Source organism: Oncorhynchus nerka, linkage group LG24 (assembly GCF_034236695.1).
Source record: "Oncorhynchus nerka isolate Pitt River linkage group LG24, Oner_Uvic_2.0, whole genome shotgun sequence".
NCBI classification, from domain to species: Eukaryota; Metazoa; Chordata; class Actinopteri; order Salmoniformes; family Salmonidae; genus Oncorhynchus; species Oncorhynchus nerka.
Genome location: NC_088419.1, coordinates 13,407,406 through 13,551,584, shown reverse-complemented (window position 1 = coordinate 13,551,584; position 144,179 = coordinate 13,407,406). Strand labels below are relative to the sequence as shown.

At 42.9% G+C, this 144,179-nt stretch overlaps 8 protein-coding genes and 1 long non-coding RNA gene across 13 annotated transcripts in view; 4 read left to right on the top strand and 5 right to left on the bottom strand.

The window, feature by feature from the left end:
* LOC115107540 (serine/threonine-protein kinase PAK 6-like) overlaps window positions 1-32,955 on the top strand; it is a 47,072-nt gene extending 14,117 nt beyond the window's left edge. For both annotated transcript variants that reach the window (XM_029630929.2, XM_065008639.1), the window contains exons 2-10: window positions 4,298-4,431; window positions 15,621-15,860; window positions 20,347-20,991; window positions 21,156-21,635; window positions 24,300-24,433; window positions 24,981-25,107; window positions 25,534-25,659; window positions 31,146-31,280; window positions 31,359-32,955. In XM_029630929.2, coding sequence (XP_029486789.1) covers window positions 15,657-15,860; window positions 20,347-20,991; window positions 21,156-21,635; window positions 24,300-24,433; window positions 24,981-25,107; window positions 25,534-25,659; window positions 31,146-31,280; window positions 31,359-31,526 — 2,019 coding nt within the window. In that variant the 5' untranslated portion in view covers window positions 4,298-4,431; window positions 15,621-15,656 and the 3' untranslated portion in view covers window positions 31,527-32,955. The remainder of the gene's footprint in view (window positions 1-4,297; window positions 4,432-15,620; window positions 15,861-20,346; window positions 20,992-21,155; window positions 21,636-24,299; window positions 24,434-24,980; window positions 25,108-25,533; window positions 25,660-31,145; window positions 31,281-31,358) is intronic.
* A 9,486-nt stretch (window positions 32,956-42,441) lies between these two features.
* myh6 (myosin, heavy chain 6, cardiac muscle, alpha) lies at window positions 42,442-49,038 on the top strand. Its single transcript, XM_065008638.1, has 2 exons — window positions 42,442-48,344; window positions 48,582-49,038. Exon 1 carries the CDS (start codon window positions 42,519-42,521, stop codon window positions 48,315-48,317), a length of 5,799 nt encoding a protein of 1,932 aa, XP_064864710.1. The 5' UTR covers window positions 42,442-42,518; the 3' UTR covers window positions 48,318-48,344; window positions 48,582-49,038.
* A 12,973-nt stretch (window positions 49,039-62,011) lies between these two features.
* LOC135564282 (uncharacterized) lies at window positions 62,012-64,023 on the top strand. Its single transcript, XM_065008637.1, has one exon. It carries the CDS (start codon window positions 62,441-62,443, stop codon window positions 63,407-63,409), a length of 969 nt encoding a protein of 322 aa, XP_064864709.1. The 5' UTR covers window positions 62,012-62,440; the 3' UTR covers window positions 63,410-64,023.
* Window positions 64,024-71,500: 7,477 nt separating this feature from the next.
* Window positions 71,501-73,253, bottom strand: LOC115107535 (complement C1q-like protein 4). The gene is made up of 4 exons (XM_029630925.2): window positions 73,192-73,253; window positions 72,827-72,999; window positions 72,022-72,159; window positions 71,501-71,885 (listed from the first exon to the last, which is right to left on the bottom strand). The coding sequence occupies exons 1-4, from the start codon at window positions 73,251-73,253 to the stop codon at window positions 71,593-71,595; spliced, it is 666 nt and encodes a 221-aa protein (XP_029486785.2). The 3' UTR covers window positions 71,501-71,592.
* Window positions 73,254-74,453: 1,200 nt separating this feature from the next.
* Window positions 74,454-75,915, bottom strand: LOC115107538 (complement C1q-like protein 2). The gene is made up of 3 exons (XM_029630928.2): window positions 75,661-75,915; window positions 75,131-75,268; window positions 74,454-74,835 (listed from the first exon to the last, which is right to left on the bottom strand). The coding sequence occupies exons 1-3, from the start codon at window positions 75,836-75,838 to the stop codon at window positions 74,543-74,545; spliced, it is 609 nt and encodes a 202-aa protein (XP_029486788.2). The 5' UTR covers window positions 75,839-75,915; the 3' UTR covers window positions 74,454-74,542.
* A 440-nt stretch (window positions 75,916-76,355) lies between these two features.
* Window positions 76,356-78,358, bottom strand: LOC115107536 (uncharacterized). Its single transcript, XR_010460842.1, has 3 exons — window positions 77,920-78,358; window positions 77,625-77,756; window positions 76,356-77,415 (listed from the first exon to the last, which is right to left on the bottom strand). It is a non-coding gene; the product is annotated as an uncharacterized LOC115107536 (long non-coding RNA).
* Window positions 78,359-81,171: 2,813 nt separating this feature from the next.
* Window positions 81,172-93,039, bottom strand: LOC115107534 (coiled-coil domain-containing protein 9-like). 3 transcript variants are annotated; one of them, XM_065008633.1, is made up of 6 exons: window positions 92,527-93,039; window positions 92,162-92,319; window positions 91,888-91,986; window positions 91,422-91,580; window positions 90,888-91,040; window positions 81,172-81,963 (listed from the first exon to the last, which is right to left on the bottom strand). In XM_065008633.1, the coding sequence occupies exons 1-6, from the start codon at window positions 92,543-92,545 to the stop codon at window positions 81,676-81,678; spliced, it is 876 nt and encodes a 291-aa protein (XP_064864705.1). In that variant the 5' UTR covers window positions 92,546-93,039; the 3' UTR covers window positions 81,172-81,675. The 3 variants fall into 3 exon arrangements, with proteins under 3 accessions (XP_064864705.1, XP_064864706.1, XP_064864707.1); XM_065008634.1 differs by having other exon boundaries at window positions 90,888-91,037; window positions 92,527-93,035; XM_065008635.1 differs by lacking the exon at window positions 92,527-93,039 and adding an exon at window positions 92,420-92,490.
* Window positions 93,040-93,184: 145 nt separating this feature from the next.
* LOC115107532 (zinc finger and BTB domain-containing protein 1-like) lies at window positions 93,185-102,201 on the bottom strand. Its single transcript, XM_029630919.2, has 2 exons — window positions 101,947-102,201; window positions 93,185-100,422 (listed from the first exon to the last, which is right to left on the bottom strand). Exon 2 carries the CDS (start codon window positions 100,416-100,418, stop codon window positions 98,322-98,324), a length of 2,097 nt encoding a protein of 698 aa, XP_029486779.1. The 5' UTR covers window positions 100,419-100,422; window positions 101,947-102,201; the 3' UTR covers window positions 93,185-98,321.
* A 471-nt stretch (window positions 102,202-102,672) lies between these two features.
* On the top strand, window positions 102,673-108,276 carry LOC115107533 (zinc finger and BTB domain-containing protein 25-like). Of its 2 annotated transcripts, none has more exons than XM_029630920.2 (3): window positions 102,673-102,926; window positions 104,033-104,222; window positions 104,788-108,276. In XM_029630920.2, the coding sequence occupies exons 2-3, from the start codon at window positions 104,050-104,052 to the stop codon at window positions 106,040-106,042; spliced, it is 1,428 nt and encodes a 475-aa protein (XP_029486780.2). In that variant the 5' UTR covers window positions 102,673-102,926; window positions 104,033-104,049; the 3' UTR covers window positions 106,043-108,276. The 2 variants fall into 2 exon arrangements, with proteins under 2 accessions (XP_029486780.2, XP_064864704.1); XM_065008632.1 differs by having other exon boundaries at window positions 102,675-102,926; window positions 104,086-104,222.
* The last annotated feature ends 35,903 nt before the right edge of the window (window positions 108,277-144,179 follow it).

The window sequence follows — 144,179 nt, the reverse complement described above, 5'->3', positions numbered from 1 at the left end:
ATTAAGGACATGACAGAGGAACGATAGGTGACCTATCTCAAACTCTGTCAGTGGTAAAAGGACATGACAGAGGAACGATAGGTGACCTATCTCATACTCTGTCAGTGGTAACAAGGACATGACAGAGGAACGAAGGTGACCTATCTCATACTCTGTCAGTGGTAACAAGGACATGACAGAGGAACGATAGGTGACCTATCTCATACTCTGTCAGTGGTAACAAGGACATGACAGAGGAACGATAGGTGACCTATCTCATACTCTGTCAGTGGTAACAAGGACATGACAGAGGAACGATAGGTGACCTATCTCAAACTCTGTCAGTGGTGACAAGGACATGACAGAGGAACACCAGGTGACCTATCTCATACTCTGTCAGTGGTGACAAGGACATGACAGAGGAACGATAGGTGACCTATCTCATACTCTGTCAGTGGTGACAAGGACATGACAGAGGAACGATAGGTGACCTATCTCATACTCTGTCAGTGGTAACAAGGACATGACAGAGGAACGATAGGTGACCTATCTCATACTCTGTCAGTGGTGACAAGGACATGACAGAGGAACGATAGGTGACCTATCTCAAACTCTGTCAGTGGTAACAAGGACATGACAGAGGAACGATAGGTGACCTATCTCAAACTCTGTCAGTGGTAACAAGGACATGACAGAGGAACGATAGGTGACCTATCTCAAACTCTGTCAGTGGTAACAAGGACATGACAGAGGAACGACAGGTGACCTATCTCAAACTCTGTCAGTGGTAACAAGGACATGACAGAGGAACGACAGGTGACCTATCTCAAACTCTGTCAGTGGTAACAAGGACATGACAGAGGAACGATAGGTGACCTATCTCAAACTTGTCGTAAGGCTTGTGTTAACAACAAAACCATGATAACAGTAGGCCGAGATCTTGTTGTATCATCAGAAAACGTAAAGTCAGATGCTGGTGTGACGCTTCAAAGAACAACAGTTAATGTATGTACTGTATCTAAATGCTCAGACTGACACTATTAACAATGTGTGTGGGAACGGAAGAAGGCGTGTTTCTCGTGGTACAAGACACAAGTCTGATTTTGTTTTGAAAATGAAATTATTGGATGTGGATAAACTCACCCCAGTGTTTAAAAAAAAAAAGAGTTAACAACTTTAACCTTTAAACGTCAATACAGACCCGAGTTTGATCCCGGGCTGTGTCACAGCCGGTCGTGACCGGGAGACCCATGAGGTGGCGCACAATTGGCCCAGCATCGTCCAGGTTAGGATGTGGTCGGCAGGGATTTACTTGTCCCAGTGCGCTCTAGGGACTCCTTGTGGCTGGCCGTGCGCCGGCAAGCTGACTTGGTCGCCAGTTGGACGGTGTTTCCCCAGACACATTGGTGCAGCTGGCTTCCGGGTTAAACGAGCAGTGTGTCAAGAAGCAGTGCGACTTGTCAGGGTCGTGTTTCGGAGGACACATGGCTCTCGACCTTCGCCTCTCCCGAGTCCGTAAGGGAGTTGCAGCGATTGGACAAGACTGTAACTACCAATTGGATATTATGATATTGGGGAGAAAAAGGGGTAAAAGTTTTTTTTAACCTTTGAAATTGCACACTCTGGATGCTACATTTGCATTAAGCCATTTGCCAGACCTGATGGTTGATGGTAATGATGATATAATTTGAGGTATGTTAATAGCTTGAAATATTATTACTAGTTCATTGCTAATGATATGGTGGGGGGGGGGGTCCTTTCCTCTTGTAAAAATAATACTACAAGCTATGCGAGTCACTATGAAGTCATTTCCTACATGAATAGTTAGAAGCAGACTCAAACTCTGTCTCAGATTCCGTCTTAGTTTGCACCCCCTAGGTGCATGTTTTGGTTTTTGCCTTAGCATTACACAGATAATTCAAATAATCAACTCAGGACCGAGTTTGGGAAACCCTGACTTAGATTACTGACTGTGACATGAACACAAAGACCAAGAGATGTCCCAGATCCCCTTGAACCTGTTTGGTCTGTGGAACGCCTGGGTCATGTTCATTAAGCACCAAACAGAGGAAAACCCACTAAACAGGAAGGGACTACCTGAACTTGTCCAGTAAGAAACAGTCTTCTTTTTTTTTCATTTTCCATCGCAAGACGTTTGTCTAAGGTGTGTGCCCTAATGAATGCTACCCTGGTATCCTCCAACCAAAATAACTGTGGATGACCTTTCCTGGTGAAATGCCATCACCCCCCACCAGTGAGTGGAGACATTACTCAAAACATCAACAACCATCCCAGGAGCACCTGGCTCACTGTATGTTGTCATGTCACAGGAACTAGCTTTCATACCAATCCAAAGCTCCGCTGTAGAGACAGATTCTAAGCTGTGAATTTTTTTGCCTATTCATTGTCTGAAACTGGAATTATTTGCTGTTTTACTCTTTTGAAGGAGTTGTCATGACAACAACAACTCTGAACCGTGCATCATAACTGGAATCATGAAAAAGCAGACATTCCTCTCTCTCTGCCTTTCTCTCTCTCTCTTCCTCTCTCTCTGCCTCTCTCTCTCTCTTCTGCCCTCTCTCTCCCTCTCTCTCTCTTCCTCTCTCTCTCTCTCTCCTCTCTCTCTCTCTTCCTCTCTCTCTCTCCCTCTCTCTCTCCCGCCCTCTCTCTTTCTCTCTCTCTCCCCCTCCCCCTCTCTCTCTTCCTCTCTCTCTCTTTCTCTCTCTGTCTCTCTCTCTCTCTCTCTCTCTCTCTCTCTCTCTCTCTCTCTCTCTCTCTCTCTGTCTTCCTCTCTCTTCTGCTTTCCTCTCTTTGGTATGTGTGCACCGTATCCTGCAGGCTCCAGTCCGTCTCCAGGATCATCTACCCTGTAGGTTTATGGTCAATTCATTTATTTTGGTGTTTGGTTTCATCCGCTGAAGTGTACTTCCTGTACTATCTGTATTTGTCTACATGATGAGATATTGGCCCAATAAGTCTTATCTTCTACAGTGTGACAATGACTCACCATGAGCGCATACCAAATAGAATTGTATTCCCTATGTATTGCACGACTTAGTAGTGCACTTTGTATCGAATATGGTGTCATTTGGCCAGTGGTGGAAAAAAGTACTAAATTGTCATACTTGAGTAAAGTCATTAGATTCATTAATAGAAAAGTGAAAAGTCACCCAGTAAAATATTATATATATCTAAAACTATTTGGTTTAAAATGTACTTAAGTATCAAAGTAAATGTAATTGCAAAAGAATATACTTTAAAATGTACTTAAGTATCAAAAGTAAAAAGTATAAATCATTTCAAATTGCTTATATTAAGCAAACCTAGCGGCACAATTTTAATTTTAAATATACGGATAGCCTGGGGCACACTCCAACACTCAGACATAATTTACAAACAAAGCATTTGTGTTTAGTGAGTGCGCCAGATCGGAGGCAGTAGGGATGACCAGGGATGTTCTCTGTTTAGTGAGTCCTCCAGATCAGAGGCATTAGGGATGACCAGGGATGTTCTCTTGATAAGTGCGTGAATTGGACCATTTTCCTGTCCTGCTAAGCTTTCAAAATGTAACTTTTGGGTGTCAGGAGAAAATGTATGGAGTAAAAAGTCCATTATTTTCTTTAGGAATGTAGTGAAGTAAAAGTAGAAGTTGTCAAAAAATATAAATAGGTTAAGTACAGGTACCCCACAAAAAATATAAATAGGTTAAGTACAGGTACCCCACAAAAAAATATAAATAGGTTAAGTACAGGTACCCCACAAAAAAACTTTTGGTACTTTAAAGTACCACTTAAGTACTTTACACCACTGCATTTGAGACTCATACCATGGCCACTTGGAGAAACAGATGTGTTTTTGCTGTATGCACATTGAAGTACATCTCCTGAATACTCATAATTGCACATCTTTCTAATAACAATGAAATAGTCAACATATTGTTCATGCAACGAACAGTATGGCATATGTTGTAGGAGATGTATTTATCCTGTTGTCATGTGTTGTCTGCATGCCATGCCTGTTAAATCCCAGAAATAATTGGCCCTTGGGGATAAATCAAGTGTAATAAATCGACTTGAACAGGGATCCCACGACACATTATTATCCATTAGCCTCCACTATCTACACTGTGGATCAAGCCAGTTAGAGGAGTGGAAGAGATCCTTGGCAGCGGCAGATGAGCGACACTATTCTAGATCTAATTTCTTGTCTCTCTGTATCCTCCACCACACCCGCAGATCAAACAGTAGGAGGGATATAAAGCGAGGGAGAGGGAAAGAAAATAACATTCGTTTCATCTAAGCAATTATTTCCCTTCCAGGTCGAGAATCATTAAGACCCCAGTGGTGGGTTAAGGGTAGACGGACAGACAGACGTTGGACATAAAGCCCTCGCTCGTCCGGGATTAAAAAGGGACTAAGAGAGGCAGAAGACCCAAGACTACGGTAAAGACAGGTAAGACTCAACACAGCTTCCTCTCTTCTCTAGCCTCCAGAAGACTCTTGTTTCTTGACAATATTTATACTTCAACTGCAGCATGTCCCGAGATCTGTGGCTCATCTGTTTATTATGTGATGTTTGACACCAGATATGGAAACTGTACATTACAATCAATATATTTTATATGAAACATGGAGAATGAGTACATGATAAAATAAGTATTTGTGCTATGAAGTCCTTATGTAGGTAGCTTTGAAATAAAGTTAAGCCATTCATCTCAATTCAAGAATTGAACATTCCATCATTGGAGATAAATTAATGAACCTCCCCTTTTAATTAATATAATTAATTTACTTGAAATGTTGAAATGTTGTCAGTTTCATTCTCAGATGTCCCGCACAGAACTTTTATTCAGAACACTTTGCTCATGAGGGTAGCAGAATCAGTTATGTATAGTGTATACATGTTACCGTGACGACCCCTCTGATCTTGTGAATAGTGTGCTTTTAATGAGAAGCAACTATGAGAGAGGGCTGAGTGAAGGGACATGAGTGCAGTATGGCCAGTTTAGAGAAAGATTCATGTTGGTAGGAGTATTGAAATACGTTTAGAATAAACTCCTGGTTCAGTGGCATGACTGAACCATGACAAAAAAATCTAATAATAAATGTTTTGTTGACCATGGTTAGTTGTTGTAACTGTAACCTTGACCTTCGTTCAAAATGTAACCTCTTCTGGACATTCAGTACAGTGCAGTAAGTGAGACTGATACAACCGTTTAGCTCAGAGTGAATGTGTCATTTCAATATCCCACTTCTCGGGACAGCTCCCTTAGTTTACTTTCCGACCTTAGATAAATATTGACTTACCTACTTTAGTGAGACGTTATGTTGCATCTGCCAACCCTACCTGGATTTGGAGACACACCAACCAGCACTTCTAAGTCATGGCCTGTACCACTAAACAACAAAAGAGGGGTGGGGTGACCATTCTAGCCCATGGCAGAGTGATGACAATGTGGGCCTTGAACAGTTGATCAAAGTGCCACATTTTGGCATTTATAAATGCCATTCTTGTCTGCAATTATCAGGTGCAAACTACATCCCTTCTTTTTGTCAAATCAAATAGTATTTATCACATGCGTGGAATACAGGTGTAGACCTTACTGTGAAATGCTGACTTACAAGCCCTTAACCAACAATACAGTTCAAGAAATGGAGTTGAGAAAATATTGACTAAATAACCTAAAGTAAAAAATAATAATAAAATCAAAAAGTAACAAGAAAAAGGTAACAAGAAAATTCCATTACAATATACAGGGGGTACCGGTACCGAGTCAATGTGCAGGGGTACAGGTTACTTTTGGTCATTTTTAAAATGACTATGCATAGATAATGAACAGCGGGTAGCAGCAGTGTAAAAACAAAAGTGGGGGGTCAATTTAAAATCGTTTGGGTGGCCATTTGATTAATTGTTTAGCAGTCTTATGGCTTGGGAGTAGAAGCTGTTGAGTCTTTTGGTCCTAGACTTGGAGCTTCCGTAATGCTTGCCGTGCGGTAGCAGAGAGAACAGTCTATGACTTGGGTGACTGGAGTCATTGACAATTTGTTGGGCCTTCCTCTGACACCACCTGGTATAGAGGTCCTGGATGTCAGGAAGCTTGGCCCCAGTGATGTCCTGGGCCGTCACACTACCCTCAGTAGCGCCTTACGGTCAAATCTCGAGCTGTTGCCATACCAGGCAGTGATGCAACTGGTCAGGATGCTCTCGATGGTGCAGCTGTAGAACTTTTTGAGGTTCTGGCCTGTTTGAGTCATATAGGTATTATAGACTCGGTTGAAAATGTCAGTAAAGACACTTGCCAGTTTGTCCAAGCATGTAATCGGTCTGGCCCTGCGACCTTGTGAATGTTTATTATTTTTATATATTTTTTAAATATGATTAATTTTTTCACATTTTCTACCCAATTTCATGGTATCCAATTGGTACAGTCTTGTCCCATCGCTGCAACTCCCAAACAAACTAGGGAGAGGTGAAGGTCGAGAGCCGTGCGCCCTCTGAAACACAACCAAGCCGCACTTCTTCCTGACACAATGTCCGGTTAACCCGGAAGCCAGCTGCACCAATGTGTCGGAGGAAACACCATACACCTGGAGACCGTGTCAGCGTGCATAGCGCCCGGCCCACCCCAGGAGCCGCTAGTGCGCGATGGGAGAAGATCATGCCTGCGGGCCAAACCCTCCCGTGATCCGGACAACGCTGGGCCAATTGTGCGCCGCCCAATGGGTCTCCCGGTCGCGGCCGGCTACGACATAGTCTGGACTAGAACCAGGATCTCTAGTGGCACAGCTAGCACTGCGACGGGAGGCCGCTTTGTGAATGTTGAACTGTTTAAAGGTCTTGCTCACATCGGCTACAGAGAGCGTGATCAAACAGTCGTATGGAACAGCTGGGGCTCTCATGCATGCTCGAAACGGGAATAAAAGGCATTTAGCTCGTCTGATTGGCTAGCATCACTGGGCAGCTCGTGGCTGTGTTTCCCTTTTGCAGTCTGTAATAGTTTTCAAGCCCTGACACATCTCATGAGCATCAGAGCCGGTGTAGTAAGGCATAGCGGGATTTCTTATAAGCGTCCGAATTAGTGTCCCGCTCCTTGAAAGCAGCAGCTCTAGCCTTTCGCTCGGTGCGAATGTTGCCTGTAATCCGTGTCGATGCACTTATTGATGAAGCCGGTGACTGAGGTGTTATACTCCTCAATGCCATTGGATGAATCCCGGGAACATATTCCATTCTTTGCTAGCAAAACAGTCTTGAAGCGTAGCATCCGCGTCATCTGACCACTTCCATATTGAGCGAGTCACTGGTACTTCCTGCTTTAGTTTTTGCTTGTAAGCAGGAATCAGGAGGATATAATTATAGTCAGATTTGCCAAATGGAGGGCGATGGAGAGCTGTGTATTTGTGTCTGTGTGTGGAGTAAAGGTGGTCTAGAGTTTTTTTTCATTCTCCTTCTCCTTGCACATGTGACATGCTGGTAGAAATGAGATAAAACGGATTTAAGTTTGCCAGCATTAAAGTCCCCGGCCACTAGGAGCGCAATGTCAGGATGAGCATTTTCTTGTTTGCTTATGGCCTTATACAGCTCGTTGAGTGCGGTCTTAGTGCTAGCATCGGTTTGTGGTGAAAAATAGATGGCTGTGAATAATATAGATATGAACTCTCTTGGTAGATAGTGTGGTCTACAGCTTATCATGAGGTATTCTACCTCAGGCGAGCAATACCTCGAGACTTCTTTAATATTAGACATTGTGCACCAGCAGTTATTGACAATTAGACATACACCTTCGCCCATCGTCTTCGCAGAAGTAGCTGCTCTGTCCTGCCGATGCATGGAGAAGCCAGCCAGCTCTACATAACCCGTGTCGTCATTTAGCCACGTCTCTGTGAAACATAAGATATTACAGTTTTTACTGTCCCGTTGGTAGGATAGTCTTAATCGTAGAATGTCCCATTTGTTTTCCAATGCTTGCACGTTGGCCAATTATATGGACGGTAGTGGTGGTTTAACCCACTGGTTGGCAAATTACTACAAGGCACCCCGCCCTCCCTCTTTTTCTCCGGCTTTTCTTCATGCAAATGACAGGGATTTGGGCCTTGTCACGACGAAGCAGTACATCCTTCGCATCGGACTCATAAAAAGAAATCTTAGTCCAGTTCGAGGTGAGTAATTGCTGTTCTGATGTCCAGAAGCTCTTTTCGGCCACAAGAAACAGTAGCAGCAACATGTACGAAATGAGCTACAAACAATGCGAAAAAATAAACAAAATAGGACAGTTGGTTAGGAGACTGTAAAACGACAGCCATCCCCTCCAGAGCCATTATCACACCGTCATTTGGGGAAGTAACAATGCCCCAATGATCAATCAATCAAATATATTAATGAAGCCCTTTTTACATCTGCCGATGTCACAAAGTGCTGTACAGAAACCCCGCCTAAAACCCCAAACAGCAAGTAATGCAGATGTAGAAGCACGGTGGCTAGGAAAAACTCTGTAGAATGGCATTCAGAGCATTCAGAGTTAGCGACAGCAGACACGGTAGAGAGAGAGTCGAAAACAGCAGGTCCGGGACAAGGTAGCATGTCCAGTGAACAGGTCAGGGTTCTAAAACCGCTGGCAGAACAGCTGAAACTGGAGCAGCAGCACGACCAGGTGGACATAGGACAGCAAGGAGTCATCAGGCCAGGTAGTCCTGTGGCATGGTCCCAGGGCTCAGGTCCTCCGGGAGAGAGAGAGAGAATTAGAGGGAGCATCCTTAAATTCATACAGGACACCAGATAAGACAGGAGAATTACTCAAGATATAACAGACTGACCCTACCCCCGCAGCACAAACTATTCCAGCATAGATACTGGAGGCTGAGACAGGAGGAGTTGGGAGACACTGGCCCCGTCCAACGATACCCCTAGACTGGGCCAACTCCGCAAACCACCAACTTACTACCCTGAGACGAGGCTGAGTATAGCCCACGAAGATCTCCCCCACGGCACGAACCCGAGGGGGCACCAACCTGGACAGGCTTTTTTCAGTGGAGGTGGAAGTTATGCATTGCCAAGCTGGACATAGAAAGGAAAAGTGACAGTGAAATATTGTTTTGGATTCACAGTGATGAATCAGATATAACAGCAAATCGGCATCTGGGTAATGTCAGATATTCTAATAATCTTGATCATTCATGTCACATGAATGATCACTGTAGATCTGGAGTGTATTCATTAAGAGCTCACAGTAGCAAAAACATTTTGCAAGCTGAAAAACGAGTGTTTCTCATTTCCATTTCGGCTGTTTGCTTCCGTTTGATTTCTAATGAATACACCCCTGATGGGCTTATGTCTGTCTACTGTACACTTAACATCTTCAGAAAGGGTTTTGTTATGTCACACATACTGTTACCATATCAACTTACTGTTTCCGTCCTTTTGAAAAGGAAGATATTTATGTTACATGTTGTAATCAAGGGATTTGTTTGACTATTTATTGAGAAGTGGAGCAGCCAGGACCGGAACTCCCTGTCATATAATATGATGTAGAAATAATTAGCTTGATCGTGGTTTCAGAGCCTTTTCAACATTTAGTGAGAAACTGTTGATAGTTTGTTTTTTGGTGTGAAGTGGGACATGTAAGTTTCAAAGAGACTTATCGTAGTTTGTTACACAAGCGTTTAAGAAAAACATAGCCAGGAAAGTAGGGCCTGTGGTTTGTACAGGTTACAAGACATACCATTGACTAGTCCTGTGTGTATGCACATGTAAGCTCAACCTTGTGCATACACACGTGGTCAAAACCTTAAAGGCTTCCTGGAAGTGCTAAAGTCATGTCTGTCATTTGAAGAAGCAGTAAACAACTACCAAATGCACATCCTCTCTATACTCTCTGGAATTCATCTCCACTGGATAAGACAGCACAGCATCTTCCCATCCGTTTTTTTCTAGGTTATGACAGCCTATTGTGTCATTGATGCTGAAATCTTTTCAAACCCTAACTCCTAGGCTAAAAAACACTCTCAGTGGAGAATATCCTATGGAAGTGCTTTTTAGTCCAGGAACCAGCTTAATCTGGGTCTGGGGAAAACGGCCTTGAAACCCTAACTCCTAGGCTAAAAAACACTCTCAGTGGAGAATATCCTATGGAAGTGCTTTTTAGTCCAGGAACCAGCTTAATCTGGGTCTGGGGAAAACGGCCTTGAAACCCTAACTCCTAGGCTAAAAAACACTCTCAGTGGAGAATATCCTATGGAAGTGCTTTTTAGTCCAGGAAACAGCTTAATCTGGGTCTGGGGAAAACGGCCTTGAAACCCTAACAGAACAATCACGCTCAGGTGCCCGTCCTAGCAGTGCTTCTTAGTGCAGAAAGTGACAGACAGCTAACAATAGCATGTGTAGTAATGCTGTGGTGGGTGACTGATTATGTAGTGTAGTAATGGCTTAAACGGGACCATTATCGTTGTGCTAACAGAAGGAGATAGAGTTGGGAAGTTGACCCTATAAACTGATCTAAGGTCAGTTTATATTTTCCCTCCTAATCCTTAAAGGGGCAATCTGCAGTTTTTACATACAGTTTTGGACTACAATATGGAAGAACCCAACATTTAAACTTGTTTTACTCCATTATTTGTAAACAATGTAAATGTAAACAAACACTGTATAGTCTCGAAATCTTTTTCAAATTAATAAGGGGAGGTGTGGCCCGACAGAGCGAGGGAGAAAACGGTGTGCTGCAGCACCCCCTGAAAAATTGGAATATATATATTTTTTAATGTAATGTTATGTATTTATGTTTTTATCACAAAGGTATTGTACTGAGCCTTTACTAGCTCTGTTTCAATGGACCGATATAGCCCTCTGTAGCACTGGCCCCAAAAACTTTTGGGTGCCTTTTTTCTTGTTTATCTCATGTCTCTCTCACTCTCTACCTCCTCTTTATCCCCCCTTATTCTCTTCTCTCTCTCTCCCTCCCTCCCCCTTCTTTTACTCCCTCCCCTCTCTCCCCCTCCCTAACTCCCCCTATTCTCTCTCCCTCCTTCTTACCCTCCCTCGACCTCATCTCTCTCTCTCTGTCCTCTCTCTCCCCTTCCCTCACTCTCCCCTTCTTTATCTCCCTTCTCCCCCCTCCATTCTCTATCCCTCTTTATTTCCCTACCTCTGTTGACTCTCTCTCCCCTCCCTCCCTCCCTGTCCCTCACCCCCTTCTCTCTCTCCCCCTCCTCACTCCCACATCCCTCCTTCTCTCTCTCACTGACAAACGGGCAGGCGGCTGGACGGATATTGATGCTACACACAGACACCTTTCACACTCCTCACACATGCTGCTTCTACTCTGTTTATTATCTACCCTGATTACCTAGTCACTTTTACCCCTACCTACATGTACATATATCAATTACCTCAACTGCCTTGTACCCCTGCATATTGACTTAGTACTGGTACTCCTTGTATATTTTTTTGTTATTTTATTGTGTTACTATTTCCTTAACATTTTTTGGGCACATTTTTGTTACTTTTTAACTCTGCATTGTTTGGATAGGGCTCCTAAGTAAGCATTTCCCTGTAAATCAAATTTATTTATATAGCACTTCTGTCTCAAAGTGCTGTACAGAAACCCAGCCTAAAACCCCAAACAGCAAGCAATGCAGGTGTAGAAGCACGGTGGCTAGGAAAAACTCCCTAGAAAGGCCTAGGAAGAAACCTAGAGAGGAACCAGGCTATGAGGGGCCAGTCCTCTTCTGGCTGTGCCGGGTGGAGATTATAACAGAACATGGCCAAAATGTTCAAATGTTCATAAATGACCAGCATAGTCAAATAATAATAATCACAGTAGTTGTCGAGGGTGCAGCAAGTCAGCACCTCAGGAGTAAATGTCAGTTGTCTTTTCATAGCCGATCATTAAGAGTGTACTGCTCCTGCTGTCTCTAGAGAGTTGAAAACAGCAGGTCTGGCCTAGCGTAGCACGTCCGGTGAACAGGTCAGGGTCCCATAGCCGCAGGCAGAACAGTTGAAACTGGATCAGCAGCGGCAATGTGCCGGAGGAAGCACCGTGTACCTGGCAACCTTGGTTAGCGCGCACTGCGCCCGTCCCGCCACAGGAGTCGCTGGTGCGCGATGAGACAAGGACATCCCTACCGACCAAGCCCTCCCTAACCCGGACGACGCTAGGCCAATTGTGCGTCGCGGCCAGTTACGACAGAGCCTGGGCGCGAACCCAGAGTCTCTGATGGCACAGCTGGCGCTGCAGTACAGCGCCCTTAACCACTGCACCACCCGGGAGGCCCACATTTTTTTAGATTGACTTGAAACTTGAATCTGTCTGTCTGCCTGTCAAAAACGCTTTTGGGTCGATTGAATTTACATTTTATATGCCGAGTCCCCCAATCCCAAATATGTAAAATATGTGACCCCTATGACCCCCAATTAAGTCACTTCCTGTAATCACAGCAAGCTGAAATTCAATGTACAGCCTACTGGGGACACTCTTTAACGGTCCCCTTTCAAGTCTGTACGTTCTTCAGAAATGACCGTTCTATAGAGGATGGAAGACAGTGTTTTTGTGTAACTGCAGGGAAAGAATGAAGGACCATGTTGAAGATGAAGTAAGACACTTTCTGTTTGCCACAGGAAGCTGAACCTCAATACAGGGCATCCCTATATGGTCACGATTTGTTTTCTGCAAGGACGGTCCAATCACAGTCAACAGGGGCTTCATGCTTATGTGAGAGCTGTAGGTAATGCTTTTCTATGGAAGAAAAGCCTTGTTCTCTGTGAAGAGTTCATTTCACATGGTCAGATGTAGGCTTGCGTTCATCGGAAGCATCTGTTGAACAATCCCGTGTGAATTTTGTTTCTAGCCTCAACTGTTCTACCGATGTCACTCAAAAGCACATTAACTCTAGGCCAGGCTTCAAGTGAGGCCTACCTTTCTACCATGTAGTGGGAGAGTGGAAAATCAACCCTAACCCTAACCCTCGCTTCATCTCCACATCTTTACTCAGAGAGAGAGAGATGGGAGAGAGAGAGAGGAGCAAAATCCCAGCAAAATCGCAGTCTACTTGAACAGAACAATACTCAATCATGAGGCATCAAATCCAAAGGAACTGAATACTATTAAGAAATGCTATATTTAAGGAAAGTATTGTGTAAACGTACCAAAAAAACTAAACTTCCTGAACAAAACGTTTCACTTTAATAGTGAAGGTGTAAACTTGGCAGTAGAAAACATAAACAGTATATTTGACCTCTCAGCTTTCCTATCAAATCTAAAAATAAAAAAAAAAAAAATGAACAACAATGACAAATGGTTTGATAAAGAATACAAAAACCTATGAAATAAATTGAGAAACCTATCCAACCGAAACCCAGAGACCCAGAAAACTTGAGCCTTCACTATGGTGAATCACTAAAACAATACAGAAATACACTACAGAAAAAGAAGGAACAGCACGTCAGATATCAGCTCAATGTAATTGAACAATCCATAGACTCTAACAAACAACAACACGAAGGGTTATCTATCCAACACGGAGATGTATGGATAAACCCCTTCTCCAATCTTTTATAACAAAGAACAAACAGCAAAAACAAAAACATCATACAAATCTTAGAATCAACTATTAAAGACTACAAGAACCCACTGGATTCTCGAGGTACGTTGAATAAACTACAGGACAAAATACAAACCCTCCAACCCCAAAAGGCCTGTGGAGTTGATGGTGTCCTAAATGAAAGGATAATGATTATACAGACCACAAATTCCAATTGGCTATACTTAAACTTTTTAACATCATCCTTAGCTCTGGCATCTTCCCCAATATTTGGAACCAAGGACTGATCACCCCAATCTACAACAAATTGGCGAGGGTACTGGAACAGTCTGCAGCACCCGGCCTCACCCTACTAGAATCTAAATTCAAATGTCTGCTGTTTGCTGATGAGCTGGTGCTTCTGTCCCTAACCAAGGAAGGCCTACATCACCTAGATATTCTGCACAGATTGTGTCAGACCAGGGCCCTAACAGTAATTCTCAGTAAGACAATAATAATGGTGTTCCAAAAAAGGTCCAGTTGCCAGGACCACAAATATAAATTCCATCTAGACACCGTTGCACTAGAGCACACAAAGAACAATACATACCCTGGCCTAAACATCAGCGCCACAGGTAACTTCCACAAAGCTGTGAGTGATCTGAGAGACAAGGCAAGAAGGGCCTTCTATGCCATCAAAAGGAACATAACATTCCACATACCAAATAGGATCTGGCTACTTGAATCAGTTATAGAACCCATTGTCCTTTCTGTTTGTGAGGTTTGGGGTCCGCTCACCAACCAAGAATTCACAAAATAAATACCAAATTTATTGGGATAAATACCAAATTGAGACTCTGCATGCAGAATTATGCACAAATATCCTCTATGTACAATGCAAAACACGAAATAATGCATGCAGAGGAGAATTAGGCCGGTACCTGCTAATTATCAAAATCCAGAAAAGAGCCGTTAAATTTTACAACCACCTTAAAGGACGTGATTCCCAAACCTGCCAATAACATAGCTATCACCTACAGAGAGATGAACCTGGAGAAGGGTCCCCGAACAAGCTGGTCCTGGGGCTCTGTTCACAAACACAAACAGACCCCACAGGACAGCAACACAATTCCACCCAACCAAATCAAGAGAAATCAAAAAGATAATTACTTGAAACATTGAAAATAATCATCCAAAAACAAAGCCAACTAGAATGCTATTTGGCCCTATTTATGTTTATTTATTTTCCCTGTTTAACTTGAACTATTTGCACATCATATGACATTTGAAATGTCTTTATTCTTTTGGAACTTTTGTGAGTGTAATGTTTAATGTACATTTTTTTCTTGTTTATTTCACTTTTGTTTATTATCTATTTCACTTTGGCAATGTTAACACGTTTACCATACCAATAAGAGGTGCGCGAGAGAGAAGAGCGAGTGAGGTGGGCAAGCGAGGTGGGAGTGAGAGAGGGTGAGAGAGGTGGGAGAGAGAGAGGCAGGAGAGAGGTGGGAGTGAGAGAGGGGAGAGAGAGGTGGGAGTGAGAGAGAGGTGGGAGAGAGAGAGGTGGGAGTGAGAGAAGGGCGAGAGAGGTGGGAGTGAGAGAAGGGCGAGAGAGGTGGGAGTGAGAGAGGTGGGAGAGAGAGAGGTGGGAGAAAGAGAAGGGCGAGTGAGGTGGGAGTGAGAGAGGGGAGAGAGAGGTGGGAGAGAGAGAGGTGGGAGAGAGAGAGGTGGGAGTGAGAGAAGGGCGAAAGAGGTGGGAGAGAGAGGTGGGAGAGAGAGAGGTGGGAGTGAGAGAGAGAGAAAGAAATATAGAGAGAGGAGGGAGAAAGAGATGGAGAGGGAGGGAGGGTGTCATTTCTGTGATGGCTTTGTCTATGCGTCCATATTGTGATTACCTTACCTCATTGAATGCAATGTATTCACTTAAGCATCAACCCTGTGACACGCGTCTTTTCCCATTGACTGCAACGTACCAGAGGGTATCTTACCCTGCATGTCTGCTTGAGCGTGTCACTACCGAAAGAGAGAGTGTGCGTCAGTGTGTGTGTGTTCTTGATATACTGCCACAATGGCTCTGGCTGAGAAGCTGTTGACGTTGTGTGGTAACAGGGTTCCCTTTGCTTTCCCCAGCCCTCCTCCATCCCGCCCCTCACCGGCTGTCTCGTCATGTTCCGGCGGAAAAAGAAGCGGAGGCCGGAGATCTCGGCGCCACAGGACTTTGAGCATCGGGTCCACACGTCATTCGACGCAGTGCAGGGGTGCTTCGTGGGCCTGCCGCCCCAGTGGCAGAGCGTCATTGACATCCTGAGGAGGCCAAAACCAGTGGTGGACCCGTCCCGGATCACCAATGTGGAGCTCAGGCCCAAGAAGGTACAGTGGGGTGCCTCAGGCCCTGTCATTGTAATCATTGTTGTTATTAGCATTATCATAATTATTATCATCATCATTATTATTATTATCGGTATCACTATTATGATTTTCATCGTTATTATCATTATCAGTATCATTATTGTCATTATTATTATCATCATTATCATTATTATTATTATCGGTGTCACTATTATTATTTTCATTATCGTTATTATCATTATCAGTATCATTATTATCATTATTGTCATTATTATTATAATCATTATTATAATCATTATTATTATCATTATTATTATCATTATTATTATCGTTATTATTATTATCATTATTATTATCATATTTTTATTATTATCATTATCATTAACAAATTAACTCTAAAGGCAGTGTTCTTTTTTCAACACTCGAAAGTGTTAATTTAACACTGGATTCAGAGGAACTAATATGGGCACTGAAAGTGTTACATTTAAACACCTTCAGAGTTAAATGTACGGAAGTGGATTTGCTGTTGTCAACTACTGTGCATTTGATGTTCAGTTTCACCCAATTCAAGTAAATAACAATCATGATATCTGCATGCTTGTTACGGTTTTCTTCCGTCGAAGGAGAGGAGGACCAAAATGCAGCGTGGTTATTTCGATTCATGTTTAATAAAAGAATAAACACGAACAATACAAAACAAGAAACGTGAAAACCTAAACAGCCTATCTGGTGCAAACAAACACTGAGACAGGAAAAATCACCCACGAAACACTCAAAGAATATGGCTGCCTAAATATGGTTCCGAATCAGAGACAACGATAAACACCTGCCTCTGATTGAGAACCACTCCAGACAGCCATAGACTATTCTAGACAACCCCACTATACCACAATCCCAATACCTACAAAAACCCCAAGACAAAACACACCACATAATAAACCCATGTCACACCCTGGCCTGACCAAAATAATAAAGAAAACACAAAATACTAAGACCAGGGCGTGACAATGCTTCTGTGTATTCAATGTGTTTCATGCAAATACTTTATTATACAGGATTCAGATAAACACCTGTGTGTCTTTATACGTGCTGTATATGAAAGTGTTGGTAAAAATACACACCTGTTTTAGTGACACCAGGACATGAATAGGACATACTGAATGACGGGTTTATTTGTTTTTTTAGTACACAGTTAGAGGAAGTGTTTGGTAAAGCGCTTTAATGAACTAACTTTTTTGTGATACTCTTTCGAGACAACATTCTCCCTATGTCAGTATGTTGATCTTTTAGGTCATATTTAATCCTGTGACAAAAAGAGAATCTTATCTTAGTTTACACCTTGCATGACACACGGACATGTCATCCATGGTGCGTTAACGTAAATGGCAACAACAACAGAAACCTGTGAGAAAAACCCTGAGGATAAAGGTTGGTTACCTCATGTGCCTGTTGTATCCTCACCACTTCCCCATGTATTGGCACAAATTACCCTTTTTACTGCACGTTTTGATTGATACATTGTCCTTGTGTTTAAAAAGTAACCTCACACCTAAAAAGTCCCTCAAGAAAAGAATACAATTGTTATGGGTATGTTCAAAATGTGAAAGTTGATCTGTTCAATCATTGCAAACAGGATGGTATACTAGAATGGTGTATACACAAACATGCTTTAGGGGGATATTGGTATTGAACAGATTGAATATAGCAAATAATGTAATGAGATGAAATTAAGTTAATAGATAGTAGGTAAGTACCAATACTTGCAGCATGTAAATTAATCAAGGAGCCCTTTTAACTCAACAACACACAAACTGATTTTGTGTCAGTCCTACACTTAACGTAACTCACTAATGAACGTATTCTTGCAAAAAAAATAATCTGTGCATTCAAACTAAGTGAAACTTGTTTGTGACTAACTAAACCAATATACTGTCAAAACTCAAAAACTTGATTCATTGTGTAATACTGCACAGATATGTTTAACTTTCTTTTTTTTTTTTAACTACCATGACCACACACACATCATTGACCAGTAGAGCACAGTTTAGGCCTACCGTAACCAACCTTTGTTCTTACCTTCTATTTGCCCTCATTTGTTTATGGAACCATTCCCAGCAATCTCAAGGCACTTTTATCAAGCTTTGTGTTGGGTGCAATTGTTTACACACAGGGCTCTATTTTCACGCACCATTTAGGCCTGACCTGGTTTCAAGGTACACAACAGGAGCAATGAAAATAGTTTCCGAGATACAGTGTCACACTCTTAGACCGCCTATATATTGTTAGTTTATAAAACACTCCATTTCAGACTGGAATTCTTCCTTTTAAATATATACTTAGGGTATTTTCACACGTTTTATTTAGCGAGGGAGTAAATCAGAGGGGATACAGGAGGGTGGGGGAAAACAGATTGAAGGGTTAGGAGTGGGAATTGAACCCCGGTCTCCGTTAGGGAGAGGATTATACATGTGTCTACACCAGGAGAGTTACCACTAGACCACGGGCTCTGCCAACTGGATTTTTACGTGCAGACTGGATGTCTATTGATATACTCGAGGAGGGGATTCAAAGAAGAGATAATGGTGATACTCTTGAAGTTAATTTTGCACTAAACTGTCGCACAGACTTTTAACACGAGCAGTGTTCAGTCATGCCTAGTAATTCATTAGCCGAGAGGCTGTCAAGAACATGCTCCTGACCCTGATAGCTAACCCATCATCATCATCATCTCTCTCCCTCTTTATTTTTCTCTCCTACTTTCTCGCTCTCTCTGCTGTTCATTAGAAAGATCATTCCTGTCATTGACTAAGGGACTGTACCTTATTTATAATGAGGGATACCTAAAGAAAAATGGCCTTCTGTGAAATGAAAATGGATGCCCCCCCCCCCCCTTCAGTGAAATGAAAATGGATGCCCCCCTTCAGTGAAATGAAAATGGATGCCCCCTTCAGTGAAATGAAAATGGATGCCCCCCTTCAGTGAAATGAAAATGGATGCCCCCCTTCAGTGGAATGAAAATGGATGCTCCCCTTCAGTGAAATGAAAATGGATGCCCCCCCCTTCAGTGAAATATATTTCTTACCCGACCCTCCCTGAACGCTTAAAAAAAACAAGTGAATCTCCCCTGTACCCCAAATAATAATACAATTATTACAATTCGAGCCCTGGTTTTAACTTAACACACCAAGCCCTTCACTGACACTGGGATATGCACAGTGACTGAAGGAATTGCCTGACAAAATCTATGGATAGTAGACTATAATTTAGTCTGTCAAACAGGTAGGCATACCTCTTATTTCTGCAATAGGAAGAAATAGGCTCTGACACAAAGCCCTCGTTGTTAGTAGCCTAAAGTAAAATTGAAATGAAAAGTGTTTAAATGAATTAGGCCTTCTCGAATTAGCCTACTTTCAGCACCCGTGCGCTGTGCATCTTTGCGGTTGCCGCTTCATAGTAATGTAAGTTAAGTAAATGACTGAAATATGGCTTATTGTGAGGCCAATAACTCTGATAAATAGCTTCATTATGGGTAATGAAACATAATGATTTTATTTAAATCAATTATAGCAGTAGCAAACTTACCTCCGGTCCTCCTTCTCATCTTCACACTCTCCCTCTCAAACTGGACAGGACATCAGTAGGCCTAGTCCGCATGCAGAGATAATGCTTTTTTTTGGACAAAATAAGACAATAATTTTTGGAAGAAGCCTTTGACTTGCCTCCTGAAGTGCCACTGTACACAGCACAGTCATTGATTAGGCAGCACAATAGGGTCTACATCAGCAAGAGCAGGGCAGGCCAGGGCCAAAGACTGGGAATGCCTATCCATGGCAGTGTCTAATGCAGTGTAGCCTAGTTTTATGTACACCATCTCAGCAGCGCAAAAACTTGGTAAGGAAGTTCATTTTCTTAGAAACATAGCTTTGCCCTGTGCTTCTCCCAGCATGCTCTTCATATAGCCTATAGTATAGGTTATGAATAATTTAATTAAGACTACACTAGGCACACTTGACATTGAGCACCCAGCAGCGAATCAGGGATGAGGGGCAGCATCATGCATACATTGAGATATTATAATTGAGATATTATGATTGAAATAAAAAAAGGTTGACCCTCCCCCATTTTCCTCCGGGTAACAATTGCATAAATTTAGACCGCTCCCTAAGTGGTCTGTCTTTGCAGTTAGTTAGTATTTTGAAATCTGGGGCCTGAGAGTTGAACTATGACCTCTGGGCGAGACCAGTGGTAAGAACACTTTGTGTACTGTAGGAGAGGTTGAAATATCCCTGACCTCTGACCTGAGGCAAATCTGTTTTGCACAGAGAGGGATAGGAATGGATAAAATCAGTATAGGTCGCTTTTTTACACAGCGCTTCTAAAGAGAATATTAACAATTTATATAATTTCTAATTATCAGCCAGAACATGAAATAGGGCCCTGGTTGTGCCTACCATGTTCCAGAACCAATATTGACTGTTTTTGTTCATGTCCAATTTCTCCCTTTCAGACCATTTGTAGGGGGAGTTTCATAGGACACGGAGACTACATCTCCCACGTCATCTCAGAGATGACTCGTCTTACCGTCACCAGTTCCAACTCGCTCCGGAAGAGCAGTCCTTCGGCGCGGCAACGGGCACGCTCCATGGGGCGTCTGGGCGAGCTCGTCGAAGGGGACACGTATCAGTATGAGGAGCTGGACCAAGAGAAGCGTCATAACGGCGGTAACAGCTACTGGCAGGTACAAAGCGAGAACGGCAGCCCCAAACTGGCTCTTAGGAAAACATCCACCCTCCAGCCCAATGGGGTACTGCCTCGGGCAAAGTCGACGCATGAGATGAGCACGACAGCTGGGGATAAACCTGCACCTCTGCCGAAGGGGCCAGTCCCCACGCCCCCTAGAGGAGGCGGCACAGGTCATTATACACGTAGCGAATGGTCCGGACTTATAAATCGGCCGGGACAACAGATGGGGATGCCGCAAAAGGGCAAGGTAGCCAATCAGAGGCCGGCATCCTGCTATAACCTGCAGACCCTGCAGACGCAGCAGCAGGTCAACATGAGGGTCAAGCCTGGGGTCAATCACCTGCCGGACCTTCTGACTTCCTCCAAGGATACTTCTCCTCAGAGACCCCACTCGTCCTGTGACCTGAAGGTAAGCCTCTTCCGTTTCCATTTAGCATTGATATGTTGACGCTGTGTCTTGTTGGAAGGAAACATTGTGGTCTGGTCAAGACTGGAGTTGCCTACACCTGTCATTGCAGATCACCTGTAATTCTAGTCTGTCGATGCTAAAATATCTTTCCTGTCATCTCCCAGATGAATTCATTAGGGCCCTCGGCCATGTCCTTACCCAATGGCACCAGCAGCCTGATCGCAGGCCGAGGGCGAACCCACAGACCCTCACGCTCCTCCTCCAGCTACACCATTGGATTGTTATCACCCATAGTTCAGGGGGCTACCATGCCCCTACTCCCCAAACAGGACAGCCCATTCCAGCCCCGGCCTTCTCCCACGGGCTCCCCGGCCACCAGCTCAACAGGAACGGCCCAGCAGCAACAGCCCAAGCTCGGGCCAGAGTCTGAGCCGGCCAAAGTGACCCATGAGCAGTTCAAGGCGGCCCTGCAGATGGTAGTGGACAAGGGAGACCCGCGCACCTCCCTGGAGAACTTTGTGAAGATCGGGGAGGGCTCCACGGGGGTCGTGTGCATTGCCCGCGAGAGGCATAGCGGTCGGCAGGTGGCGGTGAAGATGATGGATCTCCGTAAGCAGCAGCGCAGAGAGCTGCTCTTTAACGAGGTATGCAGTATGTTAATGGGAGGTAAACGGTCAGAATTGGACTGTAAGAAAGGCTAAACTATGTTAGTACATCATTAGGTTGTGGGTTCCTATCTGGCCTGAAGGACTAAAACAAGATATGAAACAGCATGCCTCCATTAATGGTTTAGGACAGAACAGAGGACTTTATTGTATCGTGAGTTGCACTTAATGACATGTAAAACTCACTACACAACAGTTTCTTGGAATTTGAGCATTCTGTTCAATGAATAAATGCATGTCTAGTCTGAAAGGTAGATAGACACGGACTTTCTCCCAATGAGCTTGAAAAGCTACCTTTAGATATCATCTGTCTGTCAAGATTGCTTATCTACATGGATAGATTGCCTATCTAAATGGATAGATTACTTACAGTTGAAGTCGGAAGTTTATATACACCTTAGCCAAATACATTTAAACTCAGTTTTTCACAATTCCTGACATTTAATCCTAGTAAAAATTCACTGTCTTAGGTTATTTAGGATCACCACTTTGTTTTAAGAATGTGAAATGTCAGAATAATAGAAGAGAGAATTATTTATTTCAGCTTTTATTTCTTTCATCACATTCCCAATGGGTCAGAAGTTTACATACACTCAATTAGTATTTGGTAGCATTGCCTTTAAATTGTTTCACTTGGGTGAAACGTTTCGGGTAGCCTTCCACAAGCTTCCCACAATAAGTTGAGTGAATTTTGGCCCATTCCTCCTGACAGAGCTGGTGTAACTGAGTCAGGTTTGTAGGCCTCCTTGCTCGCACATGCTTTTTCAGTTCTGCCAACAAATTTTCTACAGGATTGAGGTCAGACCTTTGTGTTGGCCACTCCAATACCTTGACTTTGTTGTCCTTAAGCCATTTTGCCACAACTTTGGAAGTATGCTTGGGGCCATTGTCCATTTGGAAGACCCATTTGCGACTAAGCTTTAACTTCCTGACTGACATCTTCAGATCTTGCTTCAATATATCCACGTAATTTTCCTCCCTCCTGATGCCATCTATTTTGTTAAGCGCACCAGTCCCTCATTCAGCAAAGCCGCCCCACAACATGATGCTGCCACCCCAGTGCTTCACGACTGGGATGGTGTTCTTCAGGTTGCAAGCCTCATTTTTCAACCACTCCACAAATTTCTTCTTAACAAACTATAGTTTTGGCAAGTCGGTTAGGACATCCACTTTGTGCATGATACAAGTCATTTTTCCAACAATTGTTTACAGACAGATTATTTCACTTATAATTCACTGTATCACAATTCCAGTGGGTCAGAAGTTGACCTACACTAAGTTGACTGTGCCTTTAAAGCTAATTGACATAATTTGAGTCAATTGGAGGTGTACCTGTGGATGTATTTCAAGGCCTACCTTCAAACTCAGTGCCTCTTTGCTTGACATCATGGGAAAATCAAGAGAAATCAGCCAAGACCTCAGAAAAAAAATGTAGACCTCCACAAGTCTGGTTCAGCATTTTCCAAACGCCTGAAGGTACCACATTCATCTGTACAAACAATAGTATGCAAGTATAAACACCATGGGACCACGCAGCTGTCATACAACTCAGGAAGTAGACGCGTTCTGTCTCCTAGAGATTAATGTACTTTGATGCGAAAAGTGCAAATCAATCCCAGAACTACAGCAAAGGACCTTGTGAAGATGCTGGAGGAAACAGTTACAAAAGTATCCATATCCACAGTAAAGCTCAGCAAGGAAGAAGCCACTGTCGCAAAACTGCCATAAAAAAGCCAGACTACGGTTTGCAACAGCACATGGGGACAAAGATCATACTTTTTGGAGAAATGTTTTCTGGTCTGATGAAACAAAAATAGAACATTTTGGCCATAATGACCATTGTTATGTTTGGAGGAAAAAGGGGGAGGCTTGCAAGCCAAAGAACATCATCCCAACCATGAAGCACGGGGGTGGCAGCATCATGTTGTGGGGGTGCTTTGCTGCAGGAGGGACTGGTGCACCTCACAAAATAGATGGCATCATGAGGAGGAAAATTATGTGGAAATATTGAAGCAACATCTCAAGACATCAGTCAGGAAGTTAAAGCTTGGTCGCAAATGGGTCTTCCAAATGGACAATGACACCAAGCATACTTCCAAAGTTGCGGCAAAATGGCATAAGGACAACAAAGTCAAGGTATTGGAGTGGCCATCACAAAGGCCTGACCTCTTTCCTATAGAAAATCTGTTGGCAGAACTGAAAAAGTGTGTGCGAGCAAGGAGGCCTATAAACCTGACTCAGTTACACCAGCTCTGTCAGGAGGAATGGGCCAAAATTCACCCAACTTATTGTGTGAAGGTTGTGGAAGGATACCTGAAACGTTTGACCCAAGTTAAACAATTTAAAGGCAATGCTACCAAATACTAACTGAGTGTATGTAAACTTCTAACCCACTGGGAATGCGATGAAAGAAATAAAAGCTGAAATAAATCATTCTCTCATCTATTATTCATCACATTCTTAAAATAAAGTGGTGATCCTAACTGATCTAATACAGGGAATTTTTACTAGTATTAAATGTCAGGAATTGTGAAAAACTGAGTTTAAATGTATTTGGCTAAGGTGTTTGTAATGTTCCGACTTCAACTGTATAGACATAATAGCCCTCTAAGCAACTCTTGTCATGTACATTTGTAACCATAGGTGGTGATCATGAGGGACTACCGGCACAACAACGTTGTGGAGATGTACAGGAGTGCCCTGGTGGAAGAGGAGCTGTGGGTTATCATGGAGTACCTGCAGGGTGGCGCTCTAACCAACGTCGTGTCTGAAACCAGGTAAAGGGTCTGTCAATAAGAGGAGCAATGTTGTGAAGCTTAAAACACAGAATACTTCCTAGCAACAGTGATGTTCATTAATCATATTATATATATTAATAATAATTTTCAGAATGCCATGACAATATACACAAACCAAACCCTTTGGGTAGAATGAGATGAGTAATAGTTTGCTTTGGGAAAATCCCATTTGGTCAAGAAGTTATGTCAAGTAACTGTATTGCCACCTACTCCTGCATACTTTCTTTTGTGTTAAAGGAGAAATGTAATTGTTATAATTGCCAAAATAAAGGAGGGTCTAACAATAACACAAGTTGGCACGTGTTGCAACAAGATTCCTCTGTAATTCCCTACTACGTTTTGGTCCACTGGAGAACAGTACAATGTTGATCTGACATAACAAAAGGAGAGAACGATTCACATGATGCTAATGCTAACATGATTAACCTGATGGATGTTGTGTCAAAGACAAAAAACTACAATTTTATATCAAAGGCTGACTAGAATGTTGGATAACAAGTTTAAGTTGCATGTCATTTCATACCAGGCTGAATGAAGAGCAGATAGCCACCGTGTGCGAGGCTGTGCTACAGGCGTTAGCCTATCTCCATTCCCAGGGAGTTATCCACCGTGACATCAAGAGTGACTCTATACTGCTCACGCTGGATGGGAGGGTAAGTGCGGCCACATCCAGAAATAATTTATACCCGGTCTCTATCCTCAGAACACCTTACAAAATATTGCGCTAGCTAACTGTATGCACTCCTGGAGGCAGGAGTGGCCGGGTTTGAACTAACAAAATTAGGGCAGAAACCGTTTCCAAAAGCCCTTACCCAGCACCTCTACCTATCCATCCCCTAATTACCAACCCACCCCTACAGATAAACCTCTAGAACTCTCAATCACTGAAGACCAAATCTTAAATTGTGATAATGCAAATTGTATTGATATCAATGGCATAAAGTTCAAGCTAAAGCTAAATTTAAAGCTAAGATGAGCATGTTGGAATTTGGCCCTTTCAGTCATTTGTAATGTATCCAATAATTTTGATGGCCTTTTATTCATTTATTTTGTATTTTTTTATTGTATTATTTTCCTAGATCAAGCTGTCAGACTTTGGATTCTGTGCTCAGATCAGCAAAGACATCCCCAAAAGGAAGTCCTTGGTTGGAACACCGTACTGGATGGCTCCAGAAGTTGTGTCAAAGACGCCATATGGAACTCAGGTAACAGAACAACCAACCAACCAAAACTGTGTTTGTTTGACTGCTAGAAGGTTGTCTCATTCTACAATATGAACAGAGTATCTGAAACACTGATGTGTCCCTCAAACACATCCAGTGACCTCCACAAGTTTAGGGACAGTGACAATTGTGTTGTTGTTTTGGCAGCTTTAATTGAAGGATATTGTGATCCATATCGGGTGAACCGTTTAGAAATTACAGCACTTTTTTGTACATGATCCCCCCATTTTAGGGGACCAAATGTTCCTAGTACACAATGATCACATAGAGCTTGTGACTCTACAAACTTGTTGGATGCATTTGCTGTTTTTTAGGTTGTGTTTCAGATGATTTTTTGCACAATAGAAATGAATGGTGCAGCGGTCTAAGGCACTACAGACCCTGCTTTGATTGCAGGCTGTATCACAACCGGCCGTGATTGGGAGTCCCATAGGGCGGCGCACAATTGGCTCAGCGTCGTTAGGGTTTGGCCGGGGTAGGCTGTCATTGTAAATAAGAATTTGTTCTTAACTGACTTGCCTAATTAAATAAAGGTTCAATTTAAAAAATGTAAAAACATAAGTGAATTTGTTCCGATACTTTTGGGGGACTGTATACAACAACAACAAAAAATCTAAACTGTTCACCCGAAATGGGTAAAAATACCCTCATATTAAATATGACAGTCTGCACTTTAACCTCATAGTCATTGTATAATTTAAAATCTAAAGTGCTGCGGTACAGGGCCAAAACAACCAAAAATGTGTCACTGTCCCAATATTTTTGGAGCTCACTGTATGTTTTGACCTTATTGTTTTGCACATTGTGTTTAATTCACACACACACACACACACACACACACACACACACACACACACACACACACACACACACACACACACACACACACACACACACACACACACACACACACACACACACACACACACACACACACATGATCCTGTTACTGTTGCCTACACCTCTCCTTCACCACTTCAGGCCGGATACTCCTTGCACTAGATAATACTGCCTAAAACAGACAGGCAGGATTATCTGTTACCCACCGAGGTATTTTCTTATCGGGATTCAACAGAGATGGAGGGACCTTTTTCCATTTACATTACATTTACATTTAAGTCATTTAGCAGACGCTCTTATCCAGAGCGACTTACAAATTTAGGAACTGCTTTGTTGCGTTGTTTACAGGTGATGAACAAGAATAGCCCCCAAAAGACAGAACACACAATGAAAGACTGTAGTACCATAGTTACTACACTACGTAGATTTTTTAAAATACAAAACAAAAGAAATGTAGATATTAGAATTTATGGTTTAGAGAGCTTACTGTGCTGTGAACCTATACAATTTACCCGTTTCTTAAAGAGCAAAGACAAACAAAAAAAATGAAAAAGAGCAAGAGGATAATATCACCTGGAGGACAAACAGTAATATTCACTGAATAGACATTTGTTGGAACTCCAGAAGAGCAGGAAAAGGGCTGATAGTGTATAAAGGTTTTTTTTCTTCTTTTAACTTTAACTCAAGCTGTATTAAATACAGGCTTTGTACAGGACAATTGCACTTCACCAAAACAGAAATATACAAACAAGGAAATTACAGCCCAAAATAGTTGTTTTAACTGATTAAAAAAAGAAAAGAAAACCTAAAACATAACTACAGAGTCCCAACAGGTTAAGGGTGGGATTGAAAATAAAGGTGAGACAAAAATGGAGGGGATCCTGAACTCCAGAGCTGACTGGTGCTGCTCTATCTGGGGTGTAGGGGTGTGTGTGCGCATCTCCTCCTCCTCCTCCCATCATATTCCCTTCTTACAAATGGAACGCTCAGAATGGTGGGGAGACAAGCTGCTGAATGGAGCTGCTGTGATTCTTGGGGGTAGAGGTTTGTAAACTCTGTGCTGTGTTAGTGGTAGGGGTTGTGTTACCACATGTCGTCTGTCGATGCGGAGTCCTTGAAGGAAGGAAAAACCCATCAGATACTGGATCAACATCCAAGGGGTCTCTATTTCAACTCCTGGAGATGTGCTGATCTTTGCACCCAAGAGGATAATTTTGTCCTAAACTAGTTACGAACTTGGACAGGCATCCAGAAAATAATTTAGGCATGAGCAAAGCTTTCTGGGAATTGAGATTGAGATCCCTGGTATAAACAGCAATTTCTTGAAGTCTTCCCTTTTGCCTAAATTTCTTATAGAATTTTATTTATGGTTAGTTTGAATAGAACATTTCACTAACAACAAGTTGTAGGAGTGAGTAGTCATGAAAATGTTTAGATATGAATTCTGCATTTTTCACTCTGAAAGAAAAAGATAAGAAAAACATTGCTGTGTTTTGTAAAAAGATCTAATTTCTGCTCGACGTCAGACAAATTTTGTGCTTCAGTTGCACATCTCCACTCGGAAGAGAAATCTTTCCTCTGGCCTTCAGACCAATCAAATTCCTGCATTCAAGAACAGCATTTGATCAGCAGACAGCAAGCCGACTGATGGCAGTGGGGAATAATGGTTACTTTTAGCTGGTCGTTTTGGCAAAACATTAGGAAATGTAGCTGGCTAGCTTTCTATGGTAAACATAAGAAATCTAATAGCCATGCATTGTCTTTGTAAAAAATACCTTGCTTTTTCATTGTGTCTAAGTTAAACGTTTGTTTGTCTGCTAGCCAAATATTGTTGCACTTCTGTTGTCATCGGATGAAAACAAAGCCATTTTCGGACTAATGTTTTGCATTACTTTATTTTGTGTGATGAAAAACTAGTTGCACGCCACTTATCACCCAATTTATAGCAACAAAAAGTGTTGCCTTTCAATATAAAATGCAGGAGAAATGGTTTGATGGTCTATGTTTGGTCTATGTTTTGAAAATGCAGATCTCTGCATGCTCATGCGACCCCTGTATAAACAGATCCACAAAATAACCATTTCCTTTTCAAGCAAAAAGCTTATTTGATCATGACAGTACCCAACCAGTAATAGAAACCCTAAATCAATCTGGAGGCTAGCTAAATACTGATTCACCTAGTTAATCAAGCACGACAAATGTGATTGCAAGTGCTGGTTGAGTTTCATAGACCTAGGTTAGGCCTAGTCTTAACATTATCTTAATTGAAAATACAATTTAGTAAACTGTTTCATGGGCATGGCTGACCTCTGCTAGATATGTACACTGGCTAAGTTCCATAAAAAAGTTTGAGTTACAGTACAGAACCTGTTGTCGAGAAGAACATTGGCTGTGTTCATGCAATCTCATCTGCTCAATACAGTATAAAGCATTTTGGTATCTTTACATCAAAGGCTGCAGTGTCAATTCAGAAGTGAACTAAACAATACGCATGAAACAGCTGTTAACTGTGGGAAGAACTAAATGCATTCTGGGATGTTATGGTAACGAGCTAAATGGATTACAGGTCAAATAGAAAGTGGATTACAAACAAGGATTATATACAGTTGAAGTTGGAAGTTCACATTTTAGCCAAATACATTTCAACTCAGTTTCACAATTCCTGACATTTAATCCAAGTAAAAATTCCCTGTTTTAGGTCAGTTAGGATCATCACCTTATTTTAAGAATGTGAAATGTAGAATAATAGTAGAGAAATTTCTTTCAGCTTTTATTTCTTTCATCACATTCTCAGTGGGTCAGACGTTTACATGCACGCAATTAGTATTTGGTAGCATTGCCTTTAAATTGTATAACTTGGGTCAAACAGTTCGGGTAGCCTTCCACAAGCTTCTCACAATAATTTAGGTGCATTTTGGCCTATTCCTCAGGAAGGAGCTGGTGTAACTGAGTCAGGTTTGTAGGCCTCCTTACTCACACATGCTTTTTCAGTTCTGCCCACAAATGTTCTATAGGATTGAGGTCAGGGCTTTGTGATGGCCACTCCAATACCTTGACATTGTGGTCCTTACGCCATTTTGCACAACTTTGGAAGTATGCTTGGGGTCTATCCTTAAGTGTGTGTTTGATGTGAGAGAAAGACAGTGTGTGTACTGTCACTGAATGTGTGTGATGTTCAATGAATGCTTGTACAGGATATGACATGGATGAACATGCCGTTTCTATGGGTGTGCGTGTCAGTGGCGATGAGTGCCGTTTAAAATGAGTGAGGAGGATTTTTTTTTTCATGAGCATTGCCTATTACAGCATATTGGATGACTGTCATTCACATTCCATTAACCCAGTTCAATGAAACATCGATAGGTTTAGGCTACTACATGATACTCTAATGTTCCCTGTAGCCATCATGAGGTTGCTTCAACATAGCCTATGAATTAAAGTTTACAACGCAGTTGCACACAGGTCGAGAGACGCATCTAGCTGATATAGGATGTAATCATTAGTCCAACAGTCGCAAACGAGAGTTTCTATTGGACAAATTCAAGTATGTTTATCCCCGTTTTGTTCCATTTGTTTCCGTTTAAGAAACGTTTTTCAACAGAATCCGCGGAATGAATACACCCCTGACCACTCGTAAACACAGCCACTTTGTATTCCTTCTCGCATCCATGCGGTCACCTCTCACCGCTCCCCTTCGCTTGAGGACTTCAATGCACAACACATCAGCTATATGTGACCAGGCAACAAAAAAAAACTTTCCAAGCCAAACCGCTACACACAGCCTACATCGTTGTCACCATATTAGATAAAGTAACGTCATAATCAGCATAGCTAATAGAACTAATGCGTTAGTAAACCCACTACAATCCTGCAGTAACCTTACAGTGTACAGTCAGTAAGCAGTTTAGCAGTTACACCGGTGGGCCACGGTGGCAATAGATTAATAAAACCAAAAGCTTAACTTGACTTGGAAGAGTTCCAGTGTTGTGTTGACTAGTCATAGCCAGATAGCTAACATAGCATCCCTGTGTTTGAGCAGGGTGTTTCAGTCAGCTACACTAGCTATCTGCATTTGCTAGCTAAGAAAGTGTCTTTTTTTCAGTTTCAATCTGTTTCTATATATATATTTCTCTCTTGCATCTCCTTCATTTTGGAAGAAATTAATTTGTTCAAAATGGTTCAACTATTGTCTTTCTCTCTCTGAGTCAACTACCCACCACATGAGAACCATGAGTCTCCTAGGTTTTGTATTGAAGTCAATATACCCAGAGGAGGACAGATGCTAGATGTCCTCTGGCTACACCATGGTGCTACTCTACAGAGTGCTGTTGAGACTACTGTAGACCTTCTTTGCAAAATATAATAACTGTATCAATCATTTGAAGACTTGATCATATTTAGTATAGTTTTATCAAAAAATGATTACTTTTTAAACGTTTTACCATTTTTATTTTTATTAAATTAACTGAGGAGGATGGTCCTCCCCTTCCTCCTCTGAGGAGCCTCCACTGGTGTGTGTTTATGTTCCTGTGTCAGTCAGGTGGATGGAAGGTCTCTGGATATGCTGTTAGAGGGTACGTGAGGCTCTGTGTGTGTTAATTATTGTAAATGTCTCTGATGTCTGGCAGGTGGATGTGTGGTCCCTGGGTATCATGGTGGTAGAGATGGTGGATGGAGAGCCTCCATACTTCAGCGACACACCAGTGGCAGCTATGAAGAAACTGAGGGACGAGCCGCCACCCACAGTCAGGAACACACAGAAGGTGAAATAGATATAGATACATACCACACACACACACTCACACTAACACACTACTCACACCCCATCTCTCTCTCTGTAGATCTCCCCTGTGTTGAAGGACTTCCTGGATCGTATGCTAACACGGGACCCCCAGGAGCGGGCTACCGCTAGCGACCTGCTGGAGCACCCCTTCCTGCTGCAGTGTGGCTCGCGGCAGTGCCTGGTGCCCCTAGTGGAACGATACCGTAAACGCATGTCCCGCTGCTGACTCGCCCAAACACACAGGATCCATGGTGGCCGAAGAATGGGCTGATCCCCTGACGTCTGACCCTGGGTTAACAGGCGAACTTTCGCTCCATCCACCGCATTTGTATTGAGTCTCAATGCCCATTACAGGAAGTGGATTTACTGTCACTTGGTGTGTGGATGGATAGATATGGAGTCGATCAGAAACGCCTCTCTCTCTTTATCTTGTCCCTTTTTATCTGCTCCTTTTCTCTGGAATCCCTTCAGATCCACAGGAGCGTCCTTGCTCCCTTGTTGGGCAGTGTAGGGCAGGATGGAATTGGATATCTGAGTTTAAGGATTTGTTAATTAATTCTATGCAAAAAAGTGCAACAAGCCCCAATGCAGAATTGCAGTGACCTGAACCTTCTGTACTGATCATCTCCACCATCGCTGTCCAATTTGTCCGACTGACTTTGAAATGTAACAATTACGACTGACTTTGGTACTATACTTGTTTGGTAATTCGTTCTGTAAAACAAATGAATGACCAGACCCTTTCTACCAGATCACATAGTGGTACCCCTGGACTTGATCAGGGGATGATCTATAAAGTTGTCCCAAGCAGAAGCTTTGTTTTGGTATTGCTGGAGAAACATGTTTTTATAGAATTTCTAAATGGATAAAGTATTTCGGGATATTGCAGATATGAATGTGAGTAGTATAGTAAAGAGTAAGACTATACTGAGTATAGTCAATGTTCTATTGTGGGACAGGTATACCTGGGAAAACACTATTTTAATCAGAACCGGTCACCTGTATTTAAAGTATAAAAAGGGATCCGCCATACTTTGGTTAAACATGTTTTTGACAAAATAGGCATGCAATATATTGAAAAGAAATAAAATGCGGACATGAGGTAGTTCAAAATCTCAAGACCGGATTGTTTTGTAGCCTACTGCTGTACCCCTGTTAGCTGACTAGCCTTCTGATGTACCCCTGTTAGCTAACTAGCCTACTGATGTACCCCTGTTAGCTGACTAGCCTACTGATGTACCCCTGTTAGCTGACTAGCCTACTGATGTACCCCTGTTAGCTGACTAGCCTACTGATGTACCCCTGTTAGCTGACTAGGCCACTGATGTACCCCTGTTAGCTGACTAGCCTACTGATTTACCCCTGTTAGCTGACTAGCCTACTGATGTACCCCTGTTAGCTGACTAGGCTACTGATGTACCCCTGTTAGCTGGCTATTCTACTGGTGTACCCCTGTTAGCTGACTAGGCTACTGATGTACCCCTGTTAGCTGACTAGGCTACTGATGTACCCCTGTTAGCTGACTAGCCTACTGATGTACCCCTGTTAGCTGAATAGGCTACTGATGTACCCCTGTTAGCTGACTAGCCTACTGATGTACCCCTGTTAGCTGACTAGCCTACTGATGTACCCCTGTTAGCTGACTAGGCTACTGATGTACCCCAGCTGACTAGGCTACTGATGTACCCCTGTTAGCTGACTAGCCTACTGATGTACCCCTGTTAGCTGAGCCTACTGATATACCCGTTAGCTGACTAGCCTACTGATGTACCCCTGTTAGCTGACTAGCCTACTGATGTACCCCTGTTAGCTGACTAGCCTACTGATGTACCCCTGTTAGCTGACTAGCCTACTGATGTACCCCTGTTAGCTGACTAGGCTACTGATGTACCCCTGTTAGCTGACTAGGCTACTGATGTACCCCTGTTAGCTGACTCTGATGTACCCCTGTTAGCTGACTAGCCTACTGATGTACCCCTGTTAGCTGACTAGCCACTGATGTACCCCTGTTAGCTGACTAGGCTACTGATGTACCCCTGTTAGCTGACTAGCCTACTGATGTACCCCTGTTAGCTGGCTATTCTACTGGTGTACCCCTGTTAGCTGACTAGGCTACTGATGTACCCCTGTTAGCTGACTAGGCTACTGATGTACCCCTGTTAGCTGACTAGCCTACTGATGTACCCCTGTTAGCTGACTAGCCTACTGATGTACCCTGTTAGCTGACTAGGCTACTGATGTACCCCTGTTAGCTGACTAGCCTACTGATGTACCCCTGTTAGCTGACTAGCCTACTGATTACCCCTGTTAGCTGACTAGCCTACTGATGTACCCCTGTTAGCTGACTAGCCTACTGATGTACCCATGTTAGCTGACTAGGCCACTGATGTACCCCTGTTAGCTGACTAGCCTACTGATGTACCCCTGTTAGCTAACCCTGGTGTACCCCTGTTAGCTGACTAGGCTACTGATGTACCCCTGTTAGCTGACTAGGCTACTGATGTACCCCTGTTAGCTGACTAGCCTACTGATGTACCCCTGTTAGCTGACTAGCCTACTGATGTACCCCTGTTAGCTGACTAGCCTACTGATGTACCCCTGTTAGCTGACTAGCCTACTGATGTACCCCTGTTAGCTGACTAGGCTACTGATGTACCCCTGTTTGCTGACTAGCCTACTGATGTACCCCTGTTAGCTGGCTATTCTACTGGTGTACCCCTGTTAGCTGACTAGGCTACTGATGTACCCCTGTTAGCTGACTAGGCTACTGATGTACCCCTGTTAGCTGACTAGCCTACTGATGTACCCCTGTTAGCTGACTAGCCTACTGATGTACCCCTGTTAGCTGACTAGGCTACTGATGTACCCCTGTTAGCTGACTAGCCTACTGATGTACCCCTGTTAGCTGACTAGCCTACTGATGTACCCCTGTTAGCTGACTAGCCTACTGATGTACCCCTGTTAGCTGACTAGCCTACTGATGTACCCATGTTAGCTGACTAGGCCACTGATGTACCCCTGTTAGCTGACTAGCCTACTGATGTACCCCTGTTAGCTAACTAGCCTACTGGTGTACCCCTGTTAGCTGACTAGGCTACTGATGTACCCCTGTTAGCTGACTAGCCTACTGATGTACCCCTGTTAGCTGGCTATTCTACTGGTGTACCCCTGTTAGCTGACTAGGCTACTGATGTACCCCTGTTAGCTGACTAGCCTACTAATGTACCCCTGTTAGCTGACTAGGCTACTGATGTACCCCTGTTAGCTGACTAGGCTACTGATGTACCCCTGTTAGCTGACTAGCCTACTGATGTACCCCTGTTAGCTGACTAGCCTACTGATATACCCGTTAGCTGACTAGCCTACTGATGTACCCCTGTTAGCTGACTAGCCTACTGATGTACCCCTGTTAGCTGACTAGCCTACTGATGTACCCATGTTAGCTGACTAGGCCACTGATGTACCCCTGTTAGCTGACTAGCCTACTGATGTACCCCTGTTAGCTAACTAGCCTACTGGTGTACCCCTAGCTGACTAGGCTACTGATGTACCCCTGTTAGCTGGCTATTCTACTGGTGTACCCTGTTAGCTGACTAGGCTACTGATGTACCCCTGTTAGCTGACTAGGCTACTGATGTACCCTGTTAGCTGACTAGCCTACTGATGTACCCTGTTAGCTAGGCTTGATGTACCCTGTTAGCTGACTAGCCTACTGATGTACCCCTGTTAGCTGACTAGCCTACTGATGTACCCCTGTTAGCTGACTAGGCTACTGATGTACCCCTGTTAGCTGACTAGGCTACTGATGTACCCCTGTTAGCTGATAGCCTACTGATGTACCCCTGTTAGCTGACTAGCCTACTGATATACCCGTTAGCTGACTAGCCTACTGATGTACCCCTGTTAGCTGACTAGCCTACTGATGTACCCCTGTTAGCTGACTAGCCTACTGATGTACCCCTGTTAGCTGACTAGCCTACTGATGTACCCTGTTAGCTGACTAGGCTACTGATGTACCCCTGTTAGCTGACTAGGCTACTGATGTACCTGTTAGCTGACTAGGCTACTGATGTACCCCTGTTAGCTGACTAGCCTACTGATGTACCCCTGTTAGCTGACTAGCCTACTGATGTACCCCTGTTAGCTGACTAGGCTACTGTACCCCTGTTAGCTGACTAGCCTACTGATGTACCCCTGTTAGCTGGCTATTCTACTGGTGTACCCCTGTTAGCTGACTAGGCTACTGATGTACCCCTGTTAGTGACTAGGCTACTGATGTACCCCTGTTAGCTGACTAGCCTACTGATGTACCCCTGTTAGCTGACTAGCCTACTGATGTACCCCTGTTAGCTGACTAGGCTACTGATGACCCCTGTTAGCTGACTAGCCTACTGATGTACCCCTGTTAGCTTAGCCTACTGATGTACCCCTGTTAGCTGACTAGCCTACTGATGTACCCCTGTTAGCTGACTAGCCTACTGATGTACCCATGTTAGCTGACTAGGCCACTGATGTACCCCCTGTTAGCTGACTAGCCTACTGATGTACCCCTGTTAGCTAACTAGCCTACTGGTGTACCCCTGTTAGCTGACTAGGCTACTGATGTACCCCTGTTAGCTGACTAGGCTACTGATGTACCCCTGTTAGCTGACTAGCCTACTGATGTACCCCTGTTAGCTGACTAGCCTACTGATGTACCCCTGTTAGCTGACTAGCCTACTGATGTACCCCTGTTAGCTGACTAGCCTACTGATGTACCCCTGTTAGCTGACTGCTACTGATGTACCCCTGTTTGCTGACTAGCCTACTGATGTACCCCTGTTAGCTGGCTATTCTACTGGTGTACCCCTGTTAGCTGACTAGGCTACTGATGTACCCCTGTTAGCTGACTAGGCTACTGATGTACCCCTGTTAGCTGACTAGCCTACTGATGTACCCCTGTTAGCTGACTAGCCTACTGATGTACCCCTGTTAGCTGACTAGGCTACTGATGTACCCCTGTTAGCTGACTAGCCTACTGATGTACCCCTGTTAGCTGACTAGCCTACTGATGTACCCCTGTTAGCTGACTAGCCTACTGATGTACCCCTGTTAGCTGACTAGCCTACTGATGTACCCATGTTAGCTGACTAGGCCACTGATGTACCCCTGTTAGCTGACTAGCCTACTGATGTACCCCTGTTAGCTAACTAGCCTACTGGTGTACCCCTGTTAGCTGACTAGGCTACTGATGTACCCCTGTTAGCTGACTAGCCTACTGATGTACCCATGTTAGCTGACTAGGCCACTGATGTACCCCTGTTAGCTGACTAGCCTACTGAGGTACCCCTGTTAGCTAACTAGCCTACCCCTGTTAGCTGACTAGGCTACTGATGTACCCCTGTTAGCTGACTAGCCTACTGATGTACCCCTGTTAGCTGACTAGCCTACTGATGTACCCCTACTGTACCCCTGTTAGCTGACTAGCCTACTGATGTACCCATGTTAGCTGACTAGGCCACTGATGTACCCCTGTTAGCTGACTAGCCTACTGATGTACCCCTGTTAGCTAACTAGCCTACTGGTGTACCCCTGTTAGCTGACTAGGCTACTGATGTACCCCTGTTAGCTGGCTATTCTACTGGTGTACCCCTGTTAGCTGACTAGGCTACTGATGTACCCCTGTTAGCTGACTAGGCTACTGATGTACCCCTGTTAGCTGACTAGCCTACTGATGTACCCCTGTTAGCTGAATAGGCTACTGATGTACCCCTGTTAGCTGACTAGCCTACTGATGTACCCCTGTTAGCTGACTAGGCTACTGATGTACCCCTGTTAGCTGACTAGCCTACTGATGTACCCCTGTTAGCTGACTAGCCTACTGATATACCCGTTAGCTGACTAGCCTACTGATGTACCCCTGTTAGCTGACTAGCCTACTGATGTACCCCTGTTAGCTGACTAGCCTACTGATGTACCCCTGTTAGCTGACTAGCCTACTGATGTACCCCTGTTAGCTGACTAGGCTACTGATGTACCCCTGTTAGCTGACTAGGCTACTGATGTACCCCTGTTAGCTGACTAGGCTACTGATGTACCCCTGTTAGCTGACTAGCCTACTGATGTACCCCTGTTAGCTGACTAGCCTACTGATGTACCCCTGTTAGCTGACTAGGCTACTGATGTACCCCTGTTAGCTGACTAGCCTACTGATATACCCCTGTTAGCTGACTATTCTACTGGTGTACCCCTGTTAGCTGACTAGGCTACTGATGTACCCCTGTTAGCTGACTAGGCTACTGATGTACCCCTGTTAGCTGACTAGCCTACTGATGTACCCCTGTTAGCTGACTAGCCTACTGATGTACCCCTGTTAGCTGACTAACTGATGTACCCCTGTTAGCTGACTAGCCTACTGATGTACCCCTGTTAGCTGACTAGCCTACTGATGTACCCCTGTTAGCTGACTAGCCTACTGATGTACCCCTGTTAGCTGACTAGCCTACTGATGTACCCATGTTAGCTGACTAGGCCACTGATGTACCCCTGTTAGCTGACTAGCCTACTGATGTACCCCTGTTAGCTAACTAGCCTACTGGTGTACCCCTGTTAGCTGACTAGGCTACTGATGTACCCCTGTTAGCTGACTAGGCTACTGATGTACCCCTGTTAGCTGACTAGCCTACTGATGTACCCCTGTTAGCTGACTAGCCTACTGATGTACCCCTGTTAGCTGACTAGCCTACTGATGTACCCCTGTTAGCTGACTAGCCTACTGATGTACCCCTGTTAGCTGACTAGGCTACTGATGTACCCCTGTTTGCTGACTAGCCTACTGATGTACCCCTGTTAGCTGACTAGGCTACTGATGTACCCCTGTTAGCTGACTAGCCTACTGATGTACCCCTGTTAGCTGACTAGGCTACTGTACTGTTTGCCAACACTGGATATCTATGTACTGTAGCTTTCTTATGTCAACACCCATTTTCACATGCATTTTTGTCCTTCTCAGAATGTTCTGTATCTGACCCTGTACAGGAGTTTATATTTTTCATACACTTCAAAAATGTGACTTCACTTTGCACGTAAGTACTTGGTAAGTACTGGTAAAGGACAAAACCTATGAAGGTACTTCTTTACATTTTTTAAAATAAATATCTGTGAACAAATGCTGTACTTTTGTTGCAAATATCATATTGATTATGATTTAAATACAGTTTATAGGCCTACAAGATGATATAAGTATGCTGTTGAATCTGCATAAGAGCCTCTGTTAAATGATCAAATACGTATACAAGTCATTGCCATTCAGGTGAGATCATCGATGTCCTAACTATTCACAGGATACCCAGGATTTCTTTAATTTTGAAAAAAAATGTATCATGTGTTTTGTGACCGAGCTTTCTGTGACCGTCATTACACCTTATCATGGCATCTTTTAATGTGATGAAAAGCACAAAATGATGGTATGAGTGACAAAGTGTTTCACAGTTTAAATAATTGCGGTCATTTCTACAACACACACTATACCAATGTAAAATAAGTGACTGAAAGGCTTCCCAGGGGGATCTGTGTGAACCTGCCTTGTTTTTAATGAGTAAGAAATATGGAAATCTTGTTGAAAAAAAAGGATGACAAACCAAGTTTCCGGTAGCAAACAACCCTGTGAATTTCAGCGTGACTCAGTTTTCACCTACATAATGTGCGATGACGTTTGCAATGAAAACCCTTTTCGGTCATTTCGAAAAGATTTTCATCACTTATAAAAGCATGACAAATTGGGTGAATAAATCAAATAGATGGATACAGATAAAGATATTCAATATGTTTCCTTAACAATAGTTTCCGTAATTACAAATGAAATAGCATGTCAGTTGTTGTATACAGCACAGAACTGGAACACAGTAATGTAACACGTGATTGTGTTAGAGCAGTTAAGCTGGCACTGCAGCTTTTCGTAGCACTTTTAACACAGCCATGTTTTTTCCCCCTCATTTTAAGAATGTTCAACTTGGAGAATGATCATTTCTTTGTCAGTGGGCAAATGTACAAAATCAGCAGGGGATCAAATACTTTTTTTCCCCTCACTGTAACCTATCAACTTAGTGAACACTGTGAACACTCTTTAATGAGGGTTTTAGCATGCAATATCCTTTATATTTTGGGGTTTTATTTACTTTACAATGCCAATATATCTTTGTTGTAAATGTTTTGGGGGTATTGGTGGCAGTTGTGAAAAAAGGTAAATGGAAGAGTTGCAGAGATAATTGGAAATGACATCATCGTTCATTAGACATGTTTTACATGATTAGGTTATTTTCTCCTGAACCACATGGCCTATCTCCTAGAAACGGATGGACATCGTGGAAACAGATATGAAGAAAATATGAATACATTTAGATTTCCAAAATTACCTTTAAATTACAATCATTAAAAAAAAAAAATCCTAAATAACTTGGGTAAATTACCAGGAATTTTACATACCTACACTGCTGTTAATAGATCTGGCAAATGGCAGGCAATGCTTTTTTTATGTCCCTGACAGCCACTAAAGAATAGAAGTTGTTCAACGTTTTCTAAAGTCAGAAACAGTGGAAAACAGTGGAACAGTTTGTCCATGTCCTGAAAAATCATAATTTCATTTGAATCAATTCAACTGTGAAATATGAATTTAGGCTCTACATGGACATTTAGATTATATCAAATGCACAGGACTTCTTCATGCAGTCTTAAGAAGAGAAATGCTATAGCGAAGCGGTTTCAAAAGCCCTGTGTGTGACGCTCTGTAAAACTTATCTCGGAATTAAGGACGGAGAGTGCTTGAAAGTGTGCTGGAGTGACACATGGCAGGCTAGTGGGGCACTTTGTGATGATAGGCCTTCTTATCAACATACTCTTCAAGAGTCATTGAGAATTTAAGGCAATGCATGTTCTCAGTTTCTATAATTAGGCATAGCAACATAGCTCAACTCCAATTGTGGCAGCAAGAATATAGGGTTAATCTGTTCAGAGTTGTGGATTATATAGTAAACATCTATGTTCAGAGTTGTGGTTTATATAGTAAACATCTATGTTCAGAATTGTGGAGTATACGCATATACTGAAGAAAGATATAAACGCAACATGCAAGAATTTCAATGACTTTACTAAGTTACAGTTCATATAAGGAAATCAGTTAATGGAAATACATTCATTAGGATTTCACATGACTAGGAATACAGACATGCATCTGTTGGTCACAGATACCTTAAGAAAAAGGTAGGGGCTTGGATCAGAATTGCCAGTAGGTTGGACCTGGAACACGCTGTCTGTAATACACGTAGATCCAGAGCATCTCACACATGCTCAATGGGTGATACATCTGTGAGGCCGATTGGACGTACTGACAAATTCTCTAAAACGAAATTGGAGGAGACTTATGGTAGAGAAATTAACATTAAATTCTCTGGAAACAGCTCTGGTGGACATTCCTGTAGTCAGCATGCCAATTGCACGCTACCTCCAAACTTGAGACATCTGTGGCATTGTATTTGTGTGACAAAACTGCACATTTTAGAGTGGCCTTTTATTATCCCCAGCACAAGGTGCACCTGTGTAATGATCATGATGTTCAGCTTCTTGATATGCCACACCTGTCAAGTGGATGGATTATCTTGGCAAAGAATAAATGCTCACTAACAGGAATGTAAACAAGTTTGTGCACAACATTTGAGAGAAATCAGCTTTTTGTGCGTATGGAACATTTCTAGGATTTTTTTATTTCAGCCCTTGAAACATGGGACCAACACTTTACATGTTGCATGTATATATTTTTGTTCAGTGTTGTTCAATCCCATTACTTTTCAAAATACATACACTTTAGCATAGTTGTTTTAGAGAGGCAGTGGTATGTATCGTCATCTAAAATGTGACATCTGTAAAGAAAAAGACAAAAAATATTTTTTAAAGACCTAAACATCATTTGTGGCTGTACCAAGTCCTGTGTAATGATGCTTGTTTTAAAGGTCCAATGTAGCCATTCTTATCTGAATATTAAATCCTTTCTGTGTAACAATTAAGTACCCGTTTTAAATTAAAATGGTTAGAAATGAATAAAAATATCTTCTTAGCAAAGAGCAATTTCTTAAGCAAGAGTTTTGCTATGACTGTCTGGGAGTGGTCTGAGTGGGGAGGGGAAAACTAGCTGTTATTGGCAGAGAGGTTAGGGAACTATTTCATCGCCTGTTGATGACACCAGGCAGGCCAGAACTCCATCCCACCAAAACAGGCTGAAAGTTCACGCTGTCTTTTCAAACAGCTCTTACACTAAAAGGGCATTATCATAATTTTCACAATATCACTATTATTCCAACCTCATAGAGTGGAAATAAAACATAGAACAATCAAGTTTTTGACTGCACTGGGCCTTTAATTCATCACAAACAAACAAAATATCAATAATTTGGTTGTTATGATACAATTACCTTTTACCATGTAATTGTAACTACCAGACAGCCATATACAGTATAATGTAACAAAATAACCTCTACACATTTTGAGAATCCATATACGACTTATGTGCAGACCTGAATCAGTGAAACACCCCACTAAAAAGGCCAGAGTGCCTTTGTGTGCTGTGCTATTTGAAGGGCATTGTTGAGTGGAGATGAGCCGAGACAGCTTGTTTTGTGAGAGCTGTGAGAGGTGTCTATGTCATCTCTTAGATAGGGACCGTGGCAAGCAGCCGACCGCAGATAAGGAACCAATTCAGCCAAACCACCATGTCACGACTATTCAGCTGAACACAGCAATATCTACTGTCAGTTATGATCTCTCAAAATTGTCCAATTGTGTGTACTTCTCTTGTATAATACGGTTCATAAAAACAAATATGAATGGACACCCAATACTAAAGAGCTACAGTAAACATTCAGGGTAAGTCTATTAGGCAGAGCTGTGTGGAATGTATTTCAAGGAGGGTGAAAGCAGGAGATAAGCAGAGACATGTCACTTTCCCTAAAATGGATACTAACAGCTAAAGGTCTTGGAAACTGCCCCCAAGGCACTTCTCAGTTAAAATTGGGTTCTTTTTTTTGTCATGCCACCAGCTACATCCTAATTTGGCCTTCGGTTCCCCTTTATAAAGATCAGACAGCAGAGATGAGCTCGCAGTTACCCACAGAGTCAACAGCAACAAGATCTTTGCTCTGTGTTCACCCCAACTGATTATCTCTTTGTCTGTGGACCTCCAACAGCAACAATGGGTGATGCTCTCATGGCCGAGTTTGGGAAGGCTGCTCACTTTCTGAGGAAGTCAGACAAGGAGCGCCTGGAAGCCCAGACCAGGGCTTTTGACATCAAGACTGAGTGCTTTGTGGTTGATGACAAAGTGGAATATGTCAAGGGGCAGATCCAAAGCAAAGAGGGGGGAAAGGTGATCGTAAAGAGGGAGGACCAGACTATCGTGACCGTCAAGGAGGTGGACGTCCATCCCCAGAACCCGCCAAAATACGATAAAATCGAAGACATGGCCATGTTCACCTTCCTCCATGAGCCAGCTGTTCTGTTTAACCTCAAAGAGCGTTACGCAGCCTGGATGATCTACACCTACTCAGGGCTGTTCTGTGTGACAGTGAACCCATACAAGTGGCTTCCTGTCTATGACTCTGAGGTGGTGTCTGCCTACAGGGGGAAGAAGAGGACTGAAGCCCCCCCTCACATCTTCTCCATCTCAGATAACGCCTACCAGTATATGCTTACTGATCGGGAGAACCAGTCTGTTCTTATCACCGGAGAATCCGGTGCTGGAAAGACTGTCAACACCAAGAGAGTCATCCAGTACTTTGCCAGCATTGCAGCAGTTAGTGGCGTTAAGAGGGATCCAAGCAAGGGCACCCTGGAAGATCAAATCATCCAGGCTAACCCTGCACTGGAGGCTTTCGGTAATGCCAAAACACTGAGAAATGACAACTCATCACGTTTCGGCAAATTCATCCGTATTCACTTTGGGACCAGTGGGAAACTGTCCTCTGCCGACGTAGAGACTTACCTTCTTGAGAAGTCCCGTATCACCTTTCAGCTCAAAGCTGAGAGGAACTACCATATTTTCTTCCAGATATTGTCCAATCAAAAGCCAGAGCTCTTGGACTTGCTGTTAATCACCAACAATCCATATGACTACTCCTACATCTCCCAAGGAGAAGTAACAGTAGCATCCATCAATGATTCTGAGGAACTGATGGCCACTGATAGTGCCTTCGATGTGCTCGGCTTTACTGCAGAGGAAAAACAGGGGGTCTACAAGTTGACAGGTGCCATAATGCACTACGGCAACATGAGGTTCAAACAAAAGCAGCGGGAGGAGCAGGCAGAGCCTGACGGTACAGAGGCTGCTGACAAGTCAGCTTACCTAATGGGGATCAACTCTGCAGATCTGATTAAAGGACTTTGTCATCCCAGAGTCAAGGTTGGCAATGAGTATGTCACCAAAGGTCAAGGTGTAGATCAGGTCTACTATTCCCTCGGTGCATTGGCTAAGTCAGTGTATGAAAAGATGTTCAACTGGATGGTGGTGAGAATCAACCACTCCCTTGACACAAAACAGGCACGCCAGCATTTCATAGGCGTACTGGACATTGCTGGATTTGAGATCTTTGATTTCAACACCTTTGAACAGCTCTGCATCAACTTCACAAATGAGAGACTGCAACAGTTTTTCAATCATCACATGTTTGTGCTCGAGCAAGAGGAGTACAAAAAGGAGGGCATTGACTGGGAGTTCATCGACTTTGGGATGGACTTGCAAGCTTGCATTGACCTCATTGAAAAGCCACTTGGGATCATGTCAATTCTAGAGGAAGAGTGCATGTTCCCCAAGGCCAGTGACCAGACCTTTAAGGCTAAGCTATATGACAACCATTTGGGCAAGAATAGAATGTTTCAGAAGCCAATTCCAGGTAAGGGCAAGGCAGAGGCACACTTTGCCCTGCTCCACTATGCTGGCACTGTTGATTACAATATTTCTGGCTGGCTGGTGAAGAACAAAGATCCATTGAATGAAACAGTGTGTGGTCTTTATGCAAAATCCTCCCTCAAGCTGTTGAGTCATCTTTTCGTCATCATAGCAACGGAGGGAGGTGACAAAGCTGGTGGAAAAGGAGGCAAAAAGAAAGGGTCTGCTTTCCAGACTGTATCTGCACTTCACAGGGAAAACCTAAACAAGCTGATGAGCACCCTGAAAACCACCCATCCCCACTTTGTCCGCTGCTTGATCCCAAATGAGAGCAAAACGCCAGGGACCATGGACAACTGCCTTGTGATGCACCAGCTTCGCTGTAACGGTGTGCTGGAGGGCATTCGAATCTGCAGAAAGGGCTTCCCAAACAGAGTCCTCTATGGCGACTTCAAACAGAGATATAGAATCCTGAATGCATCCGTCATTCCTGAGGGCCAGTTTATTGACTCCAAGAAAGCCGCTGAAAAGCTGCTGGGATCATTGGACATTGACCACACTCAGTACCGGTTTGGCAACACCAAGGTCTTCTTCAAAGCAGGCTTGCTGGGTACGTTGGAGGAGATGCGAGATGAACAACTCTCCCGCATCATTACAATGATCCAGGCCAACGCAAGAGCCATACTCATGAGGGCAGAGTACCAGAAGCTTGTGGAACGCAGGGATGCTCTAATGGTCATCCAGTGGAACCTTCGCGCCTTCTTAGGGGTTAAGAACTGGCCCTGGATGAAGATGTTCTTCAAAATCAAGCCACTGCTGAAGAGTGCTGAGTCTGACAAGGAGATGGCAAACATAAAGGACGAGTTCACTAAGCTCAAAGAGGCCTTTGAGAAATCAGAAGCAAGACGGAAGGAGCTCGAGGAGAAAGTGGTGAGTATTCTCCAAGAGAAGAACGACCTGCTCCTACAATGCCAGTCTGAGCAGGACACACTAACAGATGCTGAAGAGCGCTGTGAGCAGCTCATAAAAAGTAAGATCCAAATGGAAGCAAAAGTGAAAGAACTGACAGAACGTATGGAGGATGAAGAGGAGATGAATGCAGATCTCACAGCAAAGAAACGCAAGCTGGAGGATGAATGCTCTGAGTTGAAGAAAGATATAGATGACCTTGAGCTGACATTAGCCAAGGTTGAGAAAGAGAAACATGCCACAGAGAACAAGGTGAAGAACCTCACAGAGGAGATGGCTTCCCAGGATGAAAACATTATGAAGCTGACCAAAGAGAAGAAGGCACTGCAGGAGGCTCATCAGCAGACACTCGATGACCTACAGAGTGAGGAGGACAAAGCCAACACCTTGACCAAAGCTAAAGCTAAGCTGGAGCAACAGGTGGATGACCTTGAGGGCTCCCTGGAACACGAAAAGAAAGTCAGAATGGAGCTTGAGCGCTCCAAGAGAAAGCTTGAAGGAGACCTAAAACTGAACCAAGAGAATTTGATGGATTTGGAGAATGACAAACAACAGCTAGATGAGAAACTCAAGAAGAAAGACTTTGAGATGAGCAGCCTGACTGTAAAGATTGAGGATGAGCAGGTGGCTGGAGTTCAGCTCCAGAAGAAACTGAAGGAAAGCCAGGCACGAATCGAAGAGCTTGAAGAGGAGTTGGACGCTGAGCGAGCAGCCCGAGCCAAAGTGGAGAAGCAGCGATCTGATCTCTCCCGCGAACTAGAGGACATAAGTGAGCGTTTGGAGGAAGCAGGAGGGGCCACATCTGCCCAGGTGGAGCTCAACAAGAAGAGGGAGAACGAATTTCTGAAACTTCGCAGGGACCTGGAGGAATCCACGCTTCAACATGAGGCTACTGCTGCATCCTTGAGGAAGAAGCATGCGGACAGTGTGGCCGAACTGGGTGAGCAAATCGACAACCTCCAGCGTGTCAAGCAGAAGCTAGAGAAAGAGAAGAGTGAGCTGAAGCTGGAGCTAGATGACCTGTCCTCAAATATGGAGAGTGTGGTGAAGGCCAAATCCAACATGGAGAAGATGTGCCGATCAATGGAAGACAATATGAATGAGAACAAGACCAAGTATGAGGAGGCCCAGAGGTCCCTCAATGACTTCTCCTCACAGAGGGCCAGGCTGCTCACTGAAAATGGAGAGTTGGGACGTCAGTTGGAGGAGAAAGAGTGCCTGATTTCACAACTCACCAGGGGCAAGAGCTCCTACACCCAGCAGGTGGAGGATATGCGCAGGCAGCTCGAGGAGGAGGTCAAGGCAAAGAATTCACTGGCCCATGCCGTGCAGTCTTCCCGTCATGACTGTGACCTGCTCAGAGAACAGTTTGAGGAGGAGCAGGAGGCCAAGGCAGAGCTGCAGAGGGCACTATCCAAGGCCAACACTGAAGTGTCCACATGGAGGGCAAGGTATGAGACTGATGGAATCCAGAAAACTGAGGAGCTGGAGGAAGCTAAAAAGAAGTTAGTCCAAAGACTGCAAGAAGCAGAGGAGGCTGTGGAGGCTGTGAACGCAAAGTGTTCCTCTCTCGAAAAGACCAAGAGTCGCCTACAAAATGAAATTGAGGACCTGATGTTGGATCTTGAAAGATCTAATGCAGCATCTGCAGCTCTGGACAAGAAGCAGAGAACCTTTGACAAAGTCATGGCTGAGTGGAAGCAGAAGTATGAGGAGTCACAGTGTGAGCTCGAGGGTTCCCAGAAGGAGGCTCGGTCTCTCAGCACTGAGCTCTTCAAATTGAAGAATGCCTATGAGGAGTCCTTGGATCACCTGGAGACCATTCAAAGGGAGAACAAGAACCTGCAGGAGGAGATCTCTGACCTTACTGGTCAACTTGGTGAGGGAGGGAAAAGCGCCCATGAATTGGAGAAACTTCGGAAGCAGCTGGAGCAAGAGAAAGCAGAGCTCCAGTCAGCACTTGAGGAGGCAGAAGGTTCCCTGGAGCACGAAGAGGGCAAAATCCTTCGGGCACAGCTGGAGTTCAACCAGGTGAAGGCGGATATTGAGCGCAAGCTGGCCGAGAAAGATGAGGAAATGGAACAGGTCAAGAGGAATTACCAGCGCATGGTGGAGTCACTGCAGACCTCCCTCGAGTCTGAGACCAGGAGCCGCAACGAGGCCCTGAGAGTCAAGAAGAAGATGGAGGGCGACCTCAACGAGATGGAGATCCAGCTTAGCCAAGCCAACAGACAGGCGGCTGATGCCCAAAAGCAGCTTAAGATTAGCCAGTCATATCTGAAGGATACCCAGCTGCAGCTGGATGACTCTACACACGGGAATGAAGACCTGAAGGAGAACATTGCTCTCTTGGAGCGCAGGAACAATCTGTTCCAAGCAGAGCTGGAGGAACTTCGGGGTGTTCTTGAGCAGACAGAGCGTTGCCGCAAGCTGGCCGAACAGGAGCTCACTGAAGCCACAGAGCGCATGCAGCTCCTGCACTCTCAAAACACAGGCCTTATCAACCAGAAGAAGAAACAAGAGGCTGATCTTCTCCAACTGCAGACCGAGGTGGAGGAAGCTGTACAGGAAAACCGCAATGCTGAAGACAAGGCCAAGAAGGCCATCACCGATGCAGCCATGATGGCCGAGGAGCTGAAGAAGGAGCAAGACACTAGCGCCCACCTGGAGCGTATGAAGAAGAATATGGAGCAGACCATTAAGGACCTGCAGCACCGTTTGGATGAGGCAGAACAAATCGCAATGAAGGGTGGGAAGAAGCAGCTCCAAAAGCTGGAGTTACGCATCAAGGAGTTGGAGAGCGAGCTGGAGGCGGAGCAGAAGAGGGGCACAGAGTCAATCAAGGGGGTGCGCAAGTACGAGCGGCGCATCAAGGAGCTCACCTACCAGACGACGGAGGATCGCAAGAACATGGCTCGCATCCAGGACCTGGTGGACAAGCTGCAGCTGAAGGTGAAGTCCTACAAGCGCGCCTCCGAGGAGGCAGAGGAACAGACCAATGCCAACCTGGCCAAGTTCCGCAAGCTGCAGCATGAGCTGGAGGAGGCTGAAGAGCGAGCAGACATCGCCGAGTCCCAGGTGAACAAACTCCGGGCCAAGACCCGGGACGGGTCCGGCAAGAAGGGCTTGGATGAGTGAGGAGGTCCCAAAAGAGCAATGTCACAGGTGTGTTGATTAGAACAATTACACCTTTTTCTCACAATTGCATTATAGAACAGAATGTAGGATATGAAGAATATAACCCATATTCTAGACAATGAGTATGTTTTACATGCATACTTATAATTCAATATTACTTCCTTACTTACTCTGATTATCTTAATCGCTGTAAGGTCATAAGCGACGTAAGCATAAACCGATTAAAACACTGAGATTTTTTTTTGCAATCTTTTGAATAATTAGGACACCTTCATCGGAGTTCCTGCTGTGTATTTGATCTGCTCTCACCAGCAGTGCAATCCTCCCTCTTCGGCACGAGTGAAGTGAGTTTGGAAAATATGCATTATAGAAATTATTTTCAGATGCAAACCTTATATGTCTAAACTCAGAATCAAATAGGCTTCCCAAAAATGATATGATCACTGTGATAAAACGTTTAAGTTGATATGGTATTTTCTGCATTTTTCAAAGCCTCATCAGGTAGGTAACAGCTGTCCATGTTAACCGGATTATAAGGGAAATCGATCTTCTTGCAAAGCATGTGAATGTTTTAATCAAGCTATTATAGTAATGAGAGCAATCACAATAATCATATTATTGAATGCATGTACCTAATTATTTAAGAGGAATAGGCTTCATTGGTTTAAGAATACACACCTAATTATTTAAAGAGGAATAGGCTTCATTGGTTTAAGAATACACCTAATTATTTAAGAGGAATAGGTTTAAGAATACACCCCTAATTGGTTTAAGAATACACACCTAATTATTTAAGAGGAATAGGTTTCATAATTATTTAAAGAATACACACCTAATTATTTAAGAGGAATAGGCTTCATTGGTTTAAGAATACACACCTAATTATTTAAAGAGGAATAGGCTTCATTGGTTTAAGAATACACCCTAATTATTTAAAGAGGAATAGGCTTCATTGGTTTAAGAATACAAACCTAATTATTTAAGAGGAATAGGCTTCATTGGTTTAAGAATACACACCTAATTATTTAAGAGGAATAGGCTTCATTGGTTTAAGAATACACACCTAATTATTTAAGAGGAATAGGCTTCATTGGTTTAAGAATACACACCTAATTCTAATGCCCTAAATAATTTCCCTGTGCAACATAAATCACATTGTATTGTAATTCCACAGTTAAAGTGAAATGTGAATACCGTGGTTGGTTATGATGATTACATACATGTCTTGCTTAGGGCCTGTCTTCACCGCATCGTACACACATGTTTACACTATACAGCAGAAAGATGCATTGGTGGATGTGTAAGCGTGGCTTCATGTCTAGTAAGTGGTCATGTTGTTTTTGAGGACAGTCTGTAAACCTTAGCGGGGACATGCTGTGTAATATTGTTGATCTAAAGCAGAGAAAAAATGATGGGAAATGTTTTGATGTCAACAAAGATGTTTCCTTAAATTATATATAACTCCCAAAACATGAGTTAATGTCAGCCTTTCATTTGAATCTGTTCCAACAGTGTGTCCATTGTCAATGTAACAATACCAAATTGTCTCCACATTTGTAAAGTACATTGGGAAATGAATGCTGCCAACTGTGCACCATAACATCTCAAATCCTTAAAACATCTTGAACTAACAACATTGTATTACAACTAGGAAAATAAAGTACTGCTCTGCACTAAAAACTGCCTCCAAGGCATTGCTTAATGTATACATACTCTGGTTTTTCTAAGGATGATGTCATTTGATGAATAACGTTTGAGGAATGTAAAATACTTGGCAGGTGTATCATACATCAGAATACAGGGAAAACAGGGTAACAGGCCTGTACTCGATCCCAACCCCGCAGCTTCTCATCAAACAAGGGGGAGAGGATCTTCCCCCGACCAGACTGAAACTGTCACTGCAACTGTGCTGGGTTTGGTTTAAAAGCATTCATTTTTGTTAAGTAAAATCATACAAAATCAATCAAGCTCCATTTTTAGAAAATGGATTACTTCGATCTTGTAGTGTCAAAACAGAAGGGTTAAAATGCACCATAAGCATGATCGCTGAGGCCTGCTTATCTACATAGCCAAAGGCTACACATGCCAAATACAGGTACACTCAGTCACACACCGATCCGATCAGAGGTAGCCGAACAAATGTATTCCTCTTGTTTTGGCAGTGTCAGAGGGGGAAGTGCATTATATCCCGCCCTTTTCCTATTAGAGTCATATATCTGTCTCTTTAAAATGATCTAGTTCATTCCCTACATGTAAATAGATCTATCGTTTTACTGAAACAAACATGAATCAGGGATTGCACAGTATTTGAAATTGTGTAAATTGTATTCTCGCTGATCAATGACAGCATATCTTGACCAATACTGACCTCTAGAGGTATTTACGGGGAATGTTTGTGATTCGTTAAAACTACTTTACAAAGAAAATGAATAACATTAACAACAGAATGTAGTACTCACAGTAAAGACAAACTAACAAAATATTTAATATAAATATAATTCTCCTATAATTCTGACTGACTAACCGGTGTCTGTATATAGCCTTGCTACTCTTATTTTCAAATATTTTTTTACTGTTTCATTTCTTTACATACCTACACACACACACACACACACACGCACACGCACACGCACACGCACACACACACACACACACACACACACACCTTTTTTCCCACGATTGGTTAGAGCCTGTAAGTAAGCATTTCACTGTATTCGGCGTACGTGACCAACTTTGATTTGATTCGATTTGTGTCATACAACCTACACACATAGCCTCTTTCTTCTTCTTTTTGAAACTATTTTCTACATTGCACAATAATAGTGAAAACTGTGAAATTAGTAACCACAAAAAAGTATCCACTGTTTGCCTTGATGAAAGCTTTACATACTCTTGGACATTCTCTCAACCAGCTTCATGAGGTAGTCACCTGGAATGCATTGATCAATTAACAGGTGTGTCTTGTTAAAAGTTCATTTGTGGAATTTCTTTCCTTCTTAATGCGTTTGAGTCAATCAGTTGTGTTATGTTACAAGGTAGGTATACATAAGATAGCCCAATTTGGTAAAAGACCAAGTCCATATTATAGCAAGAAAAGCTTAAATAAGCAAAGAGAAACAACAGTCCATCATTACTTTAAGACGTGAAGGTCAGTCAATCCGGAAAAGTCAAGAACTTTGAAAGTTTCTTCAAATGCAGTCGCAAAAACCATCAAGCGCTATGATGAAACTGACTCTCATGAGGACCGCCACAGGAAAGGAAGACTCAGAGTTACCTCTGCTGCAGAGGATAAGTTCATTACAGTTACCAGCCTCAGAAATTGCAGCCCAAATGCTTCAAGTAACAGACACATCTTAACATCAACTGTTCAGAGGTTACTGTGTGAATCAGGCCTTTATGATCGAATTGCTGCAAAGAAATCACACTAATGGACACCAGTAAGAAGAAGAGACTTACTTGGGCCAAGAAACACGATGGACATTAGACTGGTGGAAATTTGTCCTTTGGTCTGATGAGTTCAAATTTGAGATTTTTGGTTCCAGCTGATGTGTCTTTGTGACTCTGTAAGGGCTATTTGACCTGGCCTCCAATCACCCGACCTCAACCTAATTGAGAATTGAGAGAATGCCAGAGTGTGTAAAGTTATCATCAAGGCAAAGGGTGGCTACTTTGAAGAAAAAACAATATATTTTGATTTGTTGAACACTTTTTTGTTAACTACATGATTCCATATGTGTTATTTCATAGATGATGTATTCACTATTATTCTAAAATGTAGAAAATTGTAAAAAAATTAAGAATAACACTTGAATGAGTATGTGTCCAAACTTTTGACTTGTACTGTATATATTCAGTACCTTCGGAAAGTATTCAGACCCCTTTACTTTTTCCATATTTTGTTACATTACAGCCTTATTATAAAATTGATTAAAATAAATAAAAAATCCTCAGCAATCTACACACAATACCCTCATAATTATTTTAGCAAATGTATAAAAAAATATATAAAAACAGACATACCTTATTTACATAAGTATTCAGACCCTTTCCTATGAGACTCGAAATTGAGCTCAGGTGCATTCTGTTTCCATTGATCATCCTTGAGATTGATCATCCAGGAGTCCACCTGCGGTAAATTAAATTGACTGGACATGATTTGGAGAGGCAAACATCTGTCTATATAAGGTCCCAATGTTGACAGTGCATGTCAGAGCAAAAAACAAGCCATGAGGTCGAAAACATTTTCTATAGAGCTCCGAGACAGGATGTGTCGAGGCACAGATCTTGGGAAGGGTACAAAAACATTTCTGCAACATTGAAGGAAGTCCCCAACAACACAGTGGCCTCCATCAAATTTGGAACCACCAAGACTCTTCCTAGAGCTGGCCGCCTGGCCAAACTGAGCAATCGGGGGAGAATGGCCTTTGTCAGGGAGGTGACCAAGAACCCGATGGTCTGACAGAGTTCTAGCGTTCCTCTGTGGAGATGGGAGAAACTTCCAGAAGGACAACCATCTTTGCTGCACTCCACCAATCAGGCCTTTATGGTAGAGTGGCCAGACGGAAGCCACTCGTCAGTAAAATGGACATGACAGCCCGCTTGGAGTTTCCCAAAGACATCTTAAGATTCTCTGGTCTGATGAAACCAAGATTGAACTATTTGGCCTAAATGCCAAGCATTACGTCTGGAGGAAACCTGGCATCATCCCTAGGGTGAAGAATGGTGGTGGCAGCATCATGCTGTGGGGATCTTTTTTTAGTGGCAGGGACTAGGAGACTAGTCAGGATCGAGGCAAAGAAGAACGGAGCAAAGTACAGAGAGATACTTGATAAAAAACCTGCTTCAGAGAGCTCAGGACCTCAGACTGAGGCGAAGGTTCACCTTCCAACAGGACAACGACCTTAAGCACACAGCCAAGACAACGCAGGAGTGGCTTCGGGAAAAGTCTCTGAATGTCCTGGAGTGGCCCAGCAAGAACCCAGACTTGAACCCAATCGATCTCTGGAGAGACCTGAAAATAGCTGTGCAGCGATGCTCCACATCCTACCTGATAGAGTATGTGAGGTTCTGCAGAGAAGAATGGGAGTAACTCCCCAAATACAGGTGTGCCAAGTTTGTAGCATCATACCCAAGATGACTTGATGCTGTAATCGCTGCCAAAGGTGTTTCCACAAAGTACTGAATAAATGGTCAGAATACTTATGTAAATGTGATATTTCCGTTTTTATTTGTAATTTAAAAAAAGTTTTTGCTTTGTCATTATGTGGTATTGTGTATAGATTGATGAGGGACAAAAACAATTTAATACATTTTAGAATAAAGCTGTAACGTAATAAAATGTGTAAAAAGGTCAAGGGATCTGAATACTTTCTGAAGGCACTGTATATACAGTATGTATGTGTGTGCGTACAGTGTACAGTTCAGTAAATGTACAGTATATCATCCAAATAGGATTAATATTTGTATGATTCGTATGAGATATACTTCTATTTGTGCTCTTGTGTAGGACAAAAACAGGGCAGTGTTAAGAAGATTTCCTCAAATGTCATTTTGTACATAATAGATAACAAGATGTATACACGAGATGAGGAAAAATCATATGAAACCACGTTTAAATGAATAAGGGATTTCATTGAAAACTACTAGATATATCAGGGGGGGGGGGTTACCAGGGCACGTGCTAAACCTGACAGTGACCACGGTGTGTCACATTTTACGTGGAGCAGTACCTGCCCCCTTTCAGGGCTGTGTTGGTGTCTGTCTCATGTCCCACTCTCCCCCAGATACAGGTATACACACACATTTGTGCACGCACACACATTGACAGTTAAAGGTGCATACACACGCATTGACAGATAAAGGTGCATGCACACACATTGACAGATAAAGGTGCATGCACACACATTGACAGATAAAGGTGCATGCACACACATTGACAGATAAAGGTGCATGCACACACATTGACAGATAAAGGTGCATGCACACTCACTCATTGACAGATAAAGGTGCATGCACACTCACTCATTGACAGATAAAGGTGCATGCACACTCACTCATTGACAGATAAAGGTGCATGCACACTCACTCATTGACAGATAAAGGTGCATGCTCACTCATTGACAGATAAAGGTGCATGCACACACATTGACAGATAAAGGTGCATGCACACACATTGACAGATAAAGGTGCATGCACACACATTGACAGATAAAGGTGCATGAACACACATTGACAGATAAAGGTGCATGCACACGCATTGACAGATAAAGGTGCATGCACACGCATTGACAGATAAAGGTGCATGCACACGCATTGACAGATAAAGGTGCATGCACACGCATTGACAGATAAAGGTGCATGCACACGCATTGACAGATAAAGGTGCATGCACACGCATTGACAGATAAAGGTGCATGCACACGCATTGACAGATAAAGGTGCATGCACACGCATTGACAGATAAAGGTGCATGCACACGCATTGACAGATAAAGGTGCATGCACACGCATTGACAGATAAAGGTGCATGCAGATAAAGGTGCATGCACACGCATTGACAGATAAAGGTGCATGCACACGCATTGACAGATAAAGGTGCATGCACACACATTGACAGATAAAGGTGCATGCACACACATTGACAGATAAAGGTGCATGCACACACATTGACAGATAAAGGTGCATGCACACACATTGACAGATAAAGGTGCATGCACACACATTGACAGATAAAGGTGCATGCACACGCATTGACAGATAAAGGTGCATGCACACACATGGGCAGATAAAGGTGCATGCACACTCACTCATTGACAGATAAAGGTGCATGCACACTCACTCATTGACAGATAAAGGTGCATGCACACTCACTCATTGACAGATAAAGGTGCATGCACACACATTGACAGATAAAGGTGCATGCACACACATTGACAGATAAAGGTGCATGCACACACATGGGCAGATAAAGGTGCATGCACACTCACTCATTGACAGATAAAGGTGCATGCACACTCACTCATTGACAGATAAAGGTGCATGCACACTCACTCATTGACAGATAAAGGTGCATGCACACACATTGACAGATAAAGGTGCATGCACACTCACTCATTGACAGATAAAGTTGCATGCACACTCACTCATTGACAGATAAAGGTGCATGCACACTCACTCATTGCGTTTCAACACTATTATGCCTCTCTCTCTCTCTCTCTGTCTCTCTCTCTCTCTCTCTCTCTCTGTGTGTGTGTCTCTCTCTCTCTCTCTCTCTCTATGTCTCTCTCTCTCTCTCTCTCTCTCTCTCTCTCTCTTTCCTTTCTCTCTCAATTCAATTCAATTTCAATTCAAGGGCTTTATTGGCATGGGAAACATGTGTTAACATTGCCAAAGCAAGTGAGGTAGACAACATACAAAGTGAATATATAAGGTGTGTTTCTCTCTCTCTCTGATCTCCTCTAGTTGAGGTGGCTGGGGGTGAAAAGAGAGAGAGAGGCCTGTTTGATGTGCAGACGGTGGCCAATTAGAACCAGGCACCAAGACCCTTTATCTCAGGCTGTATCTCATTCTGTTTGGTTGTGGGCAAATCAGAAGGGATGAATCACAGTACAGCTTGCAGACCCATAAGGTGAAGATAGTTTGGGTATTGGTTTGTATGACAAAGATATTCTAAGGCATCTTTGGAGGTGTTGTGAATATCAAGACTCATTTTTCAGAGTATTCATCTAGGTTATTATAGTAAACTAAAACTGAAATTAAAATGAAAACAAATAATGAAAAAATGATTGAGTAAACTGAAGTAAAAAAGAATTAACAAACCTATAACTTAAACAACAATGAAACTATTATCTTTGACTCCAAAATTAACTAACTCAAATATATAAAAAAAAACGTATCATGAATTATGTTGTTTTAGTTTTTATCTAAATTTTGTGCAAAAATCCAATTGGGTTTCCAATGCGTTATTCAATATTTTCGGGCCGTTTTCAAGCTACTGAATCTGGAGGGTAAATGCTGGCAGGAGATGGCGATGTCACTATTAGCCTCTAGACAGATGAGTTGCTTGCCTAGCTTACAATGCTCCAAGGTCTGGGATATCTGAGACAACATCACTATCACAAGCTAACAGGGAAAAAACAGGCTATGTAGCTAACTTGTCCTACTAAGGTGAAAAGCATTGGATTGGTGTGAACATGGGTGAGAAAGAGTTGCCTTCCGCCATATCGTTTGACACCAGTGTTAGCGCTATTCCTTTTAAATCCAAGTCACATTGCACTTGACCTCATCATTTAAAGGACCAATCAGCAGGTTAAACAATAACAAAGCCACTCTGCGACTGTTTTGGTAAAAAGCTGAAGGATGGGGATGGAGAATTGCAACCACTCTAACATTAACAGACAGACCTGCAAGGATTATAGTTTTAACCATGTTTTGAGGCTGCAGTGTTTGTTCACATTTACAAACATTGGAATAAAGCAAGCTTATATTTTGGATTCTGATGGGGACCGACAATCGAACTAAGCTAATGAGGCATTTATAAGTTATATTCTTCAAGAATCAATGTGTACACATAATTTATAAGTAAAACAATGGATGCAGCAACTGCTGATTGCCCTTTTAAACCTGACCTATGACCTGACCCATCCCATTATGCACTGCTGTCCCCCAGACATAGACAACATAATGTCTCCAAGCCACACATGTTCTCTCCCTAACACTAAAACTAAAACTGAAACTTAATAATATAAAAAACAAAATATAAATACTTCTACACATTTGAAATGAAGTAAATACTAGCCAATCAGGTCTGACAACTGAAACTAAACTGATGTAACGGCCGTTGTTGGTGGAAGAAGGTGATGACCAATGCGCAGCGTGGTAAGTGTCCATATTTTAATAAAGAAATTGAACACTGAACAAAAACAACAAAGTGAACAAACGAAACAGTTCTGTCTGGTGCAGAATACAAACACTCAACAGAAAATAATCACCCACAACTCAAGGGTGAAAACAGGTTGCCTAAGTATGGTTCTCAATCAGGGACAACGATTGACAGCTGCCTCTGATTGAGAACCATACCAGGCCAAACACAGAAATCCCAAATCATAGAAAAACAAACATAGACAACCCACCCAACTCACGCCCTGACCATACTAAAACAAAGACATAACAAAAGAACTAAGGTCAGAACGTGACAACTGAATTCCAAATAAACATCTAATAGAAATAAAAAGTAAAAATAACAAAACTATAATAACTTTGGGACACACGCACGCTCGTGCACACACGCTCACGCACACGCAGAGAGACACAAACAGACAGACACACACACCGATCCTTGCTAAAATCGGACATTCTTGTCAAACACCTCAAACCTGTCAAACACGACACTTATTTATGTAAGATATGAAACATAGATTGTGTAGCCATACAAAAGTGCTGAAATAATATGAATGAAAAACAAATGTAAAACATACTGAACAAAAAATAAATTCATTAGGCCCTAATCTCTGGATTTCACATAACTGGGAATACAGATATGTATCTGTTGATAACAGATACCTTAAAAAAATAGTTCAGGGCTTGGATCAGAAAACCAGTCATTATCTCGTGTGACCATTTACTTCATGCAGCGCATAGCGCTTCACCTTCGCATAGCGTTGATCAAGCTGTTGATTGTGGCCTGTGGAATGTTGTCCCACTCCCCTTTAATGGCTGTGCGAAGTTGCTGGATATTGGCGGGAACTGGAACACGCTGTCGTACACGTCGATCCAGGAACTGGGACATTTTCAGCTTCCAGGAATTGTGTACAGATCCTTGTGACATGGGGCAGAGCATTATCATGCTAAAACATGAGGTGATTTGATGGTAGCGGATGAATGGCACAACAATGGGCCTCAGGATCTCGTCACGGTATCTCTGTGCATTCAAATTGCCATCGATAAAATGCAATTAAGTTTGTTGTCCGTAGCTTACGCGTGCCCATACCATAACCCCACTGTCACCATTGGGCAACAACGTTGAAATCAGCAAACCCTTTGCCCACACAACGCCATACACGTGGTCTGCTGTTGTGAAGCCAAATTCTCTAAAACGAAGCTGGAGGTGGCTTATGGTAGAGAAATTAACATTACATTTTCTGACAACAACTGGAGGACATCCCTGCTGTCAGCATGACAATTGCACGCTCCCTCAAACCTTGAGGCCCTGTGTGGCATTGTGTTTTGTGACAAAACTGCACATTTTAGAGTGGCCTTTATTGTCCCCAGCAGAAGGTGCACCTGTATAATGATAATGCTGTTTAATCAGCTTATTGATATGCCACACCTGCCAGGTGGATTGATTGTCTTGACAAAGGACACTAATAGGGATGCAAACAAATGTGTGCACAAAATCTGAGAGGAATAAGCCGTTGGTGCGTATGGAACATTTCTGGGATCTTTTATTTTTAATACAAAATAACCTTCAGGGTGTCTGGCTTGTGTGCATTGGTTAATTGGCTGTAATTGAGTGCCTGGCAGCGCCAAAGAGTCAGAGTGCCTCCTCCCCTGAGTTTATAGTGCCCAGCTGCTGCTGTTGGCGCCAGACACTTTATTACCCAACACCGCTGCTCAAAGGCCACCAAGAGATTTTGCCGCACACACACGCACACATACGTACGCACGCACGCACGCACACCCACACACACGCACACGCACACGCACACACACACACACACACACACACACTCTTGTTACTGTGTCACAAGATCCCAAAAGCATAAAAAACTACGTAAAGACAGGAAATGATGTCACAGGAGTATTGACAGATGGGCTAACTATAGCTCTAAAGAGGAAGTCATGATGTCATGATAGCGGCCATGTTCCAGAACAGATTTTGAGGCCACCTGCTGAGCTCCAAAATGGATACAAGTGGATTGCCAATCTGCAGTGTCTGGTTACATCTGTCACTCTAACACACAGATCACTAGTTACACATGAATGAGCACACTCACTCACTCACTCACTCACTCACTCACTCACTCACTCACTCACTCACTCACTCACTCACTCACTCACACACTCACTCACAAAAAAAAGAGCTAAAACTGCAACAAGTACACATAGGCCTCTACATTTCACACACTTGCAGGAATAAGCATGTACAGTGTGTGCTTATTTTTTCATTAAAATATTACAGATACACTCACTCCCCCCATTTTCTAGAAGATGAAACGCAGAGGAGCACAGATGTGTGCCGGAGGCTGTCGCCATTGGAGACAGTCACCAGGGGAGACTGACTGACGTAGGCCTGCTGTCAGTCAGCAACATTAACCCAGTGGCCCCTGTCTCTGCCTCCCTGGAGACCACCCATCCAAAATTCATAGAGAAATCCCAGAGGGAATATGGAAAAGGTTATGGTGCACAGAATATGTCACTTTTCACAGATACAGGTACGCTCAGTCGCACACCTAAGCTGTGCAGTGGTTGGAGTGAGCAGTAGTGCAGACATAGGCTACTAATTTATGTACTGCTATTTCACAAAGAGATCTGGTCATATGCACACATGTTTACAACATACACAAGTGGAAGGTATTGGGTTTGCATATGGTTGTGTAAAACTAGGGGCTGATGGAACATCTGTTGACAATGTGCTTATTAGGGATAAATGGGCTATAGTTCTCACCACACAAGCACACACACACACGCACAAAACACACACACACACACACACACGCACACACACACACACCTCATCTGGCAGAAAGTAAGACCCTCATCAGCACAAATCAATGAGTTTCATCCTTGAGCCTAAATTGCAAATCTAATTTGATGTAAGATCCAGGAAACCCTTTTTTTTCAACCAATTACTTTTTTTCTCTGCTAGGCAATGAGTGGGTGTATCTGTTAATATCTGTTTTTTTAAGAGCACTTTTATTTGGAATGTCCCTTATTCAAGCCTATACCTTGTGCAAAGACAGAAAATGATACTATGATGCTCCACAATGACCTTGAAAACACTAAAGCATCAATGATTGATCACCAAATCCAATTTAGATCAAGGTACCAGGCAGCTATGGGGACCATGATGAACCTTTTCATAGCCTACATTCAGTTATGAGAGAGGTCTGGACCCAACACAGGAAGTCAATATAAATGGTCTATGTAAAGAGAAACAAGTAACGCATTCCTGGCTGTGCTAGTTGGATGGAGTCCCAGAACAACAAGGTCCCCTCCCTTGACAGTCCCGGGTGCGTCACGGAGCTGTGCCTGCTGGCTTTGGAACGTAGCTTGCGTCATGGCGCTGACGTGATTCGCGCAATGCCATCATCGAGACACAGCCGACGCCGGTGTGTGACTAAAGTGTGAAGCGTGAAACCATGGATTGTTGCATGTAAAAAGAAAAAACGGTCTCCTGTGGTCTTTTATTCCGCCAAGACAATGTAGCTTAAATGTATTTGTTATTCTACGAAAAGAGTTACAGAAATTGAATAAATTATTATTTGTGCACAGCCTTCCTTGTCTGGTAATCTGAGCATCTGATCTGAACATTTATTTGGTGAGAAATTGATAGATAGGTCTTATATCAGCGAAGTTAAAAGTGTCACTAACTTCAACCAACCACAATAGAAGGGTAAGAAGTAAAAGCCTTCCTCAACTTAAGAGGTAGCTACAACGAATAAGTAGGCTATAGTATAGGTTTAGGCGCAATGGTGCATAATAGCTTCATCAAGCAGTTCCCCCATCCTTCAAATTAAATTAGACTTTGATAGCCAGAGAGACCCTTCTTGGGCTTTTACAACATTTCAGTAAGATGACAATTCTGTATTCTATCACAATTTCCAATGTAACCGACGTGAAATGGCTAGCTAGTTAGCGGTGGTGCGCGCTATACTGTTACACCAACAGGTGCACCTAAGCTTTGCTCATACCTCTGTTTGTCCCAATAGTTTACTACGCAGAGCTGTCCATGCAATCAATCGCATGTGCTCAATAAATATAGGCATCACTCATTGTGCATCAAGACTTTATGTAGTTCAAGTATTTGATGATGACTGAACAATGATAACACCCAAAAAAGTAATCCAAATAGATCCTGGGGGGAATCATGAATTATGCGTATGGGACCTTCAGTGTGTCTGGTTTGTGGGCATTGGTCAATTGCCTGTAATCGGGTGTTCTGGCAGACAGGCAGACAGGCAGGCAGGCAGGCAGGCAGACAGACAGACAGGCAGGCAGGCAGGCAGACAGACAGACAGACAGACAGACAGACAGGCAGGCAGGCAGACAGGCAGACAGACAGACAGACAGACAGACAGACAGACAGACAGACAGACAGACAGGCAGGCAGGCAGACAGACAGGCAGGCAGGCAGAAAGGCAGGCTATAGGTCTATAATATAGCCTATAGGCTGATAGGTGACATACTGTGTGTGTTGCATGTGGTCCAGTATGGTTGGTTTTTATCTTTGTGTTTTTACATGGACGTAAAAAAGAAAGATCACCATGTGCACTCATCTATCCTTATGCAGATTACAATAAGTATAGGCTAATGCAACGAGAGAGAAACATGGAGCCTATTTTCATTAAGTCTGATGTCTTGAAATCATGGCATTTGAGGACAGTGAAATTGATCAATGCAGGGTAAAAAAAATATGAAATTCCTCGCTTCATCAAAGGCCCGCCTCCCGACCATGTTTTGAGACCAGACTGTCCACTTACTTTGCTGAGGCGCCCTTGTACGCTACCTCATTTAATGAGTCGAATGAATCACAGCCTCGCTGCTTGGACGCAAAGCCTCTAAATAATCGCCTACAAGAGCTTTCGTTGGGATAAACAATTGCAGTGAGCGTAGCAGAAAGCGGATGGACCACGGAGACTAGCGCACCGCACCATCTCATTATCTTCCCAGTAAATGCCTGGTAAATAACGGAAGGGTGCAACCGCTTTATAAAGTGAGCCTGTGTTATATCCGAGCCAAGATGAGCGCGATAGTAATCTGTTTGGTTACGAAGTGATACGTCGGTGTGAAAGACACATTTTGTGTGCGTTAATTAAGCGGGTAAGCGTCTTCTCTTGCACCGTGGATACCATCTAATCCTTCAAGACGGACGGCGCGGCGGAGCGAAGAGGGAGAAGGTCGAAAATGAGGGACAGGGACTTCATGCCCAACATGGAACGGGGGAAACCCGCCACATACACGGGGGACAAAAAGGCGAAAATGGCTGCGAAGACTAACAAAAAGTGGGTGAGACTGGCCACTGTTTTCGCATACGTATTGTCCGTTTCTCTGGCGGCTATAATATTGGCCATATACTACAGCCTAATATGGAAACCGACGTCTGCCGGTTCCTCGTCATTTGCGAGCCCCAATGCTGTGACTGTTGTCGCGGCGAATACTACTGCGAACATAACCACCAGTAGTGTGCCAAATAATACAATGCACACAGGTACGCAGACGGACACTAGTATACGCGACGACACGAGGTCCAAGGCATCACCAGTTACCATCAAAACAGAGACGTCCGGGACTGAGGCATTTCAGTGGGCGGATAGCAGTAGTAAAAGTCCCACGGTCTCCGCAGACGACAATACGCCCAAAACAGTGAATGTTGGACCAACGAAAATACACTTGGTCTCTGCGCAAAACTACCCAGCCACAAACAACAAATTGGCAACTCCAACAGAAGTAAGACACGGGTCTCCAAGTGTCACTGGAGAGGACTCGGTGAACTTGCCTACGCACGCAACCATGGACCAAGAGGATAAGTGGTGGACGTTTAGCTTGGTCTCTCCTGCTGTTGGGGTACAACATGAACCTGTGGAAGGATCTGGGTTGGATTATATTCAAGAGAGCCAAGATACGGATTCTTCTCGGATGAACGGAGTGACGCTGGCGGAAGCCGCGGTGGCTACAAACGCAGATCATCCGATTTTGCGCACCGACTCTACCTCTGACCAGGCCCGGGGTACGCGGGGACCGGTTACCTTTACCGATGCACAACGTGATTCGGATTTAATAACGGATCGGTTTTCTAACGTACCAGAGCACAGACAGGAGGAGATAGTTACCATGGAAAACGGAGATGCCCCAGCGAGAACTACACAATCCTAAACGCACATGCTTTTTTGGGCACCATTCAAACTGCGTAATAGGGCCTATTCTTATAATGCATTAACGCTTTTTGAAAATTAGCATTATAGCCTAACATTCCAATATTTAAGTTATGCCTTCATTTGGTACCCTTATTTGGGTTGTTGGCATCACAACATTTCTATCGAAGCATCTTCTATGTTACCCCATAATGTTGAGGAAATGAACGAAATAATTTAACGCGTCTGGATTGAGCTATAGGACTATGTTTAAATGTGTTGTTTACATTGGACCTTATTCTCAAGGATAACGGAGCCATGATACACAAACAGCCTACTTAACGGGAAAGGCATTTCTATGCTATATCTTTAAAGGCCCTGTCCCAAGGTAAGATGATATCAGGAATGGATTGGCAGAGAAAAATATGTAGTCCCTCTCAGGTAGCCTATGTCCATAAACTTACACATTTAGCCGCAACATACACTGTGTTTTGGTCTTTTCAGTAGGAATAACATTGTAACACATTGTAACATCGACCTTTGTTAAAGTTATAGCCAAATGTAGCCTCCTTTTTACAATATCCATGTGCAATACATAGCCTGTATGAACACACAAATAAAGCCTTTTGAGAATAATATTGTTTTTCATGGTTTGTCACGTTTACACTATAGTATGTTAATTAGACAAGAGGACTTGAAATCATGCTTTATGCTCTTTTTCAATCACTTTTGCGCACCCACACCTTTGTTGACTAAATCAATGACCCAAGTATCAAATAGAGTAGGGTGTTCTTATTATTTCAAATGGGAACCATTGACATCTTTATGCTCTGAAATGTTTATTTGTCCTTAATATTGTTCAATTAGATATTAAACACTTTGAACGGGTCCGAATCCACGTCTTATCAAAATATACAGAGGTACTGTACAAGAAAGCATGTTCTCATTGTTATAAACTAATTATTTGCTGGGATGGAGGAAATGGTGACACAACGGCCCTCAGCTGAGAAAAAGTATTATATATTACAAAGTATGACAGCTGTTTCGATATTGGTGTATTGGCAATGGGCCATGCAATGGGTTGCTTGCAAACTGCAGACATTGGGCAACACCAGAGTGACAACAGCTTACAGGCTGACACATTTCCTAATAAATTACACATAATGTTTACATGAAGAATATATTTCAGAGTTCTGGGGCATTGCCCATTAAATGCTTTGTGAATGTGTGAATGAAATGAGAAAGCAATGGCACCAGAGAGGAAAGGTTAATGAGAGGGAGAGTTTTCATCTACCACTCACCCTGAACTTCAAGAGGAATAGAATGTCTTAATCAGGATAGACTTCCACCCTATACGATGGCAACACCCACCCGTAGCACGCGCTCCAGCAGGTGTATCTCACTGATCATCCCTAAAGCCAACACCTCATTTGGCCGCCTTTCGTTCCAGTACTCTGCTGCCTGTGACTGGAACGAATTGCAAAAATCGCTGAAGTTGGAGACTTTTATCTCCCTCACCAACTTCAAACATCAGCTATCTGAGCAGCTAACCGATCGCTGCAGCTGTACATAGTCCATTGGTAAATAGCCCACCCATTTTCACCTACCTCATCCCCATACTGTTTTTATTTATTTACTTTTCTGCTCTTTTGCACACCAATATCTCTACCTGTACATGACCATCTGATCATTTATCACTCCAGTGTTAATCTGCAAAATTGTAATTATTCGCCTACCTCCTCATGCCTTTTGCACACATTGTATATAGACTCCCTCTTTTTTTTCTACTGTGTTATTGACTTGTTAATTGTTTACTCCATGTGTAACTCTGTGTTGTCTGTTCACACTGCTATGCTTTATCTTGGCCAGGTCGCAGTTGCAAATGAGAACTTGTTCTCAACTAGCCTACCTGGTTAAATAAAGGTGAAATAAAAATAAAATAAATAAATACTTCCACCCTACCACTCACCTATCCTTCCACCCACCCTATCCTTCCACTCTATCCTTCCAAAAATGTAAAGTCACCCAGTAAAATACTACTTTATTAAAAGTCTAAAAGTCTTTGGTTTTAGTATTTAGTACTAGTATTTTTACTTACACCACAATATTTTTGTGATAATGGTGCGATCAGTTGGTTGTAGTTTTGGATAGAGCAGACCATATATTTTTGTTAGCTGCATGTGTGACATAACTCCACCAGTACTATTTCTGATATCATTAATAAAGGTTATACCGTTTGTAATTTTGTTTCTCCCCCCAAAAATATATATATCAATTTGTATATTTGAGTTTAACCATAATATTTGTTGAAATGTGTGTTCTGTCATTTAAGGTGGATTATACTGAAATTGCAACCAGCTTTCTATCGCTTGTTTTAAAAATAGCAATATTCTGTAGATGATTTCATTTTTCATGACCTTTGTCTTGCTGCAGTTGTTAACCGGGCCTTCTTGCTTGCCAAGTGACTGGATTCTGTCCATTTTTGGCTTGTAGATGTTGATGTGTGATAAAAGAGTTGTCATCGGTGAAGTCAAGGTCTTAGTAAAATACAAGGTCCATCGTATACCTCTTGCCTGATCTTCTGTTGTTCGCCCGCGAGTAGGGCTGAAATCACAGCAAAGCTCATGTTGTTCGTTCCCACAGTGCATGAGAAGTTGCTGTAGAACTGTTTTATGATGTTAAAGACATGGGTGGAGATTCCATCAATTCTTAATATCTTCCATAAGCTTCCGCGGCGGATGTTGTCTAAAGTCTTCTGGAAGTCAATAAAGTTGATGTAGAGCTTCCAATGCAACTCACTACATTGCACAATAATGTTCCTGAAGCTAAATATCTGGTAAAACCCGCTCGTTCGTTCATAAGCACTTTGTCTACAGCTGAAGACATCCGTTGTACGATAATCTTGCAATAGATCTTGTTGGGAACTGATACCCATCCTGTTATTGCAGTAGTGTGCCCTTCTTAATTAGGTACCTGTATGATGATCCTTTTGGTCCAATCTGAAGGTATCTTTCCTTTCATTCAGATGTCAGTGAAGATTTTGAACAGCTCTGCATTGAGGCTATCAGAACCTGGAGCTTTTCCATTCTTTAGTGGACTTGATGGTAGTGATTATTTCTTCTTGGGTTGGTGGGTCGGTGTTTATGTTTAGATCTTCTGGAGCACTTTCAGGTGTGTTAATTAGATCCACAGGTGTTCTCTGTTGAGAACCTCTGAAATGTTCTGTCCACCTTGCTTCCTGTTCATTTTCTGTATTTTACTTGAAGTTTCAGCCACAGATTCAGTTAATGAATTTGTATACTGTTCCTTAAACCCTTTTCTCTCTTCTTACTAGCCTGCTGTCTCTTCTAACTACCCTGTTGTCTCTTCTAGCTAGCCTGTTGTCTCTTCTAACTAGCCTGCTGTCTATTCTATCTAGCCTGTTGTCTCTTCTAACTAGCCTGTTGTCTCTTCTAACTAGCCTGTTGTCTATTCTAACTAGCCTGTTGTCTCTTCTAACTAGCCTGTTGTCTCCTCTAACTAGCCTGTTGTCTCTTCTATCTAGCCTGTTGTCTCTTCTAACTAGCCTGTTGTCTCTTCTAACTAGCCTGTTGTCTATTCAAACTAGCCTGTTGTCTCTTCTAACTAGCCTGTTGTCTCCTCTAACTAGCCTGTTGTCTCTTCTTACTAGCCTGCTGTCTCTTCTAACTAGCCTGTTGTCTCCTCTAACTAGCCTGTTGTCTCTTCTAACTAGCCTGTTGTCTCCTCTAACTAGCCTGTTGTCTCTTCTTACTAGCCTGTTATCTCTTCTAACTAGCCTGTTGTCTCTTCTAACTAGCCTGTTGTCTCTTCTAACTAGCCTGTTGTCTCTTCTTACTAGCCTTTTGTCTCTTCTTACTAGCCTGCTGTCTCTTCTAACTAGCCTGTTGTCTATTCTAACTAGCCTGTTGTCTCTTCTAACTAGCCTTTTGTCTCTTCAAACTAGCCTGTTGTCTCTTCTAACTAGCCTTTTGTCTCTTCTTACTAGCCTGCTGTCTCTTCTAACTAGCCTGTTGTCTATTCTAACTAGCCTGTTGTCTCTTCTAACTAGCCTGCTGTCTCTTCTAACTAGCCTGTTGTCTATTCTAACTAGCCTGTTGTCTATTCTAACTAGCCTGTTGTCTCTTCTTACTAGCCTGTTGTCTCTTCTAACTAGCCTGTTGTCTCTTCTAACTAGCCTGTTGTCTATTCTAACTAGCCTGTTGTCTCTTCTAACTAGCCTGCTGTCTCTTCTAACTATCCTGCTGTCTCTTCTTACTAGCCTGCTGTCTCTTCTAACTAGCCTGTTGTCTATTCTAACTAGCCTGTTGTCTCTTCTAACTAGCCCGTTGATTTTTCTGTACTGCTCTTCCAATTTCTGTTTCAGACTTTTTGATTTGGCATCTGTTGTTTTCTCTTGTCCCTTCTTTCTTCAATAATTTTCCATGATTCTAGGGTGATCCATTCCTCAATTTCCCATGTTTCTGGGGTGATCCATTCCTCAATAATTTCCCATGTTTCTGGGGTGATCCATTCCTTCATAATTTCCCATGTTTCTGGGGTGATCCATTCCTTCATAATTTCCCATGTTTCTGGTGTGATCCATTCCTCAATAATTTCCCATGTTTCTGGGGTGATCCATTCCTCAATAATTTCCCATGTTTCTGGGGTGATCCATTCCTCAATAATTTCCCATGTTTCTGGGGTGATCCATTCCTTCATAATTTCCCATTTTTCTGGGGTGATCCATTCCTCAATAATTTCCCATGTTTCTGGGGTGATCCATTCCTCAATAATTTCCCATGTTTCTGGGGTGATCCATTCCTTCATAATTTCCCATTTTTCTAGGGTGATCCATTCCTCAATAATTTCCCATGTTTCTGGGGTGATCCATTCCTCAATAATTTCCCATGTTTCTGGGGTGATCCATTCCTCAATAATTTCCCATGTTTCTGGGGTGATCCATTCGTCAATAATTTCCCATGTTTCTGGGGTGATCCATTCGTCAATAATTTCCCATGTTTCTGGGGTGATCCATTCCTTCATAATTTCCCATGTTTCTGGGGTGATCCATTCGTCAATAATTTCCCATGTTTCTGGGGTGATCCATTCGTCAATAATTTCCCATGTTTCTGGGGTGATCCATTCCTTCATAATTTCCCATGTTTCTGGGGTGATCCATTCCTCAATAATTTCCCATGTTTCTGGGGTGATCCATTCCTCAATAATTTCCCATGTTTCTGGGGTGATCCATTCGTCAATAATTTCCCATGTTTCTGGGGTGATCCATTCGTCAATAATTTCCCATGTTTCTGGGGTGATCCATTCGTCAATAATTTCCCATGTTTCTGGGGTGATCCATTCGTCAATAATTTCCCATGTTTCTGGGGTGATCCATTCCTCAATAATTTCCCATGTTTCTGGGGTGATCCATTCCTCAATAATTTCCCATGTTTCTGGGGTGATCCATTCGTCAATAATTTCCCATGTTTCTGGTGTGATCCATTCCTTCATAATTTCCCATGTTTCTGGGGTGATCCATTCGTCAATAATTTCCCATGTTTCTGGGGTGATCCATTCGTCAATAATTTCCCATGTTTCTGGGGTGATCCATTCCTCAATAATTTCCCATGTTTCTGGGGTGATCCATTCCTTCATAATTTCCCATGTTTCTGGGGTGATCCATTCGTCAATAATTTCCCATGTTTCTGGGGTGATCCATTCCTTCATAATTTCCCATTTTTCTAGGGTGATCCATTCCTCCATAATTTCCCATGTTTCTGGGGTGATCCATTCCTCCATAATTTCCCATGTTTCTGGGGTGATCCATTCCTTGCATTGTCCCCTTCTCTGTCCATGGTTTCCTTACTGCTTTTACTGTAAGCCTTAATCACTTTATCCCACTTCCTATCTATATATATATTCCCCTCTTAATCTTCTTCTTCTGTGTTGTTTGAAAGGGCTTAAGACTTGTTGCGAGCTTGCATTATGAAGGTTTTCTTGATGGTTTGGTCTCTCTGCATGCCAACATGTTGGTGGTCCTGAACGTTTCAGCTGGCAGTCACAAGATGGTGGTCACTGGCAACATCGGCCCTTCTTCGCAACTTGACATCCCTCAGCGAGCTTCTCCACTTGCCGTTGATCATCAGGTGGTCAATCTGGTTTGCCTCTTCCATTAGGAGAGTACCATGTCAGCTTGTGGATATTCTTGTGGGGAAACTGGCTATCACCAGGTTATTTGAGAAGCAGAATGTTGCCAGTCTGTCACTGTTATCATTCATCTCTCCACAGCCGTGCTTCCCCATTGGTCTCTCGTAGTTAGTGTTGTCGGTGCCAACCTTTGCATTCAGGTCACCAATGAAGAGGAGCAGGTCTTGAACAGGTGTCTTCTCTACTTCAGATTGGAAGGTGTTAAAGAACAGGTATTTTTCTTCATATTTGGCATCGTTTGTGGGAGCATTACACTGAATTATTGTTAGTTTGGTATGTTGTCCATTGATTCTGTGTCACGACTTCCGCCGAAGTTGGTCCCTCTCCTTGTTCCGGCTGCGTTCGGCGATCGAAGTCACCGACCTTCTAGCCATCGCCGATCCACTTTTCATTTTCCATTGGTTTTGTCTTGTCTTCCATCACACCTGGTTCCAATTAAATCAATTACAAGTTGTGTATCTAACCCTCTGTTCTCCCCCCATGTCCTTGTCGGTAATTGTTTCTTGTAGTGCCTATGCCTGGTATGCTGGTATTACCGGGTTTTGTTTGACCCATTTATTTGTATTGTTCTGTTGACGGTGGTTTATGGATATTAAACGACACCGTTGTAAATCAGTTTTCGCTCTCCTGCGCCTGACTTCTCTGCCGCCAGTACGCACCTCACTACAGAATCCACCATCTTGGCACCACCATGGACCGCGTTGTCCAGACAATGGACCAGTGGGAGAGACAGGGAGTTCTTCCAGCACCTCCACCAGCACAACCGGGGTCTCCCCTGAGCACCCCTCTTCCTCCTGGTCCCAGTGGGATTGGTCTCTCCCTGATTCAGGAATATGATGGAAAGGCTGCGAACTGCCAGGGGTTCCTTTTACAACTGGACCTATACCGGGCCACCGTCCACCCGACACCGTCGGGCCGTGAGAAGGTGTCCCTCGTCTCGTGCCTCACCGGGAAAACCCTGGAGTGGGCCAACACCGTGTGGAGAGAGGGAGATGAGGCGTTGGACCAGTTTGAGGAGTTCACCCACCGTTTCCGGGCAGTCTTCGACCACCCACCCGAGGGTAGAGCGGCGGGTGACCACCTCTTCCATCTGAGGCAGGAGGACGAGGAACGCCCAGGAGTTCGACCTGGAGTTTAGGACCCTGGCTGCCGGCGCAGGATGGAACAACAGGGCCCTGATCGACCATTATCGCTGCAGTCTGCGAGAGGACATCCGTTGGGAGTTGGCCTGCAGAGACACCACCCTCACATTCGACCAGCTGGTGGACCTGTCCATCTGGATGGACAAACTGCTGGCTACCCGCAGACGTTCAGATCGGGGTCTGGTGGTTCCATCCTCCCGCACCTCCTCTCCGATACCCATGGAGCTGGGAGGGGCGGTGCGCAGGGAGACCAGAGGGGGTTCCAGCTCGTGCACCATTTGTGGCCGCAGAGGTCACACTGCCGGTCGGTGCCGGGTTGGTTCCTCTGGGGATCAAGGCAACAGGCAGGGCACTCTGGCGTCACCCCAGGTGAGCCGGCACCATTCTCACCCAGATCCCTCTGTTGCACATATGTTTGTGTATGTCACTTTCCCTGAGTTTTCCCCGCATTCCCAGCATAAGGCGCTCGTAGATTCAGGTGCGGCTGGGAATTTTATTGAAGCGCGTTAGCCCATAGTTTAGGGATCGCCATTGTTCCCGTGGATGTGCCCTTCCCCGTTCATGCCTTAGATAGTCGACCATTAGGGTCAGGGTTGATTAGGGAGGTCACCGCTCCTTTGGGCATGGTGACGCAGGGGGATCACAAGGAGAGAATTAGTCTCTTCCTTATTGACTCTCCTGCATTTCCTGTGGTGCTGGGCCAGCAGAGCAAAACATTTTTGGGACTGTATCAACAGTGGACAAATGACAAAAATACTAGAAGATAGTTTGAGTGGATTAATTCTTTAATGAAACGTTGAAATAAGCATTTCCATTTCTTGCTAAGTCATGCCATGTAAATATAAGCCTTTTACTATTACTTAGTAGTGATAGGAAATAGAAGGTAACCACTGAACATGCTAATTCTGCTGTTGTCAAACATGCTACTGCCACTCCAGAGAACCACATAGACTTTGTCTCCTTCCACCAGGTCTAGTGTGACTCCATTGGCCCCGCTTTGGTAAATACCGGATATTGGGTTGGCAGTTTCAAGGACGGCAGCCATGTTCACACCGTTCTTTAGCAACGCTGCATTCGCCACCCCTGAATTCCCAACATTGCAAGTGAATGTGAAGTAGTAGGCCCCTCTCACAGGTGCAGTAAAGACACCTGCATCAGGTGGGAAAGCAAGGTGGACAAAAACAACTTTGTGTGATTATGACACAACAGAATATGGACATAAAGACACCTCAGTAAAATACATAAAGGTGCAAGAGACTGAGAGTCTTATCTAGTGGGTAAATACCTATGTCTGGGTTATATGCTTCACCAATGTTTGTAGTGACCTTTTTATACACCACGGTGGTGTACTTGTCGAAAGGTCCTAAGTGATAATGTTCATCACTGACCCTAATTGAAGCGGTGAAGGCCACTTTTGGTTTGCCTGTAAAAAGACATTATGTTCAGATTACTACACATCAAACGTTTGAAGCCAGACAGCCTGAACTTTTGCACTTCTTTCCAATGATACTGTGAAATAATGACAGAGCATGATGAACACACACTTCCATTGACCATGCATGCTTGCACAAACACACTGTTCCTGCACGCCAGTAGGCATACCGACACACAGTGTTCCTGCACGCCAGTAGGCATACCGACACACAGTGTTCCTGCACGCCAGTAGGCATACCGACACACAGTGTTCCTGCACGCCAGTAGGCATACCGACACACAGTGTTCCTGCACGCCAGTAGGCATACCGACACACAGTGTTCCTGCACGCCAGTAGGCATACCGACACACAGTGTTCCTGCACGCCAGTAGGCATACCGACACACAGTGTTCCTGCACGCCAGTAGGCATACCGACACACAGTGTTCCTGCACACCAGTAGGCATACCGACACACAGTGTTCCTGCACGCCAGTAGGCATACCGACACACAGTGTTCCTGCACGCCAGTAGGCATACCGACACACAGTGTTCCTGCACGCCAGTAGGCATGCCGACACACAGTGTTCCTGCACGCCAGTAGGCATACCGACACACATAGAGAAGCTAAGTCTAGGGACAATGATAAGTAATGGCCAACATTACCATTATACTCACTCTCCAGTTTCTCCACCCGGGCTGTCAGTTCCCTCAGCAGCCCGTCAACCTCACTCTCTGTCTGAGTCTCAACCACACAACAGCAAAGCAACACCACGACAGCCAAAGCAGACTCCATCGCAGGGCTTTCAACGAACCGGGTGGGAGAGGTTTGCTGAGATGTCTGACTGCTCCTCATATGTTGAAATAGATTGGTTTATTTAAAATGTAACCAGGGTTGCAAAATTCTGGGAACATTTCAAAATTCCCCAGCTGTTACAGAAATCCTGGCTGGAAGATTCCTGGAATCAGATGGGAATAAGCAGGAAATCCTGGACTCCTCCAACCGGGATTTCTGGACCACCTGGGAATTTTGCCGTAATTACCAGAATTTTGCAACCCTGGTATCAGCAAAGTTCACTCCACTCTGTGCGTCAACAAATGACATCACCGACCCTGTAATAGTGCAATAAAGACAAAAAAAAAGCATATTTTGATTAAAGGAGCATTCCACAATATTCCCATAAAATGTATGTCTATGTTTTATCTGTAGTAGTAGAGGAAGAAAATAACTAAACATAATACCCGTATGGCCAACTGACAAAACCTTGAAATAGCAGATATTGATGATAACAAGAAACACACTTGTTTCTCTATCACCAATATTTAAAAAAAAAAATGTTAAAAACATTATTGAGACATGGGTAGGTAGGATCCTTATTTTTGTTTTATTTTCCAGAACAGAACAAAAAGCATTTTATTTAATCAAGTTATGTGGACAAAAGTGTTTTCTGTGAGAATGCAGTATGTATGGTACATTCAGTTTTTGAAGTGTGCCACTGGCTATCCTTAAAAAAAAGAAAATGGTTTCGTCTGGTTTGCTTAATATAAGGAATGTGAAATGATTAACACTTTTACTTTTGATACTTAACTATATATAATACCAAATCCTTTTACTCAAGTAGTATTTTACTGGGTTACTTTCACTTGAGTCATTTTCTATTAAGGTATCTTTACTTTTACTCAAGTATGACAACTAGGTACTTTGTCCACCACCGACACCAGCGTGTGGTACCGTTTCTCCAGCGCTGGTCCTCGTGGATTCAGAGCTAGTCCACCTGACTTCACTCACCTCCAGGATCTGTAGCTTGTATCTCCTCATTTTGTTTGAAACCCGTGCCAGCTTTCTGGACTCAAACATTGTTCAAATATTACAAAATCCAAAGTGCAAGTTTGTTTTTGGTGTTCAGTGCTCCCATTAGTCAGTCACTAGTTTCCCGTAGGCTTTCACTGATGGTGCTCATACAAGTCTGGGACACTGGGAGATTTTTGCATCCAATTGTAGAATTGTGATTTGTTTTTGCGGGTTGGGGTTGTTAGCCCCATGGCCAACAGTCCAACCTTTCTGTTTTCAGGAGATGTTGGAGATGATTTGTTAGTCCTCTCCCCTGACATTTTGTCTTCCTGGTGATGGATCACAGTCTCATACAACGTGAGGCCAGACAGGCTTTAGGTTGTGTACAAGCAGCCCCGGTGCGTCAAGTCCAACCAACTACTGCTATGTTGGTTTTACCAGTTCATACCAGCAGCGCAAAACATTTTGGGACTGTATCAACAGTGGACTAATGAAAAAAACACCAGAAGATAGTTTGAGTGGATTATTCCTTTAATGAAACGTTGAAATAACCATTTCCATTTCTTGCTAAGTCATGCCATGTAAATATCAGCCGTTTACTATTACTTAGTAGTGATAGGAAATAGAAGGTAACCACTGAACATGTTAATTCTGCTGTTGTCAAACATGCTACTGCCACTCCAGAGAACCACATTGACTTTGTCTCCTTCCACTAGGTCTAGTGTGACTCCATTGGCCCCGCCGTGGTAAACGCCGAATTTTGGGTTGGCAGTTTCATAGACGGCAACCATTTTCACATCGTTCTTAAGCAACGCTGCATTCGCCTTCCCTGAATTCCCAACATTGCAAGTGAATGTGAAGTAGTAGGCCCCTCTCACAGGTGCAGTAAAGACACCTGCATCAGGTGGGAAAGCAAGGTGGACAAAAACAACTTTGTGTGATTATGACACAACAGAATATGGACATAAAGACACCTCAGTAAAATACATAAAGGTCCAATCTGTATCGTTCATCATTGCCAGTGGCAACTCAAGGTACTACAAACACTTTCAGCCAAGAACCGAAAGATTAAACAAACTAAGTCCCATCCCCTCAGTTTACAGGTGCAGGACAGGTGCGCTTGACACAAAATGAAGTTACAGATTGCACCTTTAATATAATGCTGAAATACATATCAAGTGGGTAAATACCTGTATCTGGGTTATATGCTTCACCAATGTTTGTAATGACCTTTTTATACACCACGGTGGTGTTCTCGTCGAAAGGTCCTAAGTGATAATGTTCATCATTGACCATAAGTGAAGCGGAGAAGGCCACTTTTGGTTTGCCTGTAAAAATACATTATGTTCAGATTACTACACATCAAACGTTTGAAGCCAGACAGCCTGAACTTTTGCACTTCTTTCCAAAGATACTGTGAAATAATGACAGAGCATGATGAACACACACTTCCATCATGCATGAGTACACGCACGCACGCACGCACGCACGCACGCACGCACGCACGCACGCACGCACGCACGCACACACACACACACACACACACACACACACACACACACACACACACACACACACACACACACACACACACACACACACACACACACACACACACACACACACACACACACCCCCCTCCGTAAGAATACTGACACACATAAAGAAGCTAAGTCTAGGGACAATGATAAGTAATGGCCAACATTACCATTATACTCACTCTCCAGTTTCTCCACCCGGGCTGTCAGTTCCCTCAGCAGCCCGTCAACCTCACTCTCTGTCTGAGTCTCAACCACACAACAGCAAAGCAACACCACCACAGCCAAAGCAGACTCCATCGCAGGGCTTTCAACGAACCGGGTGGGAGAGGTTTGCTGAGATGTCTGACTGCTCCTCATATGTTGAGTTAGATATATATGGATTGGTTTATTTAAAATGTAACCAGGGTTTCAAAATTCAGGCAACTTTTCAAAATTCCCCAGCTATTGCAGAAATCCTGGCTGGAAGATTCCTGGAATCAGATGGGAATAAGCAGGAAATCCTGGACTCCTCCAACCGGGATTTCTGGACCACCTGGGAATTTTGCCGTAATTACCAGAATTTCGCAACCCTGGTATCAGCAAAGTTCACTCCACTCTGTGTGTCAACAAATGACATCAAACCGACCCTTCACTTTTTACGGTAATAAAACATCAAAGACATAAAAGCATATTTTGATTAAAGGAGCATTCCACAATATTCCCATAAAATGTATGTCTATGTTTTATCTATAGAAGTAAAGGATGAAAATAACTAAACATAATACCCGTATGGCCAACAGACTAAACCTTGAAATAGCAGATATTGATGATAACAATAACCTGTTTCTCTATCACCAATGTTTAAACAAATAAAACAACATTATAGAGACATGTCTAGGTTGGATCCTTATATTTCTTTTATTTTCCAGAAGAGAACAAAAAGGATTTTTATTAAATCAGGTTATGTTAACAAAACTGTTTTCTGTGACACTGCAGTATGTATGGTACATTCAGTTTCTGAGGCTCCTTGGTTACATAAGCGAAAGAAATTCAATTCAACTAAACATATTGTCACGCCTGCTCTTCCCCCCTGGCGCTCGAGGGCACCAGGCTCACCAGAACTTCTCACTCCTGCCATCATCATTACGCACACCTGCCTCCCCCCGTCACGCGCATCAGCAATTATTGGACTCACCTAGACTCAATCACTTCTGTCATTACCTTCCCTATATCTGTCTGGTTCCCAACTGTTCCCTGCTTCTGCATTGATTGTCATTTATCCTTGTTTACCTGTGTGCTGATACTGTTCCTGTCCTGTTACCTGTTTGTTCCTGATTAAATGTTGACTCCCCGTAACCTGCTTCTCATCTCTGGCGTCGGTCCTTACACATATGCTCTAGTACAGTGTGCTCAGGCTCACTGTAGTTAATGCTGGGTATCTTAGTGGGGGGGTTCCTATGCATCTGTGACATCTGATAAACCACTTTTACTGTATTGGTGATTAAGAATCTTTATAAATCATACATTTGTAAAACCTTCAGAATCCTGTTTGCATAAACGTTGGAGAAATGCACCTGCAGTATTTCCTGAAGGAAGACGAGCATCAGTGTTTGATTATAGTACATACATTCCTACAAAACTTTAGAATCATTCAACATACAAAAAGCAAATGGTACGCTCTCCTCACATTGGAAAGAGCAGGACACCAGTGAATGTGCTCCTGTATCCATTATCATAGATGCTGTTGTCACTCCAGAGGATAATGTTAACATGATCACCTTCATCTAACTGCAGTATTACACTATTTGACCCCATGCTGTCAACATGACCATTTTCAATCACTGCAGCCATATTTTGGCCATTCTTCAACAGGGCCGCATTCACTTTTCCTGTAGTCCCAGAATTGCAAGTGAACGTGAAGTAGTAGACCCCTCTCACCGGTGCAGCAAAGACACCTGCAGTGCAGAGAGAGGAGATGCATGCAATAGATGCATTCATTTCAACATCATACTCATGATAAACATGAATTCCTTTTGGTTCAATTTATATAGAATAGTTGACTTGCATGTTTGATGTCCGAAGGTATATCAAAGCCCTCTGAGCTCATATTACAACTCAAAATAAATTAAATTAGAAACAGTAATTATGCTGTAAAATAAACTACCTGTTCCAGAGTTGTAAGCTTGGCCAATGTTTGTGATAACATTTGTGAATATCAGGGTGGTGTCAATATTAAAGGGCCCTCTGTGTTGAGATGATGGGAAGAGTGATAATGAGAACGCCACCTTAGTTCTCTCTGTGAGGAAACAAGTGTAAATTATTTCAAGAACACACACACACACACACACACCAAAACTGATTGAAATTAACTTTGGCTTTAGAAGTACAGGCCATTGAGGCAATTCACAATATTACAAAATGTAGCAAGAACACCACATCATGCTCAGTTACTCACTCACCATTACCTGCCTTCTCCAGATTTTCCACTTTGGCACTAAGTTCTCTCAGCACAGTGTAGATGTCTGATCGGGAGCCGGTGGTGCCTGCCACTTCACCAAGATTCTCCATCGGCTCTTTCATCAAGTTGTTTCCTACTTTGTCGTCAAAGCGTTGAGAGATTTCGTTTGTGACGTTTCCCTCACTACTGCTCTCAACTTGCGCACCAGACAGACTACAGCAGCTCAGCAACAGCAGCAGAACACAGACAGCCTCCATCTCTTAATAAAGCAACAAATGAAGGTGTTTGTAACTCGTCATTTCTGTTGGCTATTTATACACATGACTGGTAAAACAATAACATCGGGTTCCATGGGAAAGGAGTATACTAAAATAATAATTCTTCAGAACCATAAACTAAACATTAACTAGATGTTTCTCATCAACTTGGCATCTGATTTAACCCTATGCAGATATTTGTAAGGATACAATTGAGTGTTTTTGGCCTGTGTCCCCACCCCCTGAGCAGCCATTGGTCTCCTCAATGGTCATTAGAAATATGTAACCATATTAGCAGGAAGTTAACCACAGAAAGAAAAGTGTTTGTCCCGTCTCAAGTAATAAGTCATGGTTTTATCTGACCGATTGTAGATTAGATAGGCGACTATGAACCAGATAAGATGTAAAACATTCTCAGATAATAAAAATTGGTTCCTCATCCTCGCATGACTCTTCCAAGGTTTAGGAATGTTTACTCAAGGACTGACCAGTCAAAGACACTAAATGAAAATTGCCATGGCGCCCAGTCTCTTTCAACTCCTAGTATCTCCTTGGAGTGGACCCCAAGTGATGCAACTACCACTTCTTACTACATTTACTTAGCCAGGACGGTCCACTCAGTAACACTTGCCCCTGTTCACCCATTTAACCCTAATCCATTAGCGATACCATGTTTATAGACATGCTGTTAGCGTAGATTCTAACAGCAAACAGTACACAACTAGGAGAGAAGCAACCAGAACAACCTCATGAGTCCCTAAGAGCATCGTGTCCCACTAGCAATGGTTTCGTCTGCACAGCAAGTGAAAAGATGCCAATACATACATGGATTCAGAGTAGGTCGACTGAGGCAAAGAGGATCAGGACACCTAGGTCTTTGCAATCACTTTGGAATCATTGGGTGGGTTTTACGTAAGCCTGATAATATTGAGAGTGGACAGTGTTAGCAGCAGAGGCGTTTGTCCCCTTCAGGGCCCTAATCTCTGCAGGTGTCGAAGTGAAAACGAAATCCCAAAATACACAAAGCCCCACACAAGCACACAGCTAGAGGACATCCACCACCACCAGCCAAGGTCTCAAGGGCTGTCCCTGCATGCCACTAGGGAACACTGAACCACTCAAAAAGGATGACATGTGGCTATAGGATCCATGCTTTCAATCAGTGTACTACATACCATGTGAGACCGGGACAACACAGAGCCCGGTTCAGTGATTGATGCCAATTTCTACAGACGTGAACAATTTACACTCACACTTGTGTCATGAAGACTAACCCAGAGACACCAAGTAGAGTTGTTTAATGTATATTTGTTAAGATGTTTGGGCCTATTCTTAGCCTGGGGGTAAACAATTCAATGAAGCCCCAAGGTCAACATTGGCCAAAACAATTCAGAGGCAGGCTTATTCTATTTCCAACAGACAAAGTCTCTTCATGTTAAGTGACTTCACACCTCATGAAGTATAACATGAAGTTATTAAAAGCCAGACAATGACCTGTCATAAGACAAATGGAATTGTGATTTAAAGCGACATTTGACCTTGATATAAAACATACCAACACTTTAGTCAGTCATGTTGTAGTCTCCTTTTTCAAACAGATTTTTGGTTGAAGATTTAACACAAGGTTTTGTCATCTTTACTACTCCCAAATATGGAGAGGCATTCCAATCCCATAGTAAAAATACTCCCCCTCTAAACCCTCCACACTGCATTGTCTGAGAACAAACTCTTCTGGGAATTCATTTGCTTCCTCCCACATTATCTGTTGGTTTAATAACTACATGCATGCTGTGACTTGGGAAAGTTGTGAATAGCCTAGGCTACACAACTGTATTCTGCACGTAGGTACTAGTCCGAATTGAGTGTACTTATTAGGTTGCAATATACTGGATTTCCATATCTGGAATTTCTTGGTGCAGAGCTGGCAGAGACAGTTGGCCAAGAGGACAAACTGACAACGCAAAAAAATAATAATCCCCCACTCGCTACGAGGGTCAATGTAGTTTGGTGTTCAAAATAATAATCCCCCACTCGCTACGAGGGTCAATGTAGTTTGGTGTTCAAAATAATAATCCCCCACTCGCTACGAGGGTCAATGTAGTTTGGTGTTCAAAATAATAATCCCCCACTCGCTACGAGGGTCAATGTAGTTTGGTGTTCAAAATAATAATCCCCACTCGCTACGAGGGTCAATGTAGTTTGGTGTTCAAAATAATAATCCCCCACTCGCTACGAGGGTCAATGTAGTTTGGTGTTCAAAATAATAATCCCCCACTCGCTACGAGGGTCAATGTAGTTTGGTGTTCAAAATAATAATCCCCCACTCGCTACGAGGGTCAATGTAGTTTGGTGTTCAAAATAATAATCCCCCACTCGCTACGAGGGTCAATGTAGTTTGGTGTTCAAAATAATAATCCCCCACTCGCTACGAGGGTCAATGTAGTTTGGTGTTCAAAATAATAATCCCCCACTCGCTACGAGGGTCAATGTAGTTTGGTGTTCAAAATAATTTTAATTGAGAAACATTAACCAGAGATGGCATATAAAAAAAAATATCAACTTGTCAATACAGTACCTGACAATTGTCTACAGTACCTATCCACCCAGATCCATTAATGGTATAGTTCTCCCAAATCACTTGGTTTCCTTACCCTGTAAGCAGTCTATGGACAAGGTAAAACAGTAATCCATGCTTTGGAGGTTTCCCTGGGGATGTGTGAAAAATGCTAATATAGATACCATGACTTGGGATTTGTGTCAAACGTATCTAGTGGCGCAGGCCCCGTTGATCTGGTCAAGCGACATCGGAACAGCCACTCTCTCTGTCGTAATGAGGACCACTAAATTGCTTCCACTATACCAATGAAATTTTACTTTAAGAGGTTTCAATCAAAACTGGGTCAATGGCATATATTGTACCTAACATGACAGTCAGTAAACTTCAGTAGTTGTTTTCCAGGTGAGTATTCTTTTTGTAAACCATTTAAGAACCAAAATGGAAGCAAACAGAACAAAAAAACATTTATATTGGAACACATTCAGGAAGACTCCTCCCTGTATCAAATTGCACATCAGCTACGCAGACAAAAATAACATTTAGAACAGGGGAATTCAGGGAACAGTTCATTACACATAAACATAACCATATCAGTGTACAAACGAAGTTACGGTTTGGATATAAAACCCAGAGTAAAGACAACTTTTAATCAAGGACCATGGTGGTACATCTCTCCTCTGGGCATCATGCTAGAATAAGAATTTAGAGAAGTCAAGTACATTGAGTGTTAACTTCATTCTCCCTCTACTTTCTCCATCAGAGAAAGTGTGAAAGTGTGAGGAAAGAGAAGAACAAAGCTTGTGGTTGCTCATTTATAAAGTACAGAAAAATGTAACATTCACAGTGAAAATATCAAGAAAAAAAGTGCAATACACCAGTAAACATGCACAAATACAAACAGTGGTTGACTGAACAAGAAAATGAGAATTGTGTCATTGTCCAGCTAACGGGCCTTCTTACGCTGCTCCCTGCTGCTCTGGAGGTGTACTGCCAGGTCGTCCTGGTCGAGCAGTTCCATCTGCTCCCTGCTGCTCTGGAGGTGTACTGCCAGGTCGTCCTGGTCGAGCAGTTCCATCTGCTCCCTGCTGCTCTGGAGGTGTACTGCCAGATTGTCCTGGTGTTGGTCGAGCAGTTCCACAATCGAGCGGTTGCGTCTCTTCCAGCGTAGGTACTCTCGCCTCTCTACGTCCGATGTGCTGCCACTGTGGTCAGTACAGTAGTCTCCTGCATCCTGGGAGATAAAGATAGATTACTTAGAAATAGGAGCCAATTGAAGAATTCTGATGTTACGCTGCTATTTTGCTTCCAATGGTCGTGGCCCTTGTTAAGGTCAATGGCATCAAGTACTTTACCAAGTACCAGTTTAGCCAAAACCCTGGTTGCCTCTGCCAGGAAGCTGATACTTGGCCACAAATGGCTCTACCAGCAAAACAACACCAAAATATACAAAGAAATGGGTAAAAGATGGACAAAACAACATTTTGCAATGGCTGTCTAAGTCTGCGGACTTGAATTATTAAAAACCTGTGGTTTGAATTGAGGAATTCCATAAGCGCAGACAAAGGATAAAGGACCTAGAAAGGGTCTGTGTGGAGGAATGAGCTAAGACACCCCCCCCCCCAACGTGTTTGTTTTGTAATCTCAAAACATTTTAGAAAAAGGCTGTCATTATTCTCACAAGGGGATGGTGCCAGAGTATTGAAAACAGGGGTGCTAATCATTTTGACCCCCCCCCCCCATCTTATTATTTGTTCAACAAAATCTGAGCAATTGTATTGGTCTAAAGTATACAATACATCTCAGCATTTGCATTATACAGTTTTTTTTATTTTAAGCTCTTCTTTGTCAAGAGTGCCAACAATTATGGACCTGACTATATATCAGTCAACAACAGCTAACTAGGTTTCCTCTTGACATTCAACTTTTAGCTACAAAACCACAAGATTTAAAATTGAAGGCAATGGAAAGACTAGTGAAGAATCTACTTTGACTTGCTTTCTTGTTGGCTAGCGAGCTAGCTAAGTTAGCTAGCATGCTAATATTAGCTATCGTGGCTAACTGCTTCTAAAAACAGCCAGCAGACAAACTGTTACAAACAACAATTTGAAAAAGTTGTGACTGGCAAGATAGCAAAAAGGACAAAGCCTATACAACTAAAACACCAGCTGTGGATTGATTGGCATGCTAGATCACATGTGTGCATTGTGCACTACTGAGCCCATGTCTCCCCTAGGCTCCTTATCTCCACCTGAGAATTTAAGTGGGGGGGAAAAATTAAAGTAAATGAAAGCTTCTGGACAAATCACCTACGGGCCTGTGGAAGCCAAGAGGATGATGTCATGTTCCAAGCAAATTTAAAGCATTAAAAAAATATTTTTAAAAAATGGGTGCAATAGTGTTTAAAAAAATATAATTTCTAAAAACCTGTTCACTGTCATTATGGGGTGTGTGTGTAGATTGCTGAGGATTTTTTATTTACCTTGTTTTAAAATGAATTAAGCTGTAACGTAACAATGTGGAAATAGAGGTCTGAATACTCTCCGAATGCACTGTATGCTTTGGCCACAACTATAAGTAAAAGGACAAGTCAACAACTGTTTGGGTAAGGGCAAAAAATTATTTCACTGGACAGTTTAACTACTGGCGTGTTTGAGCTGAGGTGGGACACATACAGTGGTGAGGCACTGGTTGATTTCTGTGAAGGCACCAGAGCAGGTAAGCAGGGATAGGGTCTAGTGAGCAAGTGGTGAGCCTCATTGTCCTAACCAGCTTGTTACATCAGCTGCAGTAACTGTGGAGGAGATCCTTGACTCAGTGATCAGAGGAACTGGGTAGATCCCCTACAGGGGCTGATGAGGACAGGATGTTATTGTTTCCAATATTAAAATTTGGAAGAAGCACAGCTTTTGATGGTACCGTTCTGAGAAAGCTGAGGTAGGTTGGAGAAGCTTGCTCACAGTAGAGAACAGCGCCTGGTAGTTTGTATTTACTATGGATCCAAGTCAGCAGCAATTCTTCCTGGGGTCCAGCAAAATTAAGGCAGTAATACATGTTAAATAAACATTACAATACATTCACAGATATCACAACATATTAAGTGTGCCCTCAGGCCTCTACTACCACATATCATTAACACAAAATCCATGTCTACATTTGTGTATGGTGCGTTTGAATGCATGAGTGTTGCTTCACAGTCCCACTGTTCCATAAGGTATACTTTTGTACATTTACATTTTACTGTTGGCATGAGTTACTTGATGTGGAATAGAGTTCCATGTCTTCATGGCTCTATGTAGTACTGTGCACCTCCCATAGTATGTTCTGGACTTGGGCACTGAAGAGACCTCTTGTGGCATGTCGTGGGGTATGCATGCATGGGTGTCCGAGCTGTGTACCAGTAGTTCCAAAAGCGTCAGCTCGGTGCATTCAACAAGTCAATACCGCTCACAAATACAAGACGTGAAGTCAATCCCTCCTCCACTTTGAGCCAGAAGAGATTGACATGCATATTATTAATGTTAGCTCTGTGTACACCACTGCCGTTGCTGATCAGTTGAACACCCGTTTGTAGTTTTGCTGATGTTGCTCAAACATCTGCACATGTACACAGTATATGAAAACTGTACAAGACATTATGAACACCGTAATATTTAGTTGCACCCCCTTTTGCCCAGCCTCGAGGCATGGAGTGTACAATGTGTCAAAAGCATTCCACAGGGATGCTGGTCCATGTTGACTCCAATGCTTCCCACAGTTGTGTTAAGTTGGCTGGATGTCCATTCTTGAGACACAAAGGAAACTGTTGAGCGTGAAAACGCCTTGAGGCATGGACTGTGTAGGTGTGCCGTGCCTTTTGAACAGGGTCTGTTAGTAGGTGGCAGGAGCACCGGTTTATGTCAAGGACTGCAAAGCTGCTGGATTTTTCCACACTCAGTTTCCCGTGTGTATCAAGGATGGTCCACCACCCAAAAGGACATCCAGCCAAATTGAGAACTGTGGGAAGCATTTATTTTCCCTTTATTTAACCAGGTAGGCCGACTCCGACAGTCCAAGCAAAATTCTTGCTTGAAAAATTGCTCTTTTGCCAAGAAGTACAATGAATTCATTAAAAATCCTACAATGTGATTTTCTGGATTTTCCCTCATGTTGTCTGTCATAGTTGAAGTGTACCGATGAAAATTACAGGCCTCATCTTTTTAAGTGGGAGAACTTGCACAATTGGTAGCCGACTAAATACTTTTTTGCCCCACTGTATACACACACACACACACACAATCCCCCCCCTTTCCAATTTGTAACCTGAATCTACCTTCAAAATGCATTTGACGTTAACTTTTGTGCTGATAGGCAGAATACAGCGTCGGCCCTGAGGCACAATGCGCCACAGACAAATAAAACTAAAATGCTAAAAGTATTAAAAGGAAATGACAGACCAATATAAACTAGGCAAGTCAGTTAAGAACAACTGACGGCCTAGGAACACTGGGTTAACTGCCTTGTTCAGGGGCAGAACGACAGATTTGTACCTTGTCAGCTCGCGGGTTTGAACTTGCAACCTTCCGGTTACTAGTCCAACTCTCTAACCACTAGGCTACCCTGCCGCCCCAGGACACTGCCGGAGTCAGAGCTGGAGAATATCCAGAAAGCCTCGAGTATCCTCAACCTGCACAGTATTCCTACAGTCACAGGTCACTTACCCTAACCGACATAAAAAATAAAAGACACTAGGCAACATTTAGCATTGATTTAGAATGTAAATTTATTTATTATAGATAACCATTAGCTGTTTATTAAAACCTTGTCCGAGTTCTCACATACGTCTCCGCTCTTCTCTCTGCAGAGTTATGCACTGAGGAAAAAGAGCTTGCACATTGCAGTCTCTCAAAATGAAAAGGAAGGTTCTTAGTGATATGGCTGACTATGATGAATTAATAAAATTATTTGTACTCTAATACAATGTTTGCATTTGCTAAAAATCTTTTGAAATGGATCCTCGTCCATAAAAATGCACACAGCCAGATAGTTATGGCCTAAAAATTGGCCTTCAGGCCAATTAATCTCCTGCGGGCCTTAACTAAATGATATTAGTACATGTAAAATGCTATTATTTTATTAACCTCGACTTGGACTTTACTTCAATGAGTCGGAGGCAAAATAATTATTCCCGGACCAGGCCCAAAGTCCTGACACTCAGCGTTGACTGCGCTATCGAGGCGTCGTGTGGGCTGGTACCCTGTGTATTGATAACTTGTTCCTTGTACTGTTTGTGTGTTCCTTGTGTTATTTTTCTATTATTTCTCTACATTGTTGGAAGGGTCTGTCAGTAAGCATTTCACTATTAGTCTACACCGGTTTACCAAGCATGTGAAAAATTATATTTGAGGGGTTAGTAATTTGGTAACAAGGACAAATATATCCTCTGATACCAACCATAAAATCCCACACAGCCTGGGTTGTGTTCATTGGACATCAAATGGAAGAAAACTGACTGAAAACGGGAGGGACTACCAGGGCTTGCCCAATAAGGAATGCTTATTTTTGTTTTATGTTGTAAAGCATTTAAAAAAATGTTATCTTTTGCGAGCCTTAAATGAACACAACCCTAGTCACAGACGATTAACTGGGACTGTAAGCACTGGTCTAGGATAGGACAGGGGTATTTAAACCTCTCCTTGGGTATCCCGAGCCGTTCAACGTATTTTAACTATGCCACAGCCAGCACACATGATTCAACTTGACAACTACTGTAATCAAGCCCTTGAATAGGACAATCAAGTGACCTAGTTAAGGGCGACAAAAAAAGTAGTGAAACGTCTCAGGGTCCCAGACGACAGGTTTAAAAACCACTGGTCTAGGGCTCAGTACCTGGGAGATAAGAGTCGGAGGCTGGGAAAGAGTAGATATCTCCCCCTCTTATCCCTAAGGAAAGAGGGGTGGAGGGGATGTGACACAGGCAGGGAACACAGCTGGTTAGTCTTCAGTAGGGCGTTCAGATAAAAACATAATGTAGAGCAGACAAGCCTTTGACATGTGGCCAGAGGAGTCGGTTTGGCTCTAGCTACAACATTCAGTTCTTTTCCCCCTGGGTGAACGCTGCAGCCCTGATGTTCGGATAGCAAATCCCTTTCACTTCCCTCTTTTGTAACAGCTAAAAAGTTGTCATATTTTAGTTTAAGGAGGACTTCACAGGGAGAAAAGAAAGCCATTGAGAGGGCTAGGGAGAAATATGGAATGTATCGAGATAAAATCATGGAGGGAGAGATGAGAAATGCTGAGAGGTTGTTGCATGATGTGCTGCCCATCTCCTGAGATTTGGGTGGGGGATGGGTATTTTCCATTAGTGCTGGGGGACAGCGTGAGGGACACTTGAGGCTGGGCGATATGGCCAGAAAATCATATCACAACATTTGATGGTATGGCGGTATTTCATGTTTGTGAAGTTCTTAAGTATGTTTTATGTGTAGGGCATGGACCAATTAAGTGGCTTTACTGGGTTCCCCACTCGGTTTAATACTCAACCAGACGAGAACAAAACTGCCAGTGAATTAGTCCAATTTGTTGGACTTAATTTATTTACCAAATAATTATACTAGTATGTGAATCCATACCAGTATATACGATATTGCCCAGCCCTAGGGACACTCAGCGGATTACCACTCTCACTCCCAGGCCTCACCAGGCTCCCAGGGAAACTAGTGCTTTCAATTTCCCTCTTTCTCCTGCTGTGTGCGGTGTCCGTAGAGGCAGACAACACCCCTGTTGCAGAACCTGTAGAATAAAAAGGCAGACTTGGTGCTGTGCGCTTCCATTTGTGTGTGTCACACCTTCGATTGATCGTCACGACAGGGGTAGTGTCATTCGTTCCCAAGAAACACCAGAGAAGGTGTTTGTGCACATGCGAGCATCCGTTATTCACAATCCCCGGAGACTAGGGTGGCCCTGTCATACCCCATAATTCATCTCCATTTGCAGGCTGGGTGTGGGGGCAGAATGATGAAGCAGGAATACAGACAAAACAGAATTCAAAGATGTATTTAACTTCGTGGGGAATCAAATGTACTTGCCCAAGTTTATCATAAGACATGAACAGAGATTGCTATCCCCCCGTCAAAAACTAAATTGTTGGTGGTACAAAACTGTTTTATTAAGACAGCAAGTTCGAGGTAGTTTCACGAGCCAATGTTAACTAGCACAATGACTGGAAGACTAGGCAGCAGGTACCTAGCGGTTAGGAGCGTTGGGCCAGCAACCGAAAGGTCGCTGGTTTTTAATCCCGAGCCGACAAGGTGGAAAAATCTGCCGTTCTGCCCTTGAGAAAGGCAGTATAGCCCCAATAACAACTGCTTCCCAGGAGCCGATGACGTGGATGTTGATTAAGGCAGCCTCCCGCACCTCTTCGGTTCAGAGAGGTTGGGTTAAATGCAGAAGACACATTTCAGTTGAATGCAATTAGTTGCGCAATTGACTAGGTATCCCCTTCCCCTATGGGTAGCTACAGCATGTGGTGTGCAGTGTGGGAATTTGCTTGATGTCAGTATGCAAAGCAACGCACCAATGAGAAAGCTCAGCACCTACCAAATGAAAACAGATGGCCTTCGCTACAGGATGATTTGCTGTCCATCAGAGCCTGGCCGCTCCCTCCAATCGACCTGTGATCATAGGCCTCAAGCCTAACATGAGACATCTTCCATTGATATCCATGCATGATTTAGCCTACACGTGGGTTTGGAATTACACACACATATCTCAAGTTAGGATTCGGCCCTCACAAAGATTTGCCCAAACATCAAAAGTTGGTAGACGGCACCAGCAACGTACAGTACAGGGCTGTATAACCGAGAGGTTTGTTCAGAACGACCCAACACATACAGTAGTAGACTTAGCCTATGGATTCAACAGTATGCAATACATTAAACATTTATTTATTTAACCTTTATTTAACTAGGCAAGTCAGTTAAGAACAAATTCTTATTTTCAATGACGGCCTAGGAACAGTGGGTTAACTGCCTGTTCAGGGGCAGAACGTAGAATCATTGTAAGATTTCCATCAACACCACTCTGAACTTGGCATGATATAGGCCCATTATAGTAACAGGGTATGCACTATAAAATTAAAGTGAACACTGCTAGGCCTAGTGTGACATGTATGGTCTACGCACATTTATACAAGTGTATATCAGTTGGCAGATTATGGCCAGCAGTGAATTCTGCATCATGTCTTGACCGGTGGGTGTAATCAGGCCTAATTGTAATCTCTCCGGAAACTGAGAGAGAGACTTCAGTCTCAGTGGGGGAGAAATGTGACGTAGCAGCTTTCTGATGGTTTTTTGTGTGGAGAGGGCTCCACAGCTGCCCAACAGAATGCAAGAGGCACTAGTTGTTGGTCCAATTGGTGACATTTAATAGCTTCCGATCATGCACTTTAACAAGTGAAAAGTAGAATTCAATAAATAAAATAAAACTTCACTAAAAAGCTGCTACATGGGTAAATTAACATGACTAATACATGGGTCAATACATGCAGTAGAATAGCCCTGGCCTAATTCAAACAAACAAGTAGTGGAGAAACATGCTCAGTGTACAACAGCACACTCAAGTGGACAAGATCGGAACCACAGCCCAGGAACAACAACACAGTGTACCAATGTCAAAAAGGTAGACAGGACAACCTTAATTCATCACCACCCGGATGATTCATTCATCCTTCCTATATTGCATCATATTGAAAGTGAACAGAGTAGTACACCATCAAACACCTAGGCCTACTGTGTAAATCAAGGACGGCCCTTCGACAACAGATTATGGCGGTGACATGCCTTCACAGGGATGTAGTCAACTAGTCCAACAACAATCCCCTTGGCCTCTTATTTAATTTCCCCATGGGGAATAAATAGAAACTCCGCTGCAGTTGAATAATTAGAGGTCAGATTGGCATCCACCCCTGCGCTTCCATTCCAGCCCGATTCCACTGCCACAGCCAGTTACTCAAGTGTCTAAAAGTGGGACATTTATGTTCTGTGTGGCCTGGTCTGGGCCGTGCTCAAAAAGGACAGAAAACGCTCAAAAAAAAAAAAAAAAAACAGTAAAACGGGGACGTACTGTGATCTTGTCCAATAGTTTCCCCATTGCAAAACAATTTGCCACACTGTGCCCTAATAAACACCATCCTGATGTGTGGTAGAATGTTTTTCTGCCACGGCATCATCCAGGTGGGTACATCACATTAGCGGTGGATGAGGAGAGTATTCCCCATACAATCTTAAGTGCCAAGAGCACCACCAGCTGCCTATAAAACCAATATTCAAGTTCAAATTCTCAACAGGACTACACACTGGATACAACAGATGTACAGTAGGTTCCACAGTAGTATATACACAACTGCTGGCCCTATGATATAGCTGTAGGCCCTATAGTAGCTTCCCATATAGTAGACTACATGGCAGAGCACCTAGCTCCTACCAGTTAGCATGAGATAGCGTGCCATGCAGTTTGGCCTAGTGGATGACATGCTGCTTTCATTGCACTTGGCAGCCTACAGGGCACTGTGCTCTGCCTGTGAGTGGTTTCTCAGCATTCCATGGGGATCAAAGACAGCTGTTATAGAAACATGGTCGAGAGTCTGAAATATCAGTTAATGGGGGTAAACCTTTTCTTGCGTAACATTTCCCACGGGGGAAAGGAAGCTAGGTCTATTGGATTGGGACACGACCCATGTAGCTCAATGGCACGCGGGTTCAAGAGGGATATGACGTTAATATATATATTTTGTATTGTCATATCTACCAGATAGGTGCTGTGAAAATCACTTCAGTTTGAGCTTTGCACTGAAAGCTGACGAACATGTTCATGTTTCAGCAGACAGGGTCGCATGAAAAGGTTTAACGTCGCATTCATCTACATTTCCAGAGACACATTAGAAGAACCGCTAAGCTTAACCAACACTCAATATGACAAACATTGATGTTAACCTCACATAAGTCAGCCTCTTTTTCAAGGGTAATTTCCTACTCATGAGTGGAGATGGACCTTCCTTATTGCCTGTATGTTTCTTGAGCAACACCAAAAATCACGCTTTTAACGCTTAAACCCTTGTCAATGACAGCAGAGTCCATGTCATAGTGGACAGTTCTGACCCGTGTTGGTAAAAGCACTTACCTCACCGTTGTCTATAGTGCAGATTATCAGTTGCCTTTCCTCCAAAATGTTTTTCTCCTCCCCACATCTCTTTTCCAGGCGGTCCTCCAACCTCCGTGATTTGGGCTGCCTTCTGCCTCCATTAGACCGCCTTGCCACCAAACGGGTGTCCTTCTCCATATGACACATAGGAGAGGGGATATTAGATGGTGCATTGAATTAATAAATAAAAAGCATTATTAATTTTTCAGAGGGGAAAACTGTAGGTCACCTGCAATGTCACCCCATCAATAGAGATAATGGGAACAGCAATGTTGATACTGTAACTACAAGTTATCCTGTATTATTTATCAGCAGGGGTGGGTCGGGGTGCGATCAACTGGATGAATCCAGGTCAACTTTAGGAATCTTTCAGTCCATTTGATGCATTTCAATTAACCAATTAATTTAATGACTCAGGATACTGCTTTCTTATGTTTCCTTGCAGTCAATTAGCAAGTGAGAAGTGCAATGTCTCCCCCAAGCGGGCTGCACAGGAAACACCTGGGTTGGCACCTGGGTTGGCATCTGGTTCATTACGGTGATGGTGAGGCTCTCCCACTGGTCCGACACATCAGTGGTATGAGCTGAATAACTGGTTTTGACCAGTTTGGTGCTTTTGGGAAGCAGGGCTGCCCCCCTACGCTCAGCCCTTCTCCTGTCCTCCTCAACTTCCTATGAAGAATGAGACATGTCATGTGACTTAGGTGAGGTGACTATAGCTGAGGCCTAAATGCAGACAAAGACATGAGGAAAATGTAAAGGTAACCAATTCAGTGACCATTTGCATTCTGCTTTTTAGGTAACAAAGCCTCTACTGAAAATACACCATCGAACATTCAGATAAATGTTTCCGAATATGATGAAAGGCTTCAGTTTCAAATTCCTTACCTAAACCTTTTCAAAATAGTAGCATATAGTGTTTACCTTTGTATGATATCAGTTTCAGTCAGGACGCTGCACTAGCTACTGATAGACTTACTTTGAACCTTTTCAACAAAGCCTCATTTCGCCTCCTCATCTCCTCAACCCTCCTTTCCAGCTCCATGGCTGGGCCTACAACCTCTGGCTCTGTAGAACACTAGCAAGGGGAAAGCAATGGGTTTATTAACAAGTATAGCATCTTAGAAAAATGTAGGTAAGGCAAAGCACTTTGAATGAGAGATCCACCACCATCGGCCTCCTGTGCCATTCTCCTGAGCAGGGAACTAGGCGAGTTTGCTAGAACACCGGCAATAACTAAATCAAAGCTTTGCCTTCACAATGTCTTCTTCTGAAGATTCCTCAGACGATTCTGAAGAATCTAGTTCCAGTATGGCGATGCATTCAGGGTCGTGCATGACCACATTATCGTTGTCATGGGGACTCTGGCATTGGCATAGACTTTTCCCAGTCTGACCCGACCTGCGCCTGTCTGCAAAACATAGTGAAACGGTTGGATAATTGTGTGACTACAGTATTTCGTTTGAAACTGAAATATTGAGTAAATAAGTGTGCACAGCTAAATAGCTTACTAAAGTCAGTTTAGCAAACGCATATAACTAGGGTGTGAGAAACTGAAGGAGTAAATTCACTATCTAGCCAAAACTGTTTGTAGAAACTACATTTACTTGTAACTTACCTTCAATACTTTGGGCCATGGCGAATTTGTAAACAAAAACACTTTGGCTCGCACACTTTCTCCGCCTTTTTGCTAGCTGCTAACCACGGATAGCAATATTTTGGGAGTTGAGTTTGCGTCAGAGCACGAGGTACAAACAAGCAACTACCAGTAATCAATTATCTAACCAACATGGCCAGCTGGCCAACATAGGCTGCAATTCTGATCTTTTTTCCCCTATTTTAGCCATTCAGATCAGTTCTCAATTTTTTTTTGATGCGATTGGCTTAGATGGGATACAGTTTATGTCAAAGGCCGCATTTACACAGCCAGCCTAATTCTGATCTTTTGCCCAATTATTGGCATTAGAGCTGATCTAATTGATCAAAAGACCAATTAGTGGTAAAATAAAGAAGATCCAAATTCATCTGTCTGTGTTAACGCAGCCAAAGGGACGTCCAAAGTTGCATGTTGGGGGAGAATTTGAGCATTTTTGCTAACCTTTCCTAACCGTAACCTAATTATCCTAACCCGCTGCGTAAATTCTCCAACATGCTACGAAAAGTCACTTTGGACCGTAGTTGTTTACCACCTAGTCAAATCTAACATAGTAGGCCAAGCCTTCTCTAGCTACCTACCAGCATGGTGATAGATCAAATAAGTTTGCAAAACACCACACTTGGTTGGTGAACATCTTTATTATCAATCTTGTTTATTTAATTTTTCATTTCATGCAATCAATTGCTGTATAATGACCAACTGTTGTTTATCCTAAAAATGTCTCATATCGACACTGTAGTTACAGCAAAACCACTCATCATATATAATTTACAATGCAAATGAACATGGCTCTATGGTTGCATTTACACAAGCAACCCAATTCTGATCTATGCCCAATTATTGGCAAAAGAGCTGTTTTGATTGGTCAAGAGACCAATTATAGGGTGAAAAGATTTGGCGGCATGTGTAAATGCAGCCTTTGTTTTCTGCCCTGTGTGTGGATTAGAGAACAAATCAGTGCTCCCTCCGATAAATATATTGGATTGATGTCAGGTGCAGACCATAGGAGCTAGTCCTAGTTTGGCTGTGTGTAGTTAAAGCAAAATCACTCATCATATACGATTTGCAATGCAAATGAACATAGCTCTATGACTGTGTTTACACAGGTGACCCAATTCTGGTCTTTTGCCCAATTATTGGCAAAAGAGCTCATCTGATTTGTCAAAATATAAAATCTGAATTAGTCTTCCTGTGTAAACAGCCTTTGTATATTTTTCCTTCATGAAATATAAAATACTACAACCCTTGCCAAGGTAGACTCCTTACAATCTCTCCCAAGCGGGTTAACTCTATAAAAGCCTCACTTGAGGTGACATGAGTTACCAGATTGTATGCATACCAACACATTTTCGTACCAATTTTGCATTACTTTAACAGTTCTAAAAAGCAATAACAAATTTCAATTGCAGCAGTAAAAACACAGAAATGACAAATGACTTATGCTTTTGTTTAACACCGGTTTGGTTTTCAAACTCATCTCACTCTAATATACTTAATGAAAGAAAAACATTTTTCTCCCTAACAACCATGTTATTTTCTTGTTCCTCACAACCAAGGTACAGTTATTGTCTGAAGAATAAAAAAAAGGATAATTTCAATTTGTTTTACCTTGCTTTTGATTGGATAGGGCCCTGAGTAGTAGATCATATACAGAAATGAGCTTGCTCATTAATCATTCTTAATTTACCCCCTGAAGGGATGTCACTCCGGTTTAGGTTACTAAAATACAACCTCCATACAGATGTAGGATCTTAAATTTGACCTATATAGCAAAAATAATCCTGCAGCTAAAGTATTTTAGCACAATGTTTCTTGATATGTGGTTAGGCTATTAGCTGGTCAAAAGTAGGCTACATGAAAATTCAATTTCTGTTAATATGTGTTAGTGTGGGTTTTCAGTACATTTACAATTCAGGAATATTCTCAGCAACAAAAGAGTGATCAAATTAAGATCCTACATCTGTACATGGTCATGTTGTAGGCCTACATTATGATGGCTTAAAATAATTGTTAACTCATACCCAAATAATGTTGTTGACTCATTCTATATTTGTATTTGTGGCCAACGTTTTTGGCCAAGGCGTCTCAATGAGGGGTTTGATTTTTGCCCATGTAGGCATGTTTTGCACCGGGTGAAAGTTGATTGCATTCATTTTGAAACTGGGCTGCCTTCAGGCATGAGCTAGGTGTGACGTAGGAGCACGTGGAGTAATGAGTAGGACTCTGTGTTTTCAAATGCGAAAGTGATTGCTTTTTTTTCAAATGCAAAAGTGATTGCTTTTGAGCTTTATCTGCCTTCCCAATGAAAATGAGCAAATTCTAACATTTGTTTTATGGAATATATATGTATGTTTCTGGACGATGCACCATGCTGCCTTGTTGAAATGACCGAGCGACTTAGATTACGTTTCCGTTTGAGAAGGACGCTCTTCCCTCCCCTCTTTCGCCCGATGATAGAATGTGCCTTTGCCAGGTACCCGGCTGGTCAGTATAATCGAAGCCGTCCACTGACTCATTGGCTGAGCTGGCCAATCATCTGTTTACTTGTCACGGATATTTTTATCGACCATTCAAACACAGAAAAGCTGCTTTTTAACTTTTTTATTCTTTTTTTTTTTTTCAAGAATATTAACCAGGTTTCCAACTAACCTTTTTTATGCGAGTAAAGTATATGTCAGATATTAAATGACAGGCCTGATGGAAACTGAAAGGTTTTCGGTTAACTTTCCAAATGTCGACAAAACAAAATACACTAGACAAGGTGGGATCTTTTTTTGTGTCTGTAAAATGTATTATGTGAGAAATGTCAGTGGAAACGCTTTTAATAATAATGTCATCATGTAGGCTAGGGTTCCCCAACTGGCAGCCTGGGGGACAAATTTGACCCAAGTTTTCTGTGAAAATTTGTATATATATATATTATTTTAAATGTTATTGTTGGTCAAAAAAGACTGTACAAACACCAGCAAATCAGCTCCAAGTGATTTTAGATTTGTAAATCGAGAGATATACAGTATGTGATCGTATACAAAGGTAAGCAAGGTTTGAAATTATTCTGTTTTAGTTCAATATTATATAGTTTTGGCTTCTTGAGGTCAATTTGCAGTTGACAAATTATTTGTAATTATGTTCTGGCCACCTGACCATCCACTCAAGAAAAGGAAAGAAAGAATCAGTCCACGGCTGAATCTAGATGATGATCCCTGATGTAGGCTATAAGTGCGCTCTAGCCAACAGTACTGTATCTGTGCACTGTTGGCTGGAGCGCACTGCCAATGCCGGACTGGGAACATAATGACATTTTTTGGGGGTGAGAAAACCATAAAAATAGTTGAATGTGATGGAAACCCATTTAACTTGTATTTTTTGTTGTCGGTACATGGGAATTTAACCGTAAAAGCTATTTTTTACGCGCAAAGCCTTTAATCTGCAACATCTCTGGTGGAAAAATTTGCATTTTATTTTTATGCAATTTTTTTAGAATATTCACATGGAAATCTGTCACCATTAGATGGAAACCTAGCTATAGTAAGTAATTATAGATCATATTTCATAGAAATTTGGAAACACCGGATAGCTACTTTAAGAGGCTTTACCAGCTTCCACACTACTGCATGTCGTTTCAAGATGTTTGAAAGGAGTATGTTCTCTCTGCAGTGCAACAAACAAAAGGATTAGCATTTCACAATAGCAACACGTGTGACATTGTCCAACATGCAGGAGCCATACTGCTCAAGTAACTCCCCGCAATATAACACTACCAATGTAGGACAAAGCTTAATATTGGCTGTGTAATGCAATCAAACAAAAGTTCAAACAACAGAAAATGTTAAAGGAAGCTTCCGACTAAATCTATCCAAGCTGAAGAGAAAGCAAATGTAACACGAATGAAGTCATCGATTAGCAAATTAAAGTTCCCAAGAGTGGATTCAGACATGGTTTTAGTCTGTGTACAGTATGCAAAAAATGAAATATTACAATTTTTGATTGTCTATAAAGCCAAATTACTGTCCTATAGTCACTGGGTCGAAGTTATGTTGCTAATTGTATAGGTAATATACAATACTCCTACCTTACCAGGAAAACTGAATAAGAATCAATGTAGACATCATAACTGTTTTCTCACACAGTGATAAAAGTAATTACTGTATAACAACAATAGAAATCCTTTGAATTGAAGTCTGTTTGAAAAGCGAATAGCCCAACATTGCATAGTAAACAGGTGAAATAATTGATTAAGCAAAAGAGCGAGTGCATGATCTTGCCTTGGTGGCATGAAAGATTTCATATGGAATTAGGTGATAACCGTTGTCAAGAGTAAAGCATTCTAGTGTTTTTTTGTGTCCTATTTACAATCTGAAGTTCTCACAGCTATTGAACTTTCCACTTAAAAAGCAACTTTCATGAAGAAAAAAAAGTGTTCATATCTGATATGAGTTGTAGTCATGTGTATCAACTCTGGTAGAAAATAAATCTACCTTTCAAAACTATCATTTGGGGTTTAAAGGTCCAATGCAGCTGTTTTTTTTTATCTCAATATCAAATCATTTCTGGGTAACAATTAAGTACCTTACTGTGATTATTTTCAATTAAAATGGTCAAAAATAAACAAAAATAGCTTCTTAGCAAAGAGGAATTTCTCAAGCAAGAAATTTGCTAGGACTATCTGGGAGTGGTCTGAGTGCGGAGGGAAAACTGAAAACTAGCTGTTATTGGCAGAGGTTTGGAACTCTTTGTTATTGGTCTATTAACTAATTTACCACCTGGTGATGACACCCGGCAGGCCAAAACTCCACCCCACCAAAACCAGTCTTTTACATTTTAGTCATTTAGCAGACGCTCTTAACCAGAGCGACTTACAGTAGTGAGTGCATACATTTTTGTACTTTTTTGTGCGGGTCCCTGTGGGCTCTTACATTAAAAGGGCATTATATAATAATTTTCACAATTTCACAGTATTATTCCAACCTCATAGTGTGGCAATATATATAAAACACAGGGAAATCACGTTTTTGACTGCACTGGGCCTTTAAAGACAGGAATTTCTGAGCCTGTCTGAAACAGAATTTTGGAAAACCGTGATGCAGCCTATGTTATGATTGGGCTAAACAAACGATGCCTCTCTTTCCATTTCGTAGCATCATTTTAAAATACAAGGAGCCAGATAAGTCAATTTGTTGAGATATTCAGTTGTGCTTGTCCATGTCCCTAATGCTTTACATTGAAATGACAAAGAAGTGAGTGTTGCAAAGACTGGCAGACAGTGTTCAGAATGCAATGCCACTCTCATGCACACCTGTAAAGCAAGAGCACGGCACCGCCAAAGCAAAGGCAAGGCCATTCTTCATTGTAAATGCACAAGTGCTATGTACAGTAACTACTCACAAAGACTATATTGAAGTGTGGATTCATATTACAATCAAAACACACCTCTTTGCAAGGAACTTAAGTTGAATCCACTTCATTCCATGAACTGTGTATTGCATAGGCTGTTTGCTGAGAAACACCAGATTCCAAAAGCCTTAAAAGATGAGCCAAGGATTTGTGTACTGTGGCACTGTCAACAAATGGCAGTAATGTGTGTTTAGTACAGGGGTGTGAAACTAATGACAAAATGGCCAAAATTTGAGGCAATAACACACTTTGATTATTCATACAAATTTGAAAGTGCAGATTTTATAGGTTTTCTTTTTTTGGTGTTCAAGTGCATAAATTTGTTCTCACATTTATGGCTTTAAGTAATAGATGCATAAAATTCAGGCAGGACACAGTCTTTTGGTGTGCTTGGAGTTGTAGTGGCTCCGCATGTCCTTGCGAAGGCGAAACTTCTCCCCGCAGACGCCACAGATGTACAGGTGCACGTCCATGTGCTTTTCCAGGTGCTCTCCGCTGGGAAAGATCTGGAAGCACACCTGGCAGATGGTCTCGCCGGCCGACAGGTGCGAGATCATGTGGCGCACATGGTCGTGTTTGAGGAAGGTTCCCTGGTCGCACACGGGGCAGACGTAGCGCGCCATGCCCTTGTGCATGTCGGTGTGCAGCCGAAGCTGCCGCTCACGCAGGAACTGCTTGCCGCACGTCTGGCAGGTGAACTGCTTCTCCTTGGTGTGGACGGTGTAGTGCTCCCGCAGGTGGCAGCGCTGGTAGAAGCCCTTGCCACAGATGGCGCAGAAGTGCTTGCGCCGGTGGTCCGGTTCGACGCCGCCATCCTCCAGCAGAGCGGGGCGGAACAGCTCCTGCTCGTGGCAGGCCAGAGCATGCTCCAATGCTAGGCTCTCACTCTGGAAAAGCAAGCCACACTGGGGGCAGGCCAGGTCACCCCCCTCCAGCAGCCCATCGTCCATGGCCTGCGGGTCCTCGGGCAGGGGCGAGTCTGCCTCCTCCCCGTGGGAGTCGGTGTCCGCACCCTGAGGTTCACCACAACGCTCAGCGTGCTCCTGCAGTTGCCTCCCCTTGATTAGGACCTGGCCACACCTCCCGCAGGCACAGATGTGGCCCATGTGGCTGGAGATGTAGTGAGCTGACTGGTCCTCCTTTGTGAGCAGTTCCCCGCACAGCTCACACGGTGCACTGTCCCCGTCCTGCTTCTCCTCTTTAATCTTGCGCATCTTAACAGGTATGCCAGAATCCTTGTTGCTGGACATGTGCCCCTCGAATGGCTCGTTGCTGTCGTCCATGACTGAAACACAAGCCTCGGCCTCCCGGTTAAATTTAATCGGTTCCCTCATAGTGTCGCTGAGTGCACCGTGCCTCGCACTGATCTCTCCCACCTGAACTACCTTAATGCCATCCATCTCGGACACCACGCTTTCTTCCAGCTCCACCTTGATGGTGATATTCCTAGCAGAACCAGGCTCGTTATCCGTACCAACTGTCATGGACCTGATCACTGTGTCAGCGTCTGACTTGTGGTCCGGCCAATCCTCTTCACCCTTGCAGACCACCCTGTGCTCCTCCATCCCCTCAGAGGCCGAGCTCTCCACCTTGCTGGAGTCGTTGTCTGCCTCGGAGCTGGTCCTGGGGACCTGAAAGGCCTTACGATTGGTGCAGGTGAGGATGTGCTCGATCAGCAACTTCTCACAGCTAAAGACAAAGCCACAGTCGTCGCAGGTGTATGTGCGCCCGAAGCGGGGGCGCTCTTTCAGGGTGGCACTCCGGCCACCGGGCCTCTTGCGCAGGTCACAAGGCTGCTCAGCCACACTGTCTAGAAACGGTGGTGCAACTACTACCAAAGGGGAAGCCACATCCTCCACCACAAGTGGAGGCCTGTTGACTTGGACAGGAATGTTTGGTCGCACAGGCACAGCAGTGATGGCAACTTTGGGCAAACTTTTGGGCTCCCCCTCTGGGGTGCTTGGCTTCTGCTGCTCGTACATGCGGACTCCAAACATCATTTTTCCTGCAATTGCCGGGCCAATGGAGGAGGAGGAGCTGGATGAGGTGGTGGAGGAAGAGGAGGAGGCCGAGGAGGACGGTGTGAGGTTGGAGGTGTTCCTGATGTCCCTGAGGTCCTCCAGGGTGTCTGGGATGTAGTACATCTGCAGGTAGGCCATTGAGACCTTGAGCTCCTCAAACTCGTAGCTGCCCACCACGATGCAGCCAAGGTACATGAGCTGCAGGATGAGGTCGAAGCACTCTGCACTGATCTGCATGTTGCTGAGATCCATGCGAGCTGTCCCCTGCTGGTCCCGGATGAACATCATGCGGAAGTAAGAGCTGCATGCAGCCAGCACTGCCTTGTGGGCCCTGAAGTAGATGTCGCCAATGGCAATACAGCAGTCGCACAGGAAGCCCCACTCCCGTTGGTTGTTGAGCTGCTGCAGCACATGCTCGCTGTGGCTCGGCCTCGCCATCACCCTGGAAGAGTGAAGGGGAGAGCAGCGAATTAGCAAAGCAATGCTTCAATCTAAAGATGCTACATTTAGTTATTTAAGCAAGTGCCAAATCTGTTTGAAAACACACTTGCACATCTTAAGCTTCATTGAGTGGTTATTATCCCTGTACAATAACCCTCATTAAAAACAAAGGTTAAATAAAACAAAAGAGGACATTTAAAAAAAGATGTAAACTCTCATAAGTTCTCAAAATAGTGCTAAGCATTGCATGTTGAAGTAAAGTATTTTTAAAAGGTCTGCATGTGGCAAAAACTTTTATTTATTTTATTTTTATTTAACCTTTATTTAACCAGGCAAGTCAGTTAAAGAACAAATTCATATTTTCAATGACGGCCTAGGAACAGTGGGTTAACTGCCTATTTAGGGGCAGAACGACAGATTTGTACCGTGTCAGCTCGGGGGTTTGAACTTGCAACTAGTCCAACGCTCTAACCACTAGGCTCACCCTAAAGACAATTCTTGTCATCCAGGTATGTACACACACAGGACTATATTATCAAATTGACGATTTCAAAACGATCTAGCCTAATTTTATAATATACAGTAGAGCACATTATGTCTTGAACTAGTGTGTCGGAATAAAGCCTAGAGGTTAGAGAGGTATGCCTGCAATCGGAGGGTTGCTGGTTTGAATCCCACGTATCATGGGGAAATATCTGTCGGGATTCAGGTATTCCATCTCCTGACTTTGTGCCCATGAGCAAGGCACCTAATCCCTTAATGCTACACTGTAACAGACCCTGGCCTCCAAACGCTCAGTGTGTTTGTGTAAGTGTTCCTCAGGAAGCCTTGCTCCTCTGGAAGCAAAAAATACATATATCTACAGTATATAGCTAGCTTTAAAAAAAATCGAATTTACAGATTTACAGTGATGTCAATTACAGATTTTCTACAGTAACGGTGTTTACAAAGTGGAGTTCAGTCTGCACTGCATTTGTAGCCTTTTTTAAAAGCCTATAACATAAAATGTACTTGAACTTAGTTGATCACAATGAAATATCTGTTTGTCCAACAGCTGTAGACTACTAGTCTATCAATGGTCTACTTTGATAATGTGCAGTGAGGTGATGTCCTCTTATTTATGGCTCAAAAATAGCCGTTTCTTTGTCGGTACTCGTTGACTGCTCAAATCCCGCCCACCAATTTTCATTGGCCTGTTTTGGAGACTAAGTCGTGCGGGCATCGTGGCTGTCAATCATACCTCACTAAAAGTAACGATGACCTAAACAGCTTTACAATCATTCCAATCGGAGCATCAGCGTAAATGAGTGATTATTATTTCTTGTTGAAAATATCGGGAGGACCAAACAATGTGAAACCAAAATGGAGAGACCTCCACGGCAGTGGCAGTGTTGTCGGAAATCTCACGCAAGCACGCACTGCCACCCCCGCGCTCCTACCCGCATTCACTCTATGAGAAAAAAGGCACAGGGTTTTTCCGAAAGCAGGAATGTTTACTCTGTGAAAACACTGAATAAATACTCACCGACAATAAATGGAGCAGACTGTGGATGTAGTAAAACTCAAGTTGGGGTGTACTGTCCAGAAGTTCCACCTGAACCGCTTTTATCCAACCATAAACTTGTGACGAGAATAATCGCGAGGGCGAAGCAAGCCCCTTCTGCAGCACGGATGAAAGAACTTCCGCACAGCCGCTCTGCCGAGCTCGTTCACCGCACTGAGCGAGATCCAGCCCCACTCACGCAAATCCAAACCTCCCGAGACTGGGTGTACTGTAACAAGGCAGTGACTAGGCTGCTCAGCTGGACGCTTACAAGTAAAATGGACGAACATAGAGACTGTGACTGTGGCATAGGCTATTTAAGTTAATAGCGCAAAACCATAAAATTAACAAGGTTTATCTTCCTCCGCATAAATTTGATTAAAAGCCTAATTTTGTTGCCTATTTATTTCGCCTCCATATGCACTTACTATAATAGCCCACCGATAAGGATGGTGTAGGTACACATTTGATTAATCTTAAAGTTTTACAGAAGTAGGCTTACATCTTGATAGGATGTTAAGGCTACATTTCAGCATAAAGGCAAATTAGAAAAAGATCAAATCTCCAAAGGCGTGCGTTTATGATGCTGTACTACTTGGTTATTAGAACTTTCAGGCGCTCTTAAATTGACTGAACGTGTCAATGTCAATTGTAGAATGTATTTAGAATGTTACCCTTACTTCAGTGTTTGTCAACCAACGACATATGTTTTAGGGGAACGTAAAACACACGGTATTTGAACAACTTGTTTTTTTACACGCGGTATTTACAAAATGTTCACACCTTTTATGACAGAACAGCAAATATACAGTAGGCTACTGTACAGTCACGTGACGAATAACAACCTCAGGAGACAATCACATAGGAAGACGCGCGAGACCGTGCGAGAATTTCTCTGTGGCAACAAATAGACTACGTACGAAATATAAACCTTTATTTAATATATATTTCGCAAATAGGTGGTAAGAAAGACTTCCGATTATCGTATTTGCTTTGTTTTGCAAATAGGAGGGGATATCCAAATGCATGCATTGGGGCCCGTGTGGGTTATCGAGGCTGTTCACGGTTGTTGATTTTGTCTAGAAGGAACACTTGATTCGGTCGGCAGGAACACTTGATAGGCTACAACGCAGACGTGTGCGAATCGATGTGATGCTGTAGTGAAACAAGCTGGCGAATATATTTTGAGACCGCCTGTGGGTTGTAGGCTACATAGGGGACTGGCATGTTGACCATCATTTAGGATGGTATTTTTCGGTTATTTGCATATTTCATTCGAAAGCTGACCCCTTTATATGTGGCGGTTGCAAGAATGCATGCGTTGCTATGTCTGACAGTCCATCATATTGTCCCTTCTGCTTTGAAGTAGTCAGCATAAATGGATACAATTAAATAAAGGGTTTGCTACAATATAAACATGCCCTATCTATTGCAACAATGTAACGGTATATTATATCGGCCCACTCTCTGTTACAATGTAATAACCTTGCCGTAAGTATACATCGACATAAAATGAACTGTTTTTATGTCAAAGTAATTATTAGGTTGCGGTTCCTCAATGTTTCATCTTTTCACACCGGAAGTGAAACTCTTATTACCTAAGATGTCAACAGGTAGAAAGTTACGCAGATGCCAACATCTGGCCAATAGTCTTTTTTTAGGTGGGGGCGGGGTGCTACTTTCAGTTTTTTGACCAGCAGAGTACGCCATTGTTTCAGCAGCACTTTCAGAAATTCCTTAATGCATGCTTCAGAGGTGTGACGTTCTATGAACTTATTTTCGGTGTGTTCTAGAGGCTGAGAAAATAGTTTGATCATATAGAATCACATGTTGTCTTTGCACAGCAATCAGACCTGGCCTGGGTTCCAATAGTATTTGTGTATATTTATTGAGCTTACCTGGCACAATGGAACCAATTTGAATAGTCCCAGAAGTGCAAACTCCGCCCCAAACTATTTGAAAGGAAGTGAATACTATTTTAACCCAGGTCTGCACAACATATCCTCTCCTGAACCTAATTTTTATATTATGAATTACTATGTGCGTATATTTATGTGTGTGACATGAGGTGGAGTGGGGGGTATCATGGACGTTTCCAGCCACAGCCTGTTCCTCTTGCAGCAGCTCAACGTCCAGAGGGAGTTTGGCTTCCTGTGCGACTGCACAGTCGCCATTGGCAACGTGTACTTCAAGGCCCACCGGGCCGTGCTTGCTGCCTTCTCCAACTACTTCAAGATGATCTTCATTCATCAGTCAAGGTTAGATGCATACTGCATGACTGTTGCATTCTGTGACACACTAAGGGTGTTATTTAATTTGACCTTTATTTAACTAGGCAAGTCGGTTAAGAATAAATTCTTATTTTCAATGATGGCCTACCCGGGAATAGTGGTTTAACTGCCTTGTTCAGGGGCAGAACGACAGATTTGTACCTTTCTAGCTCAGGGACTTGATCTTGCAACCTTTCGGTTGCTAGTCCAACGTTCTAACCACTACGCTAACTGCCACCCAATGAGTGCCTATGTGTATAGCAAGTGCCTTCAAGTAAATAGTTGGCCATCATTTTTTGGTCTTGTTTTACAGTAACAGGGTCTAGTGACCATCAGAGGTTGTTTCAGTGATATTGGGGATTAGAAGGGGTGTTGTGTAAGTTGTCTCACATTGTACTGATTGTTAACCACATGTTTCTTTGGCTCCAAGAATAGATTAATAGAATATAATTGAGACTGGTAATGCACTTGTGTGTTTGTTTTACCTGAATGTCCTGCACGAGAGAAGGTCTTAACTAATATACTCTCCCACTGTCTATCGTCATCTTCATAGTGAGTGCATTAAGATCCAGCCCACGGACATCCAGCCAGACGTTTTCAGCTACCTGCTCCACATCATGTACACGGGCATGGGCCCCAAGCAGCCGGTGGACCAGGGCCGCCTGCAGGAGGGCATCAAGTTCCTCCATGCCTACCAGCTGTGCAGTAAGCCTGGTGAGGGTGGGCCCGATGCCGCCACCGCCGACCTTGTCCGCATGTCCAACCTGTACGGCATTCAGATTTCATCCCAGTTAGCAAACAAGGAGGGTACTGGGGTCCCTAAAGGTAGTGCAGGTGCCCGGGGAGGGGGCGGCCCCGAGGACGGGTGTTCGTCCACTCGGGCAGGCCGCTCCCACACAACCCAGTTTTCGATGACTGTGGGGATGGAGGGCGTCGCCTCATCAGGCTGTCAGCCTTTCTCTGGTCTCCTCCGTGGTGTCTCATCTGTGGCTTCCGGCGACGACTCAGACATCTCAACGCGCATCAAGCAGGAGACGGTGGAGGAAGAGGGAGAGGAGTGCCATCAGGTGCCAGGCGGGGGAGGGTCCCCGACGTCTCCTTTGGCCCAGGGCGGCAACCCCTGCCAGGGCCTCTTGTTCAAGGATGGCCCCCATGCGCTGCTGTGCCCCCGGTGCGGCAAGCGCTGCTCGTCCCCCGAGGGGCTCCGCGAGCACCTGTTCAGCCACGCCACTTGCACCCTGGACCCCAGCGGACTAATGGAGGGCCTCTCCCAGGGCGGGGGAGGGGACACAGTGGGCACTGAGGACCAGCAGCAGCAGCGGGGGTGCCCCCAGGATCAGCAGGATGCAGGCTACCTGGAGGAGGCCCTGAGACAGAGCCAAGCCCTAGCTGACGAGCTAGCCACCGAGCTAAGGCGGAGCAGGGGGGGTATAGCCGGTGGCACCAGTACACCCCCCACCGCCACCATGACCACCTCCACTACCAGTCACACACGAAAGCGCAAGATCGCCTGCTCCGTGTGCAGCCTGCGCTTCACCCAGAAGAGCCAGCTGCAGGAGCACATGTACACGCACACGCACACGGGCAAGCCGTCGCGCTACCATCGCTACAGCCGCCTCTGCAGCCAGCTCATCCACGCTTCTGGGCACTTCTGCGAGGGGCCACCGGAGGGCGGCGGGGTGGTGGCAAGCACTACAGTAGCGCTGGCGGAGGAGGCAAACAGGGAAGCTCAGGACAACGGCAGCTCCTGCTATTCGCTAGACTCTGAGATCTCGCAGGAGAGCGTGGACAACATCGCTGTGGAATGAAAGTGAAAACAAACTGTAGAAATGAAAGAAGTACATCAACTCCCATTTTACATAGGTGTTGGTGTTGGAGTCACCACCTAATTTGATAACTCTTGTTTGTGTGATTATGCAGTAGCCTCTCTTTTTTTGAGTGTTTTCTTAGAAAACTGGATTAACAATGGTAATTGGTAAGAACTATGTACTTATACTTGTTACAAGGTAATTGACATAAGTTATACTCTTACAGTTACCCGGGGATAACAGATATGTAATAAGAAGTGTTTTGCGAATACATCTTCATTGTCCCATCTGCACTCACCAGACTGTGCACAGCTGGTTCGTCTTCATTAGGGCACGACAATAGTAAAACGTTTTTGCAATGGGAAACGAAACTTAGTGATTCTTATTGGACGATTCCAGATAGTACCTCCTGTTTCACCCTGTTTGAGTTTGTTTTCTTCAGTTTGATTCCTACTCAACATGACCCTGTTTCAGTTGCGTTCCTTACCTTTCGTCATTATCTTTCCACTGATCCGGTTGTATCCTGTCCTTTTGTCAATACCCTCATCTCTCTGTCGGTTAGATGAAACCCTGTGATGTGAATCCAGTGTAAAGTGTATGTTATTTTATTCAGTGAACGGTTGAATAGAATAGAACATGGTATTTAAAAGAGGAATGTGTTGTCTCTCTCTCAGTTGTCATATTTTACCAGCTGGTATATTGATTGGAAATGTATCTGCATTGTTTTCTGACTCTCAGAAAATAACTCTCACTCTCAGAAATAAGTAGCTGTTGAAATGGAGCCTGGCTTGTTGTTATGGAGGGTTGTCAGGGTTACAGGAATTTGCAAGGGACAAATTCTTACGCCCACAATGTTGCAGTACACAATTGATGTATGGTAGTACATCATTACACATATTGGAACATTTAAATATTTCCCTCCAAAATCATGAGCAGGGGCTTGGTGTTCCTCTTTTTCTTTCTTTAATCTCAACAAACTAGCACTTACTAGCACTTACAAACGAGCACAGTATACCCAAACTTGATAATTAGCAGAGAATTTGCTTGGCAAAGCTTCATTCACCTTCAGTAAGTGTGTACTAACTATGAAAATGGAAATGTATGCAAAAGAAGACAAAGCCACAAGTGTCATCCCAAAACCTTTAAAGCTGGAAAACCTGGGGATGTATTCAAGCGTCACAGGAGAGCTGATCTAGGATCAGGTCTTATTCATTCTAGATCTGAAAGGCAAAACGGATTCTAAATCAGCACTCCTCTTGAGATGTTTAACACATACGACCCTTAGCAGTGTTTAACTACAGAGGAAACCTGTTGAATGTACTGCTGCCGAGTGGCACAGCGGTCTAAGGCACTGCAAGAGGTGTCACTACAGTCCCTGGTTCAAATCCAGGCTGTAGCACATCCGGCCATGTTTGGGAGTCCCATAGGGTGGCGCACAATTGGCCCAGCGTTATCCAGGTTTGGCTGGGGTAGGCTGTCATTGTAAATAAGAATTTGTTCTTAACTGACTTGCCTAGTTAAATCAAATTTAAACTAAATCCTTGACAAGACTAAGAGGAAGGACTTATTTTAGCTCATAACAGGCTAACATGAGTAGAAGTAGCCTGACGACTCACACTGAGTTCTTCCGCTGCTCTGTCATTAGCTACATACTTCAATCTGAGACTGCCATCATTGAAAGACGAAGGGTTTTGGTGATGAAGGGCATTGTACAAAACAAAGTGTTCGCATTTGGTAAAGGGTGGAGGGTTGGGGAGGTACTCAAATCCAGACTCATGGGCGGAGAAAAAAACTAAAGTCTGTGGGCGTGGCGTAGCGTTTGGCCAGAGCAAAGAGTCTGGGTAGCCAGGCAAGAGTAGAAGTGACTAAAAGAGATACTCTGAACTGAAATAGTTCTCTAAAGCTTTATTATTGTGCGATTGTAGATTCATATTTGACGGATATGTGGCAATGGCTATCAGAGTGTGTAGAAGAATGCATCTAGTAATGTTGAACCAGGAACCTGTATGTACTGCGATAGACAGTATAAACCTAGGATTATCAAATGGACCTTTCTGGGTTTGTTTCCATTCTATCCTGTTGGTGTGTGTGACCTCTGGTATGTTTCAGTTGGCTACTCCTCTATGTCTTTTCCACTTTGTCATACACTTTGTCGTGGTTTCATGCTTTCTTTAATCTGTGTCACTTTTCCATACATGGAAAAGGTTTTGTAAATAAATATATTTTTAACAGATTGTCTCATGTAACTCGTCTCATTGATAGGAATGTTTAGTTTCTACAAACCGAACATCTGTTTCCAGAATTCCTTTCCCTCTCACTATTTCTGTTTGTTTAATGCTGCATGTAATTGTGATGAGGTAAATGTTACACACACACCAGTGTCTAAATACAATGGCTGTTGTCCACAGGAGGTTGGTGGCACCTTAATTGAGGAGGACGGGCTCATGGTAATAGCTGGAGTGGTATAGGTGGAATGGTATCAAACACATAGTTTCAATGTTCAATGTTTGTCATTCCATTCACTCCGTTCCAGACATTATTATGAGCCGTCCTCCCCTCAGCAGCCTCCATTGCTTTAGTCCCATGTCCCTCATCCACAAAATGTGTAAAAACACATTCACTCACCCTCATGGAAGTAAAAGCCAGATTTACAGTGGTAACTTCAATCAGCCTATGATTACACCAATACAATGTTTTTAAAGGGGACAGTGGACAGAGAAAGTAGGACACACTTAGAGAAGGGTGGAGAATCTCAACACAGCTCAATTTATAGAGCACACCTAGTATGTTCCCTAACCTGAGTGCAAGTCTGTTTGTGTTATATCATGCTGACTCCTTGTCACTCATTGTCATGCCAAACTTCGTTAGACAAGGACTGCAAATGAGTAAGCAAGAACAGCAGCATTTCTTGAACCAGGCTTTATGTTCCCTATTCTTGTAGTAACAACTTCTTACCACCAGAGGCCACTTAAGAGCTGAAGGACTCATCCCCAAAAGGTACCAATCAGGCCTCTCTTCTACCCCGTGCTTATTCGTCTGTGTCACAATTTTCATTCTCCACCCTTTTCCACAAGTGTGCACTTGCACACATTCCCGACATGGATTTAACAAAGGTGGAAACTCCCTCCAAGCCAATGCTTACACCAATCATTTGCTTTTAAATCCATTATGGGGAGTGTGCAAGTACACACTTCTGGAAAAGGGTGGAGAATTGGGATGTGGCCATGGTCCTCTGAGTGAAGCAGGTTAATGGAACAGCTACACAGAATGTTTTATGTATCCCTCTGGAGCTCAACATTAAAATATTAAAATTGACAGATGGCTCTGAGACAGCACAATTCTCTCTCAACCACTAGGTTAGGTATATTCTGATTTAATATAGGACAGATAGTGCTGGAACCCATCAAACTCTTACTTGTGATAATAACAAAATGTCCAAAAATACATTGTTACAATCTGCCATGAAGTAAGATTAAGCTGAGGCTGTAAGAACAATAAGTAGTACCCCACCCTCCCAATCAAATGGCAAACTATTATTGTGCCTTAATTAACAGAGAAGAAGCATGATGAGAAGAAACTGAGAAACTAAACAGAACTGTAATGGTTCAAATGGGTAGTTTCTTGATGATTGGTCGGTTATAATTAAATATAAGATGGCTCTATCGCTATAGAAACGCACTGCCGACTTCACTGGGGAAGATCATTTTCACATGTTGCAGCTAAAAATAGGTCGATCAGGGAGTGAGATTATGCATGTCTGTCCGATCATTTAATTGGTGACAGTTTTCAAACAGAAAATATAGTTATATTGCTAAATAAATATCCACCAGCACGTTATACACACTTAACATAAAACAACAACAAATCAACCAGATATTACTCACATAACTCAATTAAAAAAGGCCAATTTTTCTCTTCACAATTGAATCAATCCTCACCCGTCACATTAAAAGAGTGTCAACACCCTTCACTCCTCTGAAGTGATTGCCTCCGTAGCCAGATCTCAGGGGGTGATCACACATACAGGACATACCGCTCATGGTCAGACCAGAGAATTGGCTCATATCATTGGATGGCACATTGTTTTGGTTACGAGAGCCTGGTATCCACTTCTAATGATGTCATTGCTGTTTGCCTCACAGTCCCCCACCTCTAAAAGAGGCATTTGGGAAACCAGCAAGCCTCCATGTATTGAATGTTGTGTTGCATCAAGACAGATGTTTGCTGGTCTTGTTTCCAAATACTGCAAAATCTCCTCTGAAGTCAAGGAGGTCAAGCAATGATGACAGAATGACAACAAATAGCCACCTGGAGACTAGATTGTATTTATCCAGGTACACCAGGTGTCAAACTGTGTAATCATTATTTTCCCATGACAGAATGACATTCACACAGAAAAACGACAGCACAGAGTTTGATTCGGACTAGGGTACCTAATATTTTCTTATGACAAGTTACAGGTGTAACGTTAAGCGTTGTATAGTCTCTATACACATAAGAGAGAAAGCTTTTTAACTGAGCAATGTATACTTAAACATCTATTAAACAGCAACCAGAGGGCAAGACACTAGTCAATAAGAGCCTAAGACTTTCATCGTGTGAAATAATCACCATATCTTAAATACATCATCAAATGTTTGATTCATTAAAATTGGAATCGGTAGCGGTGAAACTGCCGTGACCATTTGCGACATTACAACAACGAAGACGTCACATCAACAACCAGCACTGTTTTTTCCCCTCTGACATCGTTACACGTCATTGCACGATAGAACAGCAGAGTAATGTATCACGATGCTGGTTGCTCATTGGCTCAAAACAAAAAACAAAAACAAATGCGCCTGGGGTAGCCAGTGGCTGTTTCCCTATCGCGGATCTCAGCTTTTTAAGAACTATAGTTTATTCAGATGAACAGATCAACTTTATCTGAGAATCTGAGACTTTCTGTTCTATAGGTAAATAAACCGTAATTGAGGTATAAGGACTATATTCAATTTGTATCACTGAAGAGCTACAGATTGTGCGCTAGAAATGTGAAAGTAATTTCCGATTGAGGTGACATTTGCAGAGTTTACTGAGAATGCAGTCGGGAACATTGCCTTGAAAATTCAATCACGCAGTAACGCTGATTTTCTGCGATATTGATTGAATAGAGCCCTTAGTTCCATCATTTTCAAAACACACAGTCACACTGAACAGTTAAAATGTTTGTGATGGTAATTGTGAAAATTGAGTGCCACCACTTGTACAATATAAGAGAATATATTGTAAAAATGTATTGTGTCAATACGGTTCTCTGGTTTAAATTTATATGAACAGCAGCAGTTTGGTTTGTTAACAACAAGTTGTAAACAACAAAGCTTTAAAAGTGGTTTACAGATGTATATTTGTCTAATTTAAAAATATATATTTTCTCAATAATCCTGGTTCGTGTTCATTAGACACAAAACGGAAGAAAACGGATTGAAACAGAAACTACTGGTTCAATAAGAAACTATAATTTCCATTTTCTGTTGCAAAATGTTTTAAAACTTTTTCCGCTGTGTGCCGTAATGAACGCAACTCGGCTGATCCAAATGGGGTCATACATACGTGTTCACAACAAGCCGGAAGGGGGTGTCAAGCGTGATCTCGACTCCCTTGCGCCTCCCTGTGGACTGTGGTGGGAGTGCCTCTCTGTTCCATTGAGAGCTGCTCCATGGCAGCGCTCATGACTGCCTGGACCAAGAAGCGAGCCGTCTGCACTAACAGGTTCTCTCCATACAACAAGTCCTGGTCATCCTCCGTCAGGAGGCCACTCTTGCCTCTTTCATCCCCCACCTCATGGCCATCCTGGTCGGACACATCCTGATCCGAGTCAGCAACGGGGGTGATGCTGATGTTGGTCAAGGGCGGGCCATTTTGCACAATGTTATCTACCGTGATCATGCAGAGTGTGTCATTCTCCTCAGATGCATCAGCAGAGTCCTCAGCAGCATTCTCTGAAGAAATTATCTGATTTGAGTCTGAGGGATACTCATTAGTGTCCATGGCAACGCTGTTGAGTGTATTGATTATCGCACAGTCTGACTCAATGACCTTGTCCTTCTCTAAACACTGGATATGATCCAGTTCATCTCCTTGCATCTCGTTAGCAACCATGGTAACATTGATGACTTCACTGAGGATTGAGTCTGTGCCAGTTTTGGTAGAAGTCTCAGTTTCCCATAACTTAGTTTTGAAAGAAGTCTTAGGTTCCAATATCCCTGTTTCCTTTGAATCACCCATTGGACTGGTCTCTGTGTATTCTGTATCTACCTCTGGTCTTACTACTCTTGTCGGGATGGGACTCACTAGTAGGGACTCTGGGCTCGTTGGGGTGTCTGTTGGGCATTCGTTCTCGGGCTGCAGGGCACTCACTTCGGCACACACTGTCACTCTCTCTGTACATTGTCCTCTAACCTCAGCCCCCTTTTCCAGAAGTTCAACCCCCTGGATGTCAGATGTGCACTGTTGTCCCCTGTCTTGTGTCCCCATTGGTTCCACCTCAGTCTCCTTGTCTCCAGTGTCCTGGTTGTCCTTGTCTCCAGTGTCCTGGTTGTCCTTGTCTCCAGTGTCCAGGTTGTCCTTGTCTCCAGTGTCCTGGGTGTCCTTGTCTCCAGTGTCCTGGTTGTCCTTGTCTCCAGTGTCCTGGGTGTCCTTGTCTTCCAGAGGGATCACAGCTGAAGGTGCCCTTCTTCCACACATCAAAAAATGCTGAAATGTCTTCCTGAAGGTCACTGACGGTTGTTGGACGTCTTCAGAGACCACCTGTACAACATTTCCCTGTTTTGGCCTTTGGCCGCGGATGTAAGACACTGTCAAGAGCCTCTTGAAGGTCGGCCACGTCCGGATGGTAAACCTGCGCCTCCTTTTCTTGACATTGTCAATGTCAGGAGCATCGCGAACACACTTGTCACTCAAGGAGATGGTGTCTTCTCCCATTGATTTTGTTTCAGTGTGAGTTAGTCTCTCAGCTTGTACAACTCCCTGGTCACCACCCTGGATTGAAGTTTTTGCAGCGTACTTCTTCCTTTGTCTTCTGACGCAAATGAGAGCCGGGGAAAATAACCTTCTCCAGCCATGCTTTGTTGATTTCCTCGTCTTACTGTGTCCTTCCAATTGGCCTTCACTGGTCTCATCCTCATCGGAGGTGGAGCGCCACCTTGAGGGCTCAGTGGGTAGTTCAGATGAAGCTGGATCCTCATCTATTTTTGAGGTTGTACAGATGTCGTCTGAAGTGGCTACAGGTTGTGATGATCCCGTCTCTCCAGCTTCTATATTTGACTGTTTGATGGAGGAATCCATCTGACTTCCATTGATGATGTTCACTCTTTTGTTTCTCTTCTTAGAATGAGCCTCAGACCTGTCACCTCTCTGGTTGTTGGATTTTGATTTGCCCAGGAGGAGTCTGGGTGGACCGGTCAACTTCCTCTTCAAGACAACGTTTTTCTGACGCTGTCCATCTTGGTCCCCCTCAGTCGCCATTGGTTAGTTTATAGCCCAGCACCAAAGTGAATGCTACTGATGGCTTAGAAATGAAGAACGCACCTCACTTATGCACAGCACGCTGTCATTGAAAAGTTCTCTCTTCCAATTACCAACAAATCCTCAAACCTGGGGAAAATCAACAGAGAATGACTAAATAAGAATTGTAATTGTCATGTACATTGCCATGTTAATTCATTCATTCCAAACGCTGATTAACCTTCAGTTATGCCCAAAGCTACTGTAATCATGTATGTACAGCATTAAGCATTTAGTCTACATGAAATACATTGAGCTCCAAAAGTATTGGGACAGTGACACATTTGTTGTTGTTTCCAGCACTTTGGATTTGAAATGATACAATGACTATGAGATTAATGTGCAGACTATCAGCTTTAATTTCAGGCTATTTTCATCCATATCGGGTGAAACTACAGCATTTTTGTACACAGTTCCTCTATTTTAGGGGACCAAAGGTATTGGGACAAGTTTAAAGTAGTCAATAGTTTTGCATTTGGTCCCAAATTTCTAGCACACAATGATTACATCAAGCCTGTGACTCTACAAACTTGTTGGATGCATTTGCTGTTTGTTTTGGTTGTGTTTCAGATGATTTTGTGCCCAATAGAAATGAATGGTGAATAATGTATTGTGTCATTTTGGAGTTCCCTTTAATCGTAAATAACAATAGAGAATGTTTCTTAACGCTTCTACAGTAATGTGGATGCTACCATGATTACGGATAGTCCTGAATGAATCGGGAATAATGATGAGTGACAAAGTTACAACCATACAAGACATGCTAACCGCTCACCATTACAATAAAATGGGATATTAGCATTAGGAGGGGGTATGATATTTGTGCATCTAACTTTCTCACTTATTATAATTAATGATTCAGTCAGGACTATCCGTAATCATGGTAGCATCCACATTAACGTAAAAGTGTTATTTTATTCTTATTTACAATAAAAGTGACTTCAAAATGACACAATACATTATTCACCATTCATTTCTATTGGGCACAAAATAATCTGAAACACAACCAAAACAAACAACAGACGCATCCAACAAGTTTGTAGAGTCACAAGCTTGATGTATCGCGTGCTAGGAATATGGGACCAAATACTAAACTTTTGACTACTTTAATACACATATAAGTGAATTTGTCCCAATACTTTTGGTCCCCTAAAACTGGGTACAAAAAGTGTTGTAATTTCTAAACGGTTCACCCGATATGGATGCAAATATCCTCAAATTAAAACTGACAGTCTGCACTTTAACCTCATAGTCGTTGTGTCATTTCAAATCAAAAGTGCTGGAGTACAGAGCCACAACAACAACAAATGTGTCGCAGTTCCAATACTTTTGGAGCTCCCTGTATATAAGATCACTTGAACAAATTGAACAAAGTATTTTCATAAACTGACTGACAGAAGTTAGTCTTTGAGACAGCTTTCGGTCTGATATAACTGAAGTAAACATTTAAGTTGTCAGTTTCATATCACATTGTTCCCAGAAAAAGCTATCAATCTGACTCAGACTGATAATGTATAATTAAATTACACAGATGTTTTCATAAACATGCCTGTTAGAATGATGGACAAGACAATTACAGGCTCAGTTGACTCATCCTGTTTACCTTGTTATAAATGGCTGCTTAGTTTTCCTTGAATGATCACAAGATATAGTACATAGCTGTGTCCTTTATCTAAGATTAAATTACTATATGAAATCATTGATTGATCTGAAAATGAGACAAATATGCATAACCAAAAATGTATAGGGCCATTTAGCCTATCTGAAGGCAGAAAATTCGAATCATATTTCAAGCACCACCTGGCATATATAATGCATTATAATGTTGTCCCCTTCAATATCAGACAGGCTATCAGCTTTTAATTTCTAATATCTAATACATTTCAGTTAAGCTAATTCCAATGATCCAACCTCTCATCAGGCTATTGCATTGAATGAGTTTAGGATATTGGATTATGCAAAGCACATGCTATCAGTAATATGCTGTAATTTATATTTTTGGATACAATTTATATTTTTCCTTTCATCTAGGCTGATGAAGTGTGCTTGCATTTATGGCGCCAAATGATCTTTACCAACTAAACGATGAACTCTGCACTCCCTCTCACCACCTTGCTTCACATGCGAAACGGAGAGATAACATGCTTGGTTGGGTTTTAAATCTATTTACTGGTCAACAGTAATATCCTGGAAATATACGTATAGCCTACCTGGGTCTACCTGATAAAGCCTTATCCTGAAGAACAAAATTAGTCGGAGGTTATCGGTTGGCGTTGACGGCTATAGTAGAAATCTCCAGTTTCCTTCAACTACAGTGCGCCCCTGCCACTGCCAGGCTTGAGTATCCTTCTCAAACCCATGCCTGCTCCCTGCCTGCAGCGAGCGAGAGAGACTCCGGCGAGCAGCACGCAGGTAGTGTACCGCCCAGTTTCCATGGAAACCAGGTGATTGACAGTTTATTTAGAGAAATGTGTCATTCAATAAAAATGTAGAATGCGTGGAGGCCTCCTAATCATATAAACGTTACGGAAGCAGGACAGAATGGACTAGAGTAGCCTTGCCATACAATTTCTGTAATGTCTTTAGATGGTATGCATTTAATATTCAGTTTTGTCTCTTTCAGTTGCTCCATCCATGAAAACACACATTTCCATCATTTAAAAAACATATAGGAGTACCGTCAATTCATTAATACACGTTTTAGCATGTTTGTGTACAGATGGTTGCATGTGAGATATCAAGATTTAGATGCAATGAAAAATGCACTGGCACCATATTTAAAAAAATTCAGAACTGACATAGTGGAAGAGACATTTTCTTTAGTGTAAAATAAAAAAAGTAAAGTAGAAAATCCCTAGGCATAATTTAAAAAAACAAACATCCCATCTTTCAAATCAGAAACGCCCCACCTACAGTATTTTACAAAATAATATTAAAAATAACCATAGATTAGTAACCATGTCGCTAAAATAGCTTAATTTATTTCATGAAATGTGTCATGTTTAGCCCTGAAGAAGACTCTGTGGAAGATGAGTTAGCTATAGAACCTATCTGTTTAATTTTTGTACACTGCGACTTCAACTTCCACTGTGAATTCACATCAGAGTTCCCTCATTCAAGTAGGTTAAAGGTCACATAACCTATATAGAACATAGAGTAGGTCAATTTTTGTAGACAAACAGTACAGCATCTCATTGACATAATGATTCATATAAAACATGTCTTAATGAACCATAGATTTTTACCCAAGCTGCCACTATTATTGCCCATGTCTCAATGCTTTAATTACAGTCACCCCAACCTCTGAAGAAGAGTCAACTGAAGATGAGGTATGAGGTAGGAGGTAAGGAGGTAGATGGTAAGGAGGTAGGAGGTGAGGAGGTGGTTAAAGGCTTATACAAATATAATCAATTCAGTATATTTCTATGGCAGAAGGTACATTGTGAAGTGTTCCAAGAAATGAATGAAGGAGTCGTAAACAAAACGCATTGGGGGCCTTGGCAACTACAACGGACCACCTGATCATGATACTGTACCATCTTGAGAGCAAAAATAGACCACTGACAGATGGCACGGCCATATAACCATAACCATATGAATGGATATTGACACCATAAAGACAATTACAGTGCCTTCACACCCTTAGACTTATACATAAATGTTGGTGTGTAACAGCCTGAATTTAAAATGGATTGGACTGAGATGTTTTGTCACTGGCCTACACACAATACCCCATCATTTCGAAATTTGAATTTTGTTTCTAGAAATATCTTGAAATTAATAAAACATTTAAGCTGAAATGTCTTGAGTCAGTAAGTATTCAACCCCTTTGTTATGGAAAGCCAAAATAAGTTTAGGAGTAGAAATGTGCTTAACAAATTGCATAATAAGTTGCATGGACTCATACTGTGTTCAATAATAGTGGTTAACATGATTTTTGAGTAACTACCCCATCTCTGTACCCCTCACATCTGTAAGGTCCCTCAATCGAGTAGTGAATTTTAAGCACAGATTCAACCACAAAGACCAGCATGGTGAAGTTATTCATTAGGCTTTGTATGGTATATCAATACACCCAGTCAAAAGAAAGATACAGGCGTCCTTCCTAACTCAGTTGCCAGAGAGGAAGGAAACCGCTCAGGGATTTCACCATAAGGCCAATGGTGATTTTAAAACAGTTACAGGGTTTAATGGTTGTGATAGGAGAAAACGGAGGATCCTCCACCAACATTGTAGTTACTCCACAATACTAACCTAATTGACAGAGTGAAAAGAAGGAACCCTGTAAAGAATAAAACATATTTGATATCATGCATCCTGTTTGTAACAAGGCACTAAAGTAATACTGCAAAAAATGTGGCAAAGAAATTCACTTTTTGTCCTGAATATAAAATGGTATGTTTGGGGTAAATCCAACACAACACATCAATGAGTATGTCTTCATATTTTCAAGCATGGTGGTGGCTGCATCATGAATTGAATTCAGGCACTATTTCTAGATCTCTTGCAAGGTAATCAGATGGATTCAGCATCTGTAATATATCGGTTAATGGTTAGGTGTGGGCCATATTTGGAACATAATGTGCTCCAAGGTCTCCTGGGTAGGAACAGAACAGTAACAAAACAATCAGTATAGACACTAGGTTAGCCTTCAGCTGAGAGGAATGAAAATGTGAACTTTCTCCCTTTAATTGTATTTATCTTGGCTAAAACTTTTTGAGGTAAAAATGTGTGATTTTACCCTGGAGTTCTGGTGCTGTATACTTACAGAGTGGGCAGGCTTTAGTTCTAGCTCTGCACTAGTACACGTGATTGAACGAACCAACTAATATTCAAGCTCTTATTTTAGGATTGGGGCTAAAAACACACAACACACTTTTTTCGTACTACCACAATAGTTTAACGAAGGGCCACTAACCAGTGAGTGTTTTTACTGAATGTGGAATGTTGTGCCACTATATGATAATAATAGTAGTAACATTATCAATACTGTTGCCTTTCATCAAATAATTCACAAGCATTATTTACAAGAAAAGCTTAAAAGAGTCACCAGTTACTTGCTGCATCCCAAACGGCATACATTTTCGTAATGGTGCCCCGTAGGAATCAAGTGCCCCAAATAGGGCACTACTTTAGACCAGGACCGTTGGTTCTCTAGTCGAAAGCAGTGCACTATGTAGGGAATAAGGTGCCATTGGGAAGTACTCGACGAGCAATGTCAGATGACTCAGTGCATCATCATGGGGGATAAAAGAGACATGAGATAATGCAACCTTCAAAGGATCCCTTGTCTTAGCTATGCATGATGAGATGACAACAATACTGAATATGGGTTGGTCGTTCTGATGCGTTGGCCAAATGAACAGCATGTGAGTTGTTGACTCAACGTATTGAATAACATTGAATATATTTAATATATTTCCTGGGGCTGGTCGAGCAGCTAAAAGCCGCTGCCTGCAGCACATAAACATCTCCCTCTAATGTCTCCAGAGGACTTGCTCTGACGTGGAGCAGAGTTTAGGCCTCTTGTACTGTTCGGCCTCATTTACATAACAATGAGCCATTGTGAACATGGGTTTACACCTTTGACAGTTAACACCTTTCGAACAAAGCAACTGTCTTGATAATGCAGAGGGTGTTGATTCTTCTCTTCACAAGTCCTCACTGTCAACCCTAGCTATGGAAACACAGATTCCCTATTATAACACCATGGTGTATACACCAATAGTGGAACACTGGTGTTACAGTCGAAAAGCAGTTTAAAAGTTTGAATCCTGGACCCTCCTGTAATCTGTATTTCCATCTCTCTCTTCCCCCTCATTCAATTCTACTAATATTTAAATTAAATAAAAAAACATCTATATTTTTAAGAATATTGAATGTACAATGTGTGTCCATAGTCATATGATACAAAGCTGTGAGATTTCCCCCTTCTCAACTCGAATGCCTGTGTCACGTTCGTTATAAGGATCGGACCAAGGCGCAGCGTGGTATGCGTACATTCTTATTTATTTAACGAATGAACACTGAACACTGAACAAACTAACAAAATAATAAAACGAACCGTGAAGCTATACGAATAGTGCAGACAGGCAACTAAACATAGAACAAGATCCCACAAACACCAAAAGGGAAATGGCTACCTAAATATGATCCCCAATCAGAGACAACGTTAAACAGCTGCCTCTTATTGGGAACCATATCAGGCCAACATAAACATACAAATACCTAGACCTACAAAACCCTAGACATACAAAACCCTAGACATTCAAAAACCCTAGAAAATACAAAACTCCTAGACAATGCAAAAACTAGCGTATCCACCCTAGTCACACCCTGACCTAACCAAAATATAAAGAAATCAGAGATATCTCAGGTCAGTGCGTGACAGCCTGAAAGAAACAAGAGGATATTTCCTGTTATCAATTACATTTCAGTCATTTAACAGATGCTCTTATCCAGAGCGACTTACAGTAGTAGTGTGTTCATACATTTTTATAATGGTGCCCCGTAGGAATCAAACCCACAACCCTGGCATTGCAAATGCCATGCTCTACCAACTGAGCCACACGGAACCACCCCAATTGTGTCTAATGCGTGAGGATAATTGGCACTAACCGAGAGCAAGGAATGGAGCACATGAGTGTTGCTGTTTTTGATTGGTCGTAAATTACTCATATCTGACGACTGGCACGCCTGCCTGGGGTGTAGCTGTCGGGGAGTTGGTGAGAGCAAAGGAAACTGATCAATAACAGACCTTAGCCACTTTCTCACTTTCTCTCTCTCTAACGTGTGTGTTGTTTGAACAGATATACAGTGTAACAGTGTTGCTTCCGTCCCACCTGGGCTCGAACCAGGGACTCTCTTACACTACATGACCAAAAGTATGTGGACACCTGCTCGTCGAACATCATGGGCATTAATATGGAGTTGGTCCCCCCTATGCTGCTATAACAGCCTCCACTCTTCTGGGAAGGCTTTCCACTAGATGTTGGAACATTGCTGCGGGGACTTGCTTCCATTCAGCCATCAAAGCATTAGTGAGGTCGGTTACTGATGTTGTGTGCGATTAGGCCTGGCTCGCAGTTGGCGTTCCAATTCATCCTGAAGGTGTTCGATGGGGTTGAGGCCAAACAAGTTCTTCCACAACGATCGCGACAAACCATTTCTGTATGGACCTTACTTTGTGCAGTGGGCATTGTCATGCTGGGGCCTTCCCCAAACTGTTGCTACAAAGTTGGAAGCACAGAATCGTCTAGAATGTCATTATATGCTGTAGCGTTAAGATTTCCCTTCACTGGAACTAAGGGGCCTATCCCAAACCATGAAAACAGCCCCAGACCATTATTCCTCCTCCACCAAACTTCACATTTGGCACTATGCATTGGGGCAGACAGCATTCTACTGACATCCGCCAAACCCAGATTAATCCTTTGGACTGCCAGATGGTGAAGCTTGATTCATCACTCCAGAGAACATGTTTCCACTGCTCCAGAGTCCAAGAATCTCTAACATCTATGTACCACTATTACATACCACCAACTAACATCTACATACTACCAACTAACATCTACATACCACTATTACATACCACCAACTAACATCTACATACCACCAACTAACATCTACATACCACTATTACATACCACTATTACATACCACCAACTAACATCTACATACCACTATTACATACCACTATTACATACCACCAACTAACATCTACATACCACTATTACATACCACCAACTAACATCTACATACCACTATTACATACCACCAACTAACCATACATCTACATACCACTATTACATACCACCAACTAACATCTACATACCACTATTACATACCATCAACTAACATCTACATACCACCTACTCATTCAAGGGTTTTTCTTTCTTTATACTATTTTCTACATTGTAAAATAATAGTAAAGATATCAAAACTATTAAATAACACATATGGAATCACGTAGTAACTAAAAATGTGTTAAACAAATCAAAATACATTTTATATTTGAGATTCTTCAAAGTAGCCACCCTTTGCCTTGATGACAGCTTTGCACACTCTTGGCATTCTCTCATCCAGATTCATGAGGTAGTCACCTGGAATACATTTCAATTAACAGGTGTGCCTTGTTAAGTTAATTTGTCAAATGTATTTCCTTTGTAATGCGTTTGAGCCAATTAGTTGTGTTGTGACAAGGTAAAGGTGGTATACTGAAGATAGCCCTATTTGGTTATAGGTCAAGTCCATATTATGATAAGAACAGCTCAAATAAGCAAATAGAAATGACAGTCCATTATTACTTTAAGACATGAAGCTCAGTCAATCCGGACAATTTCAAGAACTTTGAAAGTGCAGTCGCAAAAACCATCAAGTGCTATGATGAACCTGGCTCTCATGAGGACCGCCACAGGAAAAAAAGATTCAGAGTTACCTCTGGTTCAGAGGATACATTCTTTAGAGTTAACTGCACGTCAGATTGCAGCCCAAATAAATGCTTCACAGAGTTCAAGTAACAGACACATCTCAACATCAACTGTTCAGAGGAGACTGCATGATCAGGCCTTCATGGTCGAATTGCTGCAAAGAAACCACTACTAAAGGACACAAATAAGAAGAAGAGACTTGCTTGGGCCAACAAACACGAGCAATGGACATTAGACCATTGCCATTGGAACACATGAGTGATGGTTGCTGATAATGTCCCTCTGTATGCCTATGTAGATATTCCATTAAAAAACTGCCGTTTTCAGCTACAATAGTCATTTACAACATTAACAATGTCAACACTGTATTTTTGATCTATTTGATGTTATTATAATGGACAAAAATGTGCTTTTCTTTCAAAAACAAGGACATTTCTAAGTGACCCCAAACTTTTGAACAGTAGTATATGATTATTTATTTTTGGGCCTTTTGTGCATGTTATTTTGGTATTAATATATGTCACACATCAGTTTGCAAACAATATTTTAAAAAATGAATATCACTGAGTTAATAAAGCCGCATACAAACATGGTTTCTCTTTTTCTTTCTTGAGTAAGGCAGCTTCAAAATGCAGGTGTTTCAGCCTAGCTCAGTGCTTTCTGTGGTGGTGGAGCAGCCAGCTGAAAATATGGAGCGTAGGGGTTGGTCATGTTCTCTAGTTGCGCCATGATTGGCTCAGTGTTCTGTCACTCGTGGGGATACTACATCACCGCAAAATCTACGGGGAGAGCTCAAATTCAAGACCCTTGGGTGCTGCCATATAGTTACATTAGAAGTGCCCATCAAAGAAGACTCAAGGTCATTGGCCGCAGATAAAATTACATCAAATCACATTATATCTACTGTCCTTTTGATTGGACTAATCATATCAACATCATACTTTACAAATATTAGCTAGCAAGCTATCAGTCATCATCATGAATCAAATCGACAATCAACTGGCAAATGCTTTTCAATCCTTGTCATATGAAGAGAAATGATGAAGAGAAATTATAGATAAAACATATCAGTGCTCATCGGCCATCGGCCAATTCAACAATGGGTGGTTTGGAGGGAATCAGTGGCTTACTGCAAGCGTTGCAAAGCGATCACTAGCCTGCTATTCAGTGGAGTGTGTTCCACGCCTGGGTTTAAGGCTCTCTTTTCCAAGCTTAAAAGGATAAGCATTCAACATTGGCCATGTTGTCAATCCAGCATGACTTCTGCAGAGTTCTGCTTATATGCCCCCTTTATCAATGTGCGGGGGCACCGGTTAGTCAAGGTAATTGAGGTGGACTTGGCGCTCCAGTACCGCTTGCCATGCGGTACCAGAGAGAACAGTCTATGACTAGGGTGAACAGGGAGTACAGGAGGGGACTGAGAACGCACCGCTGAGGGGCCCCTGTGTTGAGGATCAACTTGGCAGATGTGTTGTTACCTACCCTGACCACCTAGGAGCGGCCTGTCAGGAAGTCCAGGATCCAGTTGCAGAGGGAGGTGTTTAGTCCCAGATTCCTTAGCTTAGTGATCAGCTTTGAGGGCACTATGGTGTTGAACGCTGAGCTGTAGTCAACCTTACTGAAGCACACATTTGTATTACTCTATTGGCCTAGGCTTCCTACTTACCCTTGACCCATCATCCTCTACTCCCTGGCAACCTCAACCTGTCTCTCGCACCGGGCACTTCTGATCCCCATCACCATGGGCACACCCACAATTAACACGCACAGTTTTTCCCACCGATGCTACACATTATTTTGTCCCGCGCCCTCCTGCATACGTCTCACATCTCTGAATACCCCTCTTACACACTGTTGCAAGATGACCATAAGCTTGGGATCTACACTGAATAAAAATATCAATGCAACATGTGAAGTGTTGGTCATGTTTCATGAGCTGAAATATAAGATCCCAGAAATGATCCATACGCACAAAAGCTTATTTCTTTAAAATGTTGAGCAGAAATGTATTTACATCCCTGTTAGTGAGCATTTCTCCTTTGCCAAGATGATCCATCCACCTGACAGGTGTGACATATCAAGAAGCTGATTAAACAGCATGATCATTACACAGGTAGGGACAATAAAAGGCCACTATAAATGTGAAGTCTTGTCACACAACACAATGCCACAGATGTCTCAAGTTTTAAAGGAGTGTGCAATTGGCCTGCAGACTGCAGGAATGTTCACCAGAGCTGTTGCAAGAGAATTGAATGTGCAGCCTCCAAAGCCGTTTTAGAGAATTTGGCAGTACGTCCTACCCGCCTCAGAATCGCAGACCACATGCATGGCGTCGTGTGAGCGGGCGCTTTGCTGAGTGCCCCATGGTGGCGGTGGGATTATGTTATGGGCAGGCATAAACTACAGACAATGAACACAATTGCATTTTATTAATGGCAATTTCAATGCATAGAAATACTGTGATGACATTCTATTATTTTAAGGTACCTGTGACCAACATATGCATATCTGTATTCCCAGTCATGTGAAATCCACAGATTAGGGCCCAATGAATTTATTTCAATTGACTAATTACCTCATACGAACTTGTAAGTCAGTAAAATCTTTACTGTATAAAACAACTTAGTGGGTTCGGCACAAAAGCTCTCATGGAATAACTGACATATCCTAACAACACCTTGTCAGGTAAATACTCAAAACTCAAAAGGACAGACGGCGTCCTCTCAGTGTCACCACACTCGCCAACAGGTCTGCATCGCACCAAATGGCGGGAGTCACAGACACAGGGAATCTTCATTTTGAAGTTGTTCCACCTCAACACTTAACACCACGAAAGTAAACACTCCTTTCAAAGGTGCCCTGCTCCGGAGAGCAAAGCAAGTCACAGGTCTTGTCCCAAGGAGCTTGACGTGATGCGCCTGCTCCCTCTGGTCAGAAGAAACCCAGAAAATCCTCACTAGTCCACTTCAAGCTACCTTCACCGGTTTAACAGTAGCCAAATGATTTTCTACCCAGCCTGAGACTACATATAGGTCAGCCACCACCATCATGTCACGCCATCATTCACTGTATTGTTTGCAGAACACGCACTGATGGCCTTTCTCCAATACCCAAATTATTTTCCTTAGCCCAATTGACTATATTTTGGCTATCTCTGACCTCTCCATGCTCACCAAATGTGCGTAGTCTCCCCCCAGTCAAGAGTCTCTCTGTGTACACTATTTTATTGTCCTTGTTTTGGTGTCGTCACTTTCTTGTTTGACCATAGATTTCTATAACCAGCTCATCGCCCTCTACTGTCCCGTGTTAATATTGTTTGTTTTTCAAGGGAGTATGCCAGCACACTGGTTGGGTTCAGCACACTGGTTGGGTTCAGCTAGCTGGTTGGGTTCAGCACACTGGTTGGGTTCAGCACACTGGTTGGGTTCAGCACACTGGTTGGGTTCAGCTAGCTGGTTGGGTTCAGCACACTGGTTGTGTTCAGCTAGCTGGTTGGGTTCAGCACACTGGTTAGGTTCAGCACACTGGTTGGGTTCAGCACACTGGTTGGGTTCAGCACACTGGTTGGGTTCACCTAGCTGGTTGGGTTCAGCACACTGGTTGGGTTCAGCACACTGGTTGGGTTCAGCACACTGGTTGGGTTCAGCTAGCTGGTTGGGTTCAGCACACTGGTTGGGTTCAGCACACTGGTTGGGTTCAGCACACTGGTTGGGTTCAGCTAGCTGGTTGGGTTCAGCACACTGGTTGGGTTCAGCACACTGGTTGGGTTCAGCACACTGGTTGGGTTCAGCTAGCTGGTTGGGTTCAGCACACTGGTTGGGTTCAGCACACTGGTTGGGTTCAGCACACTGGTTGGGTTCAGCACACTGGTTGGGTTCAGCTAGCTGGTTGGGTTCAGCACACTGGTTGGGTTCAGCACACTGGTTGGGTTCACCTAGCTGGTTGGGTTCACCTAGCTGGTTGGGTTCAGCACACTGGTTGGGTTCAGCACACTGGTTGGGTTCACCTAGCTGGTTGGGTTCAGCTAGCTGGTTGGGTTCAGCACACTGGTTGGGTTCAGCACACTGGTTGGGTTCAGCACACTGGTTGGGTTCAGCTAGCTGGTTGGGTTCAGCACACTGGTTGGGTTCAGCACACTGGTTGGGTTCAGCTAGCTGGTTGGGTTCAGCACACTGGTTGGGTTCAGCACACTGGTTGGGTTCACCTAGCTGGTTGGGTTCACCTAGCTGGTTGGGTTCAGCACACTGGTTGGGTTCAGCACACTGGTTGGGTTCACCTAGCTGGTTGGGTTCAGCACACTGGTTGGGTTCAGCACACTGGTTGGGTTCACCTAGCTGGTTGGGTTCAGCACACTGGTTGGGTTCAGCACACTGGTTGGGTTCACCTAGCTGGTTGGGTTCACCTAGCTGGTTGGGTTCACCTAGCTGGTTGGGTTCCCCTAGCTGGTTGGGTTCACTTAGCTGGTTGGGTTCACCTAGCTGGTTGGGTTCACCTAGCTGGTTGGGTTCACCTAGCTGGTTGGGTTCACTTAGCTGGTTGGGTTCATTTAGCTGAACAGAAGCATGCTGACCTTTAGAAGAGTACATGCACCTGATGATAAACCAACAAATTTGAGGGCAGAAAAATTGTTGGTTGGTGGTTCTAGTGAGCCAAGCAAGGATGGTGAGACGTGAAACCTGAAGACTTGCATTATCTCCCGAGCTAATGCCTGGGCTAACACAATCTTTTGGCAAGTTGTATAGCCCCAGGTTCCTGTTCGGGGTCCTTAAACAAATAGCACATTTACACCACATCAAAGATTAAAACAGAATAATTCAGAAAACGTTAAATAAATCATTGAAGATCCCCAATGAATCCCCCACCCCCCCTTCCCCCTGAGGCTTAGCCAATTCTTCCCCAGTTGACATGGCCATGCAGCATCCACAACAGACTTGTATTCGGAAATGGGAGATACGGGCAGATAAAGGACAAATGCTGGCGTATCCGCACGATGCAATCGCATCATTAGTCATGTTGCTATAGCAACGGCAGGCTTTCTAAAAGGTCACAAAGAGATTTCATTTGTCCAAGAGAAGATAAAATAGATATGGGATTCCACAGTCTGCTCCTGGGAGAACAAAGCTTCCACTGGCCTCTCTCTGAAGTCAATATGAGGAAAGTGTGTGTGTGTGCGTGTGCGTGTGTGTGCATGTTTGGGGGTTGGTGTGTGTACAGGCATGTGTGTATTCGCATATGCATATTGTGTGTTTGTGTGTGCAGGGAGATTGAGGTAGGGGGTCATTTTAATAGTGAATAACACAACTGATTTATTATTATCACCACTGAGGGAGAAGGCTTTATTGCAAAACATTGTGACGCCCTAATTTAATCCAATTGCCTCTTTTCTGTGCTTTCCCTGTCAGCTGTGCTTTTAGTTGTTTGCCGGCTGTGCTTTAGTTGTTTAGTTCTCTCTCTCTCTCTGTGTGTGTGTGTGTGTGTGTGTGTGTGTGTGTGTGTGCACTGTATGTGTGTGTGTGTGTGTGTACTGTATGTGTGTGTGTGTGTGTGTGTGTGTTCGTGTGTGTGTGTGTGTGTGTGTGTGTGTGTGTGTGTGTGTGTGTGTGTGTGTGTGTGTGTGTGTGTGTTCTTCTATCCTAGTGGGGACCTAAAATACCCCAAAGTCCCCACAAGGATAGTAAAACAACAAAAATTCTCCCTCAAAGGCCCCATGAGGACAAAAATTCTCCCTCAAAGGCCCCATGAGGACAACAGCTATTTTAAGGTTAGGGGTTAGGTTCAGGGTTAAGATTACAATTAGGGTTGGGGTTAGAATTAGGGTTAGGGGTTAGTGGTTAAGTTTAGGTTTAGGGTTTGTGTTTGGGTTTGGGTTAGGCTTAGGCTTAGGTTTATGGTAATGGTAAGGTTTAGTGTTAGGGTAAATAGAATTTTGAATGTAAATTAATTTTAGGTCCCCACATGGGCAGAAGAACATAACATGTGTGGTGTGTGTGTCTGTGTATGTGTGTGTCAATTATGATCAAACTCAGTCATTAAGGTTCTATGGGTAAGGGTTATTATTCAGTCATTAAGGTTCTATGGGTAAGGGTTATTATTCAGTCATTAAGGTTCTATTGGTAAGGGTTATTATTCAGTCATTAAGGTTCTATGGGTAAGGGTTGTTATTCAGTCATTAAGGTTTTATGGGTTTGGGTTAGGGTTAATATTCAGTCATTAAGGTTCTATTGGTAAGGGTTATTATTCTATTGGGTTCTATGGGGGTTGTTATTCAGTCATTAAGGTTTTATGGGTTTGGGTTAGGGTTAATATTCAGTCATTAAGGTTCTATGGGTTAGGGTTATTATTCAGTCATTAAGGTTTTATGGGTTTGGGTTAGGGTAAGGGTTAATATTCAGTCATTAAGGTTCTATGGGTTAGGGTAAGTGTTCATATTCAGTCATTAAAGTTCTATGGGTTAGGGTTATTATTCAGTCATTAAGGTTTTATGGGTTTGGGTTAGGGTTAGGGTTCAAATTCAGTCATTAAGGTTCTATGGGTTAGGGTAAGGGTTAATATTCAGTCATTAAGGTTCTATGGGTTAGGGTAAACTTTCAGTCATTAAGGTTCTATGGGTTAGGGTTAGGGTTCCTATTCAGTCATTAAGGTTCTATGGGTTAGGGTTATGGTTACTATTCAGTCAGAAAGGTTTGATGGGTTAGGGTTAAACTTTCAGTCATTAAGGTTCTATGGGTTAGGGTTCCTATTCAGTCATTAAGGTTCTATGGGTTAGGGTTAGGGTTCCTATTCAGTCATTAAGGTTCTATGGGTTAGGGTTACGGTTACTATTCAGTCAGAACGGTTTGATGGGTTAGGGTTAGGGTTACTATTCAGTCATTAAGGTTCTATGGGTTAGGGTTAGGGTTCCTATTCAGTCATTATTCAGTCATTAAGGTTCTATGGGTTAGGGTTACGGTTACTATTCAGTCAGAAAGGTTTGATGGGTTAGGGTTAGGGTTAACATTCAGTCATTAAGGTTCTACTTTCAGTCATTGAGGACGGTTCTATTGTCATTAAGGTTCTATGGGTTGGGGATTTTCATTAAGGTTCAGAGGGTTGTCAACATCAGTCATTAAGGTTCATCACTATTCAGTCAGAAAGGTTTGATTTGAACATGTTCTCTAGGACTCTTTGTCTCTTGGGGATTTTTCATTTAGAGAATGACTACATGACTACATGTTGAATTAATTAATTAGGCATATTTATTGTCAATTATAAAATGCAAAATGGTTGAATTGAATTATGTTGATAAGTGAGTAAATGTGTTGTTTTTTTACAATAGTGCAGTAAGCAAATATTTGCTGCTTCAGCTCTTAAACTTAACAGTTTATTTACTTTGCATACAGATTTGAAACGCCTGAGGTTGAATGTAATACCATGGTGTGTGGCTGAGCTGGTAAGAGTGTGGTGCCTGCAAGCAACGTCAGTAATTGGGTCAAGTCCCACAGTGATTACATGTGGCAGGTAGCCTAGCAGTTAAGCGTGTTAGGCCAGTAACCGAAAGGTTGCTGGTTTGAATCCATGAGCAGACTAGGTGAAAAAAATCGTAATCTAAATGCTCTGGAAAAGAGCTTCTGCTAAATGAATCTAATGTAAATAACAAGCTACACTGTTTAATGGTGTAAATAATGGTTTTGTGAGTTTGATATTAAAATTGTTTCTAGTAAGTAAATATCTCAGGAATAGTTTAGTGAGTTTTCAGAGCGGTGTAATAATTTTTCACATGAAATAAAAGCTAAATAAGACTGTAAAAAAATGTCCTCTGTAGTGGACATCAGGATGTTAATTAATGTCCTCTGTAGTGGACCATCAGGATGTTATTAAATGTCCTCTGTAGTGGACATCAGGATGTTATTAAATGTCCTCTGTAGTGGACATCAGGATGTTAATTAATGTCCTCTGTAGTGGACATCAGGATGTTATTAAATGTCCTCTGTAGAGGACATCAGGATGTTAATAAATGTCCTCTGTAGTGGACATCAGGACATTAATACATGTCCTTTGTAGAGGACATCAGGATGTTAATAAATGTCCTCTGTAGTGGACATCAGGACATTAATACATGTCCTTTGTAGTGGACATCAGGATATTTTAAATAATGTCCTCTGTAGTGGACATCAGGACATTAATACATGTCCTTTGTAGAGGACATCAGGATGTTAATAAATGTCCTCTGTAGTGGACATCAGGATGTTATTAAATGTCCTCTGTAGTGGACATCAGGACATTAATACATGTCCTTTGTAGAGGACATCAGGATGTTAATAAATGTCCTTTGAGGTGGACATCAGGATGTTATTAAATGTCCTCTGTAGTGGACATCAGGATGTTAATAAATGTCCTCTGTTGTGGACATCAGGATGTTACTAAATGTCCTCTGTCGTGGACATCAGGATGTTACTAAATGTCCTCTGTAGTGGACATCAGGATGTTACTAAATGTCCTCTGTAGTGGATATTAGGATGTTAATACATGTCCTTTGTAGAGGACATCAGGATGTTAATAAATGTCCTTTTTAGAGGACATCAGGATGTTAATAAATGTCCTCTGTAGTGGACATCAGGATGTTAATAAATGTCCTCTGTAGTGGACATTCATTTTTCTTTTTAACCTGCTTTACACAATACTTGTAAATGCTTCCTATTTACTATCAACCGAGTCCTAATGTCCACGACAGTGTAATTTCAATATATATAAATACAAAAATGTATACAGTATATAAATTTAAAAAACATTATTTGTAGCATGTTTGTTCACGCCAAACATTTACTTGATGTGAAAAAGTAATAATTCCACAACTTTTTCCCAATAAATATTTACAATCCATTCAGAAAGTATTCATACCCCTTGACTTATTTTACATTTTGTTGAGTTACATACCGAATACAAAATGGATTAAATATTGATTTTCTCACCCATCTACACACAATACCCCATAATGACAAAGTGAAAACATGTATTTAGAAACTTTAGCAAATGTATTGAAAATGAAATACAGAAATATCTAATTCATAATATCTATTTACACCGCTGAGTCAATACTTTGTACATGGTGGAACAAACTCCCTCACGACGCCAGGACAGCGGAGTCAATCACCACCTTCCGGAGACACCTGAAACCCCACCTCTTTAAGGAATACCTAGGATAGGATAAAGTAATCCTTCTCACCCCCCCTTAAAAGATTTAGATGCACTATTGTAAAGTGACTGTTCCACTGGATGTCATAAGGTGAACGCACCAATTTGTAAGTCGCTCTGGATAAGAGCGTCTGCTAAATGACTTAAATGTAAAATGTAAAATGTACAATCACCTTTGACAGAGATTACTGCTGTGAGTCTTTCTGGGTAAGTTTATAAGAGCTTTCTACACCTGGATTGTGCAACATTTGACAATTCTTATTAAACAAATTCTTCAAGCTCTTTCAAATTGGTTGTTGATTATTGCTAGACAACATTTTTCAGGTCTTGCCATAGATTTTCAAGTAGATTTAAGTTAAAACGGTATCTCGGCCACTCAGGAACATTCACTGTCTTCTTTCTTCTTCTTGGTAATTAACTCATTGTAGATTTGGCCTTGTGTTTTAGATCATTGTTCTGCTGAAAGGTGAATTCATCTCAGTGTTTGATGGAAAGCAAACTGAACCAGGGTTTCCTTTAGGATTTAGCCTGTGCTGAGCTCCTTTCCATTTCATTCATTCAAAAACAATTTTCCCATCCTTAACAATTACAAGAATACACATAACATGATGCAGACACCACTATGGTTAAAAAGATGGAGTGGTACTCAGTGATGTGTTGTGTTGGATTTGCCCCAAACAGAACACTTTGTAATCAGGACAAAAAGGGAGTTGCTTTGCCACATTTTTTGCAGTATTACTTTAGTGCCTTGTGGGGTATAGAGATGAAGTAGTCATTTAAAATTATGTTAAAAACACTATTTTTGCTCACAGATTGAGCCCATGTAATTTATTATGGGATTTGTTAAGCACATTTCTACTCCTGAACGTATTTAGGCTGGCCATAACAAAGTGGTTGAATACTTATTAATTTGTAAAAATCTCGACATTATTGGGTATTATCATGTGTATTATTATGTGGAGGCCAGTGACAAAATATCTCAATTGAATCCAATTTGTATTTAGGCTGTAACACAACAACATGTGGAAAAAGTCAAAGGGTATGAATACTTTCTGAAGGAACTGTACACATTTTTTGACAATAAAAGGCAGCGTAGCTACAAGACAACTTTAATTCAAGTCTTTAGTTATGTCTTCACATTGCTGTAATACTTTTGTGTCAAAATGACATTTACAAATAAAAAGTTAATCATGAAAGCCTGCAGCAGTAAGAAAATACCTAAGGTTCTTTGGTGATATCGAAAGTATTAAAATATCAACTTCACATTGGTAAAAGTGCAGTTAAAAAAAAAGAAGTCTGCATTGGATCATATTTAACAGCGTGTCATGGGTCCTATGGTATCTCGAATAGCGCACACAAAACAGCATATGAAATCTTGAGCAAGCAAATGTGTGCACACCACACACACACACACACACACACACACACACACTTCCCTACCGGATAGGCCGTCATTGTACATAAGAATTTGTTCTTAACTGACTTGCCTAGTTAATTGAATCTGGGTAGGCTTGGCGAGGGGGAGAGAGATAGAGACTAAGTGACCTATTCAGATTTAGTAATTGTACACCTTTCCTACGCACTTCTCAGTATTTGGTGTTCAGGTTTACCTTATTTAGTTGCTTATCGCGCTCTTGCACGCATTGAATACATTTCACTCAACTGCTGAAACCCCTCCCACTTGCTGGCCAACAGATGTTGTCGTGGAGTTTCTTTCAATATGGTTTTCAGTATCTTAAGACATCCCCTATGTTGTACTTTTTTTGTTCAAATTTTGTCGACAGACTCCAAATGGTATATTTAAAAAATACTCTGATATTTTAGATTTGGGAGAGTATTGATGGATCATTAAAAACTGTTTTGGAAAGCTTTTATGCACAAAAGAAAGAAAACGGTGGTTTGATTCATTCTGAAAATGATTCAACCCTTGGTAATGTTGAAAGATTAGTGTACATATAATTATAATAGGGAGGATAGTGTACAATAGTAGAATATACCCGTGTCTATCGCCTGCACTAACCGTGGAACTGTGTGATGACACGGCCAAGAAAGGGGCCATTGCGTCGGGTTCAAACTGTTACGGTCTGCGCTCCGCTCCATAACTGATTGAATTATCCCACGTCTTTTATTTATATATGATCAACTGTTACTAATGATCCTCAGCAACAACCACACGGACGTGACAGCGTTTACAGAGGAAGCAAATTAAGGTAAACGAAACAATGTAATTACAGGGAATGATAATGTAGGCTATACGAACTGAAAGGAACTACACCTAAGAAAAATATAAATGCACCATGTAATCATTTCAAAGAGTTACAGTTCATATGAGGAAATCAGTCAATTGAAATAAATCCATTAGGCCCTAATCTATGGATTTCACATGACTAGGAATACAGACAGGCATTTGTTGGTCACAGATACCACCTGATTAGCGCAGGGGTCTAAGGCACTGCATCTCAGTGCTAGAGGTGTCACTACAGACCCTGGTTCGATTCCAGGTTGTATGACAATTGGCCGTGATTAGGAGTACTATAGGGCGGTGCACAATAGGCCCAGTGACGTCCGGGTTCGGCCCGGGGTAGGCCGTCAATGTAAATAAGAATTTGTTTTTTACTGACTTGCTTGGTTAATTAAATAAATGTACAATAAAATATATCAATACAAAAAAGGTAGGGGCATGGATCAGAAAACAAGTCAGTAAGGGATTACTCATTTACCTAGCTCTTATCAATAGCTATGATTAAGTTGCAAATGACATGGAGAATGGTGTTATTTCACATGGAAAAATTAAAGTAGAAGGGAGAGAGATGAACATGGGCCATTTAAGCAATAAGGCCTAAGGGGGTGTGATATATGGCCAATATAGCACGGCTAAGGGCTGTTCTTAGGCACGCCGCAACGTGTATGTTTTGTCATACCAATGGTATATGGTCTGATATACCACGGCTGTCAGCCAATCAGCATTCAGTGTTCGAACCACCCAGTTTATAATGATTATTGCCTTCTTTCTTCCCTCATGTCTTTTAGATGTTTCTCTTTGTTTGGTCCACATTAATGAAAGGGGTTGTCACAGTGTCTCTTTAAAGGAACGATAGCTAGCTGCTCTTACACGTTGACAAACAGTTAACCAATACAGTCAGCAATAAATGCCGTAATTAAAGAATCTGTTTTCATAGCCTTACACGGATCCTGTCGCTGCTTCCCAATTAGCACTCTATTCCCTATTTAGTGCACTAATAGGGCGCTTGGTCAAAACTAGTGGACTATATAGAGAATAGGGTGCCATTTGGGATGTAGTCCCTGTTTTTTCCATTAGCTTCCAAACTGAAATGGATTCGATGCCTACTTCCCTCTACCAGCATGTTTGTCTTTTAACATTGGCCATATGGTCTGCGACTATTGTGATTCTGTTATTGCCTGACTCACAGGCTGAAAGCGAAACATTACCCTTCAAATGAGAAACAATCAAATCATTCACAAGAGTGGAGGCACAACACAACCTCTTTCATGATCCTAGGGAAATTTCTATTTTGATTCCAATTATGAATCAATTCGGTGGGTGGGTGATTTCATTTGTCCTATTCCACATACTGTATGTACAAGTAAATTGGAAATGTGTTTTTTTGTATATCCCACTCCCCCCGAGACATCCTCGAAGAGGGGGTCACAGCCAGGGATCAGCCATTATTGACAGCAACCCTGGTGTAATTAGGGTTAAGTGCCTTTTCACCTAGGGGATTCAAACCAACAAACCTTCGGTTACCGTCCCAACGCACTTAACCACTACACTACCTACCTATATGAAACAAAGTTCAGAGTAGTGGTAGTGATTTGCTCATTCAACCCGTTGTGAACTCACCCGAGAGGAGGACTATTTGCTCTCTCTGCTGAGGTCGTTGTCATAGAAACAGGAGAAGGCCGGAGATTGGGGTGGGGCGCTCATCTAGTACAGTACGGATAGAGGGAGATAAGAAAGCTGATACAACAGTACAAACTGGAGAGCAGCAGGTTGCTATCTGTTTTTGTTTCTAGTGCCGGTTGCTAGAGCAGACTGTGATGAACAGGGTGTAAAGTAGTGGAGGGGTATGACGTAGGGTTTCCAGAAGGAGTATTGACAAAGGAAATGAACATTAGAGAAAATTTATGACAAAAGCAACAGGAGCTTCGTCTACCTCATTGGTGTGTGTATGTGTGTTTGTAACACCTAAAAAAATAAACAAAATAAATGAACTGAACTTCAAAAAAGTACCATATAATCATAGACATATGTAATGATTTTGCAAGACATACGACTATTTCTATGTCCGTAACCAAATAATTACAGTAACACCCATATATGTGCAATTCAGTAGCTCTCAAAACATCTGAATAGTCAGATGGTGCCCAGATATATCTGTTTACAACTTCGTTGACACTCTACAGGACCCCAAGGCTATTTAAAGTAATTTACTTGTATAATTCATGTATAAATCATACAATCTTAAAGATAAAATCACTTGTTTTTATCAACCCAGTAGCTATGACAACGTGTACCTAGCAAGAGACTACAACAGGGACATGTCATTCATGTCAATGTTTAGCCAACAGATATTGAGGAAAATGATGCTAGTTTGAATTATTAGACTCAGGACGGTATAAGACAAATACAGCCGGAGGAAAACAATATTTTCATTTGCCAATAAATAAATAGTGAGAAATTTGACTGTAACTTTTCATCACTCTGGCAGAAATTCAAGGTGTTACAATTGCCTCCTATTCCAATTGTCCCCAGTCTACCCAATGTGTAGGGTCTGAGTGCAATCTTCACCACACTACCATGAACACACAAGTACAAAAGCACACACACTTGTATGCATGCGAATACACACACACACACACACACACACACACACACACACACACACACACACACACACACACACACACACACACACACACACACACACACACACACACACACACACAGACACACAGACACACAGACACACAGACACACAGACACAGACACACAGATACACACACACACACACACACACACACACACACACACACACACACACACACACACACACACACACACACACACACACACACACACACACACACACACACACACACACACACACACACACACACACACACACACACACACACACTCCCCAGAGAGCTGTATAGAATAACTGAGCAGTGATAACACCTTGGGACAGATAACTGATAGCAGTGAAAACACCTTGGGACAGATAACTGATAGCAGTGATAACACCTTGGGACAGATAACTGATAGCAGTGATAACACCTTGGGACAGATAACTGATAGCAGTGATAACACCTTGGGACAGATAACTGATAGCAGTGATAACACCTTGGGACAGATAACTGATAGCAGTGATAACACCTTGGGACAGACAACTGATAGCAGTGATAACACCTTGGGACAGACAACTGATAGCAGTGATAACACCTTGGGACAGACAACTGATAGCAGTGATAACACCTCGGGACAGACAACTGATAGCAGTGATAACACCTTGGGACAGACAACTGATAGCAGTGATAACACCTCGGGACAGACAACTGATAGCAGTGATAACACCTCGGGACAGACAACTGATAGCAGTGATAACACCTCGGGACAGACAACTGATAGCAGTGATAACACCTTGGGACAGACAACTGATAGCAGTGATAACACCTTGGGACAGATAACTGATAGCAGTGATAACACCTTGGGACAGATAACTGATAGCAGTGATAACACCTTGGGACAGATAACTGATAGCAGTGATAACACCTTGGGACAGACAACCGATAGCAGTGATAACACCTTGGGACAGATAACTGATAGCAGTGATAACACCTTGGGACAGATAACTGATAGCAGTGATAACACCTTGGGACAGACAACTGATAGCAGTATTCTTCCTTAAACATCCATATTCAGAACCCCGGCCAGTGCAACCTAGCAACTCTCGGTAAAAATATCCTCTGGGTAGTAGAAACCAACGTGTCTCAGCTTCGTCTTCTCCCACCACACTGCTCTGACAGCTCACCCACGTACTGTATGTGAACACCTATCAGAAACTCAATCCATTTGTCTCCTCACTTGAAGTGTGTGTATGTGTGTGTGTGTGTGTGAATGCGTTTGAGGGGGGGGGGGGGTTCTTCTGAGCCCTCGTGGCATATTTGAACGTGTCCTTTTATTTTAGTGACTTCATCCAAACAGGAGTGATTGTCTGGGTGACCTGTTCTTGGTTGGGTTTTTGTTGCTTTGGGGCTTTTCACACTAAACTGAGCCGAGCCAAACCAAGCTGTACTGAGCTGGATTGGTTTGGCACAGTAGCGGTGTGTCGGTAAAACCACTGGGGAAGACAGAAAAAAAGTGATATTACATCCTATGTGTTGTGATAATTGCGTTGTTTGCTCTATAACCTGCTAGTTCAATCATATGCCTTGATACCGTGATATATAGGCCTAAAGGCCGAGACAATAAGAAGACACAGTGGCAGAATAAATTCAACCACACCTCTGTTTCATCACAAAGCCGGAGAGCAACATCTGTCCGGTGAAGTCCACAAAGCATATTGCATGTAACAGACAGTTACAAGACCTACGGCATGGTCAAGCAAGTTGATGTTGCCGACATTTTCCGACCACTAAACGACAATTGATTTAGAACGACAGAGAGTTATCGCAAGTCGCAAAGATAACAGGAGCTGCCTCCACTATTCCAGCACCATTTCAACATCTAATCACCTGTGCTTAGTCTAATACAGTGACAACTAAAAGATACCAAAAACTATTTAGTCCAATCAACGTAAACTAAATATGACGTGGCTGTCCATGTTTCTGATGTGTGCGTGTGCAAGTAGTAAAAACATGTTGACTCACCCTACTGGTCGAGAAACACCTCCTCTCTTTCATGTTGACTCACCCTACTGGTTGAGAAACACCTCCTCTCTTTCATGTTGACAAAACAGTCTATCACTGTCATACAGTACACACTTACATTTTTTGTTGTCCTAGGCTACATGGCTAAAATGCTTGCTTACTAGCCTAACTTCCATTCATGAGCAACGTTAGCTACTTAGCATTAGCCTTCTACATCTTGCTACATATTGAAATTCCAACCTCTCAGGCCTTTGCACAATGTATGAATTAATGATTGGATCAAAAATGCTGTTATTATCGTTGGCCAGTAAGGAGAATTAAGTAAAACCACAAGTCCAAATTCTTATCTCCATCCATGGATAATTTAGTAAAGGGCCAATTTTAGCTACACAACACAATGAGATGCAACAATTCAAACTGTTTCTGTCAATAACGTATTGCTCTCGATGCGATTTGATAGGAGTGATGTCAAATCCAAACTGGCTTCCCGTGACACTTTTTTTGGTGCGCCAGGACCATTCACAGCCAAGCTCACTCAGTTTAACTCAACACTGATTGGCTATTATCGGGGTGGCAGGGTAGCCTAGTGGTTAGAGCGTTGGACTAGTAACCAAAAGGTTGCAAGTTCAAATCCCTGAGCTGACAATATACAAATCTGTCGTTCTGAATAGGCAGTTAACCCACTGTTCCTAGGCTGTCAATGAAAATAAGAATTTGTTCTTTAACTGACTTGCCTAGTAAAATAAAGGTAAAATTTAAATCAAGGGAGGTCAAACACTCGCTGGCTTCCCTTTCATTTGTTGCTACAGGCGACAACAATCTAACACTCTTTTGAACCAGATAGCATCAGATAGATGGCCTACACATACAGAACCAGTTAAACGTTTGGACACATCTACTCATTCAAGGGATTTTCTATATTTGGACTATTTTCTACACTGTAGAATAATAGTGACAACATGAAAACACATATGGGGTCATGTAGTAACTAAAAAAGTGTCATACTAATCAAAATAGATTTTATATTTGAGATTCTTCAAAGTAGCCACCCTTTGCCTTGATGGTAGCTTTTAGCTTTACACACTCTTGGCATTCTCTCAACCAGCTTCATGAGGAATGCTTTTCCAACTGTCTTGAAGGACTTCCCACATACTGAGCTGGCTGCTTTTCCTTCACTCTGCGGTCCAACTCATCCCAAACCATCTCAATTGGGTTGAGGTCAAGTGATTGTGGAGGCCAGGTTGTTTCTCTTTGCTTATTTGAGCTGTTCTTGCCATAATATGGACTTGGTCTTTTACCAAATATGGCTGACTTCGGAGGCCTGGCTTCCGTTGGCATCTATGAATACACACCACTGGTTAGGCATTCACCATAGTTGCTGGAACCATGCTGAAAGAGACCATGTAAAAAAAACAAGTAAAAATACCTGAGTAAGCACAATGTGGTTTAGGTCAGCTTGTTAGTGGGAACATGTCATCGGATTATGCCTTGTCATTGAAACTGTGCTCCTGGCGAAATGTGAAAAATGGAGTCATCTGTCTGTAGAGGTGGTATTTGCAGGGGGATGTGTGGCCTAAGTCAAAATCTCAGGGTGAATATTCTTTTAGCTGAATGTTAGGACATCTGATATCTCAAAGTTATATTTTTTCCCATTTCCACTGTCTGTAGATTTGAATCTCTTGCGATGATTCTAAGAAGCTCAAGTCATCACTTGTTTTAGCATCTCAGCTAACTGGCATCCCTCACTATACCCATGTCATGTCCAGTCCAGCGTTCATGAGTGACACTGAGTAATGAATACACTGGCAGCATCAGTACTCACCGTGCTCACCAAAGGGTTGAAGAAGCCAGCGCCCCCAGTGGCATGGATGTCCCTGACAGGCAGGATGATGCCGGGTTTCACCCCTATCCTCTCTGGGTCATTGAACAGGGACAGGTGGGTCTTGGCCATGCAGATGGGCAGGTTGGCCAAGTTCTGTGGGAGAGATGGGCATGTTGGCCAAGTCCTGGGGGAGAGATGGGCCGGTTGGCCAAGTCCTTGGGGAGAGATGGGCATGTTGGCCAAGTCCTGGGGGAGAGATGGGCCGGTTGGCCAAGCCCTGGGGGAGATGGGATGGGCCTGGGGAGAGATGGGCATGTTGGCCAAGCCCTGGGGGAGAGATGGGCTGTGGGAGAGATGGGCATGTTGGCCAAGTCCTGGGGAGAGATGGGCATGTTGGCCAAGTCCTGGGGGAGAGATGGGCATGTTGGCCAAGTTGCCAAGCCTGGGGAGAGATCCATGTTGGCCAAGGGAGAGATGGGCATGTTGGCCAAGCCCTGGGGAGAGATGGGCATGTTGGCCAAGTCCTGGGGGAGAGATGGGCATGTTGGCCAAGTCCTGGGGAGAGATGGGCATGTTGGCCAAGTCCTGGGGGAGAGATGGGCATGTTGGCCAAGTCCTGGGGAGAGATGGGCATGTTGGCCAAGCCCTCGGGGAGAGATGGGCATGTTGGCCAAGTCCTGTGGGAGAGATGGGCATGTTGGCCAAGTTCTGTGGGAGAGATGGGCATGTTGGCCAAGTCCTGGGGGAGAGATGGGCATGTTGGCCAAGTTCTGTGGGAGAGATGGGCATGTTGGCCAAGTTCTGGGGGAGAGATGGGCATGTTGGCCAAGTTCTGTGGGAGAGATGGGCATGTTGGCCAAGACCATGTGGTTCATGGTTTCATTGGTGTAAAGCCCAGTGAAGTCAAAACTAGGAATTCACTCACTATTCGTTGTACTGTATTCATACATTATCATATCCCTTTTTGGAGGTCAGTGCACCTTGAAAATACAGTTATTTTCAGAAAGGAATAAAACACAAATGTACTTAAAGGTTGAGATGAAAATTGTGGGTGAAAATAATTCTGGCTTTTGAAGTACATTTTCAGATGGTTGGATTGAGTGGTTGTCTGGTTTGAGAGACTGAATGAGTTGTCCCTAACCACAGATTTATGATCAAATAACCCCACCCCAAGGTCCTAACCTTCACCAATGGGACAAAAAATATCTGACCCTGGACCAGCGGTTAGACTCACCCAACTCTGTTTGCCTGTCTAACACAAAGGTTGTCCTGTTGCATTGCTGTGTACTCCCTTGTTTTGAGAACAGCGTGTTGAGTCATCCGCTCCGCACCATCACTTACTTAGTGTTGCTCTGGTTTTTGTCGAGGATGGCCATCTAAAGAAATACACATATTTTCTCACAGTGATTGGAGTCAACACATAGTTATAGCATGACGACACCCTGATTATTCCCTTCATACTGGTGTCTAGTACGATGCTGACTGTACTTGGGTAACAATAAATATTTACACCAGGAATAAAAAAGAAAGTGACGCATTTACAGTTTTATTTTAGTCAATTCGAAGATGCTCTCGTCCAGAAAGTCATTTGGGGTTAATGTCAATGGTAAGTGATTTTCAACAGGATCGTGTTCATCAGGGCATGAAACAGAAAACGTTTTAAAAACATGTTACAACAGAAAACTAAAATTATCATTGGACAAGTTCCTGTTTTAGTCTATTTTCCCCATTTGATGCTTGATGAACATAACCCAAGACAGGGGTGTGTTCATTACGTCTTACAATGGAAACATTTTACCGTTTAAGAACCAAACGGAAGCAATCAGAACAAAATTATGAGGGACCTACCTAAATTTGTCCAATATAAACTCTAGTTTTCTATTTGGATTAAACGGTTTCTGTTGCAAAAACTAAAAGTTTTGTAATAGAATTGGCATAATTATATATATTTTTAAAAACATTTAAAACATTTATTTTGGGCCTCCCGGGTTGGCGCAGTGGTCTAAGGCACTGCATTGCAGTGCTAGCTGTGCCACCAGAGATTCTGGGTTTGAGCCCAGGCTCTGTCGCAGCCGGCCACAACTAGGAGGCCAATGGGGTGGTGCACAATTGGCACAGAATCCTTGTCTCATCGAGCACTAGTGTTTCCTGTGGCGGACTGGGCGCAGTGCACACTGAGTAAATAAAGTAAATAAAAACAATATGGAAATGAGGTAGGTAGATTGCTGCAGCGATCGGTTAGCTGCTCTGATAGCTGATGTTTAAAGTTAGTTAAAAAAGTTTGAAATATCCAATAAATGTCGTTCCACTTCATGATTGTGTCCCACTTGTTGTTGATTCTTCACAAAAAATACAGTTTTGTATCTTTATGTTTGAAGCCTGAAATGTGGCAAAAGGTCGCAAAGTTCAAGGGGGCTGAATACTTTCGCAAGGAACTGTACCTGCTGGAGCGCGTGCTACGGCTGGGTGTTGTTATCTTGACCAGTGAGATATACCTGCTGGAGCGCGTGCTACAGGTGGGTGTTGTTATGGTGACCAGTGAGATATACCTGCTGGATTTGCACGGGTGTGTTGTCATGAGTGACCAGTGAGATATACCTGCTGGAGTGACATTTATTGAGGTCGGTGTTGTTATCGTGAACAGTGAGATATACCTGCTGGAGCGCGTGCTACGGGTGGGTGTTGTTATCGTGACCAGTGAGATATACCTGCTGGAGCGCATGCTACGGGTGGTGTTGTTATCGATTGACAGTGAGATATACCTGCTGGAGCGCGTCTCTATCAGAACTGGTGGGTTTGTTATCGTGACCAGTGAGATATACCTGCTGGAATGTTTGGGTGTTTTATGGTGACCAGTGAGAATACTGCTGGAGCGCGTTGCTCGGGTGGGTGTTGTTATCATGACCAGTGAGATATACCTGCTGGAGCGCGTGCTTTACAGGTGGGTGTTGTTATGGTGACCGGTGAGATATACTGCTGGAGCGCGTGCTCGGGTGGTGTTGTTATCGTGACCAGTGAGATATACCTGCTGGAGCGTGCTACGGGTGGTGTTGTTATTTTGACCATTGTCTTGATATTGCTGGAGCGCGTCACGTGTGGGTGTTGTTATCTGACCAGTGAGATATACCTGCTGGAGCTCCACGGTGGGTGTTGTTATCATGACCAGTGAGATATACCTGCTGGAGTGCGTGCTACGGGTGGGTGTTGTTATGGTGACCCTTTGAGATATACCTGCTTGCGTGACGGGTGGTGTTGTTATCTTGACCAGTGAGATATACCTGCTGGAGCTTTGACTACGGGTGGGTGTTGTTATGGTGACCAGTGAGATATACCTGCTGGAGCGCGTGCTACGGGTGGTGTTGTTATCTTGACCAGTGAGATATACCTGCTTGAGTGCTATGGGTGGGTGTTGTTATGGTGACCAGTGAGATATACCTGCTGGAGTGCGTGCTACGGGTGGGTGTTGTTATGGTGACCAGTGAGATATACCTGCTGGAGCGCCTACGGGTGGGTGTTGTTATCATGACCAGTGAGATGTACCTGCTGGAGTGCGTGCTATGGTGGGTGTTGTTATGGTGACCCTTTGAGATATACCTGCTGGATCATGCGTGCTACGGGTGGTGTTGTTATCTTGACCAGTGAGATATACCTGCTGGAGCGTGAACGGGTGGGTGTTGTTATGGTGACCAGTGAGATATACCTGCTGGAGTGCGTGCTACGGTGGGTGTTGTTATGGTGACCAGTGAGATATACCTGCTGGAGCGCGTGCTACGGGTGGTGTTGTTATGGTGACCAGTGAGATATACCTGCTGGAGTGCGTGCTACGGGTGGGTGTTGTTATGGTGACCAGTGAGATATACCTGCTGGAGCGCGTGCTACGGGTGGGTGTTGTTATGGTGACCAGTGAGATATACCTGCTGGAGCGCGTGCTACGGGTGGGTGTTGTTATGGTGACCAGTGAGATATACCTGCTGGAGTGCGTGCTACGGGTGGGTGTTGTTATGGTGACCAGTGAGATATACCTGCTGGGGTGCGTGCTACGGGTGGTGTTGTTATCTTGACCAGTGAGATATACCTGCTGGAGTGCGTGCTACGGGTGGGTGTTGTTGTGGTGACCAGTGAGATATACCTGCTGGAGCGCGTGCTACGGGTGGGTGTTGTTATCTTGACCAGTGAGATATACCTGCTGGAGCGCGTGCTACGGGTGGGTGTTGTTATCATGACCAGTGAGATATACCTGCTGGAGTGCGTGCTACGGGTGGGTGTTGTTATGGTGACC

Excerpts from the sequence above, each read along its gene's own strand:
- LOC115107533 (XM_029630920.2), top strand. The coding sequence starts at position 104,050 with ATGGACGTTTCCAGCCACAGCCTGTTCCTCTTGCAGCAGCTCAACGTC. Across the intron at positions 104,223-104,787 it reads ATCTTCATTCATCAGTCAAG|TGAGTGCATTAAGATCCAGC; the intron begins GTTAGATGCATA and ends TCATCTTCATAG.
- LOC115107534 (XM_065008633.1), bottom strand. Across the intron at positions 91,581-91,887 it reads CTTTGTTGAAAAGGTTCAAA|GAAGTTGAGGAGGACAGGAG; the intron begins GTAAGTCTATCA and ends CATTCTTCATAG. Across the intron at positions 81,964-90,887 it reads GCACTATAGACAACGGTGAG|GATGCAGGAGACTACTGTAC; the intron begins GTAAGTGCTTTT and ends TTTATCTCCCAG.
- LOC115107532 (XM_029630919.2), bottom strand. The coding sequence starts at position 100,418 with ATGGCGAGGCCGAGCCACAGCGAGCATGTGCTGCAGCAGCTCAACAAC.
- LOC115107538 (XM_029630928.2), bottom strand. The coding sequence starts at position 75,838 with ATGAGGAGCAGTCAGACATCTCAGCAAACCTCTCCCACCCGGTTCGTT. Across the intron at positions 75,269-75,660 it reads CCGGGTGGAGAAACTGGAGA|GCAAACCAAAAGTGGCCTTC; the intron begins GTGAGTATAATG and ends GTATTTTTACAG. Across the intron at positions 74,836-75,130 it reads AGCATATAACCCAGATACAG|GTGTCTTTACTGCACCTGTG; the intron begins GTATTTACCCAC and ends CACCTGATGCAG.
- LOC115107535 (XM_029630925.2), bottom strand. The coding sequence starts at position 73,253 with ATGTCATTTGTTGACGCACAGAGTGGAGTGAACTTTGCTGATACCAGG. Across the intron at positions 73,000-73,191 it reads ACCAGGGTTGCAAAATTCTG|GAGCAGTCAGACATCTCAGC; the intron begins GTAATTACGGCA and ends TCAACATATGAG. Across the intron at positions 72,160-72,826 it reads CCGGGTGGAGAAACTGGAGA|GCAAACCAAAAGTGGCCTTC; the intron begins GTGAGTATAATG and ends GTCTTTTTACAG.
- myh6 (XM_065008638.1), top strand. The coding sequence starts at position 42,519 with ATGGGTGATGCTCTCATGGCCGAGTTTGGGAAGGCTGCTCACTTTCTG.
- LOC135564282 (XM_065008637.1), top strand. The coding sequence starts at position 62,441 with ATGAGGGACAGGGACTTCATGCCCAACATGGAACGGGGGAAACCCGCC.